The 126,108-nt window shown below is 44.3% G+C and overlaps 4 protein-coding genes and 1 long non-coding RNA gene across 12 annotated transcripts; 1 reads left to right on the top strand and 4 right to left on the bottom strand.

Annotated features, from left to right (window-relative positions):
- Nucleotides 1-5,369: 5,369 nt before the first annotated feature.
- Nucleotides 5,370-7,160, bottom strand: LOC124007803. Its single transcript, XR_006834013.1, has 3 exons — nt 6,889-7,160; nt 6,661-6,719; nt 5,370-6,101 (listed from the first exon to the last, which is right to left on the bottom strand). It is a non-coding gene; the product is annotated as an uncharacterized LOC124007803 (long non-coding RNA).
- A 2,864-nt stretch (nt 7,161-10,024) lies between these two features.
- Nucleotides 10,025-15,175, bottom strand: LOC124007793 (macrophage mannose receptor 1-like). 3 transcript variants are annotated; one of them, XM_046318557.1, is made up of 6 exons: nt 15,019-15,175; nt 14,765-14,822; nt 13,900-14,268; nt 11,458-11,799; nt 10,679-10,779; nt 10,025-10,383 (listed from the first exon to the last, which is right to left on the bottom strand). In XM_046318557.1, exons 1-6 carry the CDS (start codon nt 15,046-15,048, stop codon nt 10,267-10,269), a joined length of 1,017 nt encoding a protein of 338 aa, XP_046174513.1. In that variant the 5' UTR covers nt 15,049-15,175; the 3' UTR covers nt 10,025-10,266. The 3 variants fall into 3 exon arrangements, 2 of the variants coding, with proteins under 2 accessions (XP_046174513.1, XP_046174514.1); XM_046318558.1 differs by having other exon boundaries at nt 10,025-10,371; XR_006834009.1 differs by having other exon boundaries at nt 10,325-10,371; nt 10,679-10,850.
- Nucleotides 15,176-43,687: 28,512 nt separating this feature from the next.
- On the bottom strand, nt 43,688-67,207 carry LOC124007778 (protein KHNYN-like). Of its 4 annotated transcripts, XM_046318534.1 has the most exons (11): nt 66,980-67,207; nt 57,838-57,896; nt 55,546-55,837; nt 55,143-55,277; nt 52,886-54,577; nt 52,452-52,855; nt 51,596-51,726; nt 51,258-51,354; nt 50,677-50,784; nt 50,145-50,246; nt 43,688-47,318 (listed from the first exon to the last, which is right to left on the bottom strand). In XM_046318534.1, the coding sequence occupies exons 3-11, from the start codon at nt 55,810-55,812 to the stop codon at nt 46,949-46,951; spliced, it is 3,306 nt and encodes a 1,101-aa protein (XP_046174490.1). In that variant the 5' UTR covers nt 55,813-55,837; nt 57,838-57,896; nt 66,980-67,207; the 3' UTR covers nt 43,688-46,948. The 4 variants fall into 4 exon arrangements, 3 of the variants coding, with proteins under 3 accessions (XP_046174490.1, XP_046174488.1, XP_046174489.1); XM_046318532.1 differs by having other exon boundaries at nt 52,452-54,577; XM_046318533.1 differs by lacking the exon at nt 57,838-57,896 and having other exon boundaries at nt 52,452-54,577.
- A 1,035-nt stretch (nt 67,208-68,242) lies between these two features.
- On the top strand, nt 68,243-94,962 carry ripk3 (receptor-interacting serine-threonine kinase 3). 2 transcript variants are annotated; one of them, XR_006834008.1, is made up of 15 exons: nt 68,243-68,425; nt 74,052-74,242; nt 74,747-74,882; nt 74,997-75,185; nt 86,835-86,983; nt 89,206-89,255; nt 89,365-89,520; nt 89,662-89,744; nt 90,001-90,064; nt 90,156-90,217; nt 91,257-91,296; nt 91,497-91,666; nt 92,118-92,160; nt 94,130-94,223; nt 94,390-94,529. XR_006834008.1 is itself a non-coding variant. In XM_046318549.1 (14 exons), the coding sequence occupies exons 2-14, from the start codon at nt 74,085-74,087 to the stop codon at nt 94,560-94,562; spliced, it is 1,473 nt and encodes a 490-aa protein (XP_046174505.1). In that variant the 5' UTR covers nt 68,243-68,425; nt 74,052-74,084; the 3' UTR covers nt 94,563-94,962. The 2 variants fall into 2 exon arrangements, 1 of the variants encoding a protein (XP_046174505.1); XM_046318549.1 differs by lacking the exon at nt 94,130-94,223 and having other exon boundaries at nt 94,390-94,962.
- Nucleotides 94,963-98,616: 3,654 nt separating this feature from the next.
- LOC124007784 (cerebellin-1-like) lies at nt 98,617-110,959 on the bottom strand. 2 transcript variants are annotated; one of them, XM_046318543.1, is made up of 10 exons: nt 110,025-110,959; nt 109,552-109,938; nt 106,107-106,202; nt 104,902-105,135; nt 104,606-104,753; nt 104,452-104,478; nt 104,060-104,244; nt 102,811-103,884; nt 100,521-100,705; nt 99,971-100,099 (listed from the first exon to the last, which is right to left on the bottom strand). In XM_046318543.1, the coding sequence occupies exons 1-8, from the start codon at nt 110,259-110,261 to the stop codon at nt 103,417-103,419; spliced, it is 1,782 nt and encodes a 593-aa protein (XP_046174499.1). In that variant the 5' UTR covers nt 110,262-110,959; the 3' UTR covers nt 99,971-100,099; nt 100,521-100,705; nt 102,811-103,416. The 2 variants fall into 2 exon arrangements, with proteins under 2 accessions (XP_046174500.1, XP_046174499.1); XM_046318544.1 differs by lacking the exons at nt 104,060-104,244; nt 104,452-104,478; nt 104,606-104,753; ... (2 more) ...; nt 109,552-109,938; nt 110,025-110,959 and adding exons at nt 98,617-98,814; nt 99,028-99,147 and having other exon boundaries at nt 99,895-100,705; nt 102,811-103,401.
- Nucleotides 110,960-126,108: the final 15,149 nt, after the last annotated feature.

Below are 126,108 nucleotides of genomic sequence, written 5' to 3'. Positions count from 1 at the left end.
CAGAGCTGCCTCCAGGACAAGACTGACCTGACGTCTTTGTGTTGATGGATGTGCAGACACATTTCCTGATCTGACGTCTTTGTGTTGACGGATGTGCAGACACATTTCCTGAGCTGACGTCTTTGTGTTGATGGATGTACAGACTGTGGAAGTTCTGTCCTTTGTCTTTATTCTCTGACAGTCATTTGATGATCTCTGTCTTCAGCTCCATGGCCATGTACCATGGCAACACAGACAGGAGGAGATGCTCCTGTTGTCAGGGGGAGGGGCATGAGGAGGGTTTGTGTGTAACTATCAAACTAAAGGGGAATGATTAATAGGATTATGACTATGCATAGATGACAACAGAGAGTAGCAGTGGTGTAAAGAGGGGGTGGGGTGGGGGGGGGGCAATGCAATTAGTCTGGGTAGCCATTTGACTAGATGTACAGGAGTCTTATCGCTTGGGGGTAGAATCTGTTTAGAAGCCTCTTGGACCTAGACATGGCGCTCTGGAACTGCTTGCCGTGTGGTAGCAGAGAGAACAGTCTATGACTAGGGTGGCTGGAGTCTTTGACCATTTTTAGGGCCTTTCTCTGACACCGCCTGGTATAGAGGTCCTGGATGCAGGAAGCTTGGCCCCAGTGATGTATTTGCACCCTCTGTAGTGCCTTGCTGTCAGAGGCCGAGCAGTTGCTATACCAGGCAATGATGCAACCAGTCAGGATGCTTCACGACTGTCTTGGTGTACTTGGATCATATTAGTTTGTTGGTGATGTGGACATCAAGGATCTTGAAGCTCTCAACCTGCTTCACTGCAGCCCCGTTGATGAGAATGGGGTGTGCTCGGTCCTCTTTGTCCTGTAGTCCACAATCATCTCCTTTGTCTTGATCACGTTGAGGGAGAGTTTGTTGTCCAGGCACCACATGGCCAGGTCTCTGACCTCCTCCCTATAGGCTCTCATTGTTGTTGGTGATCAGGCCTACCACTGTTGTGTCATCGGCAAATTTAATGATGGTGTTGGAGTCGTGCCTGGCCGTGCAGTCATGAGTGAACAGGGAGTACAGGAGGGGGCTGAGCACACACTCCTGAAGAGCCTCTGTCTTGAGGATCAGCATGGCGGATGTGTTGTTACCTACCCTTACCACCTGGGGCGGCCTGTCAAGAAGTCCAGCATCCAGTTGCAGAGGGAGGTCCCAGGGTCCTTAGCTTAGTGATGAGCTTTGAGGGCCCTATGGTGTTGAAGGCTGAGCAGTAGTCAATGAATAGCATTCTCACATAGGTGTTCCTTTTGTCCAGGTGGGAAAGGGCAGTGTGGAGTGCAACAGAGACTGCATCATCTGTGGATCTGTTGGGGTGGTATGCGAATTTGAGTGGGTCTAGGGTTTCTGGGATGATGGTGTTGATGTGAGCCATGACCAGCCTTTCAAAGCACTTCATGGCTACAGACGTGAGTGCTACGGGTCGGTAGTCATTTAGACAGGTTACCTTAGTGTTCTTGAGCACAGGCGCTATAGTGGTCTACTTAAAACATGTTGGTATTACAGACTTGGACAGGGAGAGGTTGAAAATGTCAGTGAAGACACTTGCTAGTTGGTCAGCGCATGCCCACAGTACACATCCTGGTAATCTGTCTGGCCCTGCGGCCTTGTGAATGTTGACCTGTGTAAAGGTCTTGCTCACATCGGCTGCGGAGAGCGTGATCACACAGTCTTCCGGTACAGATGGTGCTCTCATGCATGTTTTAGTGTTATTTGACTCAAAGCGAGCATAGAAGTAGTTTAGCTCGTCTGGTAGGCTTGTGTCACTGGGCAGCTCTCGGCCGTGCTTCCCTTTGTAATCTGCAATGGTTTGCAGGCCCTGCCACATCTGACAAGCATCAGAGCCGGTGTAGACTCGATCTTAGTACTGTATTGACCATTTAACTGTTTGATGGCTCGTCGGAGGGCGTAGCGGGATTTCTTATAATCTTCCGGTTTAGAGTCCCGCTCCTTGGAAGCGGCAGTTCTAGCCTTTAGCTCAGTGCGGATGCTGCCTGTAATCCATGGCTTCTGGTTGGGGTATGTATGTACGGTCACTGTGGGGACAATGTCATCGATGTGGTGTACTCCTCAATGTCATTGGAGGAATCCCGGAACATATTCCAGTCTGTGATAGCAAAACAGTCCTGTAGCTTAGCATCTTCTTCATCTGACCACTTCCGTATTGAGCGAGTCACTGGTACTTCCTGCTTTAATTTTTGCTTGTAAATAGGAATCAGGAGGATGGAATTATGGTCAGATTTGCCAAATGGAGGGCGAGGGAGAGCTTTGTATGCGTCTCTGTGTGTGGAGTAAAGGTGGTCCAGAGTTCTTTCCCTCTGGTTGCACATTTAACATGCTGATAGAAATTTGGTAAAACTGATTTAAGTTTCCCTGCATTAAAGTCCCCGGCTACTAGGAGCGCCGCCTCTGGGTGAGCATTTTCTTGTTTGCTTATGGCGGGAATACATCTCAATCAATGCTATCTTTGTGCCAGCCACGGACTGTGGTGGTATGCAAACAGCTACAAAGAATATAGATAAGAACTCTTATCGGTACGTAGCGTGGCCTGCAGTTTATCACAAGAAACTCTACCTCAGGCGAATAATAGCTCGAGACTTCCTTAGATATCATGCACCAGCTGTTGTTTACAAAAATACATAGACCGCTGCCCCTTGTCTTACCAGACGCCGCTGTTCTATCTTGCCGGTACATTGTGTAACCAGCCAGTTGTATGTTGATATAGTTGTCGTTCAGCCACGACTCTGTGAAGCAGAAGATGTTACAGTTTCTAATGTCTCGTTGGTAGTTTATTCTTCCCAATAACTTGTCCATTTTATTGTCCAAAGATTTCATGTTTGCTAGCAGAATTGAGGGGAGTGGGGTTAATTCGATCTCTTTCGACTTGTTGGGAAGGCAACCCACTGATGGTGGTCATCTATGATGATAATGTGTGACACTCTGGTCTCTATGCCCACCATTAAGGCCCAGGCTAGGGACAGGGGCTGCACCATGTACACACACAGAGACAAACTGGAAGAATGCTACCTGTAGAGGGAGAGAGAAAGGGACAGAGGGGGAGGGAGGGAAAGAGAGAGAAAGATTTAGATAAAACCATATGAATTGAAATATAATTCATATAAAGATACATTTAATACACAACACTTCAAGCAAGAGAGCTCCTCCATGTTGTAGATCAATTTAAAATTGTCATAAATATGAAAAATAAACACACACTAGCGTAATCCAACGACACTATACACACTATACACATTTGAAATAGATATTTAGTGCAGAGTTTATTTTTCATATTTATTTACATTTACATTTAAGTCATTTAGCAGACGCTCTTATCCAGAGCGACTTACAAATTTGTGCATTCACCTTATGACATCCAGTGGAACAGTCAATACAATAGTTTTACAATAGTGTATCTAAATCTTAAAAGGGGGGGGGTGAGAAGGATTACTTATCCTATCCTAGGTATTCCTTAAAGAGGTGGGGTTTCAGGTGTCAATCACCACCTTCCGGAGACACCTGAAAGGTGGGGTTTCAGGTGTCTCCGGAAGGTGGTGATTGACTCCACCTTCCGGTGTCACTTTATGACAATTTCAAATTGCTGCAAGTAATTGTATCAACCCACATAAACACCTAATATCCTTTATTGAAATAAAGTAAGAAAGAAAATCAAGTGGGGAGACTGGCTAGTGGGAGAAACAGTGGGAAGGGTGGACACACTGATTGAACCCTAGTCTCCATTGGGAAGATTTAAATGGTAATTGTTGGACATTTGTTTGTTTATTCTTCCTATTTATAGAAATCGTCAATTGTATCAAATTAACTCAGCCTTCGCTGTTATTGACACCAAGGTAATGTTTCCATTATTTTCTCTCATAAGATGTCTGGAGGAGACACCAGCTTGGACTGATGCTGACCATAGACTTCTGTGTGGCTATAATCATCCTCCTTCCACCTACAGAGAGCTGTGGTCGAGGGGTAACAGGCTACTGCTTCCCCCCACCGGAGACCAGGGTTTCATCCCTGGATTTAAAATGTCCAAATCATACACACCTTATGAATGCCTTGTGTACATCTCTGTAGCAGCAGCACACCCCCTCTGCTACACTCTTCTGTGAAGACCGTCCACCCTCTCTGAGGTGCGGAGTGTTGTCTCATGTGATGTCAGGTGCAGGGTCTGATTGGTTCACAGGGATGGAATTAGCTGATCTGGAAGTGTCGTCAGGGGTTGTGTTGTTGTCGTGGTTATGGCTGCAGAGGGTTGTTGTGGAGTCCATCACGGCTAGATTAAAGTTGTGATTGTAGGGATTTGTTTTTCATTTCAAGGCGCCATTGTTGAAGTCTGTGATTAATTCATCATCGTCAGGACTGGCAGTGCATTTACAGTGCCTTGCAAAAGTATTCATCCCCTTTGCATTTATCCAATTTTATGGCATTACAACCTGTAATTTAGATGGATTTTTATTTGGTTTTCATGTAATGGACATACACAATAGGTGAATTGGAGTGAAAAAAAGAACATGTTTCAAAAAATGTCAAAAATTCAAAACAGAAAAGTGGTGCGTGCATATGTATTCACCCCCTTTGCTATGAAGCCCGTAAATAAGATCAGGTGCAACCAATTACCTTCAGAAGTCACAATTTGTTAAATAAAGTTCACCTGTGTACAATCTAAGTGTCACATGATCTGTCACATGATCTCAGTATATATATACACCTGTTCTGAAAGGCAACACCACTAAGCAAGGGGCACCACGAAGACCAAGGAGCTCACCAAAGTTGTGGAGAAGTACAGATCAGGGTTGGGTTACAAAAAAATATCCCAAACTTTGAACATCCCTTGGAGCACCATTAAATCCATTATTTTAAAAAATGAAAAGAATATGACTCCCCAACAAACCTGCCAAGAGAGGGCCGCCCTCCAAAACTCACGGACCAGGCAAGGAGGGCATGAATCAGAGAGGCAACAAAGAGACCAAAGATAGCCCTGATGGAGATGCAAAGCTCCATTGCAGAGATTGGAGTGTCTTTCCATAGGACCACTTTAAGCCATACACTCCACAGAGTTGGGATTTATGGAAGTGTGGCCAGAAAAATGCCATTGCTGAAATAAAAAAAGAAAACACCTGTGGGGATTTTTTTTTAATGGCAGGGAATGGGAAACTGGTCAGAATTGAAAGAGTGATGGATGGCCATAAATACAGGGAAATTCACGAGGGAAACCTGTTCCAGTCTTCCAGAGATATGAGACTGGGACGGAGGTTTTGCTAAAGCAACACTCAAGTGGTTTAAGGGGAAATATTTAAATGTCTTGGAATGGCCTAGTCAAAGCTCAGACCTCAATCCAATTGAGAATCTGTGGTATGAAAAGGTGGCTCTACAAAGTATTGACTTTGGGGGAGGGGGGTGAATAGTAATGCATGCTCAAGTTTGTTTCACAATCTTCAAAGTGGTAGGCATGTTGTGTAAATCAAATGATACAAACTCACAAAAAATGAATTGTAATTCCAGGCTGTAAGGCAACAAAATAGGAAAAATGCCAAGGGGGGTGAATACGTTCGCAAGCAACTGCATCCACATTGAATTTTCACAGTGTCTGGTTTGAATTCAGTGCCATAGTTATCACCAGGGGGTGGGGCTCCAGAGATTCTTTGAAAGGCAATTGGGCCTTGAGTGGTTCTGGAGCTAGCTCCACCCTAGCCACGCCCAACTCTATAGACACGAGGCTCACCGTGTACTGATTGGCTCTTGGAATCTCCGCTGACCTCATCTCTGATGTCATTACTGTGAGTCCTGATACCAAATGTTTTCACTGTGATGTCCTTCCTTTTCTTGCTGTCACCATCCTCTTCTTCCTCTGCAATCAGACATTCTCTAGAGTCAGCATTGTCTGTTGTGCTGCTGGACAAATCTGTCAGCTCCAGGCTTGTCTCTCTCGTCTCTTCCCTTGTCTCCATCTTCCCTGTCTCCACCACCAGTCCTGTTCATGTCTCCAGTCCTGTTTCCCCCAACCACCAAGTATCCTTAAGGGTTGTCTTGCATGGTGGTTCAATCCTGCATCCCCGTCCTTGTTGCCAGGGATACTGAAGGACAAAAGAGGGACAGAGTCGGGGCATAGTCCATTCAGGTTCTCTGAGTAACTTTGATATTTTACAATCATGATGTTGTCTTCCTGGGATGACTGACTGTAAATCCATGTGGAAAGGGAGGAACTTCTCTGCCAAATCGATAGAGATTAAAACTACAACCCCCCCCCCACACATAATCCTCAGTGCTAAATCATGCTAACCATAACTACTAATGCTAACCAGGCCCAAATGCTATAACCACGTCTAATATGCCAACCAGTGCTAACCAGACCATAATGCTATAACATTAACCCCTTCTGCTATGGTAACCATTTATGCTTACCAGGAGGATATTTTTCCAATTTGGTGTTTGTCCCATTTTGTGAATTTTGGGTTGGTGTGTGGACCCCAGAACTTACAACCATAAAAAGGCAATGTGTTCTATATGTAGTGACACTATAACTGATTTAAGTATTTTAGCCAGATCCTAAATCTAATTGTATGTTCCTTTTGATGGCATAGAAGGCCCTTCTTGCCTTGTCTCTCAGACTGTTCACAGCTTTGTGTAAGTTACCTGTGGTGCTGATGTTTAGGCCGAGGTCTCTCTCACCCTCTTATTCTCTCTTACTCTCTCTGTCAAAGACCAATATGTGGATGAGGAGAATTGTAAACAAATGAACAAAAACTACAGTTCAAATAATATGTAACACAAATGACAAAAAAACAAATGATACGAAAAGCCGTTTCCACATTTCAAATCATATTTTAGGCCTAAATAAACGTTTACATCTGGGTATCTTACCTTGTCTATGTTCCCGTAGTGACACCAGGCTACACTGGGAAGAGAGCATGAACAGATGACTTCCTTTGATACCAAGTGTAGCGGTTTTCTAGGTGTGGTGAAGGAGAGTCGGACCAAAACGCAGCGTGTAGATTGCGATCCATGTTTAATGAACAAAAAAACATAACACAAATCTAAAATACAAACACTACAAAACAAAGAATGTAACGAAAACCGAAACAGCCTATACTAGTGAAAACTAACACAGCCAGGAATAAGGACACTAAGCACAATCACCCACAAACCAACCAACCAACCAACCAAAGAATATGGCTGCCTAAATATGGTTCCCAATCAGAGACAACGATAAACACCTGCCTCTGATTGAGAACCACTCCAGACAGCCATAGACTTTGCTAGATCACCCCACTAGCTACAATCCCAATACATACCAAAACCCCAAGACAAAACACATCACAATACAAAAACCCCATGCCACACCCTGGCCTGACCCAAACATGAAGATAAACACAAAATACTTCGACCAGGGCGTGACACCAAGATCACGGCTATCAGTTCTAAAATATCAACAACTGTTAAAACTGTTAGAAGTTTTTTTTAAAAGTAGCTTACCTGTCTTTCAAGTTGTTTTATGTTAGTCTGGCTGACTGCGTCTCTCCCTCCCTCTCTTTCTCTCTCTTTTGCCCTTCTTCTTCCACTTTGCTGCTCTCGATGTCGCTCACACATCCATCCCTCATTTGCCTGTCCTCCTTTTTATGACATTTATCTATTTTCCTCCTCCATCTCCTCTACCCTATTGTTCTTTTCCTTTTAAACTTCTTTCTTTCTTTCTTTTTCTTTCTGTTCAATTGAAACCCAACAGACCTGAACGGAAACCATGAACCCTTAAATTCAATCATAATCTAAACATCAATTTATTCCATAGCTGTACGTTTGATATCGCATTCATGATTTAAATCCCCACTCTGTAATTCAAACAGCAACAAAATGGCAGCCCTGCCTCTTGGTTTCCTAAAAAGATGAGGGATGACACTAGGGAAATATAACCACCCTCAAATTTAATTGAACTGTAATTTATAATTTATTCAATTAGTATTTATCATTCATTTAAATGGCTTAAAAATCGCTGTGAAAATCTAGAGTGCGCCTTTAAGCAAATCATTGCGAGTGTGTATGGCTGCCTCTCAAAATGAATCTTAATCCCTGTTTTACTGCACTACCAGGGCCCATAGGGTTCCGTTTGAAGGTAGTGCACTATACAGGGAATATGGTGTTATTGGGACACAGACAGACTCACCTGGCTGGAACTGAAAGATGATCACACCGCTCGCTGAAGAATTCAAGGGCATATCCGACGACATATACATTTTCCCCATTTCAGTCATAAAGATAATATCAATGGGTTTATAGGTCCATTAGGGTTTTTTTTCTCTTTGTAATAGCTATAATGATGAACAATTTATGAACGATTTACAAACTATTCATAAATATTTCATTGGAATATGGCAGTTATAATGTGTTACTTCTATATCTTAATCTCACCATTCATCTGGTCCAGCAGACAATCTGACCTCTTCTTGAACACAGAAATAATAGTAACTATAACTCAAGTTTTAAAGTAAGTTTAACTCTTCAAATAATCCAGTGTTATAAATATTTTCTACAGTTTGTCAACCTCGGTATTAAAAGCAGAAACCATGATCTCCTCACCTCTTTCTTCCTCTCTCTCTCTCTCTCTCTCTTTCTCTGTCTCTCTATCGAGAGTCTCTCTGTGTGTGTTGCCTATTCTTCAGGAAGGTTCCTGAAATAGTTATCTTTTTCCTTACCCAAACTTGACTAACCGGTCCTAGATCATCGCAATGAATAGAATGCCTACCAGATCATGGGTGCCAAACTCAATCCATGGAGGGCCGAATGTCTGCTGGTTTTTTGTTTTTTCCTTTCAATTTGTGACCTAGACAACCAGGTGAGGGGAGATCCTAATTAATCAGTGACATTAATTGATGAATCAATTACAAGGGAAGAGTGAAAACTCTCCATGGAATGAATTTCACAACAGTGTCCTACATCATCAGGATCTAGGTAATGAAATGTCTTGAATAGAATAGAATATATTCTGTTTTCTTGCATGTCAGAAACAATTGTATTATCAGGTCATTTCTCCTTAAATGTTACATTTTCTAAATATAGCCAGTCATTGAATGTGTAACAAGGGCAACAGATGCACAAGGTAAACTGTAGATTATATGACTTCACATGTGTATCCTAGGAAGAAAAACATACACAGTAAAACCTTATCAATGAAATAATATTTAATGCTGTAAAACATATTAAAATCCCATAATTATTCAATACATAATCAATCACATAATAAAGCAATCAATCAATCAACTGATCAACAAATTAGATTTAAAATCAACCATTTACATATTCTCCCTGTGGGGACTGTTATGTTAAACCTACCTGAAAAAAACGACAGAATAAACACAGAGATACAGCTATTTCCCCTTTAACCGACAATGTAAATTCAAACTCACTCTTTCATGTTAAGGTACAGTAGTTGTTTACAGTTAGAAACAACAAGAAAAATAATAATTATTATTATTATTGAATCAATAACAAGAAAGCTGAAACTTTTAGATATTTCTTGGAATTATAGTTTGAACAATAAGTGTGAAAACAATCCAGATGCAATTTGACAGTATTAATATGTAACGGTTGTTGGCTACTGAGTATAAAGAACAGGATTCAAAGAATATACGTTTTTATTTTAATATATAAAAGTTGGGAGAAACGAAGGGTACTTGAACGACTATATTTAATTTCTACATGGTTAAACTGAGGTTAAGGTTAGGGTTAAGGGATTGGTTAAGGTTAGGGTTAAGGTCAGGGTTAGGGAGTTGGATAAGGTTAGGGTTAGGGGTTTGGTTAAGGTCAGGGTTAGAGGGTTGGTTAGGGTTAAGGTCAGGGTTAGGGGGTTAGTTAAGGTTAGGGTTAGGGGGTTGGTTAAGGTTAGGGTTAGGGGTTTGGTTAAGGTCAGGGTTAGAGGGTTGGTTAGGGTTAAGGTCAGGGTTAGGGGGTTACTTAAGGTCAGGGTTAGTTGGTTAGTTAAGGTTAGGGTTAGGGAGTTGGTTAAGGTTAGGGTTAGGGGTTTGGTAAAGGTCAGGGTTAGAGGGTTGGTTAGGGTTAAGGTCAGGGTTAGGGGGTTACTTAAGGTTAGGGTTAGGGGGTTGGTTAACGTTAGGGACACGGTAAGGGTTAGTTTTCAGGGTTTTGATTAGTCGGGCTGTCAATGAGATGTTGGTCAGAAAAGTCCCCATAGTCTCTACTGTAATGGTATTTACAGTTCCAGCTTAATATCGGTTGAGTTTCTCCTCTTTAATTCTTCTTTTCTTCCTTGTGGAAGATCTTTCCATCGGTCTGCTCCTTCCATCTCAGTTTGACGTCATCAGAAATCCCCTTCTCCCTCAGCTCTTTCCTTATCTGGAACACAAACTAGTCTGACTAGTCTACCAACTATGCAGCCAGTACTGGCTAACACTTTACTGTATTCCTCATTCATAAAGCCTTTATAACAGCTACATAAGAAATTATAGCATCAGTCATAGGCGGTAATAAACATTATGAACAATAGCATAATATGTTTTAAATGTACTGTAGTTGTAATGGTCATTATAGATGACAGGTACTACATCTATAGTCAATGGTATATATTATGGCCAGATACTGCAGTAAGCCTTTATCACTTGTACTAAACTGGTTTCAACGAGGAAGAGAAGGTGAAATTCACCTGCTGCAAGATGACCTCCTGAGTGGCAGGATCAGTCAGGTCCATGTTCTGGTCCTTTGGGGTCAGCTTCACTCTCACCACCTGCTGTGTCTTCACTGGAGCTAACAGAGATAGACGGAGACAAAGAGACAGCCGCATGTACCTATACAAGACGCCGGCCTCCTCATTGTCCCTAGAATTTCAAAGCAAAGAGCAGAAGGCAGGGCTTTCTCTTATAAAGCAACATTTTTATGGAATGGCCTGCCGATCCATGTGAGAGACGCAGACTCGGTCTAAACATTTAAGTCTATACTTGACTTGAGTGGGTTGAGTCACTGACATGACTGTCCTGTCTGGTTTTTCTCCCCCTCGGTCTTTTGATGTGGGGAGATCTTTGTGGGCTATACTCGGCCTTGTCTCAGGGTAGTAGGTTGGTGGTCTGTTGATATCCCTCTGTTGGTGGTGGTGGGGGGGGGGCTGTGCTTTGGTAAAGTAGGTGGGGTTATATCCTGCCTAGTTGGTCCTATCTCAGTAACCAGTATCTATCCTGAAATAATCTATGTGCTGGGGGGGCTAGGGTCAGTCTGTCCTATCTGGCGAAATTCTCCTGTCTTATCTGGTGTCCTGGATGAATTGAAGTATTCTCCCACTGATTTCCTCTCCCTTTCTCTCCATGTCCCTCTCATCTCCCAGAGGATCTGAGCCCTAGGACCACACATGGACAGAGACACAGACGCAGATCCTTCTCAGCAGTGTTTGTGACCTGAGGATGAATGTGATAAAAAAGGAGCATGACTCACCACCGTAGCAAATGAAGGGACTGTTTATGTAACACTGCATATCATCCCATCTTCCCAAGTTATTCAACCTTGTCGAGGCACAGTTCTGAGTTCCTTTGGAATTGTTGGGCTTTTCCTTTATCCAGTATGTGAATGAGGAGTTACTTCCGGCCGACCACTTCCAGGAGTCTCTGAACAGGCCGATCCAAAATTCATTAGCAGCAGCCACTGTCACTACCTCATGGGTCTGAGTCTGGTTCCTCACACTGGCCAGGTCTGTGTAGTACTTCCTGCAGTAACTCTGCGCCTCGTGCCACGTTTTAGTCTCATTAATGAAATGGAAAGACTCCTTAGAATTTTTCACTGTAATGTAAGAATGACATTAAGTCAGATTGGGTGTTATTCTGATGGAACTACTACAGTATTGTATTTCCTTGATCAACAGATATTTGATGAATATTTTGATATACATGTATTTCACACTGCTCCAAAAAATAAAGGGAACACTAAAATAACACATCCTAGATCTGAATGAATTAAATATTCTTATTAAATACTTTTTTCTTTACATAGTTGAATGTGCTCACAACAAAATCACACAAAAATGATCAATGGAAATCAAATTTATCAACCCATGGAGGTCTGGATTTGGAGTCACACTCAAAATTAAAGTGGAAAACCAGACTACTGATCCAACGTTGATGTAATGTCCTTAGAAACAAGTCAAAAAGAGGCTCAGTAGTGTGTGTGGCCTCCACGTGCCTGTATGACCTCCCTACAACGCCTGGGCATGCTCCTGATGAGGTGGCGGATGGTCTCCTGAGGGATCTCCTCCCAGACCTGGACTAGGCATCCGCCAACTCCTGGACAGTCTGTGGTGCAACGTGGCGTTGGTGGATGGAGCGAGACATGATGTCCTAGATGTGCTCAATTGGATTCAGGTCTGGGGAACAGGCGGGCCAGTCCATAGCATCAATGCCTTCCTCTTGCAGGAACTGCTGACACACTCCAGCCACATGAGGTCTAGCATTGTCTTGCATTAGGAGGAACCCAGGGCCAATCGCACCAGCATATGGTCTCACAAGGGGTCTGAGGATCTCATCTCGGTACCTAATGGCAGTCAGGCTACCTCTGGCGAGCACATGCAGGGCTGTGCGGCCCCCCAATGTAATGTCACCCCACACCATCACTGACCCACCGCCAAACTGGTCATGCTGGAGGATGTTGCAGGCAGCAGAATGTTCTCCACGGCGTCTCCAGACTGTCACGTCTGTCACATGTGCTCAGTGTGAACCTGCTTTCATCTGTGAAGAGCACAGGGTGCCAGTGGCGAATTTGCCAATCTTGGTGTTCTCTGGCAAATGCCAAACGTCCTGCACGGTGTTGGGCTGTAAGCACAACCCCCACCTTTGGATGTCGGACCCTCATACCACCCTCATGGAGTCTGTTTCTGACCGTTTGAGCAGACACATGCACATTTGTGGCCTGCTGGAGGTCATTTTGCAGGGCTCTGGCAGTGCTCCTCCTGCTCCTCCTTGCACAAAGGCAGAGGTAGCGGTCGTGCTGCTGGGTTGTTGCCCTCCTACGGCCTCCTCCACATCTCCTGATGTACTGGCCTGTCTCCTGGTAGCGCCTCCATGCTCTGGACACTACGCTGACAGACACAGCAAACCTTCTTGCCACAGCTCACATTGACGTGCCATCCTGGATGAGCTGCACTACCTACCTGAGCCACTTGTGTGGGTTGTAGACTCCGTCTCATGCTACCACTAGAGTGAAAGCACCGCCAGCATTCAAAAGTGACCAAAACATCAGCCAGGAAGCATAGGAACTGAGAAGTGGTCTGGTCACCACCTGCAGAACCACTCCTTTATTGGGAGTGTCTTGTTAATTGCCTATAGTTTCCACCTGTTGTCTATTCCATTCGCACAATAGCATGTGAAAGTTATTGTCAATCAGTGTTGCTTCCTAAGTGGACAGTTTGATTTCACAGAAGTGTGATTGACTTGGAGTTACATTGTGTTGTTTAAGTGTTCCCTTTATTTTTTTGAGCAGGTGTCGAAAGCATTCAACAGGGATTCCAATGCATCCCACAGTTGTGTCAAGTTGGCTGGATGTCCTTTGGGCGGTGGACCATTCTTGATACACATGGGAAACGGTTGAGCAATAATAATCCAGCAGCGTCACGGTTCTTGACACCTGGCACCTACTACCAGACCCTGTTCAAAGGCACTTACATTTTTTGTCTTTCCCGTTCACCCTGTGAATGGCACACATACACAATCCATGCCTCAACTGTCTCAAGGCTTTAAACATCCTTCTTTATCCTGTCTCCTCCCCTTCAGCTACAACGATTGACGTGGATTTTTACCATTGACATCAATAAGGGATCATAGCTTTCACCTGGATTCACCTGGTCAGTCTGTCATGGAAAGAGCCAGTGTTCCTAATAGGGTTACTTACCACCATTGCAGATGAAGAAATGTTGTGAGTTACACGAGGCATCATTCCATTGACCACTGCGTCTCATAAATACACAGTCCTCCTTCCCTCCGGCATTATTGGGTTCGGTCTCTTCCCAGTTGACATATCCCTGACTGTAATCTCTGTCTGCCAGAGACCACTGCCACTCTCCCCTCTGCAGCCCTATCCAGGCTGATCCATTATAACCACTGTCTACAGTGTTGATCAGTCTGTTCATATCCTCCATGTTTTCTATGGTAGCCAGGTCAGTGAACCTCTCTCTGCAGAATCTCTGTGCTTCAGTCCAGGTCTTATTCATGTTCACAAAGTGGTACTCATGAGCAAGGCATGAGGAGAGAGTGTAGAGCTCTGTGGAGAAGTCCATTATCTCATTCATATTTTCACTATAGTGTCTATGTGAGGAACATTATCTACATGTTGGAAGTACTGGTTCAATAACGACCTTTACGAGAGGAGTGGGCTGTTTTTTCTATCGGACCCAAATCCCCGATGCAAATTCGATACAGTTAATAAATACATTCTACGTCACATCTTGATATCAAACTTGACTGTCTTGCAATGTTAGAAGAATAAACAGGCTTGCAATTGAGCTTTGCGCCATGGTGTGCTCTCCATGCAGTGTGACGCTGACAAACAAACAGCTCACTTTTTGACCAGCATACCTATACATATAAATGTTTTTACCAAACAAATGATTATATTTTCTAACTACTATAGCCTGTAGATATCCATTCCAGCGCAATATGTGAATATACTTGTAAATGGAAAATTCTGCCAGATAAATGTTTTCCACTTAAAATCTCAAATCTGGATTTAAAAACAAAACCTTGATAAAGACACTGACCAGAGAGAAACAGGACCAGCACCTTCTTGTCCATGACATAATAACAGACCTCTTGTACCTACAGACCAAAGGTGAATACATTTAGACATGATTGTTTCATCCTCATCACCCTTAAAAGTGGCTGTTGCCAACATACTGATACATATGATACATTTTACATTTTGATACATATGATACATTTGATGAATTATGTGGTTATCACTTTTGTAAAGAAAACTTGCTAGCTTTCCTCTGTACTGGTGAAATGTCCTTACCTGATGTAGTTCTGTGGAGTCTCTGTTCATCCGAATCTCTCTCTGAATGGAGCACTGTCTATAATCCCTGTCAGAATAAAGTTGTTGCCAGTACACCTATTCATCTCTGTGTTTATCACATGTTTTAGTGTGTTAAAGAACACACCACCATTCTCTGTACCACCACAACAGAGATAACAGAGATAACAGAGATAGTGAAAGGAGTAGTGTTAGCCTTTTGCATGTTAGTCTTTTGCATGTTAGCCTTTTGCATTTTTTTGACTGTTCATGTCCCTTCTGAAAAACAGCTTCTATCTCAAGGCCAGACTGTTTAACAGCCATCACTAACATTTAGTGGCTGTTGCCAACATACTGAATCATCTGTAGCCACTTTAATAATGAAAAATGTATGTAATGACTGTATCACCAGCCACTTTAAACAATGCCACTTTATATAATGTTTACATACCCTACATTACTCATCTCATATGTAAATTCTGTACTCTGTACCATCTACTGCATCATGCCATCTTGATTTAATAAATGTATCACTAGCCACTTTAAACAATGCCACTTTTATATGTTTACATGCCCTACATTACCCATCTCATATGTATATACTGTACTCTGAACCATCTACTGCATCTTGCCATCTTAATGTAACAAATGTATCACTAGCCACTTTAAACAATGCCACTTTTATATGTTTACATACCCTACATTACCCATCTCATATGCATATACTGTACTCTATACCTTCTACTGCATCTTGCCTATGCCGTTCGGCCATTGCTCATTCATATATTTTTATGTACATATTTTTATTAATTCCTGGCTCTTGACCGTCGCCTCTCCCAAGTCCGTACAGAAGTTCCAACGATGGGACAAGACTGTAACTACCAATTGGGGAGGAAAGCGTAAAATAAAAAAGGCAGGATGTAAATTGTGGCTTACGATTAAAGGTTTCCAGTCTAATCCAACCCAAACTCTAAACTTAACCTAACCCCGACCTTAAACATATTGCCTAAACTTAACCCATAAAATGAGTTGAAGTTGGGGTTTGCCCTAGGCACTGATCGTGAGTAATGGTTAAGGTCACGATTGAGGGAGAGGAAGCTGATCCAAGATCTTTATTGCACCTGGGGGAAACTTCACCCCAGAGTGTCTTTTAGTCCTATGTAAAACATGGCAGCCACAGTCAAATGAGCGGACTGTCGTCAAACATTTCAACAGCCATTTGCATCAGAGGCTAATTTAACAGTTCCATGGTATTGTCTGTCAATATTTAGAGAAACTATTCTTGCTTTAAAAAAAACAATCTTTCTGACATTTTCTTCTTATCTGTTGTGTCACCAGGCTCTACAGTTCTCGATTAGGACGGCAAACTACACCTTTTATCTGTTACGCAGTTTAGTTGTGCAAAATAAGCTCATCCTTTTTCTGTGTAGGTCCGGGGTGACGTTTCCCCTAGGTACAGATCTAAAGGTTCTACAGCTGCAAAATCGAGAGCATCCGATCTGGTTGCATCACTGCCTGGTACGGCAATTTCTTGGCCTCTGACCTCAAGGCACTACAGAGGGTAGTGCGTACGGACCAGTACATCACTGGGGCTAAGCTGCCTGCCATCCAAGCCCTCTACACCAGGCGGTGTCAGAGGAAGGCCCTAAAAATGTTCAAAGACCCCATCCACCCCAGTCATTAAATCAAATGTATTTATATAGCCCTTCTTACATCAGCTGATATATCAAAGTGCTGTAAAGAAACCCAGCCTAAAAACCCCAAACAGCAAGCAATGCTGGTGCAAGCAATGCAGTCATAGACTGTTCTCTCTACAGTGGTACCAGAGTGCCAAGTCTAGGACAAAAAGGCTTCTCAACAGTTTTTACCCCCAAGCAATAAGACTCCTGAACAGGTAATCAAATGGCTACCTGGACTATTTGCATTGTGTGCCCCCCCAACCCCTATTTTTCACACTGCTGCTACTCTCTGTGTATCATATATGCATAGTCACTTTAAATATACATTCATGATTTTCATGGGCCTGTATGAAACACAGTCATATGCAAATGATACAGGTAAAGAGATGGGGTGTAGACAATGGCACTGTGAACTATTTGTGACAGACAGTTTTGCATGGATAGCATAAACATCATAAACAGAACTGGGTTCAAGAGGAGAAGAGAGAGATGAGGTGTTGAGAGAAGAGAGAGATGAGGTGTTGAGAGATGAGGTGTTGGGAGAAGAGAGAGATGAGGTGTTGAGAGAAGAGAGAGATGAGGTGTTGGGAAAAGAGAGAAGAGAGAGATGATGTGTTGGGAAAAGAGAGAAGAGAGAGATGAGGTGTTGGGAAAAGAGAGAATAGAGAGATGAGGTGTTGGGAAAAGAGAGAAGAGAGAGATGAGGTGTTGAGAGAATATAGAGATGAGAGAAGAGAGAGATGAGGTGTTTGGAGAAGAGAGAGATGAGGTGTTGAGAGAAGAGAGAAGAGAGAGATGAGGTGTTGGGAGAAGAGAGAAGAGAGAAGAGAGAGATGAGGTGTTGAGAGAAGAGAGAGATGAGGTGTTGAGAGAAGAGAGAGATGAAGTGTTGAGAGAAGAGAGAGATGAGGTGTTGAGAGAAGAGAGAGATGAGGTGTTGAGAGAAGAGAGAGATGAGGTGTTGGGAGAAAAGAGAAGAGAGAGATGAGGTGTTGGGAGAAGAGAGAGAGATGAGGTGTTGAGAAGAGAGAGAGATGAGGTGTTGAGAGAAGAGAGAGATGAGGTGTTGGAAGACGAGAGAGATGAGGTGTTGGAAGACGAGAGAAGAGAGAGATGAGGTGTTGAGAGAATATAGAGATGAGAGACGAGAGAGATGAGGTGTTGGGAGAAGAGAGAAGAGAGAGATGAGGTGTTGAGAGAATATAGAGATGAGGTGTTGGGAGAAGAGAGAGAGATGAGGTGTTGGGAGAAGAGAGAGATGAGGTGTTGGGAGAAGAGAGAGATGAGGTGTTGGGAGAAGAGAGAAGAGAGAGATGAGGTGTTGAGAGAATATAGAGATGAGGTGTTGGGAGAAGAGAGAGAGATGAGGTGTTGAGAGAAGAGAGAGATGAGGTGTTGGGAGAAGAGAGAAGAGAGATGAGGTGTTGAGAGATGAGGTGTTGGGAGAAGAGAGAGATGAGGTGTTGGAAGATGAGAGATGAGGTGTTGGGAGAAGAGAGAGATGAGGTGTTGGGAGAAGAGAGAAGAGAGAGATGAGGTGTTGGGAGAAGAGAGAGAGATGAGGTGTTGAGAGAAGAGAGAGATGAGGTGTTGGGAGAAGAGAGAAGAGAGAAGATAGAGATGAGGTGTTGAGAGATGATGTGTTGGGAGAAGAGAGGGAGAGACAACAACACAGTAATACAATAAGAACACAAGTCTGAACTACAAGAATTGTCTGTCCTCTTTGTACACTGGTAAGATTTGCTGGTTCAGGAAAATAAGATACACACTGACATAGTGCATAGAACTGTGCTGCCCTACCAAGCAAAAAGTCAGTAACTGCTCATTGCGTGGAACTGAGAGAAAATGCTTGTATTTACCCTGGTTTCACAGTAACTTTATGCAGTTACTGCTAACATGACCCCCATTTTCTCCAAAACACAATACAATAGAGGCAGGATACTTGTAGAGGCAGGATACTTTCCCCCCATTCCCTGTATAGTGCACTACTACTATGGGCCCCATGTTATTGTTCAATTTTGTTGATGATGATGATGATTCTACTACTGGTGGTGATGATGATGAATCTACTGCTGGTGGTGATGATGATGAATCTACTGCTGGTGGTGATGTTGATGATTCTACTGATGTTGGTGATGATTCTACTGCTGGTGGTGATGATTCTACTGCTGGTGGTGATGATGATGATTCTACTGATGTTGGTGATGATTCTACTGCTGGTGGTGATGATTCTACTGCTGGTGGTGATGATGATGATTCTACTGATGTTGGTGATGATTCTACTGCTGGTGGTGATGATTCTACTGCTGGTGGTGATGATGATGATTCTACTGATGTTGGTGATGATTCTACTGCTGGTGGTGATGATTCTACTGCTGGTGGCGATGTTGATGATTCTACTGCTGGTGGTGATGATTCTACTGCTGGTGGTGTTGATTCTACTGCTGGTGGTGATGATGATGATTCTACTGCTGGTGGCGATGTTGATGATTCTACTGCTGGTGGCGATGTTGATGATTCTACTGCTGGTGGTGATGGTGATGATTCTACTGCTGGTGGCGATGTTGATGATTCTACTGCTGGTGGCGATGTTGATGATTCTACTGCTGGTGGTGATGATGATGATTCTACTGCTGGTGGCGATGTTGATGATTCTACTGTTGGTGGCGATGTTGATGATTCTACTGCTGGTGGTGATGGTGATGATTCTACTGCTGGTGGCGATGTTGATGATTCTACTGCTGGTGGCGATGTTGATGATTCTACTGCTGGTGGTGATGGTGATGATTCTACTTCTGGTGGCGATGTTGATGATTCTACTGCTGGTGGCGATGTTGATGATTCTACTGCTGGTGGTGATGGTGATGGTTCTACTGCTGGTGGCGATGTTGATGATTCTACTGCTGGTGGCGATGTTGATGATTCTACTGCTGGTGGTGATGGTGATGATTCTACTGCTGGTGGTGATGGTGATGATTCTGTTGGTGGTGATGGTTCTACTGCTGGTGGGGATGGTTATGATTCCACTGCTTGTGGTGATTCTACTGCTGGTGGTGATGATTCTACTGCCGGTGGGGGTGGTGATGATTCTTCTGCTGGTGTTGATGGTGATGATTCTGTTGGTGGTGATTGTTCTACTGCTGGTGCTGCTGTTGATGATTCTACTGCTGGTGGTGATTGTTCTACTGCTGGTGGTGATGATTCTACTGCTGGTGGTGATGATTCTACTGCTGGTGGTGATGATTCTACTGCTGGTGGTGATGGTGATGATTCTACTGTTGGTGGTGATGATGATGATTCTACTGCTGGTGGTGATGGTGATGATTCTACTGCTGGTGGTGATGATGATGATTCTACTGCTGGTGGTGATGTTAGTGATTCTACTGCTGGTGGTGATGGTGATGATTCTACTGCTGGTGGTGATGATGATGATTCTACTGCTGGTGGTGATGGTGAAGATTCTACTGCTGGTGGTGATGGTGATGATTCTACTGCTGGTGGTGATGGTGATGATTCTACTGCTGGTGGTGATGATTCTACTGCTGGTGGTGATGATTCTACTGCTGGTGGTGATGATTATACTGTTAATGGTGATGATTCTACTGATAATAGCATTAGCTATAAATTATTGTTCAGTTTGCTCTCTAAGACAAGGTTCTACTTCTCGTTCTTGGTACTTCATATTACCAAACAATTATCTCATCCAATGGCATATATCAATTGTCAATTCTAGATATTCCCATCTCAAATACAACTCCTCCTGGACAAACTCAAGGAGAGTAGTGAGCCTCTAGGTCATATACTATATCAAGATACGTTTCGACATCAGAGGGGACATACAATGGCTCCAGACACTGCCATACTCCTCCCCCCAATGGGAAAAGTAGGGAGTGACTGGTGTACAGACATTGTGGAGCCAACTAACTGGTTCCCCATTAATCACGCCAAATCAAATCAAATCAAATCAAAATGTATTTGTCAAATCAAATTTTATTCGTCACATACACATGGTTAGCAGATGTTAATGCGAGTGTAGCGAAATGCTTGTGCTTCTAGTTCCGACAATGCAGTGATAACCAACAAGTAATCTAACTAACAATTCCAAAACTACTGTCTTATACACAGTGTAAGGGGATAAAGAATATGTACATAAGGATATATGAATGAGTGATGGTACAGAGCAGCATACAGTAGATGGTATCGAGTACAGTATATACATATGAGATGAGTATGTAGACAAAGTAAACAAAGTGGCATAGTTAAAGTGGCTAGTGATACATGTATTACATAAGGATGCAGTCGATGATGTAGAGTACAGTATATACGTATGCATATGAGATGAATAATGTAGGGTAAGTAACATTATATAAGGTAGCATTGTTTAAAGTGGCTAGTAATATATTTACATCATTTCCCATCAATTCCCATTATTAAAGTGGCTGGAGTTGGGTCAGTGTCAATGACAGTGTGCTGGCAGCAGCCACTCAATCTTAGTGGTGGCTGTTTAACAGTCTGATGGCCTTGAGATAGAAGCTGTTTTTCAGTCTCTCGGTCCCAGCTTTGATGCACCTGTACTGACCTCGCCTTCTGGATGATAGTGGGGTGAACAGGCAGTGGTTCGGGTGGTTGATGTCCTTGATGATCTTTATGGCCTTCCTGTAACATCGGGTGGTGTAGGTGTCCTGGAGGGCAGGTAGTTTGCCCCCGGTGATGCGTTGTGCAGACCTCACTACCCTCTGGAGAGCCTTACGGTTGAGGGCAGAGCAGTTGCCGTACCAGGCGGTGATACAGCCCGCCAGGATGCTCTCGATTGTGCATCTGTAGAAGTTTGTGAGTGCTTTTGGTGACAAGCCAAATTTCTTCAGCCTCCTGAGGTTGAAGAGGCGCTGCTGCGCCTTCTTCACGACGCTGTCAGTGTGAGTGGACCAATTCAGTTTGTCTGTGATGTGTATGCCGAGGAACTTAAAACTTGCTACCCTCTCCACTACTGTTCCATCGATGTGGATAGGGGTTGTTCCCTCTGCTGTTTCCTGAAGTCCACAATCATCTCCTTAGTTTTGTTGACGTTGAGTGTGAGGTTATTTTCCTGACACCACACTCCGAGGGCCCTCACCTCCTCCCTGTAGGCCGTCTCGTCGTTGTTGGTAATCAAGCCTACCACTGTTGTGTCGTCCGCAAACTTGATGATTGACACATGGTTTAACAGATACCCTCACATATGAAGACAATCCTGAAGTCTCCCCTCTCTGGGCCCCAAGTGACTCCTCCCACATAAGCATATTTATGAAAGTAGATAAAACATCTTATTTATCAATGGTACCTAACTAATTCTGATTCTGCTACGACAAAACATTGAATATCCCTTTGAGTATGGTTATTAATTACACTTTGAATGGTGTATCTATACACCCAATCACTACAAAGATGCAGGCATCCTTGCTAACTAACTCAGATGCCGGAGAGGAAGGAAACCACTCAGGGATTTTATCATGAGGCCAATGGCGACTTTAAAACAGATACAGAGTTTAATGGCTGTGATAGGAGAAATTTGAAGACGGCTCAACAACATTGTAGTTACTCCACAATATTAACCTAAATGCAGAGTGAAAAGAAGGAAGCCAGTACAGAACAGTAATATCCAGAACATACATCATATTTGCAGGAAGGCACTAAAGTAAAACAGCAAAAAATGTGGCAAAGAAATGCACTTTATGTCCTGAATACAAGAGTTATGTTTGGGGCAAATCGAACACAACACATTACTGAGTACCATATTATCAAGCACAGTGGTGGCTAAATCATATTATGGGTATGCTTGTCATTGGCAAAGGGGGGGGGGTAGTGCTAAGCACAGACAAAATCCCAGAGGAAAACCTGGTTCAGTCTTCTTTCCAACAGATACTAGGAGACAAATTCACCTTTCGGCAGGACGATACCCTAAAACACAAGGCCAAAAATTAACTGGAGTTGCTTACTAATTCAACATTGAATGTTCCTAAGTGGCCTAGTTACAGTTTTGACTTGAAATTTCAATCTGGGGGAATTGAAGAAGAGGATTCGAAACAAAGAGTTGGCTTTAGCTAACGTTAGATGCTCAGCTACAGCCGATGCCAGCACCAAGAGGGCAGATGACAAAAACGGTGCCTAGCTAAGTAAGTTATTTTCCCTGCAAGCCACCTAGCTAACTCTAGTTTATCTACTGAAACCCATACTGGGGATTGCTGGCTAACATGTTACAGTGGTGGGAAATCAAAATATTTTTCTGTTTGTTATCTTAGCTAGCTAGCTAAACAACTAACGTAAACTCGAATTTGAATCAGGTTTTTAGTGCGGTGCTAAAGTGATCTTCAAAAGTTAACAGCAGCATTGATAGTCATGATGCTTGCAGTGATAATGCAAAAAATTACTAGGTACCCCCTTACCCCATCACTGTCCATTTCTTGATTTTAAACGATGAGAGAAGTGCTACACCTGGTGGAGAGAGATTGTAAGACAGAAATAGTTGCTTTATGCGTGCTGTACGTTACAGCATGACACGTCACGATGTAACGGAGGGTCAGTTTTTTCAACTTTTCTCCAATACTATAGAGCCATTACCATGTCGATCAACGCTTGAATAGAAACGTAGTTCACACCCCAGATTTTGAAGTCAACACAGTCGCTACAGTCCCATTAGTTTTCTTTGCAGCCTTGTTTGAATGTCGCGGTTGCGCACATTTGTACGGAATGGGGTGAGTTTACGTTGCCAGTAGCCATATCTATGACTAAAAATAGAAGATATTGTGTTTTGATTGTAAAACCTCTTCTATTTTTAATTTTCAATATGGGTAGCTACTAAACAGCAAGCTACAACGTTACAACCAGCCACCTAAAGCTAGGTTTATCGCCTGCTAACTTATGTGCCACGCCTAGCATTTTACCTTGTTAGCAAAGCTTTTACTAGCTACCTATGTAACATAATTGACGAGGGTTGACATTGCATACGATTATGACTTTGGATGCATTTCAATCACAAAATGATAGGCATGACGCAAAACAGGATTCCAAACAGATCCAAACAGGATTCCAAACAGCTCCAAACAGGATTCCAAACAGATCCAAACAGGATTCCAAACAGATCCAAACAGGATTCCAAACAGATCCAAACAGGATTCCAAACAGATCCAAACAGGATTCCAAACAGATGTAAATTACAAGTATTGGATATCCAGCAAGCAGGCTAGCTAAGTTTACTAGCAAACAGTGAGGTGAATCAATAGTACAACAATTTACTGTTGTAAATCTATAAAACTACAGCTGATTGTACTATAAAACATATTTGCCTAGGCATGCTTGATGGACATGGCTGTACGTACAGTAGATACTGTCTGCCTACCTACCTAGTCTCATTTGTATTGTCTGGTCACTGCAAAGGGTGAGGGTTATGCCCCATTTCTTTCTATTAGGCTAGATATTGTTCTAAATGTAATCTCTGTGCCTGTGCCCATGTATGCATGTTCAACTAGTCTACCCTAATGTTGAAGTTATGCTGGCACGGTTCAACTGTTGTTCAAACTGTACAATAGAGTATCATTTTGTTTGTTTTTTGTCTTCCAGATGATATCGTGTGGTTCCTGGGCATCATCCTGAATTGTATTCTAGATACAGAAACAGAAGGCCTTTACATGCGTCATTGTAGCAGAACTGTATCCCGTGAACTGTATCCCTCTCAAGGGATTAGACATTATGTTCGATTTCAAGCAGATGACTCATCAGGACCTGAATGGCAGTTTGAGCATCACACTCCTCCCACAACATTACAAGTATTCCCTGAACTTACTGCATGTTCCTTTGGAATTACAATTTCATAATGACCACCTCTGCCATCATCTGCTGATCACCAGTTCTTTTAGCTACAGATTGTTACACCAGATTACTGGAATATACAGTCTAGGTACTGTTTGGTGTAGCACAGAATGTTCTACCAACCTCAGCGATGCTGTCTTCATCCTTGATTTGGAGAAACAGGAGTCTCATAAAAGGTCTGTGTCCAGTTTCAGGGGGTAAGTTTGATTTTAGAAAATGTTCCATTACTTTTTTTTCTCCATAACGTAATCCAACAATATGTGCGCCACCATCGTGATCGAGACAGGTCTCAGTCATCATGACATGCAGCACTTTGGGGTGGACACCCACCTGTCTCGATCAATGAGAGAAGACTTGAAAAAGACAAGATGTCAGCAAAAACCTTTGGGTAAATCACATTAGATACAGTTCTCTGCACTTGTCTGTCTCTACACCTGAGACACACTCGGACAGGAATGTACTACACTGTACATAAATGTTTTTTGTATGTTACTTTTACCATATAACATTGTTGTTCATTTCCCAGTTCTCTTGAGCATTAAATAATGTACATTCTCCTGTATTTTAGTTTGTTTATTTGTCAATCTGATTGTTTAGCATATGTTTGATTTTACAGAGCCCTGTACAGTTTACACATACATATATTCTGTCAATCCATAAGGGCTGACAAATTTCAAAGAGTGATAGAACATATCCAAACATATATCATATTGGTTCTACATCAAGGCTCTCCAACACTGTTCCTGGAGCTTTACCATCCTGAATGTTTTCACTTCAACCCTAATCTAGCACATCTGATTCTAATAATTATCTGGTTGATAAACTGAACCTGATTAGTTACAACTGGGGTTGGAGCGAATAACCTACAGGAGGGTAGCTCTCCAGGAACAGGGTTGGAGACCCCTGTCCTACATGTTCTTATGCCAGGATTTCCCAAACTCGGTCCTGGGGACCCCAAGGGGTGCAGGTTTTGGTTTTTGCCAAAAACAGCCCTTGGGGTCCCCAGGGTCAAGTTTGTGAAACACTGTCTTATGCTGTGCCACACTGGCTGCAATTACACAGGTAGACCAGACCAGTGCTGATATGTTTTCCACTAAGTGGTCTTAATCACATCAGCTCTTTATTGGAACTAATTGGTCAAAAGACCAGTTTGTGAAAACATGATCATAATTGAGCTACCTATGTAAACGTAGCCATAATCCTTTATCCGGCTTCGGTACACTGGCAATGGTGAGCTAGGGAAGCTGAGACTGTAACACACTGATCTGTTTCACCTGTCTTTGTGCTTGTCTCCAACCCCCTCCAGGTGTCGCCCATCTTCCCCATTATCCCCGGTGTATTTATACCTGTGTTCTCTGTTTGTCTGTTGCCAGTTCATTTTCTTTCGTGAAACCTACCAGAGTTTGTTCCCCTGCTCCTGTCTATTCTTGCTCCTATTTTCTATTCCTTCTCCAGTTTTGACCGTTCTGCCTGCCCTGACCTTGAGCCTGCCTGCCGTTCTATACCTTGTCCCACCTCAATGGATTATTGACCCCTGCCTGCCCTGACCATGAGACCGCCTGCCATTCTGGACCTTTTGCACCCTCTCTGGATTACTGACCTCTGCCTGCCTTTGACCTGCCGTTTGCCTGCTCCTGTATTAGAAATAAACGTTTGTTTCTTCGACACTGTCTGCATTTGGGCCATATCTGAAACCTGATAGTACGAACTGGCCATGACTGACCCAGCAGACTCAGACCAGCGCCACAATGCTGTCTCCCTGCAAGGAGCCACCCTTGGAAGACACAAGGAGTTACTTCAAGGTCTTATGGAGGGACTTCATACCCTGACAGAACGAGGCGTTCGATACCTTGTTGGAGCAATTCTGCGGATTCCCCACTGGGCAGCGAGTCACACCCATAATCTCCCAGCCTACCCCAGTGTCCCGAGAACCTTACTTACCACCTCCAGAGCGCTACGCTGCATATTCCGTAACCTGCCGGGCTTTTCTATCTCAGGTCTCCCCCATTTTCAAGTAAAGGATGAGATTGCAGCCCGGGAACCACCGACGGATCTCGACTCACTCATCGCGTTGACCATTTGGATCAATGGGTAACTACGGGAACGAAGGAAGGAGAGGAGATTCGATTTCACTCGCCAGTCCAAGGATTCCACCTCGCCTCCAAGGTATCCTGGAAGTCTCCGAAGGCTCCTTTGCCGAGAGAACACAAGGCTACCGGAGTTCCTCCGAGAGCCTCCGAAGACTGACGATTCACCTCTTCCCGAGCCCATGCAACTAAGCAGATCGAGGCTGTCTCCAGCTGAATGGTTTTACAGGCTGTCCACTAAAAGGCCAGGCTCACCGGTAGGAGCGACTACTCTAGTGGGCAATATGGATAACTTTTACTCTCCCCTTACTCACATCCCTTTTCATGCCATGTTGCTGTGGGGAACCAGTCGAAATCTCTCTGGGTACTCATCGACTCTGGGGCCGGTGAGAGATTTATGGATGCAAACCTTGCTTCGAGCTGGATATCCCCACTCAGCCGCTATTCATTCCCATGGACGTTAGAGTACTAGACCGGTGCTCTATAGGCCTGGTCACCCACAATACTATCCATATCAACCTACGTGTGTCAGGGAACCACAGCGAGACGATCCAGTTCCTGCTCATTAAGTCTCCTCAGGTTCCTGTGGTATTGAAGTTCTCCTGGCTCCCCCGACACAATCCCCTCATTGACTGGTCTGCCGGTGCCATCATGGGCTGGAGCCCGTTCTGCCACACCCATTGCCTGAAGTCAGTGCAGCCTGCCCTGAGACGTCTTCCTGGGGGCTCGGAAGTTGCCCGGGATCCTCGTCTTCTCCCGCTCCACCTAAGAACACGTGCTCCATGTCCGACAGGTTCTCCAATGCCTCGTGGAGAACTATCTTTTGTAAAAGCAAATAAATGCAAATCCCATCTATCCACCATCCACTTTCTGGGTTAAATCATCTCTGCAGGGGGTGTACAGATGGAGCCCGGGAAGGTGAGAGTGGTGGTGAATTGGCCCCATCCTATGTCCAGAGTACAGCTCCAATGTTTCCTGGGAATCGTCAAATTTTATCGCTGCTTTATCCTGGGCTACAGCACCCTGGCTTCCCCCCTGTCTGCACTCACCTCTCCAAAGGTTCCGTTCACGTGGTCCCCAGCTGCTAACCAGGTGTTCCGGGATCTCAAACACCGCTTCACCACAGCTCCCATCTTGATTCATCCTGACCCATCCCACCAGTTCATGGTGGAAGCCGATGCTTAGGATGTCGGAGTGGGGGCTGTCCTGATCCAGCGGTCTGCCCTGGACCTCAAGTTACATCCCTACGTATTCTTTTCCAACTGTCTCAATGCCACAGAGAGGAATTACGATGTGGAGAATCTTGAGCTTCTCGCGGTGAAGATGGCGTTGGAGGAGTAGAGGCACTGGCTGGAGGGGGAGGAACATCCTTTCATTGTGTGGACTGACCACAAGAACCTGGAATATCTCTGCACCACCAAGCACCTTGATTCCAGGCAAGCTTGGTGTGCCCTACTGTTCACCCGGTTCAACTTCTCCCTCTCATACCGGCCTGGATCCAAGAATGTCAAACTGGATGCGCTTTCACGTCGCTACAGCCCCACGGATACTACCCCAGAACCTGAGACCAACCTTCTCACTTCATGCCTGGCGACGGCAATCAGATGGGGAATAGGGACTCATGTTCGTGAGGTGCAGTATTCACAGCCGAACCCCAGGTGGGGCCTAGATATCCAAATGTTCATTCCTGGCACGGTCCACTCCTAGGTCCTGGAGTGGGTCCACGCCTCCAGGCTTGCCTGGCTCCCGTCAGACCCGGGTCAGACCCAGCAGACCCGTGACAAGCTCCGGCTGGTCTCCTCCAACCTCTGCCTGTCCCTCATCGTCCCTGTTCTCACATCTCCCTGGACTTTGTCACAGGTCTCCCCCTGTCTGATGGCAACACCGCCATCCTGACCGTGGCACATCAGATTTCCAAAGCCTCCCACTTCATTCCTCTCCGCAAGCTACCCTCTGCCAAAGAGACATGCTAAACCAGCTCATGGTCCAGCACGTGTTCCGGATCCATGGACTAACAGTAGACATGCACACACGCACACACGCGCGCACATACAAACACACACGGGATGGTGTGCTATGGACCACTGCTAACCAAATAAACCTCACCTTACCTTCCCATTGATTGACTAATACAGGGTTGTATTCATAAGGCAACAATGGAAAGAAAACAGATTGAAACTGTGAGTGAAGGACTAACTGATCTTATGCCTTTTCCAGCATGATGGAGCACCTTGCCATAAGGCAAAATTGGTAACTAAGTGGCTAGGGAAACATGAAAATCCATATTTTGGGTCCATTGCCAGGAAACTCCCCAGACCTTAATCCCATTGAGAACTTGTGGTCAATACTCAAGAGGCAGGCGGACAAACAAAAACCCACATATTCTGACAAACTCCAAGCATTGATTATACAAGAATGGCCTGCCATCAGTCAGGATGTGGCAGAGAAGTTAATTGACAGCATGCCAGGGCGGATTGCAGAGGTCTTGAAAAAGAATGGTCAACACAGCAAATATTGACTCTTTGCATCAACTTCATGTAATTGTCAATAAAAGCCTTTGACACTTATGAAATGCTTGTAATTATACTTCGGTATTCCATAGTAACATCTGACAAAAATATCTAAAAACACTGAAGCAGCAAACTTTGTGAATATTAATATTTGTGTCATTCTCAAAACTTTTGGCCACCACTGTAGACCTTCTTCGAAAACTAGTGTGTTTTAATCAACTGTTTGGTGACGTGATTATATTTAATATAGTTGTATCTAAAAATGATAACTTTGAAAATGTTTAACCATTTAAATTTGTATGAAATTCACAGAGGAGGATGGTCCTCCCCTTCCTCCTCTGAGGAGCATCCACGGTTTCCATCATATTCAAACTGTTTCCACCAGGGATGGAAAAGGCTGAAGCTGTGTAACTATTGACACCACAGGGAGAGGATGAGATTATATGGATGACTGCTAAACAAATCCCCCGGGCAACAACACCACACAGACACACACACACACACATGCAAATACACACGCACACAAGGTGGTGGGCTACAGCTCACTGCTAACTACTAATACACCTCACCTTAACCTCTCCATCTTTGGCTAAATGAGGGTTGTGTTCATAAGGCACCAAACGGAAGAAAACAGATTGAAACAGGAAGTGATCAACTATCTGTTCTTATCCAATCAAACACACATTTTTGTTTTCAGTTGCAAAAAGTTGCAATTTTTTTTCTGTTGTGTTCCCTGATGAACATGACCCAGGTTTGCATGTTTGCCAGACAGAGAGAGAGAGAGAAAAGAGAGTAAGAAGAATCCATCACGCACACTGAGACAGAGGAGAGGAGCGAGGGATTCAGCAAAGGACAAGATAGCCCTGTCAATACAGGTATGTTAATCTTATGTTTGGATACATTGTTTTATTGTTCAAAACCTTGGCGAATACTATAATAAAGAATTATGATAATATATCAGTAAAGAAATGGGTTATTATCACATTAATAAAATGTTATTGTTGTGGTGGTATGTGTGACATGGAAATGCTGAAAAGGACAATAATAGTACATCCACATCCTATACATGGCAGGTGTTGGATGTCCAGAAATAGATCATATTTACTGATAATTAAAAGGGGGAAATGTTTAATGTTATTAATTAACATTGACTGATGAATATGTTGCTACATCCCAGATCCATGGAGTGGAGTAGGAGAACTGTCCCTGTCTCTGGTGAGAACTAAATCCCTACAAGGGTTAGGGTCAATTCTATTTCAGTTCCTGTCAAATCAGAGCATAAACCACATTCCAATTAACCTCTGAGAGATTCTTATGACATTGTCAGCAGTAAGATTTTAGTTCCATTTCCAAAAAGACAATGCCTGTAGCATTCAAATGATTTTTCAATTTCTATTTTCATGTAACAGAGCCCAAAACAATCACTCAGAGTTTAACAATTCATTTGAATTTCAGTGTACTTCCTGAATTTACAGAAATTGAATCGACCCCAACCCTTCCATCTAAAAGTCAAAGATCTTTAATGATCAGCATTACCCTATAGCACATTAGAGAACTTGTCATATAGTGCATTCACATTAATATGATTAATTATGACTAATCATTCATATGCTTATTGTGGCTTTACAGGGATTTTCCTACTCTTTCTGAGGGTCACTGTGCAAATAGGTAAATGTATTTTTAATAAAGCAGACAGACAGACATCAATGAACGAAGTATCAGTATTGGCCACTGTGACAGAAGCAATACATTAAAAAATTATAAATAAAAACATGAATGAATAAGTAAATAAATCAACTAATCAATGCATGAAGTACAAGCATTGGCCGCTGTGACAGAAGCTAGGCCTAGTAATAACTTTCATTCAGTTAAAGTCACTAAATCCTAAACCTCAACTAAATAATAAAAATATGTATGTCAATTTCTCCTGGCTAAAAGTGGAGGAGAGATTGACTTCATCACTACTTTCATTTATGAGAGGTGTTGAATGCACCGAGCTGTCTGTTTGAAGTACTAGCACACACCCATGCATACCCCACAAGACATGACACAAGAGGTCTCTTCACAGTCCCCAAGTCCAGACAGACTATGGGAGGCACACAGTACTACATAGAGCCATGACGACATGAAACTCTATTCCACATCAAGTAACTGACGCAATCATTAAAATTAGGTTTAAAAAACAGATAAAAAAACACCTTATGGAACAGCGGGGACTGTGAAGAGACACAAACATTGGCACAGACACACGCACATACACACACACAAACACACACACACACACACACACACACACACACACACACACACACACACACACACACACACACACACACACACACACACACACACACACACACACACACACACACACACACACACACACACACACACACACACACACACACACACACACACACACACACACACACACATACAAATGATAACATACGCACAAAACATATACATGGATTTAGTACTGTAGATATGTGGTAGTGGTGGAGTAGGGACCTGAGGGCACACAGTGTGTTGTGAAATCTGTGAATGTATTGTAAGGTTTTAAAATGGTATAAACTGCCTTAATTTTGCTGGACCCCAGGAAGAGTAGCTGCTGTTTTGGCAGCAGCTAATGGGAATCCATAATAAATTACAAATACAAAGTGCCCAATTACATTTACATTTACATTTACATTTAAGTCATTTAGCAGACGCTCTTATCCAGAGCGACTTACAAACAATTAAAGGTAACTATCTACATTTAATACAAGTTGGTGCAGGTGTGTGTGTACAGGGGGATGGGGATGTGTATATCTGAGGTGTATTCACTAGGAACCAAACTGGACAAAATGGAGACTGACTAAACTGAACTAACCTGCAAAACGTTTTCAGTTGCAAAACGTATTGCTACGGTGTGCACTAATGAATGAACCTGTGTATTATATCTGTCTCTGTCACTCAGACAACGTTGCATTGAGAGGAGTGGCTGCTCAGTCATCACAGTTTTCGGATCGCAATGCTCACTATGCAATTGATGGGAACAGCAACACAAACTATGGATCCTGCACCCACACTGCACAGGACACCAACCCCTGGTGGAGAGTGGACCTGCTGGATGTGTACAAAGTGACAGCTGTCACAATCACCAACAGAGATGACGTTGCTGAGAGACTTGATGGTGCTGAGATCCGTATCGGTAACTCACTGGAGAACAATGGCATCAACAACCCCAGGTGAAATCGAATAAACAGCATTGTACTCAAATCAAATCGTATTTGTCACATACGACGAACACAACATGTGTAGACCTGACAGAGAAATGCTTACTTACAAGCCCTTAACCAACAGTGCAGATCAAGAAATAGTTATGAAAATATTTACTAAATATAATAAAGTCAAAAACAAAAAGCAACACAGTAGAAATACATAACAATAACGATGCTATATACATCTCCTTTGTCTTGCTTACATTGAGGGAGAGGTTGTTGGCCTGGCTACACTTACTACCTGAGGGCGGCCTGTCAGGAAGTCCAGGATCCAGTTGCAGAGGGAGGTGTTTGGTCCCAGGGTCCTTAGCTTAGTGATGAGCTTTGCGGGCACTACGGTGCTGTAGTCAATGACTAGCATTCTCACATAGGTGTTCCTTTTGTCCAGATGGGAAAGGGCAGTATAATGTTCGATTGAGATTGCGTCATCTGTGGATCTGTTGGAGCAGTATGCAAATTGCAGTGGGTCTAGGGTTTCTGGGATGATGGTGTTGATGTGAGACTTGACCAGTCTTTAATATCACTTCATGGCTACCAACGTATTACAGACTCGGTCAGGGAGAGGTTGAAAATGTTAGTGAAGACACTTGCCAGTTTGTCCTCGCATGCTCTGAGTACACACCCTGGTAATCTGTTTGGTCCAGAGGCCTTGTGAATGTTGACCTTTTTAAAGTCATTGCTTACATCGGCTATGGAGAGCGTGATCACACAGTCGTCCAGAACAGCTGCTGCTCTCATGAATGCTTCAGTGTTGCTTGCCTCGAAGCGAGCATGAAAGGCATTTAGCTCGAGCATGAAAGGCATTTAGCTCGAGCATGAAAGGCATTTAGCTTGTCTGGTAGGCTCCCGTCAATGGGCAGCTGCATTTCACTTTGTAGTCCGTAACAGTTTGCAAGCACCGCCACATCTGAAGAACATCAGAGCCGGTAGTTCTGATTGATTGTAAAGTTTATGGGATTCATTAAAAATAACAGTTATTCATTAAATGTGTATATATTTTCAGTAATACTTTTGTGAAGAAGCATTTGAACTACAGCACCGCACTGTACAATAATCATGCATCTCTCTCTCTCCCCCACCCTCTCTATCTCTTTCAGATGTGATGTCATCTCCCACATCAAAGCAGGAAAGACCTACACCTTCCAGTGTAATGCGATGGAGGGTCGCTATGTTGTTGTTGTCATCCCTGGCAGGACTGAGTGGCTCACACTTTGTGAGGTGGAAGTATTTGCCACAGTCAAACCTCCAGAGTCTTCCACAGAAGGTACTTCTTTCCTGGTCCATTTATTTATTCTGTCAGAGAAGGTACGTCGAATAATAACTTTAATGAACATACTTATTTTCGTATCGGACTTCGGTTTAGTGGAGATTATACTTTTTCACCCCACAATTCATGTCTTGTTATATTGAATGTTATTTTGTGACTATGTGGGAGACATTTTCACAATGCAAATTAGTACAAATCGGTGTAAAAAATACCATAAAACCCATTATAAGCACAATGTGCTTTAAAAAATAACACTATTTACGCATTGCTCAGCTTACTAAACTTTAGTAAAACAATCACCTTTTTGTACAGCGCATTGTTAAAGAAATATGTTAAATAAAATCATACTGTCAAGACATATTCAGTTTTGTGGTATTTACGGTATATTGCACAGATTTGAACTATTTTGCACCATAAAAAATATCAGCAAATGTATTTCAGCCCCCAAGTCAAAGAGAACGGTGGTGAGGATGAAGATCCAATCAGATGCTGATCTGACAGACCAGGCAGGCAGTGACCAGCTCCTACAGCAGGTAAGAGACTTGGGAGAGGGAAAGGGGGAAGAAGAGGGAAAGGGAAGGAAGAGGGAAAGGGGGAGGAAGAGGGAAAGGGGGAGGGAGGAAGACAGAGACAGAGAGAGCGAGAGACAGAGCGAGACAGAGAGCGAAAGACAGAGCGAGACAGAGAGCGAAAGACAGAGAGCAAGAGACAGAGAGCCAGACAGAGCGACAGACACAGAGACACAGACAGAGAGTGACAGAGAGAAAGAAAGAGAGAGTGAGCGAGAGAGAAAATAATCTAACAATTTAACCTAAAAGCTTGATCTTTCATCTAGCTGCATGTAGAGCTCGTGAAGCAGGGGGTGTCTGACTTTCAACTGCGCTGGAGGACTCAGCCAGATGGACAGATTTTCCACCGTGAGGAAGAAGAGAAGGAGGGTGGATCCACACAGACAGGTAACATCAAGGAGCACATTGTGCTTTTATCAGAGTTGGGGTCTATTCCATTTCAGGAAATAAGCTTTTATTTATTTATTGTAATTTCAGTTTTCCTTAATGAGTTTCAATTATGAAAATGCAGAAGTGAAATTTCAGTTTACTTCCTGAATTGAAATGTGATCAACCCTTACTCTGGGTTTAATTATCTTATTGGCAAGTTGTTATTGTAAGAAGAGAATGTGTTTGTGAGTCATACATGACACAGTGTGTGTGTCACTGGCATAGCGCTGTTTCTCTGAACCCCCCCAAAAAAAAACCTCTAATGCGTCAGCCACTCACAAAGTACAGCCTATTGATCGCTGTCCATGGTTCTGAAATTGTGACACCCACACGGCTGCCTATCGATAGGCTATTAAATTATGTGGTGCTAGTGCTAGTAGTTGGTGTGGATGGGTGGGCGTATAATACTAATGTCAAGCAAATAACATTGAGTGTTCGAATCTCATCAGACAACTTTAGCATTTAATTTAATTTAGCGACATACTACTTTTTAACTACTCTGCAGCAACTTAGCATGTTAGCTAACCCTTTAACCTTTTAACCTAACCCTAACTTCAACCCTTAGCCTAGCTAACGTTAGCAACCAAGCTAATGTTAGGCACAACAAATTGTAATTCGTAACATATCGTACATTTTTCTATCTTGTACGAGTTGCATTTCGTAACATTGTACAAATTGTAATTCGTAACATATCATATGGAATGGATGATCCACAGATTAATACATACCATACGAAATGTAACATATCACACTAATGTCCCAGATTTACATTTACTATGTTACGTTTACCCCTGAGTCCAGGTTGGTATTAATCTATAGCTTTGCTTTAATGGATACATGTTTATTTTTATTTAATTTTCTTATGTTAAGACTAATGTTTGTTTCACAAAGCTATAGCTCTACGGTTTCGTAATATTGCTATTTAGAATGTTGCTTGGCGGTAATTATGTATTGGAAAATTCAAGCATTGCAGATTGTAAAATACATTTTCAATTAAACAGTATACCAATAATTAACCAATATTTTTTTTAAATAAACATCTGTCCTGTAGGCCTACAGCCATCCTTAGCTCTCTTCTCGCTCTCTCGCAGCTTGGATAGAAAGTTTGTGCTGCATAAAACGAAATAATACAATCAGTCCACCATCAAAACAATAGTTTACTACGGATTGTTTCATCATGCAGATAGGTTAGACAGCATTGTCTATAGCTATTGTAATTTCCCCTTTGACTTTACAAAAAATGTATCAACCCCTACAAAATGTAAATGAATTAGAATCCAGATAATAATTCACATTTCCTGTTGCTGCAAGATTATTTTCCTGCTGTAGCAAACTAGCTCAAATTTAAGATCCTACATCTGTCTCTGTTAGTCTTAGTGAGGAAGACACAGCAGGTGGTGAGCGTGAAGCTGACCCCAAAGGACCAGAACATGTACCTGACTGATCCTGATGTACATGAAGCCATCTTGCAGCAGGTGAATTTCACCTTCTCTTCCTCTTTTGAGAGATTAGAGCCACTTTAGTACAAGTGATAAAGGGTTACTGCAGTATCTGGCCATATATATACAATTGACTACAGATGTAGTACCTGTCATCTATAACGACCATCACAACTACATCTTGGCACTCCGGAACCGTTTGCCGTGTAGTAGCAGAGAGTTCAAGTAACACACACATCTCAACATAAACTGTTCATAGGAGACTGCGTGAATCAGGCCTTCATGGTTGAATTGCAGCAAAGAAACCACTACTAAAGGACACCAATAATAAGAAGACTTGCTTGGGCCAAGAAACACGGCCAGTGGACATTAGACCAGTGGAAATCTGTCCTTTGGTCTGATGAGTCCAAATGAGAGATGTTGGGTTCCAACCGCCGTGGCTTTGTTTACACGCAGAGCAGGTAAACGGATGATCTCCGTATGTTTGGTTCTGACCGTGAAGCATGAGGGAAGGAGGTGTGATGGTCCTTTGCTGGTGACCCAGTCTGTGATTTATGTAGAAATCAAGGCCGACTTGACAAGCATGGCTACCGCATTATTCTGCAGCGATACACCATTGCATCTGGTTTGTGCATAGTGGGACCAGGGCTATTTTACCAAGAAGGTCAAGTGATGGTGCTATATCAGATGACCTGGCCTCCACAATCACCTGACCTCAACCCAATTGAGATGGTTTGGGATGAGATGGAGTGCGGAGTGAATGAAAAGCAGCCAACAAATGCTCAGCATATGTGGGAGCTACTTCAAGACTGTTGGAAAAAGATTCTTCATGAAACTGGTTGAGAGAATGCCAAGAGTGTGCAAAGCTGTCATTAAGGCATAGGGTGTCTAATAAATTATCAAATATATTTTGATTTGTTTAACACTTTTTTGGTTACTACATGATTCCATATGTGTTATTTCATAGTTTTCATGTCTTCACTATTATTCTGCAATGTAGAAAATAGTAAAAATAAAGAAATCCTTGAATGAGTAGGTGTGTCAACTTTTGACTGGAACTGTATATATCCTGTTCTTTATACGCAGTAGCCAACAACAGTTAAACATTACTGATACATTATAATGTCAAATTGCTTCTGGAATGTTTTCACACTTATTGTTCAAACAATAATTCCAAGATATGTCTAAATGTTTCAGCTTTATTGTTATTGGTTCAATGTTTTTCTTTCTTTTTTCTCAGTTTCTAAGTGTAAACTATCATAACATGGAAAGTGTGTGTTTCTATTTACATGCTGGGTTAAAGGGGAAATGGATGCATCTCTGTGTTTACTCAAGTAGATTTAATGGGCACAGTCGCCATAGGGAGAAAATGAGTAACTTCATGATTTATGTAATTTATCGATTAATTATGTAATTGATTGGTTTATTGTAATAATATTCATAATGTAGTAATAATGTAGAGCATTAGTGATGTCAGACACTGATGTTGGGCGTTAAACCTGGCTTGCAGTCGTCGTTCCAATTCATCCCAGAGTTGTTCGATAGGGTTGAGGTCAGGGCCCTGTGCAGGCCAGTCAAGTTCTTAAACACCGATCTTGACAAACCATTTCTATATGGACCTCGCTTTGTGCACGGGGGTCATTCTGAAACCGAAATGGGCCTTCCCCAAACTGTTGCCACAAAGTTGGAAGCACAGAATCGTCTAGACTGTCATTGTATGCTGTAGCGTTAAGATTTCCCTTCACTGGAACTAAGGGGCCTGGCCCAAAACATAAAATACAGTCCCAGACCATTATTCTTCCTCCACCAAATGTTACAGTTGGCACTATGCATTGGGGCAGGTAGCGTTCTCCTGGCATCCGCCAAACCCAGATTTGTCCGCTTGTGTGGCCTACCACTTCACAGCTGTTGCTCCTAGATGTTTCTACTTCACAATAACAGCACTTACAGTTGACTGGGGCAAAGGGTCAAAATTTGACAAACTGACTTGTTGGAAAGGTGGCATCTTATGTCGGTGCCACGTTGAAAGTCACTGAGCTCTTCAGTAAGGCCATTCTACTGCCAATGTTTGTCTGGAGATTATGGATGTGTGCTTGATTTTATACACCCGTCAGCAAACGGAGTGCTTGAAATAGTCAAATCCACTCATTTCAAGAGATGTCCACATACTTTTTCAGGACCGTCTTTCAAATATAATTCGTAAAAATCCACAACTTCACAGATCTTCATTGTAAACGGTTTGAACACTGTTTCTCATGCTTGTTCAATGAACCGTTAACAATTAATGAACATGCACCTGTGGAATGGTCGTTAAGACACCAACAGCTTACAGACGGTAGGCAATTAAGGTCACAGTTATGAAAACTTAGGACACTAAAGAAACCTTTCTACTGACTCTGAAAAATACAAAAAGAAAGATGCCCAGGGTCCCTGCTCATCTGCATGAATGTGCCTTAGGATGCAGCAAGGAGACATGAGGACTGCAGATGTGGCCAGGGCAATAAATTGCAATGTCCGTACTGTGAGACGCCGAAGGCAGTTCTACAGGGAGACAGGACTGACAGCTGATCGTCCTCGCAGTGGCAGACCACATCTACCAGCACCTGCACGGGATCGGTACATCCGAACATCACACCTGCGGGACAGGTACAGAATGGCAACAACAACTGCCCGAGTTGCACCAGGAACGCACAATCCCTCCATCAGTGCTCAGACTGTCCACAATAGGCTGAGAGAGGCTGGACTGAGGGCTTGTAGGCCTGTTGTAAGGCAGGTCCTCACCAGACATCACCGGCAACAGCGTCGCCTATGGGCACAAACCCACCGTCGCTGGTCCAGACAGGATTGGCAAAAAGTGCTCATCACTGACGAGTCACGGTTTTGTCTCACCAGGGGTGATGGTCGGATTTGAGTTTAATGTCGAAAGAATGAGCGTTACACCGTACTCTCTCAGAGTACCGCCTGTACTCTGGAGCGTGATCAATTTGGAGGTGGAGGGTCCGTCATGGTCTGGGGTGGTGTGTAACAGCATCATCGGACTGAGCTTGTCATTGCAGGCAATCTCAAAGCTGTGTGTTACAGGGAAGACATCCTCCCTCATGTGATACCCTTCCTGCAGGCTCATCCTGACATGGCCCTCCAGCATGACAATGCCACCAGCCATACTGCTCGTTCTGTGCGTGATTTCCTGCAAGACAGGAATGGCAGTGTTCTGCCATGGCCAGTGAAAAGCCCTGATCTCAATCCCACTGAGCACGTCTGGGACCTGTTGGATCAGAGGGTGAGGGCCATTCCCCCCAGAAATGTACGTGAACTTGCAGGTGCCTTGGTGGAAGAGTGTGGTAACATCTCACAGCAATAACTGGCAAATTTGGTGCAGTCCATGAGGAGGAGATGCACTGCAGTACTTAATGCAGCTGGTGGCCACACCAGATACTGATTGTTACTTTTGATTTTGACCCCCCCCCTTTGCTCACGGACACATTATTCCATTTCTGTTAGTCACATGGCTGTGGAACTTGTTCAGTTTATGTCTCAGTTGTTGAATCTTGTTATGTTCATACAAATATTTACACATGTTAAGTTTGCTGAAAATAAATGCAGTTGACAGTGGGAGTTTCTTTTTTTGCTGGGTTTATATAGTGTAATTGTGTTACTCTTTAAACTGTTCCTTCAATTATTTTTTTAAATCACTGGGCAAATTTCAGATCTGCTGAGCGCAGACTTGAGCATTGTGAAAATTCTGTGCAACTTTCAGCGCGCGTTTACTGTGAATGTTGTGGAGAATTGTCTCAGAAATATAATACTCTTTACAAGAACTTGTGAATTCAATATACACTTTAATACAAAGTAGCAAAACTGAGCCCTTCCATGGAAGGACCCTATCATAAACATAACACGGCCGAGCCCCTCCATGGAAGGAACCTATCACAAACATAACACGGCCGAGCCCCTCCATGGAAGGACCCTATCACAAACATAACACAGCCGATCCCCTCCATGGAAGGACCCAATCACAAACATAACACGGCCGAGCCCCTCCATGGAAGGACCCTATCACAAACATAACACAGCCGGAGCCCAAACATCCATGGAAGGACCCTATCACAAACATAACACAGCCGAGCCCCTCCATGGTAGGACCCTATCACAAACATAACACCGAGCCGACCCATAACACGGCCGAGCCCCTCCATGGAAGGACTCTATCACAAACATAACACGGCCGAGCCCCTCCATGGAAGGACCCTATCACAAACATAACACAGCCCCTCCATGGAAGGACCCCTCCATGGAAGGACTCTATCACAAACATAACACGGCCGAGCCCCTCCATGGAAGGACCCTATCACAAACATAACAGGGCCGAGCCCCTCCATGGAAGGACCCTATCACAAACATAACACGGCCGAGCCCCTCCATGGAAGGACCCTATCACAAACATAACACGGCCCCTCCATGGAGCCCACAAACATCCATGGAAGGACCCTATCACAAACATAACACAGCCGAGCCCCTCCATGGAAGGACTCTATCACAAACATAACACGGCCGAGCCCCTCCATGGAAGGACCCTATCACAAACATAACACAGCCGAGCCCCTCCATGGAAGGACCCTATCATAAACATAACACGGCCGAGCCCCTCCATGGAAGGAACCTATCACAAACATAACACGGCCGAGCCCCTCCATGGAAGGACCCTATCACAAACATAACACAGCCGATCCCCTCCATGGAAGGACCCAATCACAAACATAACACGGCCGAGCCCCTCCATGGAAGGACCCTATCACAAACATAACACAGCCGAGCCCCTCCATGGAAGGACCCTATCACAAACATAACACAGCCGAGCCCCTCCATGGTAGGACCCTATCACAAACATAACACAGCCGAGCCCCTCCATGGAAGGACTCTATCACAAACATAACACGGCCGAGCCCCTCCATGGAAGGACCCTCCATGGAAGGACCCTATCACAAACATAACACAGCCGAGCCCCTCCATGGAAGGACTCTATCACAAACATAACACGGCCGAGCCCCTCCATGGAAGGACCCTATTACAAACATAACACGGCCGAGCCCCTCCATGGAAGGACCCTATCACAAACATAACACAGCCGAGCCCCTCCATGGAAGGACCCTATCACAAACATAACACAGCCGAGCCCCTCCATGGAAGGACTCTATCACAAACATAACACGGCCGAGCCCCTCCATGGAAGGACCCTATCACAAACATAACACGGCCGAGCCCCTCCATGGAAGGACCCTATCACAAACATAACAGGGCCGAGCCCCTCCATGGAAGGACCCTATTACAAACATAACACGGCCGAGCCCCTCCATGGAAGGACCCTATCACAAACATAACACAGCCGATCCCCTCCATGGAAGGACTCTATCACAAACATAACACGGCCGAGCCCCTCCATGGAAGGACCCTATCACAAACATAACACAGCCGAGCCCCTCCATGGAAGGACTCTATCACAAACATAACACGGCCGAGCCCCTCCATGGAAGGACCCTATCACAAACATAACACAGCCGAGCCCCTCCATGGAAGGACTCTATCACAAACATAACACGGCCGAGCCCCTCCATGGAAGGACCCTATTACAAACATAACACGGCCGATCCCCTCCATGGAAGGACCCTATCACAAACATAACACGGCCGAGCCCCTCCATGGAAGGACCCTATCACAAACATAACACAGCCGAGCCCCTCCATGGAAGGACTCTATCACAAACATAACACACAGGCCGAGCCCCTCCATGGAAGGACCCTATCACAAACATAACACAGCCGAGCCCCTCCATGGAAGGACTCTATCACAAACATAACACGGCCGAGCCCCTCCATGGAAGGACCCTATCACAAACATAACAGGGCCGAGCCCCTCCATGGAAGGACCCTATCACAAACATAACACAGCCGAGCCCCTCCATGGAAGGACTCTATCACAAACATAACACGGCCGAGCCCCTCCATGGAAGGACCCTATCACAAACATAACACAGCCGAGCCCCTCCATGGAAGGACCCTATCATAAACATAACACGGCCGAGCCCCTCCATGGAAGGAACCTATCACAAACATAACACGGCCGAGCCCCTCCATGGAAGGACCCTATCACAAACATAACACAGCCGATCCCCTCCATGGAAGGACCCAATCACAAACATAACACGGCCGAGCCCCTCCATGGAAGGACCCTATCACAAACATAACACAGCCGAGCCCCTCCATGGAAGGACCCTATCACAAACATAACACAGCCGAGCCCCTCCATGGTAGGACCCTATCACAAACATAACACAGCCGAGCCCCTCCATGGAAGGACTCTATCACAAACATAACACGGCCGAGCCCCTCCATGGAAGGACCCTATCACAAACATAACACAGCCGAGCCCCTCCATGGAAGGACTCTATCACAAACATAACACGGCCGAGCCCCTCCATGGAAGGACCCTATCACAAACATAACAGGGCCGAGCCCCTCCATGGAAGGACCCTATTACAAACATAACACGGCCGAGCCCCTCCATGGAAGGACCCTATCACAAACATAACACGGCCGAGCCCCTCCATGGAAGGACCCTATCACAAACATAACACAGCCGAGCCCCTCCATGGAAGGACTCTATCACAAACATAACACGGCCGAGCCCCTCCATGGAAGGACCCTATCACAAACATAACACAGCCGAGCCCCTCCATGGAAGGACTCTATCACAAACATAACACGGCCGAGCCCCTCCATGGAAGGACCCTATCACAAACATAACAGGGCCGAGCCCCTCCATGGAAGGACCCTATCACAAACATAACACAGCCGAGCCCCTCCATGGAAGGACTCTATCACAAACATAACACGGCCGAGCCCCTCCATGGAAGGACCCTATCACAAACATAACACAGCCGAGCCCCTCCATGGAAAGAGACTAAATTCTCATATTACAGAGTCCTGCCTTTATAGGATTCGGTCTTTGCATAACAAATAAGGTCCCCTCCCTCTATATGAAAATAGCTTCCCTTGACCTTTCTCCATTATTTTTGTCTCATCTCAGAGCTAGTTCACGCCCACTAACGCTCATATCTGCTTTTGGTTAGGTTATAACGATGGTAGAGCCCTTTTCACGGCCTGAAAATAATGTATGCATTGCATGCTTGTTTCACGTGTTAGTCATCAGTTATCTTGCTTCCCTCTTTCTTCCTGTATCCTGCTGACCATAGTACGTCCAGCTGTCATAAATGTAAGTATGGTCTTGGTTAATGTACTCTTTCATAAATAGAGTATAACCTGGATGTCATCTTCTCTTAATGTGCATGTCCTTGCTACTTCAGCCTGGCAACTAGACCTATTTAATGCTCAGCTCTCCTTAATGGTTCGCTCCAACATGAACACTGAGGCTGTACCCTCTTTAAGTTAAGTGGTCAAGTAGGCTACTGTGGCGAATTGATCATAATGTAGGCCTACCAAAAACAATGGAGACAAAGCATCCAATAACATTTTAACAAGGAAATGGCTGTTCTATCGTCCAGCCTACAGAAGCAGCAAATTTTTGGTGTTTAACGTAGACCTATATTCCTTGAGATTTTTCGTGGGAAAAAAACATGCAGGGCTTGAAATTAACCAGTTTATCCACTTGTCCTTCAGACAAGGTGACTGATGCAAGACACCACTTTACAAAAGAAAATACATTATTATTTCCATACCATTATTACCAAAATCTCTTGCATAGTTTCTGTTTTGTTATTTTGTAGTGAAAGTGTCTAATATTGCATTGATTTGATCACAATTCCCACAGTAAAGGGAAACGTTGATAGTGTTAACTAATTGGGAAAACTCTAGAAAGTTGAGAGGTTAAATTTTCAGTCTGAAATGTTTCATTTGAAGTTGAGCATCAGCAACTTTATATTACCATACTGTAATATTATGTTTAATAAATAAAAGCAAAGTACATTTAATTTAGCAACACTAGTCATCACATCCACAAAATACAACAGTGGCCTAAAGCATTAAAATAATAGGGTACAAACTATTTTTGCAGTAATATCCTTAGGCAGGGGCATAACTTGGTGGTGGGGGGGGTCCTCTCATTTTTGGGGGCATCTAAAGCTAAGGCACTGCATCTCAGTGCAAGAGGTGTCACTGGTTCAAATCCAGGTTATATCACATCTGGCTGTGATTGGGAGTCCCATAGGGTGTAGTCCGGGTTTGGCTGGAGTTTGCCGTCATTGTAAATGTGAATTTGTTCTTAACAGACTTGCCTAGTAAAAAAAAGAATAGGTCTAATAGTGATGTAGAGCTCTTTTTACTTGCACACAATATAGCTGGGTCACCCGGTCCTGCCCCTAGGGGTCCACCATCCGGCTGCGCCCCAAACCAACACACCCCACTCAGCTTTAGGAAACATTCATTATAGGTTTCAGCTATGTTAGCCCAAGGCCAGAGTGACAACCAACATTACGGCAGACCCCCAGGGCCAGGACTGAGCAGCCTAGCAGCTAGGGTTGACTTAAGTAGGTATCTCCCCTGACGTGGGCATGCTTTCAATACAGACTCCTTTTGTCAGTATTCCATATAAGGCATCCAGACCTTATGAAAGTTGCACACTATACCCTTGATCTTTTAATAAATCCAATCTAGTGAAACATAACTTGACATGTCTTCCATCCATTTCGGGAGGATAAACAACCTTCCGATGAATGGCAAAGCATTTCTTAGCCACTATAAATGCTAGGTTACACAGTTTCTTCTGACAATAGTCTCCAGTATCAACATTTCCAAGCAAACAAAAACAAGGGGAGGTGAGAATCTGTAGACATCCTGAGATAAAAGAACATAGTCATTGCCAGAATTCAGTCAGCCTTCACGAGACTACAGCATAAGCAAATATGTCCCCTTTTGTGTTTTACACCTCCAGCAGAATAATTACATTTCTGAGTGCATGATATTCAGTTTCATTGGCATACGTTCCACGGATGGTCTTAAAGTGCAGTAATTTCTTTCTGAAATGAACATTCTAACATATCTGTATCCAGTCATCATCATCAATAGCGTCTCTAAGGCCTCCTCACATTTTTGTTTTGCATGTTTTGTGTCATTGGGAAAAGCCTCTATCAACACTTGATACAGTTTGGAAATCAACTTTAAAGGCTTGTCAGAATGTCTTAGAATAGTTCTAATCTTTGAAGTGTCTTGCTTGTCCAGTGTTTGCTGCACAGAGAAAATGAAGTCATGTATCTGCAATAAATCACCTCAGCTCCGTCACAGACGGGTCTTCCCTGGCTACCTGTCCCTGATGAGACCCTTGTCACCATCTGATTCCGCTCAGATGAGGCATGACAAATAATTACATTGGGGTACATTTATACATTATATATATACCAGGAATAGAATCAATGGTTAAACAATTGAAATTACCATTATTCCCAGATCCCAGACTAGCCTACTCATCAACTCAAGATGGAACTGTATTTATTCACTGATTGTTAAATATACTGCAAAATTCACCTGAGATTTCTAGACTAGTCTTCCATGGCTGTCTAACGCTGCAGGGACACCTGTCACCATCTGATCCTGCTAAGACATGATGAGCATAGTATTGTGTACTGACTGTGCACCACGACAGTGCAGCCTGTAGAGCTGTTTATACTGTGTCAGTGTGAAAAGTAGGGAATTAGCTAGGGAAACTGACAGATCAATAACGTTACATTGCTGTACTGACTAATAAAAACATACAATGTGCTGAAAAAACATCACAATATCTGTCGTCAATCATTTGGCCTCTGATTTCATCGGTTGGTTCAAGACTACTGTGATTTAGGCAAAAAAAAGCTAGCTAGCTAACATTAGCCAACTTTTGGCTAGCTCTGCTAACTAATGGTACAATAGTACATAGTTTAATGTACTTCTGTTGAAAAGGGACATAACAAAAGCTACAAAACATTTCCAAACAAACAACAGCTGTTAGATACTGCTACCTGACAGATAGCTAGAGGCTAGCTAGAGCTGAACTGGCTGTGGGAGATACTAGCGAGCTAACAAGCCGCTAGCAGTTCATTCACTTCAGTCAAGAGGTGATGAAACATTAGCTAACGTTACATGCCAGTTACACTACTAGCTGCAGTGAGAATATTATTATTTCTGTCAAACAGCAGTTACCTTCACAGCTAGATCAGTCAACTAAGGAGTAGCCAGTTTCTGTTCTGCTTGTTTTTACAACTCTTAGAACAAGTGCAACACAGACAGAAGCTGCCTCTGTTCATCTCTCCTGTGCTGGTCCTATATGCCAGCCTTTCAGAAGATTTGCCTTCATACATGCTGTCTGCATGCTCTGTGTTGACTGTGCAGACCGAAATCCAGCGAGCTGAAACCAGAAAACAGCCTAGCCGACAGCTGTGCGGCTTTTGCATGACCGTAAAGCATACTGGAACCATGTTTTGTATCACACTGCAATGATAAAACAGTGCAATTATAAAAAATACAGTGAAAGTTGCGCCCCTGTCCATAAGATTAATATGGTTCGATTTTTGGTCCTGTTTTCAAACTTAATTCGATAGAAATAGATTAAGAAACAATGTTTAGCCCCGTCGGTCTATGAACTGAGACTTATCAAACATTGAAATAAAATACATTAATACATCTCTTTCTCTGGAACACACACACACACACACACACACACACACACACACACACACACACACACACACACACACACACACACACACACACACACACACACACACACACACACACACACACACACACACACACACACACACACACACACACACACACAAAAACACACACAAAAACACTACTCTCAGTCTACACTCTCCTGCTCCAGTATAAAGTGTGACAATGAATTGATGTCAGTCACTGTAGGATTACACTGCAGCACCAGAGTAACCATGCTATCCTGTCCTGGGAACACCTGAGATAGGCTCTCCCTAAGCCTGGAGGTCTCTTCTGCACTCCTCTTCACTCCCAGCCCCAGACCAAGGCCCATCCCTGGGCCACCGCGTCCAGCCCTAGCCTGCCCATTCCCCCTGGCCTGGCTGGGCTCTGGCTCTACAACGACCCCTGGTGTCCAGTCACGGAAATGAAGGACCTCTGTCTGGGCCCTTGGAGCTTGGGGAGAGTGGAAGGAGGATGCCACACCTGCAAATGAGTGACTGCCTGGGACAGGAGGCCTGAGAGAAGAAAAGAGAGAGACAGAGAGGGATGTATGCCTGTTAAAGGGTGATCGTGTTTCCTGATTTGACATTGTTTTAGATGTGGTTTATAAAGAAATTCTAGCGGCCATGACTTAAACTTCTTCGGGATCGTAACGGGACAGTTGAGCAAACGTATTCTTTCCCAGGACATAGACCTATCTGATAATGCCAGAAAGCTTAAATTCTTGTTAATCTAATCTAATTTACAGTAGCTATTACAGTGAAGGAATACCATGCTATTGTTTGAGGAGAGTGCAGTCTTGAACATGAAAAGTTATTAATTTGGGCAGTTTTGATACAAAACATAAATGCAATGGTTCGTTGGATCAGTATAAAACTTTGCACATACCCTTCTGCCATCTAGTGGCGAAAATATAAATTGCAACTGGGCTGGAATAATGCACTAAAGCCTTCTCTTGCATTTAAAAGATGATGGTACAAAAAATACAAAAGAACGTTTTTTTTTATTCTTTGTATTATCTTTAACCTGATCTATTGTGTTATATTCTCCTACATTCCTTTCAAATTTCCACAACCTTCAAAGGTGTTTCCTTTCAAATGTTACCAAGAAAATGCATATCCTTGCTTCAGGGCCTGAGTTACAGGCAGTTAGATTTGGGTATGTCATTTTAAGTGAACATTTAAACAAAAGGGGCGGATTCTTATTAATTAAAATGTGAGTTAGTTTTGGGGTGTGGTTTGATGTGGGTGTCTCTTGTGTGTATTTGCAGGTGGGAAGAGTTTGCAAAATTGTTCAGCCAATTCAGCCAGCTGGTGTGTGACCGTGGAAAAGTTGGTTTGACCTTCAAATAACACAATGTGAATGGGACAATATTTTCATGATACACGTGTTAGTTGTGACCCGTTTCAAGAAGCTAGGCGTATGTTGCACATCACTGCTTCACAGGAGAGGTATTTGAACGTTTTATTTATATATTTATATTTTTTTATCAAAATACATTTTCTGGCAGAAATGCCCCTTGGAACAGGTGAACTTTAAAGTGCCTTAATAACAAACTTGTATGGCATCTGCAAATACAATTGTTAAATTACGAGCCTAGTTAGTTAAGCCACGGAAGAATACAGGAATTCTCCCGCTAGCCATGATTGGCTGAGATAATGGATTGGTCTACCATGTAGCATGCTTCTGTCTATAACATGCACTGCTCAGTATGTGTGAATAATCCTTTCTACCACAGATTTTTTTGAAAGATATCATGAAGAACTGAAAAAGTGTTGCATTGCTGCCCTGAAGTTAATAGTGCCATCGGAAAAGATCAGTGGGAAAAAGTAGTGGTGGACTATAATCTGGAGGATTATGCCATGTTGACTCTGAAAATTAATCAGACGATGATGGAATTCCTGATTTAGGTAAAAACATTTGAATTGAACCAGACATTGTAGACTTCTCCCATCACTGTCAACAGAAGAAACGGTGATCAATAGTGTTGTTGAAATGGAATAATTTGACCGAGTTTAGAAATGAGTGGAATGCCCGGTGGAAGCCAAGAGATGATTGCCAAATACGAAAAGAGTCAAAAAGAGAACACAGGAGGCTGTTGTATAAAACACCTGTCTCTGGATTACATCTTCTAACTAAAGGCAACCATGGCATCCATGACAGAGGGAGAAACGTTCATTCATGTATACAGGTAAGAGTCGAGCTACATTTTCAGATATTATATGTTTCTAATTTAGTCAGAAAGTCCTTTTCATTTAAAGCGTACTATTATCTAGCTAATGTTAGTTGGCTGTCTCGCTCGCTAACATTACGTGTATGATCTGTGTAGAAATATTTTTTTGTATCTCAGAAATCCATTTGCATTGCTAGTTATAGCCTAATGTCAGCAGGCTAACATTGAACATAATTGGTTAGCTTTAGCTAGCTGCCAGCAGATTCATGCATAGTTCATGTTAATACGAGTTGGGATTATGGTTCATTATTTAGCTAGCTACATGTCTAAACAAAAGACTCCACTATGCAAGTAACCATCTCACAGTACCATTTACATCTTCTGTATCCTGCGCATTTGACAAATAAACTCAGACAAATAAACTTTTATCCGATGTAGTGTATGTTTACCATAGAGGGTAATGTGAAGAACAACATGACCTGCACCAAAATCAGATTAGGATATAAGCCACTTTAAGTCTTGATCTTTGGTTGTTTACTACACAGTAAATTCTTAGAGATGGGTGGGGCTAAGGCTTAAGAGTATGTGAATGATGCTGAATGGGTGTAGACAAAGAAGAGCTCTCCAGTAGGTGTACCAAAAACATCTACAGGCCATTTTCTCAAAAGTGGTAGGGATATGGAATGTCAAATCAAATTGACCACGGGCATTACAATCAAGTCGCATGCAGCTTTGCTCCGAACTGATGATTACTTGGATGCTGCAAGCTGTGGGCAGGATTGAAATAAACACAACCCATGGACAACTGTTACGGTACCTTTCATTCGGTTAAGGTACCTTTCGTTCTGTTACGGTACCCTTCATTCTGTGACATACCATTTTTTTCCTCTCATCTCGCAAATCTACGTTTTGGTCAAGACTGACTTTATGACCAAAATGATTCTATTTACACATTGTAGTACATTTTAATACTAGAATGTTTCTGACTCATATAGATGTCAAATACACACATTTCAAAACGAGAAGTTGCTTTTTAGGAGCAGTTGCTCTTTAATATGGGAGAAATGAAGAGAGTAAGAAAGTATCATGAAGGATGTGTGTGTGTGTGTGTGTGTGCATGTATGGGTTTGTGTGTGTATGAGTGTATGGCTCTATGTGTGTTTGTTACCTGTGCTGGGAGTGTAGGAAGTCATCTAGGTGGGGTCCTCCTCGGCCCAGCGGATCATCCGGTACCATAAAGTGATCCCCCACAAACGTGTATTGGAGGAGTCTGGGTAATGAACATAAACTGAGGTTACGGACGGATATGAGACCAATTTGACTAGATACATTTCAAATCAAAGGGATGTTGGTTCATACACAAGGTTTACCTTAGTGGTCAAATCCACTAAGGTAGTGACAATGATATTGTTGCACGCTAACGTTAGGCAAAAATCTATCCAAAATCTAATTATGAAAATGTTTCTGATTTCTTTAGACAATTCCTAACATACTAATTTACAAATCATATTCCGTGCCCATTGTATCTTCTCCATCTCTTTCTTTCTTTCTTTCTTTCTTTCTTTCTTTCTTTCTTTCTTTCTTTCTTTCTTTCTTTCTTTCTTTCTTTCTTTCTTTCTTTCTTTCTTTCTTTCTTTCTTTCTTTCTTTCTTGCTTGCTTGCTTGCTTGCTTGCTTGCTTGCTTTCTTTCTTTCTTGCACCTTTTCTTGATGATTTCGCACCATACTTGAGACTCATCCAGCAGGTCTCTGAGGTTGTCGTTTGTCACGATCACTCCATCGGTCTTCTGGGCCAGCTGCAGCATGAACCTGCAGAGAAGAGAGGGATGAAGGAAAAGAGGGATGAAGGAAGAGTGTAAAGGGGTGGTCACTTCATCCGTTTAGAGAATATTAACAAGCCTTCTACTGTAAATGTATAATTGTAACAAACTGAAATAACGTTCATTAGTCACTTACTGCAGCTGTCTGTTGAATGTGAATGTTTTTATTTTTTTAAATAAGTTGTTTATAAACTGTTTTTGGCTGTTTATAAGTAGACCTTAAAGTTAATAAGCAGTTTATAAGCAGTTTATAAGCAGTTTATAAGCTGACAAGGTACAAATCTGTCGTTCTGCCCCTGAACAGGCAGTTAACCCACTGTGCCCAGGCCGTCATTGAAAATAAGAATGTGTTCTTAACTGACTTGCCTGGTTAAATAAAGGTAAAATTATTATTATTTTTTTAGTATAAGAGCAGTTTACAAGCAGATCTATTGTATGACAGAGGAGAGCGACTAGAACAACCTGTCGTCGTATGAGTTGATCCTCTTCCCTTGGACTTCTCTGGAGGGGGTGTAGGAGAGCAGACCCAGGTTCTGGAGCTCACTAAGGTAGTGCTGCTCTGAAAATAACACAGACACACCAACCTCTCCTTTATGAATGTAGTACACACAGTCACACACATTTACCACCATTAATCAATGACTTAGGGTGCTAAACAGGGTTGGGGGTCTATTCTAAAGAAAAATACAAATACATTCTTCCTGAAGTAACTTAATTGAAAACTGAATTGATAAAACTGATGACATGAAAGAGCTAGGTGGATGTGAAGCCTGGATTTCCAGACAGACGTATAGTGTTACCTTTGCCCCGGTGGTCTCTCTTCTGCCTCCACTGGGGCAGGAAGGTACTGATTCTGCGATGCCCGCGGTTCCAGAAGTGTTGCACCGCCAGGGCGATGCCTCGGCACGAAAAGAAATGGCCCAGCCCGTGACTATAGAGAAGGAGTGGGATAAAACCTCATTAAATACTGTATAATACTGATACTTTGTATAGTTAAGTATGTGCTTTGAATCATGTAAACTAGAGCTAGCTGTCAGTTAGAGCATAGCATTACCACTAAAACAGCGGTGGATTCAAGTACTGCAGGGGCCACACAGGTATGTATGCTGCTGTTCTTTCTACACTGCTTTCAATGAAAGCGTTAACATAAATAACTACATTAATGATCGAATGAATAACCGCAACATTTTGCCTGCTATTCCTGTCTGTGGTTACATTTTCTACATATTTATTTTATCCCTTCATCCGCTCACTTCTCTTGTTCTCACATTCCTTCGTACTCACCTCTCTTGTTCTCACATTCCCTCGTACTCACCTCTCTTGTTCTCACATTCCCTCGTACTCACCTCTCTTGTTCTCACATTCCCTTGTTCTCACCTCTCTTGTTCTCACATTCCCTCGTACTCACCTCTCTTGTTCTCACATTCCCTCGTACTCACCTCTCTTGTTCTCACATTCCCTCGTACTCACCTCTCTTGTTCTCACATTCCCTCGTACTCACCTCTCTTGTTCTCACATTCCTTCGTACTCAACTCTCTTGTTCTCACATTCCCTCGTACTCACCTCTCTTGTTCTTACATTCCTTCGTACTCACCTCTCTTGTTCTTACATTCCCTCGTACTCACTTCTCTTGTTCTCACATTCCCTCATACTCACCTCATCGCAACGTTGCTCCCGTCGATAATGACCATCCTGAGTCCCGGGTCTCCTGGTTGGTCGGTCAGCTTGAGGTCAAATGGAGTCTGGAGGCCTTCCATGAAGCGCTGTTGCCCTGTCACCACAGCCCCTGCTGCCAGGGTCGGGAGACCTCGTCTATCAACAGCCACCGCTGTTAGGGCTGGCAGATCCCTTCCCTCTACTGCTAGGGGAAAGAGACCACGTTTCTCCTTCGCTCTGGTTGTTGAGGAGTTATTAATGGTAAGGGTGGGGGGTAAGGTGGTCTGGGGTGGCTGGGTGGGAGGGTAAACGAGTTGATGGGGAAATAAGAGAGGGTAGGTGGGTTGTGCGAGTAATGTGTTGGGGTAGGTGGGTTGTGGGGATAGTGTGTTGGGGTAGGTGGGTTGTGGGGGTAGTGTGTTGGGGTAGGTGGGCTGAGGCGGCCCTGTGACTAAAGGGGGGCTGGCTCGATGGGGGGTGTGTGTCTGTGTGGGATTCTTCTGGTGACTGTGAATCGGGAACGGAATCTGGTTTGTCATGGCATTCCATTGAGCCAGATCTGGTTCAACCTTAACTGCACCATCGTCGCTTCGGTTCGGCGCGGTCACTCCTACCTCATTGGTCTTCCTTTCACTCTTTCCTTTCACACTCTTTCTTTCTTCTCCTCTCTTCTCAGTAGCAGTGGACTGCGGTGCTGGTGCCTCCATCTCTCTACCTCTCTCCTCCTTCCTGTCTCCTGCTCTGTCCTTTCTATGTAGCTCTGAGACAGCCTCATCCACCTCTCTTGGTTCGTCTCGTACCTGGTCCTGGGATGCAGCTTCTGTCTCTCTGGCTCCCTCCCTCTGTAGCTCCAGGAGTAGCTGGCGTGTTGACAGTTCAGGTAACATACTGTACACTTCTGCTACCTTCTCCTCTGTGTATCCACAACTGGCTGCGGCCCTCTTCACAACTCCCAGGACAAAATCCTCCTCGTTCCCCCCTTCGCCTCCCTCCATGCCGCCCTCGACCCTCTCCCTGCCTTCCTTCAGTGAATCCTCAGAAAGGTTAGCGGTAGACCATCCACTCTCCCTGCCTTTTCTCCCCTCCTCTCTACTCCCTGCCCCTTCTTCCACACCTCCCTCCAGCTCCACTCCCATCCCTCCATCTATACCGCTTCTCTTTCCTCTCACTCCTTTACCTTCCCTCTCCTCTACCTCTGTGTGCTCCATCTCCACTGGGCGGTTCATGGCCAGACCGGTCCGGTCATGTTCTTGCTGGACCAGGTCCAGAATCTGGGAGACTTCTCTAGGTCCGGTCCGGGCCAGGACCCTCATTACCACATCTTCTGCATAGCCCATAGCCGTGAAGAACTTCAGCAAGAGCCCAAACTCCTCCCTACTCCCTACTGACAACATCTCCCCCTCTCCTTCCTCCCCCTGTTCTTCATCCTCTACCTCCTGTTGGGAACATCCTTGCCCCTCCTCCTCAGTTTGAAGGAAAGAGTGGAAGATGGGAAGTCGAGGTGCTGCGTCTTTCTCTATCGCTCTCTGTGACCCATCTTTGCCCATCTCTCTTTCTTGTACATGTAAGCTAGTGAACGTCTTTTGTTGAGAAAGCTGCCCAATATTCCGTAGACCAGGGTCTTGGTTGTGGGTGGAATTTACAGGAGGTTTTCTCCTTGATGTGGAAATCCCCTGCATTCCCTCTATGTCCCCAGCCTCACCAGCTCTGGTCCCTACTCTGGTATCCATAAGTTTTAGTATGTCCAAGCCTGACTGGTTGTCCCATCGTCTATGGCTATCAGTGTCCATTAGACCCGCTCTGTCTCTAGACCCCCCAAGACTGAGGTTCCAGCCCCCAGGACCGGGGTTGGATCCCAGCCCAGACTCCCTCACCAGATCCAGTAGAGTCTCCTTCACCACCCCTGGTAGCACCAGCAGATCCAGAGTGTGCCTGTCCTCCCATCTCTCCACCAGGGATTTGAAGGCCCGACGGGAATCCAGGGTCTCGCCTGATCCTCTGTCGCCAGGCTCGGTTCTTCGTCCCTGGGTGACCTCGTAGTTCTTCACCAGGTCTGTGATGAGGGAATAGGCCCTGACCACTGGTTCTGCCAGTCCTGAGATGAGTAGGAAGCCTGGGGAACCCACCTGGAGGAAAGGAAATGGGAAGAAATTGAGATAATCTTAACTTTAGCCTTATTCTTGCCATCTCTCTAAAGAGACTTAGGGGCTCCCGAGTTGCGCAGAGGTCCAAGGCACTGCATCTCAGTGCTAGAGGCGCCAATACAGACCCTGGTTAGATTCCAGGCTGTTTCACAACCGGCCGTGATTGGGAGTCCCATAGGGAGGCGCACAATTGGCCCAGCATTGTCCTGGTTAAGGTTTGGTCGGGGTAGGCCGTCTTTGTAAATAAGAATTGGTTCTTAACTGACTTGCGTAGCTAAATAAAAAATAAAATAAATAAAGACTCAAACCCACAACCTCCATCTCCTCTAATGTGCATTTCCTTCCTTCTGATCATCCATCTGATCAACTTTGTGTGTGTGTTCCTGCGTGCCTATGTGTGTGTGTGTGTGTGTGTGTGTGTGTGTGTGTGTGTGTGTGTGTGTGTGTGTGTGTGTGTGTGTGTGTGTGTGTGTGTGTGTGTGTGTGTGTGTGTGTGTGTGTGTGTGCAGCCTGTATGTGTGTGTGTTGTCTATTTGTCTATTCTTACCAGTATGTAAGCAGAGGTGTTTCTGATCAGGCACTCCATGAACAGCCCTCGGGCTCCACAGAACACACAGTGAAGGACACCTGGATATGGAACCTCCTGCTGGGCCTCCTGGTTCACAACTCCCTTCACAAACAACTGGAGGAGAGAGAATGAGAGAGAGGAGGAAGTGTGGAGAGAGAGAAAGATTTAATACTATATTATGTTACAACATAGAGTAAGTTTTTGAGTTTTCCCTGGTCAGATGATGTGATCAGAAAAACCGCATGGCCCAAGTTGAGACACATAAGAAATGACCACCTTGCATTAATGCAAAACACATAAGGTTAACCTCAACCTCAAAACAAGTTAACATAACATTAAAAACATGGAGTTAAAAACAACAACAATAAGCACCATTTCTTACTTTGGCAGCCACCGCGTCCTTCCTCACTCCTTTTAGTTTGAGCCAGATCTGTCCATCATGGGGTAACACAGCATCCTCCTCTCTACCGATCGTAAAGGACACCCCAAATATCCTCTCCACTGAGGGATGTAAGGACCACAGGGCACCGCGTAGCACTCCTGAACACGCAAATTCATCCTCCACCTGCTCCTCTCCTCTTCCATTATCACTCCATCCTTCTCTCACTCTTACAGACATTGGAGAGAGATGGCTTAGGGCAGACGCCATGGGACTGGGTAGATGTCAAAACTCACTGAGATGGTGGGAGACAGAGAAAGAAAGAGAGGGGGAGGGAGAGAGAGAATGAGACAATACACATGGAATTTTTGACATGCAAATAAAGCATTTTGATACTGAATTTGAAAATTGAGAGAGAAGACACCGAGAGAGTGAACCTGTTTATGTAATATAAAATATGAATAACTTAATATATTTATTTATATTATTTTCTAGATTATGTGTGTAATTAGAAACACAAGCATTTCGCTGTGAAAACATCTACAAATCTGTGTACCCGAACAATAAACTTTGATTTGCCCATGTCAGCCAATGACAACCATATCAGCATAGATCTATAGGTCAACGAGATGAGATTTGGAAGGATGGCCTCGCAAGCCTCATCTAGGTAATTAAGCAGTATTCATAACCCAAGTGGGACTTTGGTATTTACCACATACGACTGGGAAAACCCCACTTGAACGCCCCTCCAACTGGTAATTACCAGTGATGTTCCGTTATTCAGGGCAGGTGGCCCCACCCGTTTAGCTAAAAAATATATATATATATATATTTACATATATGCACAATATATCGGGGAACATATCGGAATCGGCTGATATTAGCTAACAATGCCAACATCGGCACCGACCCGATGTCTAATTTAACGCCGATGTGCAAAACCGATGTCAAAGCTGACGTGCATACCTATATAACGTAGGTACATGACGTGCATACCTATATAACGTAGGTACATGACGTGCATACCTATATAACGTAGGTACATGACGTGCATACCTATATAACGTAGGTACATGACGTGCATACCTATATAACGTAGGTACATGACGTGCATACCTATATAACGTAGGTAAATGACGTGCATACCTATATAACGTAGGTACATGACGTGCATACCTATATAACATACGTAGGTACATGACGTGCATACCTATATAACGTAGGTGCATGACGTGCATACCTATATAACGTAGGTACATGACGTGCATACCTATATAACGTAGGTACATGACGTGCATACCTATATAACGTACGTAGGTACATGACGTGCATACCTATATAACGTAGGTACATGACGTGCATACCTATATAACGTAGGTACATGACGTGCATACCTATATAACGTACGTAGGTACATGACGTGCATACCTATATAACGTAGGTACATGACGTGCATACCTATATAACGTAGGTACATGACGTGCATACCTATATAATGTAGGTACATGACGTAATGACGCTACGTAAAATGTTTCTCTGCACGTAGAACACAGCATTCCTAACCTAGCCCACAATGTCTGCTGTGTGGCTCGAGCAGTCAACTTGTCGAGCAGTCATTTGAAAGAGTAAGAAAATTCAAAGGCGAAATCCATTAACGCCAAGATAATGAAATTCATTGCCCTTGACAATCAACCGTTCTCTGTCGTGGGTGATGTTGGCTTTTGCAGACTGGTTGAGCAGCATGTGCGCTATTTTTCAGATGTTGCCCTACTGGAGTTACACAGTAATAGTGTCACTGCTATTAGGTTCACGACTGACATTTGGACCAGCGATATCAGCCCCATGAGCATGCTGAGTCCGACAGCACAGTGGGTCGTCGAGGATTTCGTACTGAGGAAAGTCATATTGTATGCTCATGAATGTGCTGGTTGTCATACCACTGCTGCCATTTCAATCGCATTTGAGAATTTAACCAGAATGCTTAAAGGGCCGCTAAAATTGTTTATATATCGGTTATCGCTATCGGTATCGTTTTTTTGGCAAGGAAAATATCACATGTTAGTATCGGCCAAAAACATCATATCGGTGCATCACTAATATATATATACAGTAACAGTCAAAAGTTTAGACACACCTACTCATTCCAGAGTTTCTTTATTTTTTGTATTTTCTACATTGTAGAATTATGGTGAAGACACCAAAACGACGAAATAACGCATGTAGTAAGCAAAAAAAGGGTTAAACAAATCAAAATATATTTTATATTTGAGAATCTTCAAAGTAGCCACACTTTACCTTGATGACAGCTTTGCACACTCTTGGCATTTTCTCAACCAGCTTCATGAGGTAGTCACCTGAAATGCATTTCAATTAACAGGTCTGCCTTGTAAAAGTTAATTTGTGGAATTTCTTCTCTTAATGAGTTTGAGCATCAGTTGTGTTGTAACAAGGTAGGGGTGGTATACAGAAGATAGCCCTATTTGGTAAAATACCAAGTCCATATTATGGCAAGAACAGCTCAAATAAGCAGAGAAACTACAGTCCATGATTACTTTATGACAGTCAATTTCGAAAACTTCAAGAACTTTGAAAGTTTCTTCAAGTGCAGTCGCAAAAACCATCAAGCACTATGATGAAACTGGCTCTCATGAGGACCGCCACAGGAAAGGAAGACCCAGAGTTACCTCTTCCGCAGAGGATATGTTCATTAGAGTTAAATGCAACTCAGATTGCAGCCCAAATAAATGCTTTATAGAGTTTAAGTAAGAGGCATATCTCAACATCAACTGTTCAGAGAAGACTGCGTGAATCAGGCCTTCATGGTCGAACTGCTGCAAAGTAATCACTATTAAAGAACACCAATAAGAATAAGAGACTTTCTTGGGCCAAGAAACACGAGCAATGGACATTAGACCGGTGGAAATCTGTCCTTTGGTCTGAGTAGTCCAAATTTGATATTTTTTGGTTCCAACCACCGTGTCTTTGTGAGACGCAGAGTAGGTGAACGGCTGATTGCCGCATGTGTGGTTCCCACCATGAAGCATGGAGGAGGAGGTGTGATGGTGCTTTGCTGGTGACACTGTCAGTGATTTATTTTTAATTCAAGGCGCACTTAGCCAGCATGGCTACTACAGCATTCTGTAGCGATACGCCATCCCATCTGGTTTGTGCTTAGTGGGGCTATCAATTGTTTTTCAACAGGACAATGACCCAACACACCTCCAGGCTGTGTAAGGGCTAATTTACCAAGAAGGAGAGTGCTGCATCAGAGAGTGGAGTGCGGCATCAGATGACCTGGCCTCCACAATCACCCAACCTCAACCAAATTCAGATGGTTTGAAATTAGTTGGACGGCAGAGTGAAGGAAAAGCAGGCAACAGGTGCTCAGCATATGTAGGAACTCCTTCAAGACGGTTGGAAAAGAATTCCAGGTGAAACTAGTTGAGAGAATGCCAAGAGTGTGCAAAGCTGTCATCAAGGCAAAGGGTTGAAGAATCTAACATTTGAAGAATCTAAAATCTGAAATATATTTGATTTATTTAACACTTTTTTTGTGTGCCTATTTTGCATGTTATTTTCACATTAATACATGTCACATATCAGTTTGCAAACACGTTAATAAAGCTGCATACAAACGTGGTCTCTTTTTCGCTTTCTTGTGTAAGGCAGCTCCAAAATGTAGGTGTTTCAGCCTAGCTCAGCGATTTATGTGGTGGTGGGGCAGCCAGCGGAATATTCAAAGCGTAGAGGTTGGTAATGTTCTCTAGTTGCGCCATGATTGGCTCAGTGTTCTGTCACTCATGGGGACATTACATCACCATAAAATATACGAGAAGAGCTTGAAAATTCAAGCCCCTTGGGTGCTGCCATAGAGTTACATTAGATGTGCCCATCCAAGAAGGCTCCAGGTCATTGGCCACAGGTAAACTAACGTCAAATCATGTTATATCTACCAAAGCTTTGATTGAACTGATCATGTCAACATCATACTTTCAAAATCTTAGTTAGCAAGCTAGCAGTCATCATCATGAATCAAGTCGACAATCTACCAGCAAATCCTTTTCAGATGAAGATAAATTATGATGAGATATTATAGATAAAACGTATCGTTGCTCATCGTGCCATTGGAAATAAACATTACACAAGTTGGAAATCGCAATTTCAACAATGAGCGGTTTGGAAGGAATCAGTGGCTAACTGCCTAAGCAATCACTAGCCTGCTATTCAGTGGATTTGGTGTATTGTCCGTGTCTGGGTTTAACGGTATATTTTCTAAACATTATACATTTTGAATGGTCATCCAACTCGGAATTCCAGGTCGGGAACTGTAGCCTCCAAGCTCCGAGCTGAAGCTCACTGGCGGCATGAATTGACCTTGTCCACCCCCCCCCCTGAGTTCCCAGTTGTCTGGAAAGAACCATACATCCAGAGAATGCCAGACCTTGGTGACAAAACTTGCCACCTTCCTGTTCAAGTGAGCACAGCACCACAAGGTGTTAGATTCTGGGTTAAACGTGGAACATTGTTATACTAAGTATAGTATCTAAGGAGTGAAAGAGACTGGTTTTTACATCAGAAGTTAATGGTTATCTATAGGAGCCAAAAAGGCTTTGGAATGTGTTGGATGGACAGGAGGAAGTCACAGGATTGCTGTAAGGGATATGGGTGGAGATCTTTGGATTAGGCATCAAGGGGGTTGAGGTCAGGTCAGATCCCCTTAAGGGAGAAACAATGGTTATTACCCTATCACTTCGTCTTCCTGTCGGACCTTAACAGATACCAGGATTGGAGAGAAGTAGGTCTACCTAAATTGGAGTATATATACTTGTGGTGGAGTATATATACTTCTAATCCAAGATGGCAGCACAGTAGGTCGTGTATATCTGCCTTTGTCTTATCCCATGTTTTATCCCTTGTAAATAGCCAGTCTTTTTCGTATATATCTTAATCTCACTTTCTATCTACGAACTAAATATACTTTCCTGCAACCCGCCTCACACAATGTGGTATGGATATGCTATTTTTATTCCTCATAACTGGAACTTCCATCAGGAGCTAGCCAGCTAACTAGCTACCAATCTTTGTTAGCCACAGCTAGCGGTCATCGCCTTTTCCCCCGGCATCAGCCAGCCTTAGCTCGGACAACGCCTGCCAGTCTTGCACAGCGCGATATCAACCCAGAGCATATCGAACAGCTTCTCTCTACCATATCATTGGATTCCTGCCGCTCTGGATCATTACACCAAATCATTATTCTGGATCAGCGCAGCTAAGTAGCTGCAAACGAGTGGCTACTGTTAGCTAACGCCTTTGTCCCAAAGCAGGCACCAGTTAGCCTCGAGCTATGCCCATATACAAGCTAATTCCAGGGCTACTATACCTCTTTTGCCAATTGGCCTGGATCCTTTATTGTCGACACGGAGCCCTGCCGATCCACCATGACTGGACTGTCGACGTGATCGCCCGATGTGCTCTCAAGAGGCTATTCTGATACGATATTGCCGCAGAACAATCTACTAGCCCCGGCCCGCTAGCTTTTCTGAATGCTGTGTCCCCTGCTCGCCCGTAGTAGTGACTACCGAACAACACCCGGACTTACCTATTGCTGCTCTTTTGACACTATGATCAATCGGCTACACAGCTTGAGTGTTTCAATAACACAGTAGCCCAATTAGTTTACCTGTCGGCCCCAGCCTCAAACTTAGGTCCTGTATGTACCTAACTGACCCGCTCTGCCCATTCATCACCATTTACCCGTTGTTGTCTTAGCTCTCCTGATCAACACCTGTGATTGCTTTATGCCGCTCTCTAATGTCAATATGCCTTGACTACTGCTGTCCTGGATAGTTTTTATTGTTTTATTTCACTGTAGAGCACTCAGTCCTGCTCAAAATGAATTAGATAGATCTTTTGTCCCACCCCACACACATGCGGAGACCTCACCTACGTCAATTGATGCCTCCAGAAACAAAACCTCTCTCATCATCACGCAACGCATAGGTTTACCTCCACTGTACTCACATCCTACCATACCCTTGTCTGTAAATTATGCCACGCCCATAAATCTGCTCCTTTTATTCTCTGTCCCCAACACGCTACACGACCAGTTCTTATATCCTTTAGCCCTACCCTTATCCCACTCCTTCTCTGTTCATCTGGTGATGTAGAGGTTAACCCAGGCCCTGTAGCCCCCAGTTCCACTCCTATTCCCCAGGCGCTATGATTTGTTTACTTCTGTAACCGTAAAAGCCTTGGTTTCATGCATGTAAACATCAGAAGCCTCCTCCCTAAGTTTGTTTTATTCACTGCTTTAGCACACTCCACCAACCCTGATGTCCTAGCTGTGTCTGAATCCTGGCTTAGGAAGGTCACCAAAAATTCGGAAATTTCCATCCCCAATAACATTTTCCACCAAGATAGAACTGCCAAAGGGGGTGGAGTTGCAATCTACTGCAGAGACAGCCTGCAGAGTTCTGTCATGCTATCCAGGTCTGTGCACAAACAGTTTGAGCTTCTACTTTTAAAAATCAACCTTTCCAGAAATAGGTCTCTCACTGTTGCCGCTTGTTACAGACCACCCTCAGCCCCCAGCTGTTCCCTGGACACCATATGTGAATTAATTGCCCCCATTTAACTTCAGAGTTTGTACTGTTAGGTGACCTAAACTGGTATATGCTTAACACCCCGGCCATCCCACAATCTAAGCTAGATGCCCTCAATCTCACACAAATTATCATGGAACCTACCAGGTACAATCCCAAATCCGTAAACACGAGTACTTTCATAGATATCATCCTGACCAACCTGCCCTCTAAATACACCTCTGCTGTCTTCAACCAGGATCTCAGCAATCACTGCCTCATTGCCTGTGTCTGTAATGGGTACACGGTCAAACGACCACCCCTCATCTCTGTCAAACGCTCCCTAAAACATTTCAGCGAGCAGGCCTTTCTAATCGACCTGGTCCGGGTATCCTGGAAGGATATTGACCTCATTCCGTCAGTAGAGGATGCCTGGTTATTCTTTAAAAATGCTTTCCTCACCATCTTAAATAAGCATGCCCCGTTCAAAAAATGTAGAACCAGGAACCAGGAGGACCGAGCACACCCCCATTCTCATTGACAGGGCTGTAGTGGAGCAGGTTGAGAGCTTCAAGATCCTCGGTGTCCACATCAACAACAAACGAGAATGGTCCAAACACACCAAGACAGTTGGCATGGGTCCTGAGATCCTCAAAAGGTTCTACAGCTGCAACATCGAGAGCATCCTGACTGGTTGCATCACTGCCTGGTATGGCAATTGCTAGGTAGTGTAAAAGAGGGTTGGCGGGTGGTGGGACAGAATGCAGATAGCCCGGTTAGCCAATGTGCGGGAGCACTGGTTGGTCGGCCCAATTGAGGTAGTATGGATAAGAGCGTCTGCTAAATGACTTAAATGTAATGTAAATGTATGTACATGAATGTATAGTTAAAGTGACTATACATATATGATAAACAGAGAGTAGCAGCAGCGTAAAAAGAGGGGTTGGGGTGGCACACAATGCAAATAGTCCGGGTAGCCATTTGATTACCTGTTCAGGAGTCTTATGGCTTAAGGGTAGAAGCTGTTGAGGAGCCTTTTAGTCCTAGACTTGGCGCTCCGGTACCGCTTGCCATGCGGTTGAGGAGAAAACAGTCTCTAACTTGGGTGATTTATGGGCTTTCCTCTGACACCGGCTATTAAATAGGTCCTGGATGGCAAGAACCTTGGCCCCAGTGATGTACTGGGCCATTCACCAAGCAGGTGCCATACCAGGCGGTGATGCAACCGGTCAGGATGCTCTCGATGGTGCAGCTGTAGAACCTTTTGAGGATCTGGGGACCCATGCCAAATCTTTTTAGTCTGCTGAGGGGGAAAAGGTTTTGTCGAGCCCTCTTCACTACGGTCTTGGTATGTTTGGACCATTACAGTTCATTGGTGATGTGCACACCAAGGATCTTGAAACTCTCGACCCGCTCCACTACAGCCCCGTCAATGTTAACGGGGACCTGTTCGGCCCGCCTTTTCCCTTAGTACACGATCAGCTCCTTTATCTTGCTCACATTGAGGGAGATGTTGTTGTCCTGGCACCACACTGCCAGTTCTCTGACCTCCTCCCTATAGGCTGTATCATCGTTGTCGGTGATCAGCCCTACCACTGTTGTGTTGTCAGCAAACTTAATGATGGTGTTGGAGTTGTGTTTGGCCACACAGTTGTGGGTGAACAGGGAGCACAGGAGGGGACTAAGTACACAACCCTGAGGAGCCCCAGTGTTAAAGATTAGCATGACAGACATGTTACTGCCTACTCTTACTACCTGTGTGCAGCCCGTCAGGAAGTCCATGATCCATTTGCAGAGGGAGGTGTTTAGTCCCTGAGTCCTTAGCTTAGTGATGAGCTTTGTGGGCACTATGATGTTGAACGCTGAGCTGTAGTCAATGAACAGTATTAGGTTCATTACCTTCATTACCTCACATAGGTGTTCCTTTTGTCCAGGTGGGAAAGGGCAGTGTGGAGTGTGATTGAGATTGCATCATCTGCGGATCTTTTGGGGCGTTATGCGAATTTGAGTGTGTCTATGGTGTCCTGGAGGATGCTGTTGTGAGCCATGACCAGCCTTTCAAAGCACTTCATGGCTGCAGAAGTGAGTGCTACGGGGCAGTAATCATATAGGCAGTTTACCTTCGCATTCTTGGGCACAGGGACCATGGTGGTCTGCTTGAAACATGTATTACAGACTCGGTCAGGGAGAGGTTGACAATGTCAGTGAAGACACTTGACAATTGTTCCGCGCATGCTTTGAGTGCACACCCTGGTAATCCGTCTGGCCCAGCGGCTTTGTGAATGTTGACCTGTTTAAATGTTTTGTTCACATCGGCTACCGAGAGCGTTATCACACGGTCTTCCAGAACAGTGCATGCTTCAGTATTGCTTGCCTTGAAGCGGGCATAATAGGCATTTAGCTCGTCTGGTAGGCTTGGGTCACAGGGCAGCTCGCGTCTGGGTTTCCCTTCATAGTCTGTAATAGTTTTCAAGCCCTGCCACATCTGACAAGCGTCAGAGCCGGTGTAGTAGGATTCAGTCATCATCCTGCATTGACACGTTGCTTGTTTTATGGTTCGTCTGAGGGCTTAGCGGTATTTCTTATAAGCGTCCGGATTTGTCTCCCTCTCCTTGAAAGCGGCAGCTGTAGCTTTTAGCTCGATGCGGATGTTGCCTGTAATCGATGGCTTCTGGTTGGGATATGTACATAGAGTCACAGTGGGGACGTCGTCGTCAATGCACTTAGTGATGTAGCCGATGACTGAGGTGGTGTACTCCTAAATGCCATTGGATGAATCCCGGAACATATTCCATATACCGGAACATATTCCATATTCCAGTCTGTGCTAGCAAAACAGTCCTGTAGTGTAGCATCCGCGTCATCTGACCACTTCCGTATTGAGTGAGTCACTGCTTTACTTCCTGCTTTAGTTTTTGCTTATAAGCAGGAATCAGGAGGATAGAATTATGTTCAGATTTGCCAAATGGAGGGCCGGGCAAAGCATTGTATGCATCTCTGTGTGTGGAGTAAAGGTGGTCTAGGATTTCTTTCCCTCTGGTTGCACATTTGACATGCCGTTAAAATTGGGTAAAACTGATTTAAGATTGCCTGCATTAAAGTCCCCAGACAATAGGAGTGATGCTTCTAGGTGAGCATTTTCTTCTTCTCTACCAGATGTTACGTCTCTGTTCTGCCAGTGCATGAAAAATCCCACAAGCTCTATATTATCCGTATCTTCATTCAGCCACGTCTCGGCGAAACATAAGATATTACAGTTTTTAATGTCCCGTTGGTAAGATCATCTTAATCGTAGGTCGTCAATTTTATTTTCCAATGTTTGCACATTAACAAGAAGAACGGATGGTAGTGGGAGTTTACCCGCTCGCCTACGGATTCTCAGAAGGCTGCCTGATCTGCGGCTCCTTTTCCTGCGTCTTTTCTTCAAGCAAATGACGGATATCAGTGTCTTTTCCAGTGAAAGCAGTATATCCTTTTCGTCTGACTCATTAAAGGAAAAAGTTTAATTTAGTCTGCAGTGAATAATCGCTGTTCTGATGTCCAGAAGTTATTTTCGGTCATAAGAGACGGTAGCAGCAACATTATGTACAAAATAAGTTTAAAAAGAAGTTACACAAAACGCAAAAAAATACTAACAGAATAGCACAATTGGTTGGGAGAATGTAAAACGTCAACCATGTTCTTCGGTGCCATCTATAACTCTAAGTGTAATTCAAAGTGTATGTTGTGTAGTAAACTGTTAGTAGCCCATGTGCCTCACCCTAATAATTTGGTCAATTTTTGTTTGCCCCACAAAGATTTACATGCTAACATCGCCACTGGTAATTACAAGTGGGAAAGTCGTCTATCATTTCTGAGCTTGTGGAATCAGGAGGATAGAATTATGGTCATATTTGCCAAATGGAGGGAGGGGAGAGCTTTGTATGCATCTCTGTGTGTGGAGTAAAGGTGGTCTAGGATTTTTTTTCCCTCTGGTTGCACATGTGACATGCTGGTAAATTTTTTGTTAATACTGATTTAAGTTTGCCTGCATTAAAGTACCCTGCATTAATCACAAGTGGGAAAGTCGTTTATCATACCTGAGCTCCTGTTGGTTTCACCTTCATGAGAAAAATGGGCATGATTGTGTGCGACATGATTGTCCAACATGATTGTGTTCAAGTGCTTTTGAAGTCGGAACAATTCATCAACCAATAAGATTTAATTTTATGTATTTACGTTGCTAATAATACACTTTGCTAGCTTGCTTAACATTAACAATATGGTCTAGCTAAATTATCCAAATTGATTATCCATATTGTAGTTGTCAAAAACTAATTTGTTGTCATCTTTTGGTTGTAAAGGTCAAAGGTCTGTGGTGATACGTCACAACTCGGGCAAAATAATTTTGTTTCCCACATGTAACTCTGACTTGGAGGATCTTTGACTTTAAACTTTTTTGAAGTCACTTACTAAGGAAATTACCTCGATAACAGCATTTCGACAGTTAAATACAACAACAAAACATTATTTATAAAAAGCTATCTATTAACAGTTTATGAAAACTATAATTAGTTTACATCCATGAAAATGTAATTTTAGTTTATCTTTGACCCAGCTTGTTGTTGGCCATTAGCCAATCGCCGTTTCTCAACGAGTTTAAACCACGTGAATTCATCCAATTGTTATTTACACCTTAAATAATAAGGCCTACCACCACTTGGTTACGAACACAGAATTATAGCAGGTACTAACACACTCTCTAAACACAGCATCGTCCACAACAACAGCTATAATAGTTTAATTAATTTACAAAGTTAATTGTAGGCTATATTTAAATAATATTATGAACAAACTCAACAAAATAATTCTCTAACCTCATTCTTCCTTTTCCCGAAGTTGCTTCTCTCAGTTTCGATTTCTAGTATTTGAATAACTTGGTTTTGCCTTCTGCAATCATAGAACAATGCAGTCCAAAGTTCACAAGTACCGTGACACAAAAACGACGTGAACGAGCGACAGCAAAGGTTGATAATATTATACAAGAAAGTTTGTGAATTGAGCGACAGAGTTAGGCTACTGTAGAAAGTACTGTCTGTAAGTTATGTGGGCTTTAAAACAGACACTATACAGACACAACAACATAAAGGCTGGAGTATCTGCGACATGCGTAATCATGTAGGCAGATTAACACGCACGATTTAAATAGGTTATTATCGGTAATATCACCGACAGTTGCCTTTTATTACTTTATTAAATATATTTGGTGCTTTCGAATAATGTGTTATACACCTACATAAATATCAGATTCGAAGTGACTGAACACACTTGTACATAACAACAACATGCTATCGTAAAATCCCTAGCTGTGAAAGAACATAAATGCGCAGATACACCAGGCTGTACGATAAAAAGAAACAAGAATTAACGGTCGTCACTAGTTACCACATCCACAAAGTCACAGACCTTGCCTATTTCTACAATTTATCTCCTTACATTTTTTACTTAAAAAACATTACCTTTACTCTAACTGTTACCACACTGCTAACCGAATGCCCAACCATAACGTCAAATTAAGACCAAAAAGCAGATTTGAGTTTTCAGTGATTTTTACGATAGAGTCCATTTTCACTTTGTAGCTGTGCTATCTAGCGGAAACCAAAATAAACCGAGCGATCAGGGAAATTCCATTTACGTCACGTGCAAAATAAAACTTCCCTTTCTATTGATAGGTGGTATAGCTGTAAACTAAAATTAATCTAGTCTTGAAATGAATTATTTGCAACAATCTAGTATTCAGTCAATAATAATGGTTGTCAACTGAAGTAGCCTAAGTCCATATCAATACACAATTGGGACATAATCATAATATGCCTAAAATAGGTTATGTAGTGGAATTTTAAACTATTATTCAAAAAATAAACGTTATTTTCAAAACACACCTCATTAGGACATTTTTCTAAAATTGCTCGTTATAATAAAAACATGTCATTGTCAATGACTCGAAGAAACGGCTATTTAGCTTATAAAAACATTTTACAACTGTCACCAATCAGGTTATCTTCACCTTCACTCTATTTCGCAGCCAGGTGAGGCGCCCCTGCTCTGTCACTCAATCAGTGCGTCATCCCTCTGATTCTGCCAACTCTTGATGGGAAGTGAAAGACGTTTATGAGAAGTACACCGCCATTAGAAAAGATATCTCGCAGAAAATGAACTGACATATTTTTAACACAACGGGTTTGATCATTTTCGCTGCTATTTCATTGCAAAATAGTGTTTTAATAACACCTGTTGTTATAAAGAGCATGAAAACCACAAAGGTAAGCATGGTTCTGTTTGGTTCTGTGATTTTTTTCTTATTTTATTGAATTGTAAATTACAATTGAGGAAGTTAAAAGAGTACGAAGGAAAATACCAATATAGTTGAGAGATTGAGTCTTTACTCTCTCTCTCTCTCTTTCAATTAAATTAATTTCAAAGGGCTTCATTGGCATGGGAAACAATGTTTACATTGGCACAGCAAGTTAAATAGATAATACACAAAGTGAAATAAACAATCCAAAAAGTGAAATAAACAATCCAAAATTAACAGTAAACATTACACTCACAAAAGTTTCAAAGTAATAAAGACATTCCCAATGTCATATTAGTGTTATAACGATGTGCAAATAGTTAAAGTACGAAAGGGAAAATAAATAAACATAAATATGGGTTGTATTTACAATGGTGTTTGTTCTTCACTGGTTGCCCATTTCTTGTGGCAACAGGTCACAAATCTCGCTGCTGTGATGGCACACTGTGGTTTTTCACCCAGTAGATATGGGAGTTGATCGGAATTGGATTGGTTTTGTCGTGTTTGTCATTTGTTGTCATGTCTTGTCCCTGTGCTCCCCATTCTGTTCGTTTCCCTCTGCTGGTCTTATTTGGTTCTTTCCCTCCTTCTGTCCCTCTCTCTCCCCCTCCCTCTCTCACTCTCTCGCTCTCTCTTCTCTCTGTCGTTCCGTTCCTGCTCCCAGCTGTTCCTATTCCCCTAGTCATCATTTGGTCTTCCCGCACCTGTTCCCGATCCTTTCCCCTGATTAGAGTCCCTGTTTATTCCTTTGTGTTCCGTTCCTGTCCCGTCGGTTCCTTGTTTAGTATTCACCATGCTGTGATTGCGTTTCGCCCTGTCCTGTCGTGTTTTTGCTGTGATTGTGTATCGCCCTGTCCTGTCGTGTTTTTTGCCTTCATCAGATGCTGCGTGTGAGCAGGTGTCTCTGTCAACTACGGCCTGCGCCTACCCGAAGCGACCTGCAGTCTGTGGCCGCTTCTCCAGTTATTCCCCTCTACAGACTAGAGGATTTCTGTTATTCCCTGTTTGGACTTAAATAAACTCTGTTTCTGTTAAGTCGCTTTTGGGTCCTCTTTCACCTGCATGACAGAAGGAACCGACCAAGGAATGGACCCAGCGACTTCAGACGCTCGTTACACTGCCGTCAAGATCCAAGGAGCCATGCTCGGCAGACACGAGCAGGAATTGTCTGCTGCTCGCCATGCCGTGGAGAACCTGGCCGCTCAGGTTTCCGACCTCTCTGGACAGTTCCAGAGTCTACGTCTCGTGCCACCTGTTACTTCCTGGCCTGCCGAGCCTCCAGAACCTAGGGTTAATAACCCACCTTGCTACTCCGGGCAGCCCACTGAGTGCCGCTCCTTTCTCACGCAGTGTGAGATTGTGTTCTCTCTCCAACCCAACACATACTCTAGAGAGAGAGCTCGGGTTGCTTACGTCATTTCACTCCTTACTGGCCGGGCTCGAGAATGGGGCACAGCTATCTGGGAGGCAAGGGCTGATTGCTCTAACAAGTTCCAGAACTTTAAAGAGGAGATGATTCGGGTTTTTGACCGTTCAGTTTTTGGTAGGGAGGCTTCTAGGGCCCTGGCTTCCTTATGCCAAGGTGAACGGTCCATAACGGATTATTCTATTGAGTTTCGCACTCTTGCTGCCTCTAGTGAGTGGAACGAGCCGGCGCTGCTCGCTCGTTTTCTGGAGGGACTCCACGCAGTGGTTAAGGATGAGATTCTCTCCCGGGAGGTTCCTTCAGATGTGGACTCTTTGATTGCTCTCGCCATCCGCATAGAACGACGGGTAGATCTTCGTCACCGGGCTCGTGGAAGAGAGCTCGCATCAACGGTGTTTCCCTGCTCCGCATCGCAACCATCTCCCTCCTCTGGCTTTGAGACTGAGCCCATGCAGCTGGGAGGGATTCGCATCTCGACTAAGGAGAGGGAACGGAGGATCACCAACCGCCTGTGCCTCTATTGCGGAGTTGCTGGACATTTTGTTAATTCATGTCCAGTAAGAGGCCAGAGCCCATCAGTAAGCGGAGGGCTACTGGTGAGCGCTACTACTCAGGTCTCTTCATCTAGATCTTGTACTACTATGTCGGTCCATCTACGCTGGACCGGTTCGGGTGCTACATGCAGTGCCTTGATTGACTCTGGGGCTGAGGGTTGTTTCATGGACGAAGCATGGGTTCGGAAACATAACATTCCTTTCAGACCGTTAGACAAGCCTACGCCCATGTTTGCCTTAGATGGTAGTCATCTTCCCAGTATCAAATTTGAGACACTACCTTTAACTCTCACAGTATCTGGTAACCACAGTGAGACTATTTCTTTTTTGATTTTCCGTTCACCGTTTACACCTGTTGTTTTGGGTCATCCCTGGCTAGTATGTCATAATCCTTCTATTAATTGGTCTAGTAATTCTATCCTATCCTGGAACGTTTCTTGTCATGTGAAGTGTTTAATGTCTGACATCCCTCCCGTTTCTTCTGTCCCTACTTCTCAGGAGGAACCTGGCGATTTGACAGGAGTGCCGGAGGAATATCATGATCTGCGCACGGTCTTCAGTCGGTCCCGAGCCAACTCCCTTCCTCCTCACCGGTCGTATGATTGTAGTATTGATCTCCTTCCGGGGACCACTCCCCCTCGAGGTAGACTATACTCTCTGTCGGCTCCCGAACGTAAGGCTCTCGAGGATTATTTGTCTGTGTCTCTTGACGCCGGTACCATAGTGCCTTCTTCTTCTCCGGCCGGGGCGGGGTTCTTTTTGTTAAGAAGAAGGACGGTACTCTGCGCCCCTGCGTGGATTATCGAGGGCTGAATGACATAACGGTTAAGAATCGTTATCCGCTTCCCCTTATGTCATCAGCCTTCGAGATTCTGCAGGGAGCCAGGTGCTTTACTAAGTTGGACCTTCGTAACGCTTACCATCTCGTGCGCATCAGAGAGGGGGACGAGTGGAAAACGGCGTTTAACACTCCGTTAGGGCATTTTGAGTACCGGGTTCTGCCGTTCGGTCTCGCCAATGCGCCAGCTGTTTTTCAGGCATTAGTTAATGATGTTCTGAGAGACATGCTGAACATTTTTGTTTTTGTCTATCTTGACGATATCCTGATTTTTTCTCCGTCACTCGAGATTCATGTTCAGCACGTTCGACGTGTTCTACAGCGCCTTTTAGAGAATTGTCTCTACGTAAAGGCTGAGAAGTGCTCTTTTCATGTCTCCTCCGTTACTTTTCTCGGTTCCGTTATTTCCGCTGAAGGCATTCAGATGGATTCCGCTAAGGTCCAAGCTGTCAGTGATTGGCCCGTTCCAAGGTCACGTGTCGAGTTGCAGCGCTTTTTAGGTTTCGCTAATTTCTATCGGCGTTTCATTCGTAATTTCGGTCAAGTTGCTGCCCCTCTCACAGCTCTTACTTCTGTCAAGACGTGTTTTAAGTGGTCCGGTTCCGCCCAGGGAGCTTTTGATCTTCTAAAAGAACGTTTTACGTCCGCTCCTATCCTCGTTACTCCTGACGTCACTAGACAATTCATTGTCGAGGTTGACGCTTCAGAGGTAGGCGTGGGAGCCATTCTATCCCAGCGCTTCCAGTCTGACGATAAGGTTCATCCTTGCGCTTATTTTTCTCATCGCCTGTCGCCATCTGAGCGCAACTATGATGTGGGTAACCGTGAACTGCTCGCCATCCGCTTAGCCCTAGGCGAATGGCGACAGTGGTTGGAGGGGGCGACCGTTCCTTTTGTCGTTTGGACAGACCATAAGAACCTTGAGTACATCCGTTCTGCCAAACGACTTAATGCCCCTCAAGCTCGTTGGGCGTTGTTTTTCGCTCGTTTCGAGTTTGTGATTTCTTACCGTCCGGGTAGCAAGAACACCAAGCCTGATGCCTTATCCCGTCTGTTTAGTTCTTCTGTGGCTTCTACTGATCCCGAGGGGATTCTTCCTTATGGGCGTGTTGTCGGGTTAACAGTCTGGGGAATTGAAGGACAGGTTAAGCAAGCACTCACGCACACTGCGTCGCCGCGCGCTTGTCCTAGTAACCTCCTTTTCGTTCCTGTTTCCACTCGTCTGGCTGTTCTTCAGTGGGCTCACTCTGCCAAGTTAGCTGGTCATCCCGGTGTTGGAGGCACTCTTGCGTCTATTCGCCAGCGCTTTTGGTGGCCGACTCAGGAGCGTGACACGCGCCGTTTCGTGGCTGCTTGTTCGGACTGCGCGCAGACTAAGTCGGGTAACTCTCCTCCTGCCGGTCGTCTCAGACCGCTCCCCATTCCTTCTCGACCATGGTCTCACATCGCCTTAGACTTCATTACCGGTCTGCCTTTGTCTGCGGGGAGGACTGTGAGAGCCGCCAATAAACGCAGGATTAAGAGTCCAAGGTATTGTTGCGGCCAGAGAGTGTGGCTTTCCACTCGCAACCTTCCTCTTACGACAGCTTCTCGTAAGTTGACTCCGCGGTTCATTGGTCCGTTCCGTGTCTCCCAGGTCGTCAGTCCTGTCGCTGTGCGACTGCTTCTTCCGCGACATCTTCGTCGCGTCCATCCTGTCTTCCATGTCTCCTGTGTTAAGCCCTTTCTTCGCACCCCCGTTCGTCTTCCCTCCCCCCCCCTCCCGTCCTTGTCGAGAGCGCACCTATTTACAAGGTACATAAGATCATGGACATGCGTTCTCGGGGACGGGGTCACCAATACTTAGTGGATTGGGAGGGTTACGGTCCTGAGGAGAGGAGTTGGGTTCCGTCTCGGGACGTGCTGGACCGTTCACTCATCGATGATTTCCTCCGTTGCCGCCAGGATTCCTCCTCGAGTGCGCCAGGAGGCGCTCGGTGAGTGGGGGGGGTACTGTCGTGTTTGTCATTTGTTGTCATGTCTTGTCCCTGTGCTCCCCATTCTGTTCGTTTCCCTCTGCTGGTCTTATTTGGTTCTTTCCCTCCTTCTGTCCCTCTCTCTCCCCCTCCCTCTCTCACTCTCTCGCTCTCTCTTCTCTCTGTCGTTCCGTTCCTGCTCCCAGCTGTTCCTATTCCCCTAGTCATCATTTGGTCTTCCCGCACCTGTTCCCGATCCTTTCCCCTGATTAGAGTCCCTGTTTATTCCTTTGTGTTCCGTTCCTGTCCCGTCGGTTCCTTGTTTAGTATTCACCATGCTGTGATTGCGTTTCGCCCTGTCCTGTCGTGTTTTTGCTGTGATTGTGTATCGCCCTGTCCTGTCGTGTTTTTTGCCTTCATCAGATGCTGCGTGTGAGCAGGTGTCTCTGTCAACTACGGCCTGCGCCTACCCGAAGCGACCTGCAGTCTGTGGCCGCTTCTCCAGTTATTCCCCTCTACAGACTAGAGGATTTCTGTTATTCCCTGTTTGGACTTAAATAAACTCTGTTTCTGTTAAGTCGCTTTTGGGTCCTCTTTCACCTGCATGACAGGTTTTTTTTCTCTCTCGCTCTCCCTCCTTTATCTTTTTTTCTATTTCTGTCTTGAGGGTAGTATTCTTTATGGTGGTCTGTTCTTCTCACTTTGGCACAGTAGCTACAGTAAATCAGTTACTTTGTGCTGTATTGTAGCCTACATTCTGTACATTCTTTTGTAAATCATCACACATGCTGTAACAATCCATTGTTTCATTTGTGGTTTAGTTGCAGTATTTCTCCTTGGCCTCCTGGTGAAAGATGGAACTGTCCAGTTGTCCGGCTCCGTTGCTGATTGGTGATGACAGCCTGCAGAAATGGTGTGTGATTGGCTCAGGAGGGTTTGGACAGATCCACAAGGCCAGACATGTAGAGTGGGGGTTGGACGTGGCCATCAAGTTGTTGCATTATGATGACGGGTAAGTATGGTCTATTTCCCAACTTTGCATAAAAGTACTTTCTTGAGTTGAGTGCATATTCATCTTGTAGCGACCATTGTTAATCCAACACCTATTGATCTCATCAAGGGGTTCGGATCTCTTGGGGTAACGACAGTCATTTGAACCCGGTTCGAAGTACTGACCCAGGCAAACTCCACATTTTCCTCAATAACATGTTGCCTATATCTCTGTCAATTATTTTGTCTCTCCACTCACACACCTCTACCTACCTACCTACCTACCTACCTACCTACCCACACACACACACACACACACACACACACACACACACACACACACACACACACACACACACACACACACACACACACACACACACACACACACACACACACACACACACACACACACACACACACACACACACACACACACACACACACACACACACACACCTACCTCTACCTACCCATCACACACACACATATCTTCCTCTACCTACCCATCACACATACACACCAGCTCCAGCTCATCTCTGCTCAGAGAGGCAGACCTCATGCGCCAGGGGGGGAGCTCATATGTCCTCAGGATCCTAGGGGTGTACCAGGGACGGCCCCCAAGCTCCGGCCCCTCCACCCACCTGGGGCTGGTCATGGAGGTAAATAATACCTACTGTGAATAAGTCTGACTTAGTGACTCATGCACGGGTGGTAATTAGTAGCATATACAATGTGTGGGTATTTATTCTCCTTTATTTGTAATATTTCTACAGTTTATGGAGAGGGGGTCCCTGGCGACCCTCCAGGAACGTCTCTCCGGCCCCCCACCCTGGCCTCTGTCCTTCCGCCTGGCCCACCAGGTGGCTCTGGGCATGAACTTTCTCCACCACCTCGATCCGCCCCTGCTGCACCTGGATCTCAAGCCCAGTAACGTGCTGCTGGATGACAGCCTCCATGCCAAGGCAAGTCCCAGGCTTCTTGGTTTGATACAGTACCAGACAAAAGTTTGGACACACCTATACATTCAAGGGTTTATCTTTATTATTGACTATTTTCTACATTGTAGAAAAGTAGTGAAGACATCAAAACTATGAAATAACACATATGGAATCATGTAATAACCCAAAAAGTGTTAAACAAATCTAAATATATTTTATATTTGAGGTTCTTCAAAGTAGCCACCCTTTGCCTTGATGACAGCTTTGCACACTTTTGTCATTCCCTCAACCAGATTCATTAGGTAGTCACCTGGAATGCCTTTACAACAGTATTGAAGGTGTTTCCACTGAGCATTTGTTGGCTGCTTTTGCTTTACTCTGCGGTCCAAGTTATCCCAAACCATCTTGTAACGGCTCTCGTCGAAAGGAGTGGACCAAAGCGCAGCATGGAAAGTGTTCATGATTTGTATTATTTTATTTATTATTTTTATTACTCAAACAAAATAACAAAGCGAAAACGAAAGTGCACAATTCTGTCAGATATAGACACTAAACAGAAAACAAGACCGCACAAAACCCAAAAGGAAAATGGCAACTTATATATGATCCCCAATCAGAGACGATGATAAACAGCTGCCTCTGATTGGGAACCACACTCGGGAAAAAACAAAGAAATAGAAAACATAGACTTTCCCACCCGAGTCACACCCTGACCTAACCAAACATAGAGAATAATAAGGATCTCTAAGGTCAGGGCGTGACAGTACCCCCCCCCCCCCCCCCGCCCGTCGTTGGTGGCTCTGTACTGGGGACCGTCGCTGGAGGCTCCGGAATGGGGACCGTCGCCGGAGGCTCTGGACTGCGAATCATCACTGCAGGCTTCGTGCCATTGATCATCACTGCAGACTCCGGGAGCTGGCGCAGGATAGCCTGGGCCGAAGAGACGCATCGGAGACCAGGAACGCTGAGCCGGCACAATCCGTCCTGGCTGAATGCCCACTCTAGCACGGCAACTGCGGGGAGCTGGTACAGAGCGCACCGGGCTGTGAATGCGCACTGGAGACACAGTGCTCATGACTCCATAACACGGTGCCTGACCGGTCACACGCTCCCCACTGTAAGCACGGGGAGTTGGCTCAGGTCTAAACCCTGACTCCGCCAATCTCCCCGTGTGCCACCCCCCAAAATGTTTTTGGAGCTGCCTCTCTGGCTTCCGTTGTTGTCTCAATTTTTCGTAGCGTCGCCGTTCCTCTCTCTCTACCTCTGCCTGCTTCCATGGCAGGGTCTTGTCCCCTGCCATTACCTCCTCCCAGGTCCAGGATGTCCTCCATTTCCTTTTCTCCCAGGCCCAGGATCCCTGCTCCTCCTGGCCATGCTGCTTGGTCTTTTGGTGGTGGGGTCTTCTGTAACGGCTCTCGTCGAAAGGAGTGGACCAAAGCGCAGCGTGGAAAGTGTTCATGATTTTTATTATCAAAAAAACACTCGAACAAAATAACAATGCGAAAACGAAAGCGCACAGTTCTGTCAGGTACAGACACTAAACAGATAACAAGACTCCACAAAACCCTAAAGGAAAATGACAACTTATATATGATCCCCAATCGGAGACAACGATAAACAGCTGCCTCTGATTGGGAACCACACTCAGCAAAAAACTAAGAAATAGAAAACATAGACTTTCCCACCCGAGTCACACCCTAACTTAACCAAACATAGAGAATAATAAGGATCTCTACGGTCACGGTGTGACACGTCTCAATTTGGTTGAGGTCGGGTGATTGTGGGGGCCAGGTCATCTGATACAGCACTCCATCACTCTCTTTCTTGGTCAAATAACCCTTCCAAATCAAATCCAATTTTAAATAGTCACATGCGCTGAATACAACCGGTCTGTAGACCTTACAGTGAAATGCTTACTTACAAGTCCTTAACTAACAATGCAGTTTTAAGAAAAATAAGTGTTTGGAAAGTATTTCCTTAAATAAACTGAAGTAAAAAATTAAGAGATAGAAAAACAACAAACATTATGTACCAAATAAGTTTCAAATAACACAAAAAAAACACACGCAATAGCACAATTGGTGCCATTATTTGTATTCTTGTTTAACCTTTATTTAACTAGGCAAGTCAGTTAAGAATACATTCTGCCTACCAAAAGGCCTCCTGCAGGGATGGGGGCTGGGATTAAAAATACAAATAAATACAAATATAGGACAAGACACCCATCACAATAAGCGAGACAACACAACACTATATAAAGAGAGACCTAAGACAACAACATAGCATGGCAGCATCACATGACAACTCAGCATAGTAGCAACACAACATAACAACAACATGGTAGCAACACAACATGGCAGCAGCACAAAACAGGGTACGAACATTACTGGGCACAGACAACAGCACAAAGGGCAAGAAGGTAGAGACAACAATACGTCATGCAAAGCAGTCACAACTGTCAGTAAGAGTGTCCATGATTGAGTCTTTGAATGAAGAGATTGAGATAGGTGTCCAGTTTGAATGTTTGTTGCAGCTCATTCCAGTTGCTAGCTGCAGCGAACTGAAAAGACGAGCGACCCAGGGATGTGTGTGTTTTAGGGACCTTTAGCAGAATGTGACTGGCAGAATGGGTGTTGTATGTGGAGGACGAGGGTTGCAGTAGATATTTAAGATAGGGGGGAGTGAGACCTAAGAGGGTTTTATAAATCAAATCAAATCAAATTGTATTTGTCACATACACATGGTTAGCAGATGTTAATGCAAGTGTAGCTAAATAAGCATCAACCAGTGGGGTCTTGCAACGGGTATACAGCGATGACCAGTTTACAGAGGAGTATAGAGTGCAGTGATGTGTCCTATATGGAGCATTGGAGGCAAAACTGATGGCCGAATGGTAAAGAACATCTAGCCGCTCAAGACCTTACCTGCCGATCTATAAATTACGTCCCAGTAATCTAGCATGGGTAGGATGGTCATCTGAATCAGGGTTAGTTTGGGAGATGGGTTGAAAGAGGAGCAATTACGATAGAGGAAACCAAGTCTAGATTTAACTTTAGTCTGCAGCTTTGTTATGTGCTGAGAGAAGGACAGTGCACCGTCTAGCCATACTCCTAAGTACTTGTATACCTTAAGCTCTAAACCCTCAGAGGTAGTAATCACACCTGTAGGAAGTGGTGCATTCTTCTTACCAAACCACATGAACTTTGTTTTGGAGGTGTTCAGAACAAGGTTAAGGGTAAAGAAAGGTTGTTGGACACTAAGAAAGCCTTGTTGTAGAGCATTTAACACAAAATCAGGGAGGGGCCAGCTGAGTATAAGACTGTATCATCTGCATATAAATGGATGAGAGACCTTCCTACTGCCTGAACTATGTTGTTGATGTAAATTGAGAAGAGCGTGGGGCCTAGGATTGAGCCTAGGCAGTGGCTGAGACAGTATATTTTCTGACTTTATACACTGCACTCTTTGAGAGAGGTAGTTAGCAAACCAGGCCAAAGACCCCTCAGAGACACCAATACTCCTTAGCCAGCCTACAAGAATGGAAGGGTCTACCGTATCAAAAGCTTTGGCCAAGTCAATAAAAATAGCAGCACAATATTGCTTAGAATCAAGGGCAATGGTGACGTCATTGAGGACCTTTAAGGTTGCAGTGACACATCCATAATCTAAGCGGAAACCAGATTGCATACCCGAGAGAATACTATAGACATCAAGAAAGCTAGCAAGTTAATTTTTGACAAGTTTTTCCAACACTTTTGATAAACAGGGCAAAATAGAAATAGGCCTGTAACAGTTAGGATCAGCTTGATCTCCCCCTTTAAATAAAGGACGAACTGTGGCTGCCTTCCAAGCAATGGGAACCTCCCCAGAGAGGAGAGACAGGTTAAAAAGGTCAGAGAGAGGCTTGGTGTCACGGACGTTGTCGTGGAAATGACCGGACCAAGGTGCAGCGTGGTAAGCGTACATTTTCCTTTATTTATATAAATGTTGCCAACAAAACAAGAAACAAAGAAACGACCGTGAAGCTTACTAGGGCTATAGTGCCACTAACAAAGTAAATTACCCACAAAGTACAAAGGAAAAAAGGCTGCCTAAGTATGATTCCCAATCAGAGACAACGATAGACCGCTGTCCCTGATTGAGAACCATACCCGGCCAAAACATAGAAACAGAAAACATAGAAATAAAAGAATAAGTATAAAAGAATAAAAGCCTCTCTATGGCCAGGGCGTGACACTTGGCGGTTATAGGGGCAGCAACCTTAAAGAAGAAAGGGTCTAAACCATCTGAGCCAGATGTTTTTTGGGGGGTCAAGTTTAAGTGGGAATTCAGTGAGTATGCGTGTGCCGAGCCTTCCGCCAAATGCAATTCTTTACTTTTTATTTATGTATTTTACATTTTTGTATAATTTTTCAATTTAATTTAAATGTTTTACTTTTTACCCCTTTTTCTCCACAATTTTGTGATATGCAATTGGTAGTTACAGTCTTGTCTCATCACTGCAACTCCCGTACGGACACGGGAGAGGCGAAGGTCGAGAGCCATGCTTCCTCTGAAACACGACCCAGCCAAGCCGCTGTGCTTCTTGACGCAATACCAACTTAACCCAGAGGCCAGCCATACCAATGTGTTGGAGGAAACACCATACACCTGGCGACCATGTCAGCGCCCGGTCCGCCACAGGAGTCCAAATGCAATTCTTGAGGTGGAGTAACTCAGCAAGATCACGATTGAACCAGGGGCTGAACCTGTTTTTAATTCAAATTTTCATTATGGGGACGTGTTTGTTAATAATATCACTGAAAATATCAAAAAAGAAGGTCCAAGCCTCTTCAACAGAGGGGATCAAGCTGATTCCAATTTACAGAGGCCAGGTCATAAAGGAAGTGTTTTAGCAAGGGTCTATGACAAATCAGGACAAGCTGTTTCACTGAGCAGCCATTACGAACACATGCTGTAAAACAGTAATCACTAAGGTCATTACGGAAAACATCAGACTGATACATTTACATTTAAGTCATTTAGCAGACGCTCTTATCCAGAGCGACTTACAAATTGGTGCATTCACCTTATGACATCGAGTGGAACAGTCACTTTACAATAGTGCATCTAAATCTTAAAGGGGGGGGGTGAGAGGGATTACTTATCCTATCCTAGGTATTCCTTAAAGAGGTGGGGTTTCAGGTGTCTCCGGAAGGTGGTGATTGACTCCGCTGTCCTGGCGTCGTGAGGGAGTTTGTTCCACCATTGGGGGGCCAGAGCAGCGAACAGTTTTGACTGGGCTGAGCGGGAGCTGTACTTCCTCAGTGGTAGGCAGGCGATACCTATCAGGATTATTTGTGAGGATAACATCGAGGAGAGTAGCCTTTTCTTGGTGTTTGGAGTTATACCTTGTGGGATTGGTAATAATCTGAGAAAGAGTTAGGGAGTCCCATTGCTTTAGGACTTGGTCAGGTGGTTTAAGCATGTCCCAGTTTAGGTCACCTATCAGGAAAAATTCAGACTTAGTGTAAGGAGCCAGGAGAGCGTTTTGGGCAGATAGGGAACAGGCCGGTGCTGATGGAGGATGATAGCACCCAGTCAACAAAAAGCTATTTGAAAGTTGAATGCTTAAAACCAGCAAATAAAATTGTTTGGGGACAGACTTGGTGGAAACAACAGAGCACTGAAGGTGATCCTTGGCAAAGATTGCCACTCCCCCACCTTTGGAAGATCTGTCTTGCCGAAAAGGTTATAACCAGAAAGGTTAACATCAGTATTCAAAACACTCTTCCTTAAATAACCACGTCTTAGTAATGACCAACACATCTGGATTGGAGCTGTGAACCCACACTTTCAATTAATACATTTTAGGAAATGAGCTTCTAGTGTTAATGTGCAGAAAACTCAGGCTTTTACGAGAGCAGAAATTCTTGAAATACTAATCAGAGCACAAGTCAGAATTGGTGCTATAAACAGTAGATGGGCCAAGGTGTACATGCACATTTCCAGATTTCATGAACAGTAATACAATCAAGGTACGACGGAGGACAGGGAGAGCTCTGCAGTGCTGATTTATGACATCTGAATGTGCATTAGATGGTAACAAAATCATATTATACAGCCAGTGACAGCCATGCTGGTTAAGTGTGCCTTGAATTCTAAATAAATCACTGACAGTGTCACCAGCAAGCACCCCCACACCATCACACCTCCTCCATGATTCACGGTGGGAACCACACATGTGGAGATGACCAAAAGACAGATTTCCACCGGTCTCATGTCCATTGCTCATGTTTCTTGGTCCAAGCAAGTCTCTTCTTCTTATCGGTGTCCTTTAGTAGTGGTTTCTTCACAGCAACCATGAAGGCCTGATTCACGCAGTCTCCTCTGAACATTTAAGGTTGAGGTGTGTCTGTTACTTGAACTCTGTGAAGCATTTATTTGGGATGCAATCTGAGGTGCAGTTAATTGCCGATTTGCAGCAGAGGTAACTCTGGGTCTTCCTTTCCTGTGGCGATCCTCATTAGACCCAGTTTCATCATAGTGCTTGACAGTTTTTACGACTGCACTTGAAGAAACTTTCAATGTTCTTGAGATTTTCAGAATTCACTGACCTTCATGTTTTAAATTAATGACGGACTGTCATTTCTCTTTACTTATTTGGGCTCCCAAGTAGCGCAGCTGTCTAAGGCACTGCATCTCTGCGTCTCAGTGCTAGAGGCGTCACTACAGACCCTGGTTCGATTCCAGGCTGTATCACAACCGGCCTTGATTGGGAGTCCCATAGGGCGGCGCACAATTCGCCCGGGTTAGGGTTTGGCCGGGGTAGACCGTCATTGTAAATAAGAATTTGTTCTTCACTGACTTGCCTAGTTAAATGAATAGGGCTATCTTCTATATACTAACCCTACCTTGTCGCAACACAACTGATTGGCTCAAAGGAAATTCCACAAATGAACTTTTAACAAGGCACACCTGTTAATTGCAATGCATTCCAGATGACAACCTCATGAAGCTGGTTGAGAGAATGCAAAACTGGTTTCAAGGCAAAGGGTGGCTACTTTTATAATCTCAAATATAAAATATATTTTCATTTTTCATTTCTACATGATTCCATATGTTTTATTTCATAGTTTTCATGTATAATGAAAACTATTTCAGATTCCAAGAACACAGGATGGGATGTTACTATCCTTTGTGCAAGCACTTCCAAGAGTTAATGAACAGTGAGCGTGGTGAAATTTGGGGAGCGCATCGTCAGTAGTGTACCTTTGGTTCCTAGGGTGTTTCGGCCTTTCACACTATACATCCTCCCCAAAGGCGGCCAGCGACAGGGTGATCAATCCTACGCTTGCGTCCCATTCCCAATTAGTCATAGGAGTTGCCTTGTTGTTGATAGCCTACATCCCATGGGACTATGCATGGCAGGGGCGTCCTCCTCCCTGAGTCAAGCATTGTTGACCGCATACCTCCTGGCCCTCTCACTTCGGGGCCCAGCTGGGGTCTTTCCTCTTCATCCAGAGCCACTGACTGCTGCCTTCTGCCGCCTCTGATACAGCTTTGATTGCCGAACGCTGGCTCTGGTCCTTAATTCCCAGGTCTCTAAGCAGTCTGGTTGTAGATGTTGCCACAAAACCTCTGCAGCCCACCTCCACTGGTCGGACTTCTGTGTTCCAGCCATGATGCCGTGCTTCGGCAGCTAGATCAGCATAGCGCAGATGTTTTCGCTCATAAGCCTCATCTACTGAGTTTTCCCAGGGTACTTTGAGCTCAATGATGAAGACCTTATTGAGTGAACGGGACCAGAGCACCATGTCAGGTCTTAGGGTGGTGGTTGCGATCTCCGGAGGAAACACAAGTTGCCGGCCAATGTCAGCTAGCATTTTCCAGTCGCGGGCCAAGCGCAGCTGGTCTCGCTCTAATGGTGTAGAGCCGCTCTTCGGTGGTTTAGCCCCTTCGCGGACAAAGTTTGTCCGTAAGGAGTGTGATGCTGCTGTGGGTGGTAGGGAGTTGGTGGCAGCTCGCTTGTCCTCCAGGGCGGACGCAAGGTTTTTAAGGACTTGGTTGTGACGCCAAGTGTAGCGTCCTTGGGTGAGGCTTGTTTTACACCCTGTGAGAATGTGCCTGAGGTTGGCTGGCATGGAACAGAGGGCACAGTCCGGATCTTCACCATACCATTGCTGAAGATTAACTGGTGTTGGAAGGACGTCATATGTTGCTCTGATGGAAAAGCTCAACCGCCTCGCTTCCATGGCCCACAGATCCTTCCAGCTGATCTTCCTCTTCTCCACACTGTCCCATCGAGTCCACTGTCCCTGTTTGGCAAGAGAGACTGCCTTGGCCCACCTTGCAGCCTCCTCCTGATTGCGTACTTCCTGCACTACCATCTTCCGCCGCTCTGGTGCAGTGGCCTTACACCAAGCAGCACGGCTAGTTAGCCCAAGGCCTCCTCTCCCTTGCTGAACATGACCCACAATGTCAGCATGTCTGAGGGCTGCTGTTGCATCCTGGACTGCTTTTCCTGTCCTCCATTTGCGCCCAGTTGCCAAGGTCGGCGCGTTGTTGCTCACCACTGGGTCTCGAGATTCATTCAGTGTCATCTGGAGCCTGGTTTTTGCACACTTGAATTCCTCTGTTAGACTGGTGAGGGGCAGCTTGAGGACACCATCTCCATAGAGGCCTATGGTGGTAAGGCATCGTGGAACTCTGAGCCACTTCTTTAAGTAGCCTGTGACTCCTCTTTCCATCTTCTCCACTGTTGAGATTGGAACCTCATACAGTGCTAAGGGCCACAACACCAAACTGCAGACAGGCCTTTAACTTTCCAGGTAGCTGGGTGTTGTCGATGGACTGTAGGCTACTACTGATGTCTTTGCGCAGCTGTTGCACCTGGTCTTTGTCCTTCAGGCTTGCATCATACCACCTTCCAAGGCTTTTTACCGGCTGTTCAGACACTGTTGGGATTTGGTCCTCTCCGATGAAGAATTTCAGGTCAGAGAGTACTCCCTTCACAATCGAGATGCTGCGTGACTTGGATGGTTTAATCTTCATACGGGCCCAGCTGATGTTTTCCTCAAGTTTTCTGAGAAGTCTCCTGGTGCATGGGACAGTGGTGGTCAATGTTGTAATGTCGTGCATGTAGGCTCTGAGTGGAGGGAGGCGGAAACCAGAGTCGACTCGCTGTCCACCAGCAACCCATTTTGAGGATCTGATGATAACCTCCATTGCCATTGTGAATGCCAACGGAGAAATGGTACATCCCACCATTATACCTACATTCAGGCACTGCCATGAGGTGGTGAACTCTGAGGTGGTAAAGCAGAACTGCAGATCCTGGAAGTACGACTTCACCGGGTTTGTGATGGTGTCCGGTGTGTGGAAAAATCTGAAGGCAGACCACAGGAGTTCATGGGGCACAGAGCCAAATGCATTGGCGAGGTCGAGGAAGACTACATGGAGGTCCCTTTTCTCCACCTTGGCCATTTGGATCCGGTGCCAGATCATGCTGGAATGTTCCAAGCAGCCAGAGAACCCTGATATTCCTGCCTTCTGTACAGATGTATCGACGTACGCATTCCTTTGCAGGTACTCGGCCATCCTCTGGGCAATGACCCTAAAGAAGATTTTACCCTCGACATTCAGTAAGGAGATTGGGCGGAATTGGCTGATGTTCACTGCATCCTTCTCCTGCCCTACGCCACACTTTGGGTATTATCTTCTTCTGCCAAGCTGTTCTCATAAGCCTCCAGAGGAACCTCAGGACGTCTGGTGCGTTCTTATACACTTTGTACGGGACTCCATTTGGCCCCGGGGCTGATGATGTTCTTGCCCGTCGAACTGTGTTTTCCACCTCTTTCCATGTCGGAGGGCTGGTCTCAATATGATGTTCCGGGGGTTCAATGGGTGGGATATCTGATGGGATGGCCAGATGTTCATGTCGCTTTGAGTCAAAGTTTGTTGTTCTCAGGTTCTCCTCTAGGTCTTTCTTTGTTGTTTTTAGAGCTCTACTTTTTTTCCTTTGTGAAGAGACTTTTAAGGAACTTGAAGGGATCTTTATAGAATCGAGTTCTAGTTTGTTCTTTCTTCCTTCTGCGTTTCCGTAGGTTCTCTGCTCTACGGAGGGATGCCAACCGGGTTTTGATGTCAGCCTGAAGTGCCTCTATGCCCTCCTTTTCCACTTCCGAGGCCTTCTTCCACTGTTTCTTAAGCTGCCGCTTTTCTTGAACGAGGCGCTTGATTTCTTGTTGCCTCCTGGAAACTGGTGGGGTTGGAACCTTTCTCCCGCCTTTTGCCTCTTCCATTCCAAATCTTTCTGTCCCGTACTCATAGATGATGTCCCCCATCCTCTCCAACTTCTTCTCCACTGTGCCTCGAAGTTTCTCGAGGGTCAAGTATTCACTGTTTCCCACAACTTCTTGTGACTGGCGCCAGGCCACTTCACATACGGTCTGTGCCCTGGTAGTCTCCTCTCGACTGCAGGTCTGGGAGGCTGGGTGAGTTCCACTCCTGTTGTTGGTTCCACTTCAGTTGCTACTTCGGTGTTTGAGTTTACGTCCTCCATGACAGTGGTACTGATGCACTGCAAACTATGGTTTGCGTCCAGTTGCTGTGCTTCATTCGACTATTTTGATCGCTTTCGCAGAAAGTAATCAATGCGAGTTCTCTGTCTCTCTTTACCCAAACACCCCTTCTTCCCCAGGTGGATCCTCAACCCATGGTGTGATGTAACTTTCCTCCAACCACAGACACATACCTGCATCTGTTTGTGGCCCACTGTTGCAGCAGAACTTGTGAAAGTTGCTGTGGTGTTCTCTTGTGCTGTGCTCTCATTACTCGTAGTCGTTTCCAGTCCAGTCGTTACCATGTTGTCAGCCGATGAGTCATCTTCCGCCCCCGCTCTCGCAGACTCTAGGGGTATTCTCGTATGTTGACTTTCTGTAGCTAAAGCGGGTGTTTCTAACATACTGCGAAGCATGGGAAACTACAGAAATGGGAAGCTACCCCATGACTGTCCCAGTGGGGTCTATTCCCTCCTGTCAGCCGTCTCTCCGTGCCGCCACAAGGACTTTCCCCTGTTGTCAGCTGATCTTTCTCAGCAGTCACTGGACTAGTCCAGATATTCAGATTCCAAGAACACAGGATGGGATGTTACTATCCTTTGTGCAAGCACTTCCAAGAGTTAATGAACAGTGAGCGTGGTGAAATTTGGGGAGCGCATCGTCAGTAGTGTACCTTTGGTTCCTAGGGTGTTTCGGCCTTTCACACTATACACCCTCCCCAAAGGCGGCATGTATAATACATACTTGTACATCTGTGAAATAGGACAAATATAAGCACACACCAAATAATAATTATTACACTTGTGTTGTTGAATGTTGATCCCAACTCCCGAGTCCTGATTCTATTCTGTCAGCATTCACTTGGTCATTCTGAAAGTTTTTCTCGTAATGCCTGTAATGCAGACGACGATGTGGTCATCGATGGAGCTGCCCAAAAAATGTTTCTCAGCCAACGGGAAAACCAGAACCTCTTCAATTTGAGCCAGATTGACAGTGCTCTGACCCAATGAGAATGGGGGGCACCAAGAGAGGCCAATCATATTCAGGCACGGCTGGTGCAGAGATATGTCCCCCCCCATGCACCTCCCTTGGCAATTTCACCAATGATTGTGACATTATTCTCTCTCTCCAGCTGACAGATTTCGGCCTAGCCAGGGTTTACCACAGCATTTCCAAAGCGAACAGGAAGGACACGGGAGAGGATGGCGGTACATTAAGTTACATGCCACCAGAGGCTTTTGACATGACATACAAGCCCACCCACGCCTCGGATATCTACAGGTAAGTATACACCATTGATACAATTGACATTTCACTGTTTCTCAAGGCATCATTCAGAATAATAAAACAGTTTACAGCAGGTATAAAATGTGCAGCGAAATGCTTGTGAACTGAATGGATACATATAGTGCCTACAGAATGTTTTCACACTCCGATTTTTTCCCACATTATGTTGTGTTACAGTCTTAAAATGGACTACATTGAGATTTTGTGTCACTGGCCTAAACACAATGTGGAATTCGAAATGTTTATAAAAAATTCATGAAAAATGAAAAGCTGAAGTGTCTTGAGTCAAGAAGTATTCAACCCCTTTGTTATGGCAAGCCTAAATAAGTTCAGGAGTAAAAATGTTCTTACATAGTCATATAAGTCATACACTGTGAGTGAGTGTTTTAAAATCATTTTTGAATGACTACCTCATCTGTTAATTCCACTTTGGATGGTGTATGAACACACCCAGTCACTACAAAGTTACAGGCATCCTTACTAACTCGGACAGGAAGGAAACCGCTCAGGGATTTCACCATGAGGCCAATGGTGATTTATAAAACAGGTACAGAGTTTAATGGGAAAGGGGGATACCTAGTCAGTTGCACAATTGAAAGCATTCAACCAAAATGTGTCTTTCGCATTTAACCCAACCCCTCTGAATCAGAGAGGTGCGGGGGGCTGCCTTAATCAACATCCATGTTATATGTGCACAGGGAGCAGTTGTTGTGGTTAACTGCATTGCTCAAGGGCAGAACGACAGTATTTTCCACCTTGCCAGCTCTGAATTCAAACAAGCAACCACTATGCTACCTGCTGCTCTTCAATGGCTGTGATAAGAGAACTGAGAAGGGGCCAAAACCTTGTAGTTACTCCACAATACTAACCTAACTGACCATGTGAAAAGAAGGAAGCCTAGTTATACTGCAATAAATGTGGAAAAGCAATTCACTTTTTGCCCTGAATACAAGTGTTATGTTTGTGGTGTTAGGTTCTAAATAAACAGATTAAAACTCACAGATTCTTAATAAAGCTCAAACCAAGTTTATCCATGCACTGGGTCAGTCTTATACAGCTGCATAAGACAAAGACATATTTCCACCAGTGGTATTATGTATACCCCAATTTGGGTGGAGTCTCCTCCTTCTGTCTAAACATTACATATTTATTGCAAGGCAGGAAGTTAAGTAATGCGGGCAATAAACTGTTCCTTCTCCCTTAATATGACCTCTCCATGCTCTCCATGCTTATCAGTGCCTGTAAACATGTGATTGCCTTTTTTTTACTCAGTACATTCCAAGCTGAATTGCATCCACTATATACATTCCGCCTACATATAACCATTAACTTCTGGTGTAGAAACCAGACTATGGCACTCAATATTCCAATAAGATACCTGATAATTAACAATATTTCAAGTTTAGAGTCAGAACTCATCAGGGGCAAATACAATACAACACATTACTGAATACCACTCTCCATATTTTCAAGCATAGTGGTGGCTGCATCATGTTATGAGTATGCTTGTAATCGTTAAGTACTGGCGAGATTCAGGATTTTAAAAAACTGAAATTGAGCTAAGCACAGGCAAAATCCTATAGGAAAACCTGTTTCAGCCTGCTTCCACCAGACGCTGGGAGAAGAATTCATCTTTCAGTAGGACAATAACCTAAAACACAAGGCCAAATATACACTGGAGTTGCTTACCAATAAGACATTGAAAGTTCCTGAGTGGCCGAGTTACAGTTTTGACTTAAATCTGCTTGAAAATCTATGGCAAGACCTGAAAATAGCTGTCTCGCAATGATCAACAACCAATTTGACACAGCTTGAAGAATTTGGAAATTAATAATGGGCAAATGTTACACAGTCCAAATGTGTGGAAAGCTCTTAGAGACTTACCCAGAAATACTCACAGTTATAATCGCTGCCAAAGGTGATTCTAAAATGTATTAACTCAGGGTCTTGAATACTTATCTAATCAAGATATTTTGTTTTGAAAATTAATATTATTGTTGTTATTCCATTTTTTTTTTTACAAAGGTTAAGAATGTTTCTTCCAAGTTGACATTACAGAGTATTTTGTGTAGATCATTGACAAGAAATTACAATTGAATCATTTTAATCCCACTTTGTAACTCAACAAGATGCGGAAAAGACTTTCTGATGGCACTGTAGTAAGAGAAAGATACGCTACATGGCTATCATGATGATTATTGTTCTCTTTCTAACAGCTATGGCATACTACTGTGGTCCATTATCACGGGAAAAGAGCCATATCCTAGTGAGTGACTAGTCCTAACACACAAACCTAAATACATTTGCCCATCAAAGATATACCCACTTCCCTCTAATTCACAACCCTCCCTCTCCTCCCCCTCCCGTCCCCCTAGACGCCCGGTCCAGTTTGGTGCGGTTCCGGATCCCCCAGGGGGATAGACCCTCTCTGGATGCGTTGAACAGGGACCAGGTCAAAGGGCTGGGGGAACTGGTGGACCTCATGGAGAGATGCTGGGATACAAAGCCCACCCTGAGACCCACATTCCTGGGTAAGACAAGAGTCTGGAGGGGAGTGGATATGTTACAAATCAAATTTGTGCAATATGTTATGATATTTTTTGTGCTCATGATCCCGAAGTACATCTTTAACCCATATTTTCTTGTGATGGCTCTATTGTTTTGGTGTTCAGACTGCCTTGCTGTGACAGAGAAGATGTACGAGAAACACAAACAAGGGATAAATGATGCCGTCCATCAAGTGCAGAAAAAACTGGTACTGAAGATGACCCTGTCATTCAAAGCTTTCAGTACAGTAGCAGTACTAGTCAACTTTATTAAACAACAATGTCTACCTCGCATTCTAACTCCGACCTCTGTTTGTTTGTCTCTCTCTCTCTCTCTCTCTCTCTCTCTCTCTCTCTCTCTCTCTCTCTCTCTCTCTCTCTCTCTCTCTCTCTCTCTCTCTCTCTCTCTCTCTCTCTCTCTCTCTCTCTCTCTCTCTCTCTCTCTCTCTCTCTCTCTCTCTCCAGGACTCAGAGAGTGAGCAGAGTATTACATCCTCTGTTGCTGCCCTTCATATCTCACGGCCATCAGGTACAACCCTTTATAACTCCATACATTTTCCAAACATCTTAAATTACCACTGCAGTTATCATTCATTCATTTATTAATTCACCTTTCACAGGAATTCAAAAACACAAAGTGAAAATCTCTGATCGTGTGAAGAGTGAACCTCCCCCAACACAGGTATGCGATGTATGGTAAAGTTGGCGTTTAACACTGGTCGGTTTTGAATTTTCCTCAGTAATGGTTACGGTTAGGATTGGGGGAGGGGACGCTGATCCTAAATCAGTACCTAGGGGAAACTTCCCCCGTGGAACCAGGTATGGGTCTAAAGTTAATCATTTGATATATTTTGTACCAGATGCTCAAATAGGAAAATGAAAAATTGGAAAATATCTGACAAATATAAATAAAAAAATATTATACAACATTATTCAGGACCTATTTTCTTTTACCTATTATATTCAAGGAAAAGCATCTTGTGTATGAGAAAACAGAGTGGCCTACACAGAGTAACATGAGTCTGCATTCTTGTGGTCCTTCTGTAGCTCAGTTGGTAGAGCATGGCGCTTGTAATGCCAGGGTAGTGGGTTCGATTCCCGGGACCACCCATACGTAGAATGTATGCACACATGACTGTAAGTCGCTTTGGATAAAAGCGTCCGCTAAATGGCATATATTATATTATTATTATTATATTATTATTGTGTAACATGTAAAATAACAGTTGTGACATGGTGGTGTTATGGGTATTGTTAGATTCTAAATAGAGTAGAAAAGACATGGACACTTAGTAAAGCTCAAACCAAGTTTATTCACCCACTGGGTCACACAGCTGCATTAGACCAAGACCTATTCACACAAGCACTGGTATTTAAACCTCCTAACATCACTGAACAGCCAATACATCTCTGTTGCTAGACAGAACTTTAGTGATATCTGTTCTTCCTCACTTTATCTGACCTGACCTCAGCCCAAATTCCTCACTCCTCCCCAACTCATGGCTGTCCTGTTGACTTGTACCAGACCGTGGCCATTTTCCTTTCCATAGGATCCCTGATGTCAAACAATAACATATTCTGACAGAATATAAACTTCCTACATTCTCCTCTCTCCCTCAGTGACATGAATACAGATACTTCATATTTTCAAGTTTCGAAGTCAGAACACATCAGTATAATCGACCAAGGTAAAAAACTTCCTGTTCTTGTGTTTGCTACAGGAAACGGCTGGGAGAATGACCTCGAAACAGAAATATAAAGGTATACGAAGGAAGTTGTCGCGGGTAACCAACAAGAGGTTGTCATGGGAGGGTTTCTGGTAACAAATGAGGGATTGTCATGGGTGGTTGCTTAGTAACCAATGAGGTTGAAATGAGAAACATTACTGGCCCCTAAATGTTTGAATCCAAAATGTATTATCCTTTCACACGATTCTTTATTTTTTTTTTTCTCCCTCATAGAGTATCCATCCCTTCAGCACACAACCCAGCTAATGAGATGGCCAGATGCAGATCAGGTTACTTCTTCAACCAATCACAAACCAAAGATGTTCCCCCCTGTATTCAATCATGACTGCAAAACAACAGCTTCCCGCTCTGCATCTAATCAAAGTTCAGCGGTCAATTTTCAGGTACAGAGTCATGTTTCTGTATGGAAATGTGTTCCCAAAATAACTGTTAGTACTCTGCTGAATCATTGAAACCAAAGAAACCAATGTCATGTCTAAAGCTCAGGTCATGTGCTACAATGTGACCAAGTTCTAAACTTTAGACATAGGAGTTAGTTACCACACCCATTCTCAGAGATACCTAACTCTACTGAGCTAGGCAAATCAGCTTTTATATTTCTTGCACCTCCTTTGTGGAACAATCTTCGAAATGTTCTTACATTTGAGGGAATGTGTTTGTTTTTTATGACCCTGTTTTTCTTTCTGCTTACATTTTGTATTTACATTTTGATGTGTGTATTTTCCATACTTGATGTAATTCAGGGCTCATCTGTAAAGAGACCTTGGTCTCAGTATAACTCCGTGATAAAATAAATAAAAATGATAATATTTACTCTCTAATTTCTCCTTTCAGCGCCTGTGTTCCACTCCAGTTACCACATCCAGTTATCCCACAGGTATTACTTTCAGTCTATTTACTTTCTATGTGTCTATTGGTTAAAGTTATAGTCCACCCAAGTTACATATCAGTCTCCTTACCTTGGAGGCAGTGACTTCAGTACCTCCAGAAAGTATTCAGACCCCTTGACTTTTCCACATTTTGTTACGTTATAGCCTTATTCTAAAATGGATTAAATAATTAAACAATCCTCAACAATCTACAAACAATACCCCATAATAACAAAGCAAACACTGTTTTTTAGAAATTTTAGCAAATGTATTAAAAATAATAAACAGAAATACCTTATTTACATAAGTATTCAGACCTTTTGCTATGAGCCTCGAAATTGAACTCCGGTGCATCCTGTTTCCATTGATTATCCTTGAGATTTTCTAAAACTTGATTGGAGTCCACCTGTGGTAATTTAAATTGATTGGTCATTATTTGGAAAGGCACACACCTGGCCTCCATCATTCTTAAATGGAAGAAGTTTGGAACCACCAAGGCTCTTCCTAGAGCTGGCCACCCGGCCAAACTGAGCAATCGGTGGAGAAGGGCCTTGGTCAGGAAGGTGACCAAGAACCCTTTTGGACATTCTGACAGAGCTCTAGAGTTCCTCTGTGTAAACTTCCAGAAGGACAACCATCTCTGCAGCACTCCACCAATAAAGCCTTTATGGTAGAGTGGCCAGACGGAAGCCACTCTTCAGTAAAAGGCACATGGCAGCCCACTTTGAGTTTGCCAAAAGACTCTCAGACTAAAGACTCTCAGACTATGAGAAACAAGATTCTCTGGTTTGATGAAACCAAGATTGAACTCTGGTCTGAATGCCACGTGTCATACCTGGAGGAAACCTGGCTCCATCCCTACGATGAAGCATGGTGGTGGTAGCATCATGCTGTGGGGAAGTTTTTCAGCGGCAGGGACTGGGATGCTGGTCAGAATTAAGGGAAAGATTAATGAAGCAAAGTACAGAGAGATCCTTGATGACAACCTACTCCAGAGCGCTCAGGATCTCAGACTGGGGTGAAGGTTCACCTTCCAACAGGACAACGATCCTAAGCACACAGTCAAGAAAACTCAGAAGTGGTTTTGAGACAAGTCTCTGAATGTCCTTGAGTGGCCCAACCAGAGCCCGGACTTCAACCCGGTCGAACATTTCTGGAGAGACCTTAAAATTAATGTGCAGCAATGCTCCCCATACAACCTGACAGAGCTTGGGAGGATCTCCAGATAGGAATGGGAGAAACCCCCCAAATACAGGTGTGCAAAGCTTGTAGCAGCATACCCAAGAAAACTTGATGCTATAATCGCTGCCAAAGGTGCTTCAACAAAGTACTGAGTAAAGGGTCTGAATATTTATGTAAATGTGATATTTCAGTTTTTTATTTGTAATAAAAATGCTAACATTTCTAAAAACCCTCTTTTTGCTTTGTCATTATGGGGTATTGTGTGTAGATTGAGGAGGGGAAAAAACTATTGAATACATTTTTGAATAAGGCTGTAACACAACGAAATGCAAAAAAAGTCAAGGGTTCTGAATTCTTTCTGAAGACACTGCATGGACAACGTATGACAGGAATCCATGCTTTGGTTTAGTTTCCACGTGGTAACATTTTAGCATTTGTGGCACAAATACCATTCAAGTCACGAGACCGATATTAGCATTTTCCGCGCATCATGTTCAAATCATCAATAAGTTACTTTTTTGAGCTTCACTATCAATTTAGAATCTGTCGAATGATTTGGACATGATGCCAGAAAAATGCTAATATCGGTACCATGACTTGAATTGGATTTGTGACACAAATGCTAAAACGTTAGCATGTGGAAACAGTGCCAGGGAAACCAAACCAAAGCATGGATTGATGTCATATCTTGTCCATAGCCTGCTTGCAAGGTAAGGAAATCAATACGCCATTTTGTAATTTGGGTGAACCATCCCTTTAAGAGGTGTTTAAAAATATCTGTGGCTTTTTCCCAAGTCTTTCCTTGCTGCTAAGTGTCAGAAGGAAGAATTTCCTCTTCTTGAAGACATTTTGAAAAGGAAGAAATGAGTGACAATTGAGATAGAGCTGGGTGAATATCAAAAGTATTTCCTTTATTACTTGCCTCCTAAGCACGCATTGGAGGAGAAGGTCTGAGGGGAGGGACATGGGACCTTCTTCTCCAATGCTTGTTGTGGATGACGTGAGGAACCAAGGACAGACTGTTAATATACACCCATAACCCCTTTCTCATCCAGGGGGATTCTCCATCAACATGAGCAATGTGGAAGGACTGCAGTTTGGTGACAATAACAACATGTTCATCAGGTCGCCACATCCCAGTAAACGCCACAGAAACCCCACAGCCCCATCTAGAGTTAACTTCACACCAGTGAAGCCAAGGAACCCTAAAGCTCCAGAACCATGGTGAAGTCGCCAACACTCCCAGCCCTATGCCCGTGTACGAATCCCTGCCAGAGACCAAGGTTCACTCTTTGTCTCTCATCTTAACCTGTCAGCCCCTCTGTTTATAGTCTGTCTGTAATAAAAACACAAAATATTGAGATTCACTCTCCTTAAAAAAAAAGAAACCATAAATGATAATTCTCTTTTTTTTATTACTTTTTTGTAACATTTTGAATGATGAAATCCTGTGCAGCTAGAAAGCATGGATTGATCCATCTTTGTCCTTTTTATTCTGTTAAATTTCCCCACGAGGGACTGGTCTGCACTGACATCCTAAAGAGACTATCTTTAATATCTTTGCATTAAAAAAAGTTCTCAATTTGTTGAGCTTCAGGAAAGTCAATAAAAAGCTCAGATTTACAGAATGACCAGCAGTTTCTTATTTCTTATCATTAGAACAAGTCTATTTTTCCCTTTTATAATCTTTATTGTGTTTTTGTAACCCTTATCCAGAGACAATAGAATGTATGAATAGATTGGCATTCCAATTACATTGATATGAAGTATGTATGGTTCATACAGTTGAAGTCAGAAGTTTACATACATTTTGGTTGTAGTCATTAAAACTTGTTTTTCAACCACTCCAGAAATTTCTTGTTAACAAACTATAGTTTTGGCAAGTTGGTTAGGGCATCTACTTTGTGCATGTCCCAAGTAATTTTCCAACAATTGTTTACAGACAGATTATTTCACTTATAATTCACTGTATCACAATTCCAGTGGGTCAGAAGTTTACATACACTAAATTGAATGTGCATTTAAACAGCTGGGAAAATTCCCCAAATGATGTCATGGTTTTAGAAGCTTCTGATAGGCTCCCTACCACTGAGGAAGTACAGTTCCCGCTCAGCCCAGTCAAAACTGTTCGCTGCTCTGGCCCCCCAATGGTGGAACAAACTCCCTCACGACGCCAGGACAGCGGAGTCAATCACCACCTTCCGGAGACACCTGAAACCCCACCTCTTTAAGGAATACCTAGGAAAGTAATCCTTCTCACCCCCCCCCCTTAAAAGATTTAGATGCACTATTGTAAAGTGGCTGTTCCACTGGATGTCATAAGGTGAATGCACCAATTTGTAAGTCGCTCTGGATAAGAGCGTCTGCTAAATGACTTAAATGTAAATGTAATAGGCTAATTGACATCATTTGAGTGAATTAGAGTTGTACCTGTGGATGTATTTCAAGGCCTACCTTCAAACTCAGTGTCTCTTTGCTTGACAGAAAAGTATCTATATCCACAGTAAAACGAGTCCTATATCGACATAACCTAAAAGGCAGCTCAGCAAGGAAGAAGCCACTGCTCCAAAACCGCCATAAAAAAGCCAGACTATGGTTTGCATCTGCACATGGGGACAAAGATCATACTTTTTGGAGATATATCCTCTGGTCTGATGAAACAAAAATAGAACTGTTTGGCCATAATGACCATTGTGATGTTTGGAGGAAAAAGGGGGAGGCTTGCAAGCCAAAGAATACCATCCCAACTGTGAAGAACGGGGGTGGCAGCATCATTCTGTGGGGGTGCTTTGCTGGAGGAGGGCCTGGTGCACTTCACAAAATGGATGGTCTCATGAGGATGGAAAATTATGATGATATATTGAAGCAACATCTCAAGACATCAGTCAGGAAGTTAAAGCTTGGTTAAAAATGGGTCTTCCAAATGGACAATGACCCCAAGCAAACATCTAAAGTTGTGACAAAATGGCTTAAGGACAACAAGTCAAGGTATTGGAGTGGCCATCACAAAGCCCTGACCTCTATGCTATAGAAAATTTGTGGTCAGAACTGAAAAAGCGTGTGCGAGCAAGGAGGTCTACAAACCTGACTCAGTTTCAGCAGCTCTGTCAGGAGGAATGGGCCAAAATTCACACAACTTATTGTGGGAAGCTTGTGAAAGGCTACCCAGAACGTTTAATGTGTCAGGACCCGGTTACGAACCCAGGTCTCCGGAGTGAGAAACAGTCACTTAACCAACTGAGCCACGAATAGTCGGCTGAACCCAGAAGATGAGGCAGACACAGCAGTACTTGAGACGGTGTATTTAATGAAGTAAAAAGTGAAGTTCTTCAGGAAAACATGTAACTCCACAACCTCAAAAGGAATCCTACAAGAACAAAGGTAATCCTCCAAGACAAAAAAGGTAAATCCACAAGGTGGAAGGTAAAGCACAAAAAGCCTCAAAAGATACTCAAAAAACAAACAAACAAGAACAAAAAACAGAATTCCACAAGAGAGTCCACCAGGATCACCAAGAGTTCTCAGAGTACTAGGGCTGGGTGCTAACATACAAACACAGAGCAAAGAACAGAGGAAAACAAAGGGTTTAAATACAATCAGGGGAAACGAGGCACAGGTGCAAATAATAATGGGGATCAAGGGAAAACAAAAGATCAAAAGGCACAATGGGGGCATCTAGTGACCAAAAACCAGAACAACCCTGGCCAAATCCTGACATAATGGCAATGCTACCAAATACTAATTGAGTGTATGTACACTGCTGACCCACTGGGAATGTGATGAAAGAAATAAAAGCTGAAATTAATCATTCTCTCTGCTATTATTCTGACATTTCACATTCTTAAAATAAAGTGGTGATCCTAACTGACCAAAGACAGGGAATTTTTACTAGGATTAAATTTCAGGAATTGTGAAAAACTGAGTTTAAATGTATTTGGCTAAGGTGTATGTAAACTTCCGACTTCAACTGTATATCAGTACATATTAAGCTTATAATCTTATATTAACACTTCTATAAACACACACATCTTTAAAGAATAAACCAACACCCCCCCTATATATTCTTACATGCCTCTCATTCGGTATTCAAGCAGCGAGAGGAATTGGTTGTGACAGTGTACGGTATGAAACCCATAGGTTCCTGGCAACACACACACACACACACCTCGCCAAAAATACCATTTGCCGCCGGATCCACCAGGGTGAACTGCAGGAGTCCTTACTCAGACTCCTCCACTCGAAGCGTTGAAGGTGTCCGCACTATTTACAGCACAAACACAAGCACAGCTTTGGAGAAGGTGGAAGTAATCCCTTTCAATTCTGATTCAGAGTTAGATTTGATGTAATCTCCTTAACGGTTGAGGTTATCATAGGGAGCATAGAATCATAGAATCTGATCCTAGATCTGTGGTAAGGTCAACTTCTATTATTCAGTTACAGTGTCACCCTTATGATTACATTTGTGATCTGGGCCTGCATTCATAAAGTATTTCAGAGTAGGGGGGTGGGATGGTTCGATGCCAGCTGCCCATCATTGGGCTACCTGTCATCATCATCTGGCTCCAAGTAGCATTCCTCGGCGACAAGGCCATACCCCAAAACTATACAATAAAATGCCAGATTACATTCTGTCTCTGTTGTTCATTCAGTTAAGCTTGATTGATCTTTACCTACAAAGATTCCTTTGTATTTTATTACCTTTAGAACAATTATTATTTCTATGTAATTATTATTATTATGTCATTATTAGCATTTCATGCATCAAAGGAAGTTGAATACGATCCACAATACATAACTACATAAGCATGACACCTACTGTACGATCTACAGTATCATTCATATGCTGGAGCAGTGTATAGAAAAAAGTCTAACGCAAAATGGTACCATTCAGGATTTTGTGATACAAACTCCTCCTCCTTTGTGATACAAACTCCTCCTTTGTAATACAAAACTCCTCCCCCTTTGTGATACAAACTCCTCCTTTGTAATACAAACTCCTCCTCCTTTGTTATACCAACTCCTTTGTAATACAAAACTCCTCCCCCTTTGTGATACAAACTCCTCCTTTGTAATACAAACTCCTCCTCCTTTGTTATACCAACTCCTCCTCAGTCTGTCTTGTCCTCTATCTCTTTCACATCCTATCCTCTCTCTCTCTCTCTCTATCTCTCACGTCCTCTCTATCTATCCCATCACTCACTTGCTTACCCATCTCTTATTCTCTCACTCCTATCTCCCCACATCCCCCCCCTCTTCTCTCCCTCCCCTTCCCCCATCCCTTCTTACAAAGGAAACACCAGAAACCCAGAGAAGGTGGAGTATTTCCACCCGCCCATCAGGTTCCCTCTCTCCAGTTTGAGATAAGCCTTATCTCCTCTCTCCATGGTGACCAAGCCAGCGTTGGTGGCTGCTTCCCTGGTCACGTCTTGGTCCCCGGCAAAGGCTGAGATGATTGGATGTCCATTTAAAACCAGACTCACCTGAAAGAAAGGGATAGAGGGAGGGGGAGGGGAAAGGGAGGTGGAGGGGTAGAGGGAGAGAGAGCGATATAGAATAGAGAGAGATAGAGGGGGCAGGAGACAAGGAACAAGATTAATCATGGTCTTTCCAATTACCTTAACTTCCTATGCACACCCTGACATTGTTTTGTGTAGGGTGTCAACTTTGTATTTGTGTCCTCGTGTTTGTCTCACCTGAATGGTCTGTCGGTTATAGACCTTGACCACGTTGAAACAGAAACTATAGACTCCTGTTCTAGGCGCCACGAAGATGCTCCGTGCTGGATCAAAATGGCTGCCCACATTCACAAAGATCTGAGAGAGAGAAAGGGAAGGAGAGAGACGGAGAGGGGTGGGGGGAGAAGAAGTAAAGGGGAGAAAGAGAGAGACGGAGAGGGGTGGGGGAGAAGAAGTAAAGGAGAGAAAGAGAGAGACAGAGAGGGGTGGGGGAGGGGGAGAAAAGAAGACGGAGAGGGGTAAAGGAGAGAAAGAGAGAGACGGAGAGGGGTGGGGGAGAAGAAGTAAAGGAGAGAAAGAGAGAGACGGAGAGGGGTGGGGGAGAAGAAGTAAAGGAGAGAAAGAGAGAGACGGAGAGGGGTGGGGGAGAAGAAGTAAAGAGAGAAAGAAGAGATGGAGAGAGGGAGAGGGGAGAAAGAGAGAGTGGGGGGGTGGGGGAGAAGAAGTAAAGGAGAGAAAGAGAGAGACGGAGAGGGGTGGGGGGAGAAGAAGTAAAGGAGAGAAAGAGAGAGACGGAGAGGGGTGGGGGAGAAGAAGTAAAGGAGAGAAAGAGAGAGATGGAGAGGGGTGGGGGAGAAGAAGTAAAGGAGAGAAAGAGAGATGATGGAGAGGGGTGGGGGAGAAGAAGTAAAGGAGAGAGAGACAGAGAGAAAGAGAGAGCGGGCGGAGGCAGAGAGAAAGAGAGAGATGGTGAATTAGTTGGTGTAGCAGTTTACCTTAAGCTCTCATTGACGTACAGTTGGTGGTGAAATGTGTCACTCACTTTTGGCCTGTATAGGTATTCAGTATCCTGGATGTTAATGTTTTATTGTCACACTCACTAACCTGGTCAAAATATATGGTCATAGTACGGTTGCTCATCTCTGAGGGTTCGTGGTTGGTGTTCCTGACAGCGGAGAATGCCACTCGACCAGTCCCCGACCGCACCGACATCCCCAGAGCGTTACCCGAAGGTTCCGATGAGGGTGTGGAGTCACAAACCACCAGGCACTTCCCCTCCAACACGATTGGCTCAGTGTCATTCTGAGCCCTGGCCCTCGGGGGACCAAATTGGAGGAACAGAATTAGTCCAAGGAACAAGGTGGGGCTTACGGACATTATGGGGCGGGGCAAAGATGAACAAGGAAGAGGAAGGCAGTGCATATTGTCTGAAATGGTTGTGAACTCTTGGGTGTTCTGGGGATGTTAGTTTATCTGTTTTGACAATTGAAGATGTCAGTTTCCACACACAGTTTCAGTTTTAAAAAACTATCCTTTGTGAAGATATGACAAATTCCAGTAAACCAATGTCTGTCTTTGCAGTCTTCTTGTCTCAACCACACAGTAATCTGTTAAATCATAGTTTAAATCCTTCCAGAATTTGTGAGAAGGTTGAAACTCAGAGGGTCAATTGATCCAAACCCACTGAATCTGAATAGTGGATGGTAGATGCCCGATCCCTTGGAACCCACCTTTGGGCTGTGGCTTTGATCCAACCCCTCTTGCACCCAAACTTGTCCAGGTCCCCAACCTGTGTTACCAGATTAGTAACACATGTCTGAGTGTTCCAAATGAACAGGTGTCCATCTCTCTCTGTCCCTCTGTCAGTTGGGAGCTGTGGAGTCAGGTGGTCAGGTGGTCCTCCCCAACCTTGACCCTGTAGGAGATAAATACAGTGGGGAGAACAAGTATTTGATACACTGCCGATTTTGCAGGTTTTCCTACTTACAAAGCATGTAGAGGTCTGTAATTTTTATCATAGGTAAGTACACTTCAACTGTGAGAGACGGAATCTAAAACAAAAATCCAGAAAATCACATTGTAATTCATTTGCATTTTATTGCATGACATAAGTATTTGATCACCTACCAACCAGTAATAATTCCAGCTCTCACAGACCTGTTAGTTTTTCTTTAAGAATCCCTCCTGTTCTCCACTCATTACCTGTATTAACTGCACTTGTTTGAACTCGTTACCTGTATAAAAGAACAATACCCCATAATGACGAAGCAAAAACGTTTTTTCTGTTATTAGGTATTTCTGTTTTTTTTTTTTATTATACATTTCCAAAATTACAAAAAAAACTGTTTTTGCTTCGTCACTATGGGGTATTGTGTGTAGATTGATGAGGATTTTTTTTATTGAATCCGTTTTAGAATAAGGCTGTGACTTATCAAAACGTGGAAAAAGTGAAGCCGGTGTTTGGACGATGCAGAGTATTGGCATGGTTTGCCGACCCTCAACTCTTCTCGGGCCTAACCCATGCCAACATATCCTCCAAACACCGGCTTCTCTGGCGTTATCACTTAAATAACCCTTCAGAAGAGAGATTGACAATGAACTCTGATTTACAGAGGAAGATAGTCTATAGTCTTAGAATCATAGTATTCTAAACTGACCCTGGAAGCAGGCCGAAATTAAATGCATTGATGGAATTTATAGTTTGATGTCAGTGTTAAGTAATGATATTAAAGCAGCTTCTAATGAGTAGCATCTACTGTACAGGTTGTATAGATTGAGATATAAGTGAGGGATGTGGAGGAGAGAAGGAGGAGGTTGAAGAAGAAATGAGCTAATGGATTGGCTAGAAGAGATAGAGTGGGAGGGGGGAGGTGGCTGAGGCTATCGAAGCCATCTGGACACAGGAAGAGGGGAGGCAAGGAGGAGGAGAGGGAAGAAGAGGAGGAGAGAGGGAGGAGAGGAGGGGGATGAGAGGAATGCATCATCACTACTGAGCAACCATCTGTGGGATACACACTCCCATCAATATAAATATTGAAATATATATATATATATATATATATATATATATATATATATATATATATATATATATAAATATATCACTAGCCACTTTAAACAATGCTACCTTATATAATGTTACTTACCCTACATTATTCATCTCATATGCATACGTATGTACTGTACTCTACATCATCGACTGCATCCTTATGTAATACATGTATCACTAGCCACTTTAACTATGCCACTTTGTTTACTTTGTCTACATACTCATCTCATATGTATATACTGTACTCGATACCATCTACTGTATGCTGCTCTGTACCATCACTCATTCATATATCCTTATGTACATATTCTTTATCCCCTTACACTGTGTATAAGACAGTAGTTTTGGAATTGTTAGTTAGATTACTTGTTGGTTATCACTGCATTGTCGGAACTAGAAGCACAAGCATTTCGCTACACTCGCATTAACATCTGCTAACCACGTGTATGTGACAAATAAAATTAGATTTGATTTGATTTGATCACATACACACATGCGCACATGCGCACACACACACACACACACACACAGTATAGTGCCGCACACATAATTTTGTGTGTATTCAAGCATGTAGGAAATTCCATATATTCATGTATATATGAAATTGCACCAAACTGCATCCACTGGTCTATATTAGTAATGTCCTTGGAACTTAATGGATTGTAAAGATAATATCTGGGTGACTTTATCTGACTCCACCATAGAAGTACATTGTTTAAAAACATACAAATGTACAATCCTAGAGAAGGCTACTTGCACCTTGGGGAAAAGTCTCTTTATTCACAAAGTGAGTTTATTACATAAAGATGTTAATCAAACAGAGCAGTAAAGTGACAGAAATATGCTATTATGATCATAACAATAATGTCTTCAAAAACATTTTCCCCACATTACCAATTTTGATCAAATTAAGGATACAACATTGGGAATTAAAATGTTACAACAGTTGAAATCTAAATCTTAAATCTTACCTTTGCAATAAATTGTATTTCTATGTTTTCATGTAGCAATGAGGAAGTTACTCCTTTTTCTGTTTCTTTTCTCTCACTTTTCCCTCCCTGTCTAGCATTCTCTTCAATCTCACATGCTTTCTACACCCCACCCTCCCGCTCTCTCACACCTCTCTGTCTCTCTCCCTCCTTTCCTCACTCTCCTTTCCCTCTTTCTAACCCTGCTCTCTTTCTCTCTCAGGGAACCCCTGTGTTCGAACAGACATGAAATCATATCACATACACGAGCATCACATACACGAGCATCACATACACGAGCATCACATACACGAGCATCACATACAACGTCTGTTTTGTTTTGCCCGTAACCACCTACCTGTTCTACACTCCTCCCTTTTCTCTCTCTATCCTCTCATTTCTTTCTTTCTCCTCAAAATGTAGAAAGCTAGTAAGAAAACAATCTCAAGGTGAGATTGCGCAATAAGCTATGAAATATAAGAATCAATTCTACCAAATCTGGATACAAAATCATAATTTAACTCTTATGCTTATGTCATTGGTTCTGTCCATCAACACAGGTAGTATTTTTCAGAAGTATCTCTCAAAGTCCCTTGTCAGATAACAGCCTCAGAAGTGTTGCGAAACAGAGCCAACAGATGATTGACGGCTCCTCCCAGCCAACGCCAGAGCCGCGGGCGGGATATTAGACCTCGCAACTTCCTGTATAGGCCCCGCCTCCCCTTCCACAGAACAGATAACCAATGGGGCAGTGTTCTTCCCGTCGTCATGGAGACAGGGGTTAAAATACGGATACAGTGTCTCAGTGAAGCCACATCCCCTGTAACTATAAATATGAGCCTTCGCCTCCATATTGTAAAAGGAGACCAATCCCTCCTCGAAATCCACAAACACCCCAACCTTCCGCGGCTTCTTTCTCAGGTGAAGGGGGACAGATGGCCCGGCACATGCGCTAAGATGGCTGCCTTTCCTCCGGCACACAGCCCAGTAGCCTTGGTCCGGCCTCACCGTGACACTCCCCTTCCTGTTGACAGACTCTTTAGCCACGCCCACATCCCAGTCTGTCTTGTCGCCCACCTGAAGAGCAGGGGTAGACAGACAGCAGTTCAATTTAAAATGTTTCTTCTCCCTGCACTGTAATGTTGAGAGGGAGAGTCATGCCTATTCTCATACAACATTCATAGTATTTTTGGTTGCGCCAAAGCTCATGTTGGTTAGTTTAGATTAGTTTGCTTTTTAAATCATCACCTACCTGGACTACCCAGTAGTGCCTCCCGGTGGCAAAGCCTTGCTTTCCCAGCACACAGACGCAGGAGTCAAACCTCCGAGGGTCAGCAGGAAGGGAGTGGTTCTGCTGGTATCCCAGACTCACCTGCTTCCCATCGGAGGACAGGACGAGCCACGAGGCGGCTGTGACTGGATCCAGAGTGACGTCCACTGTGGAAGGTCAAAGTTATTGTACTTAAGTTATGTAAGTTAAATGTAAGATATGTATGTTTTGAAATATGATATTTCAATGGTATGTACTTGAGTCATAATCTTATTTACACAATAATGTATCAATTGATTAATTGATTGATTGGCTAATTTATTGACTGATTAAATGATTAATTCATTCATTTACACACACACGCATTGACTCACCTGCATATTGCTGGGTTCTCCTCAGCTCTGGAATAAGAATGAATAAGTGTTAACAATAAAAATGCAATAAAAACCTTGTTGCCCTAGTTACAACATGAGTGAATATAGCATATAATATATGCTTAATATATATTACAGCAGTAAATATACTAACCCGCTTCACATAATCTATTTTCGAAGTCTCTGCAGGTGTCCACAAGCTGAGACATAGCAGCCCTCACAGTATCCACACATAGATCGGAGTATACACTGATCTCAGACCAGTCCTTGGTGGGTGGAGGAGTGGAGAGAGAGGGAAAACTCTACAAAAGAGTATAACATTCAATTAAAATGAATTAAATTAGATTCAAATGTATTTATCCCCTCAGAGTGGAAATTAAGAAAGGCAGGGTCATTGTACAACATCACATGTTATATCAATGTGTCAGTATTAAGATAAATGACATTGACCTGTAGGAAGTGGAGCTGGTCCTCTGTGTGTGAGAGCTGCTCCAGCTCAGTGCTTCTTCTCTGTAGTTCAATGATTTCCCGCTCCAGCTCATTGATGAGCCCTTCAGCGCGCCTCTCTGCTGCTTTCTGCTTCTTCTCAATCACCTCGATGAGCTCAGCCTGGCTTCTCTTGATGGAGCATACCAGTTTGCTAAAGACTAGTACACTGCCCTCAATCTCCTTTTCAGCACTTATCTACAAGACCAAACAAAGGAAAAAATAATTTAATATTAAAGGCAATGGTTTTGAATGAATTGTCTTGCTAATGTATATTCATAAAAAACAAACATATTGATTAAATAAAACTGCAGAGGACCCAGAGTTGACCCCTGGAGTACACCACATAGATGAAAACAATAACAGTCAGGATGCTTATCATAAGAACTCACTCTACTGACAAAGTGTCCCGATCCTTAAGAGGTTTTAAAGGTGCTACATGTAGAATGTTTCACCCATGTGGAAGCTAGGTGACTTGCAACAACTCTTCAGCTGGATATAAACAAATCTTCCACCTCCCCTGCATTCAATTTCCCCGCAACAAAGTGGAGAGGTTAGTGCTATCCGATATCGCAAGGATCCCAAATAGCATGAACCATGGTGGAGACTACTTTAATTTCAAACAAGCATAAAAACAATATTTTTGGTTATGGAAAATATATTTCACGGTGATTTAGATACTATAATGATTGCCTACATTATTTAGTCCTTGTGTTCTCACCTAAACTGAAATTGAGTGAAGAGTGCCAAATTCTAGCAACCAGGAAATGACAGAGTGATTTCTACATTGGCCGCTTGCCCCAGTCTTCCATTGTTCGTTGTACTTGTGGCGTAGATGACTACACCTTTTAGTGACACCGATGTAAGAGGGGAGGGTGAAATTTTCCCATCTTGAGAACAGAAGCAAGTCTGGCATTTGTTGTCAAATAGAGAGTGTATATTTTAGAATTTTGTGTTGGCCCAAAATCATTTTTGGTTAAAAAAATATTGTGAAACACTATCATTCCACTATTACTACAGATGTATTATTGACATTTTCTTAAATTACAATGCAAATACTCTACATGTAGCTCCTTTAAAAACAGTTTGAAATATTACAAATTCAGAGGACCCAGAGTTGAGCCTTGGGGTACCCCTCAACAGTCAGGATGCTTATCCTAAGAACTCACTTTGCTGAGCTCCACTGAGTGTTTGATCTCATCCATCTTCCTCAGTCTGTCCTGAACCATCTTCAACAGATCTCCTTCAGTCTTCTTCATCTGAGTCTGTGAAGAAAAAACTGTAGGACTGGTCTGCAAAACTTTGATACAAGACACAATTTGGTAACACTATATTTAAAGCCTGCAGGCATTATTTTTTATTATGAACTAGGTGGTTCAAACCCTGAATGCTGATTGGCTGACCAAGGGTATGACAAAATAGGTATTTTTACTGCTCTAATTACATCGTTAAGCAATTTATAATAGCAAAAATGCACCTCAGGGGGTTGTGGTATATGGCCAATACACCACGACTAAGGGCTGTATCCAGGCACTCTGAGTTGCGTCTTGCCAAAGAATGGCCTTAGCCGTGGTATTTTGGCCATACACCATACCCCCACAGGCGTTTTTGATTAAATATAATATGTAAGGCTTATTTTACAGTAGTAGTCAAAAGTTTGGACACACCTATTCATTCAAGGGTTTTTCTTTATTTATACTATGTTCTACATTCTACTCTCAACCAGCATCATGAGGTAGTCACCTGGAATGCATTTCAATTAACAGGTGTGCCTTATTAAAAGTACATTTGTGGAATTTCTTTCCTTCTTAATGAGTTTGTGCCAATCATTTGTGTCGTGACAAGGTAGGGGTGGTATACAGAATATAGCCCTATTTGGTAAAAAACTAAGTCTATATTACAGCAATAAAAGCTCAAACAAGCAACGAGAAATGACAGTCCATCATGACTTTAAGACATGAAGGTCAATCAATCCGGAACATTTCAGGAACTTTGAAAGTTTCTTCAAGTAGAGTCGCAAAAACCATCAAGTGCTATGATGAAACTGGCTCTCACGAGGACCACCACAGGAAAGGAAGACCCAGAGTTACCTCTGCCTCAGAGGATAATCAACAAGCTATGGACCCTGGGACTTAAAATCTCCCTCTGCAACTGGATCGTGGACTTCCTGACGGGCCTTCCCCAGGTGGTAAGGGTAGGTAACAATACATTCGCCCTGCTGATCCTCAACACAGGGGCCCTTCAGGGGTGCGTGTTCAGTCCCCTCTTATACTCCCTGTTCACTCATGACTGCATGGCTAGGAACGCCTCCAACACCATCATTAGGTTTGCAGATGACACAACAGTGATCACTGACAATGATGGGAGCCTATAGGGAGGAGGTCACAGACCTGACCGTGTAGTGCCAGGACAACAACCACTCCCTCAACGTAATCAAGACAAAGGAGATGATTGAGGACTACAGGAAAAGGAGGCCCGAGCACGCGCCCATTCTCATCGATGGGGCTTTAGGGGAGCAGGTTGAGAACTTCAAGTTCCTTGGTGTCCACATCAAAAACAAACTAACATTGTCCAAGCACACCAAGACAGTCGTGAAGAGGGCATGACAAAACCTATTCCCCTTCAGGAGACTGAAAAGATTTGGCATGGGTCCTCAGATCCTCAAAAGGTTCTACAGCTGCACCATCGAGAGCATCCTGACAAGTTGCATCACTGCCTGGTATGGCAACTGCTCAGCCTCCGACCGCCAGGCACTACAGAGGGTAGTGCGCATGGCCCAATACATCACTGGGGCAAAGATTCCTGCCATCCAGGACCTCTATACCAGGCGGTGTCAGAGGAAGGCCTTGAAAAGACTCCAGCTACCCTAGTCATAGACTGTTCTCTCTGCTACCGCTCGGCAAGCAGTACCGGAGCGCCAAGTCTAGGTCCAAGAGGACTCTAAACAACTTCTACACATTTACTCTGTACCGATACCCCCTGTATATAGTCTATTGTTATTTTACTGCTGCTCTTTATTTACTTATTCCTTTTATTTTTATTCTTATCAATATTTTTTAAACTGCATTGTTTGTTAGGGACTTGTAAGTAATCATTTCACTTGCTGTATTCGGCACATGTGACTAATACAATTTGATTTCATTCGATAAGTTCAGTAGAGTTACTAGCCTCATAAATTGCAGCCTAAATAAATGCTTCACAGAGTTCACACATCTCAGCATCAACTGTTCAGAGGACACTGTGAATTAGGCCTTCATGGTCGAATTGCTGCAAAGTGTTAGATTCTGGGTTAAACTTGGAACATTGTTATACTCGGAAGTATAGTGTCTAAGGAAGTGAAGGAGACTGGTTTTACATCAGAAGTTAATGGTTATCTGTAGGAACCAGATGGCTTTGGAATGTGTTGGGTCACAGGAAGTCACAGGATTGCTATAGGGGATACGGGTGGAGATCTTTGGATTTGGCCTCAAGAGGGTTGAGGTCAGGTCAGATACTCTTAAGGGAGAAACAATGGTTTATTATCCTATCACTTCATCTTCCTGTGGGACCATAACAGATGCAAGGATTGGAGAGAAGGATGAGTGACTAAATTGGAATATATATATATATATATATATACTTTTGGTGGTGGAAACATGTGTTGTCTGAATGCAGCTGTATTGACTCTCTGGGCAGAATAAACTTGGTTACGCTTTCATAAATATCCGTTCAGGTTTTACTCTGAGAATTGAACCTAACAAAAGAAACCAGTACTAAAGTACACCAATAAGAAGAAGAGATTTGCTTGGGCCAAGAAACACGAGCAACGGACATTAGACCTGTGTAAATCTGTCCTTCGGTCTGATGAGTCTAAATTTGAGATTTTTGGTTCCAACCACTGTGTGACTGTGAGACACAGAGTAGGTGAATGGATGATCTCTGTGTGTGTGACTTCCACCGTGAGGCATAGAGGAGGAGGTGTGATGGAGTGGTGGTGCTTTCGCGGTGACACTGTCAGTGATTTATTTAGAATTCAAGGCACACTTAAACAGTATGGCTACCACAGCATTCTTCAGTGATAGGCCATCCCATCTGGTTTGCGTTTAGTGGGACTATCATTTGTTTTTCAACAGGACAATGAACCAACACACCTCCAGGCTGTATAAAGACTATTTGACCAAGAAGGAAAGTGATGGAGTGCTGCATCAGATGACCTGGCCTCCACAAACAGCCGACCTCAACCCAATTGAGATGGTTTGGGATGAGTTGGACCGCAAAGTGAAGAACAACCTGCCAACAGTGCTCAGCATATGTGGGAACTCCTTCAAGACTGTTGGAAAAGCATTCCAGGTGAAGCTGGTTGAGAGAATGCCAAGACTGTACAAAGCTGTCATCAAGGTAAAAGGGTGGCCACTTTGAAGAATCTCAAATGTAAAATATATTTGGATTTGTTTAACACTTTTTTGGTTACCATAATTCCATATGTGTTATTTCATAGTGTTGATGTCTTCACTATTATTCTACAATGTAGAAAATAGTAAAAAATAAAGAAAAACCCTTGAATGAGTAGGCATGTCCAAACTTATGACTGGTACTTTGTGTTATGCTTCCCTATGTAGGACATGTTCAACTTACCCTCATCTTCTTGCTCTCTCTCTCCATTGGGATAGTGTTGTGGCCCTTGTGGTCAGTATCATTGCATCTCACACACACCGGTGTCTGGTCCATCCTACAGAACAGCTCCAGGGGCCTCTCGTGCTTCCGGCACAGGCCTCGCGTGGCGAAGGTTGCTGGGTCCGTCAGCCTGTGCCTCTGGAGGGCCGGCTCTCTCTGGTGAGGCCCCAGGTGGTTCTCGCAGTACGACCCCTGACACACCAGACAGGACTTAACAGCTCTCTGCTTCGTCCCGGTACAGACATCGCAGGAAACTGCATCTGGCTCAGGACCGAGCCCTGGTGAACACTGTGACGCTAATACTCCTATGTCTTGATAATCGCCTTCATCTGCCTGCTGGGCTTTGACCTTTATAATATATATCATATAAATAATAATATAAATATTATATTGTAATAGTATAATATATACACCTAATATATGCCATACATCACCTTTAGGGACCTCTGGAAGTGCTCAGTGATGTCCTTAAAAACGTGATTGATGCGTAGCTCTGGCCGACGGCGGAAGCTCTCCTTGCAGAGGGGGCACTCGAAGCGCTCGCGGGTGTCCCAGTAGCTTTTGATGCAGGTCAGGCAGAAGTTGTGACCACACGGGATGGACACGGGGTTGGTGAAGATGTCCAGGCAGATACAGCACAGAAACTGCTCCTCAGACATGAGGGAAGCCATGCCTTCAACAAGACAGAATCGACTGTTTTTAACAGAGCACTTCACCACTTTTCATCATACATATTTTCACAAATGTAGACACCAGAGGAGGCTGGTGAGGGGAGAAGGGCTCATAATAATGAATGGAATGGAGCTAATTGAAGGGTATCAAATACATGGAAACCAGGTGATGTGTTTGAGACCATTCCATTGATTCCTTTGCAGCCATTACTATGAGACTATCCTCCCCATTTAAAGTGCCACCACTGGTAGACACTGGTATGGTGCTGGAGAATGAATGTTTAAAAGTAGTGCCGTGTCCCTTTATGTACAGGAATCCTAAAAGCTTGGAATTTAATTTAGTGTGTTTGATTATCCCAAGGACGGAGACAAAGAAGTCAAAGGAGAGTAATGTGAAACAAAGCAGATACTTTTATACAAACGGAAGCCATGCCCTTGGAGAAAGTTACAGGAACCAGGAACCAAGTAAACAAGATTTTTCTCTGTTACATCATCTTTTATGTATCTTTTTGCATATAAACAATTATGTTAAATGAACCTGGACCTGAACCAGTTTCTTTATTTGCATAAGATGTGTTCTTCTGTGACTACTAAACAACAACCAAATGAACCTGACAGGAACATTTACTGAAAATGTCATGCAGGTGAAAGAGGACCCAAAAGCGACTTGGCGAAAACAGAGTCTTTAATCCAGTAAAGTAAATACAATCAAAAAACACAACTTTCACTCGAAATGACGAGGACAAACTGGTGACTCGATCTTGAACAGCAGGTGAACAGCAGGTTGCCTCGGGAAGGCACTTGAACCAAACAGACTCAGACACCTGCTCACCACGCAGCATCTGAGGAAAACACGACACGACAGGGCGATACACAAACACAACACGGTGAATTCTAGACAAGGAACCGACAGGGCAGAAACGAATAACAAGGAGAGAAATAGGGACTCTAATCAGGGAAAAGGATCGGGAACAGGTGTGGGAAGACTAAATGATGATTAGGGGAATAGGAACAGCTGGGAGCAGGAACGGAACGATAGAGAGAAGAGAGAGCGAGAGAGTGAGAGAGGGAGGGGGAGAGAGAGGGATAGAAAGAGGGAAAGAACCTAATAAGACCAGCAGAGGGAAACGAATAGAATGGGAAGCACAGGGACAAGACAAGATAATAAATGACAAAACATGACAGTACCCCCCCACTCACCGAGCGCCTCCTGGCGCACTCGAGGAGGAATCCTGGCGGCAACGGAGGAAATCATCAATGAGTGAACGGTCCAGCACGTCCCGAGACGGAACCCAACTCCTCTCCTCAGGACCGTAACCCTCCCAATCCACTAAGTATTGGTGACCCCGTCCCCGAACGCATGTCCATGATCTTATGTACCTTGTAAATAGGTGCGCTCTCGACAAGGACGGGAGGGGGAGGGAAGACGAACGGGGGTGCGAAGAAAGGGCTTGACACAGGAGACATGGAAGACAGGATGGACGCGACGAAGATGTCGCGGAAGAAGCAGTCGCACAGCGACAGGATTGACGACCTGGGAGACACGGAACGGACCAATGAACCGCGGAGTCAACTTACGAGAAGCTGTCGTAAGAGGAAGGTTGCGAGTGGAAAGCCACACTCTCTGGCCGCAACAATACCTTGGACTCTTAATCCTGCGTTTATTGGCGGCTCTCACAGTCTGTGCCCTGTAACGGCAAAGTGCAGACCTCACCCTCCTCCAGGTGCGCTCACAACGTTGGACAAACGCTTGAGCGGAGGGAACGCTGGACTCGGCAAGCTGGGATGAGAACAGAGGAGGCTGGTAACCCAGACTACTCTGAAACGGAGATAACCCGGTAGCAGACGAAGGAAGCGAATTGTGAGCGTATTCTGCCCAGGGGAGCTGTTCTGCCCAAGACGCAGGGTTTCTGAAAGAAAGGCTGCGTAGTATGCGACCAATCGTCTGATTGGCCCTCTCTGCTTGACCGTTAGACTGGGGATGAAACCCGGAAGAGAGACTGACGGACGCACCAATCAAACGACAGAACTCCCTCCAAAACTGTGACGTGAATTGCGGACCTCTGTCTGAAACGGCGTCTAACGGGAGGCCATGAATTCTGAATACATTCTCGATAATGATTTGTGCCGTCTCCTTAGCGGAAGGAAGTTTAGCGAGGGGAATGAAATGTGCCGCCTTAGAGAACCTATCGACAACCGTAAGAATCACAGTCTTCCCCGCAGACAAAGGCAGACCGGTAATGAAGTCTAGGGCGATGTGAGACCATGGTCGAGAAGGAATGGGGAGCGGTCTGAGACGACCGGCAGGAGGAGAGTTACCCGACTTAGTCTGCGCGCAGTCCGAACAAGCAGCCACGAAACGGCGCGTGTCACGCTCCTGAGTCGGCCACCAAAAGCGCTGGCGAATAGACGCAAGAGTGCCTCGAACACCGGGATGACCAGCTAACTTGGCAGAGTGAGCCCACTGAAGAACAGCCAGACGAGTGGAAACAGGAACGAAAAGGAGGTTACTAGGACAAGCGCGCGGCGACGCAGTGTGCGTGAGTGCTTGCTTAACCTGTCTTTCAATTCCCCAGACTGTTAACCCGACAACACGCCCATAAGGAAGAATCCCTCGGGATCAGTAGAAGCCACAGAAGAACTAAACAGACGGGATAAGGCATCAGGCTTGGTGTTCTTGCTACCCGGACGGTAAGAAATCACAAACTCGAAACGAGCGAAAAACAACGCCCAACGAGCTTGACGGGCATTAAGTCGTTTGGCAGAACGGATGTACTCAAGGTTCTTATGGTCTGTCCAAACGACAAAAGGAACGGTCGCCCCCTCCAACCACTGTCGCCATTCGCCTAGGGCTAAGCGGATGGCGAGCAGTTCACGGTTACCCACATCATAGTTGCGCTCAGATGGCGACAGGCGATGAGAAAAATAAGCGCAAGGATGAACCTTATCGTCAGACTGGAAGCGCTGGGATAGAATGGCTCCCACGCCTACCTCTGAAGCGTCAACCTCGACAATGAATTGTCTAGTGACGTCAGGAGTAACGAGGATAGGAGCGGACGTAAAACGTTCTTTTAGAAGATCAAAAGCTCCCTGGGCGGAACCGGACCACTTAAAACACGTCTTGACAGAAGTAAGAGCTGTGAGAGGGGCAGCAACTTGACCGAAATTACGAATGAAACGCCGATAGAAATTAGCGAAACCTAAAAAGCGCTGCAACTCGACACGTGACCTTGGAACGGGCCAATCACTGACAGCTTGGACCTTAGCGGAATCCATCTGAATGCCTTCAGCGGAAATAACGGAACCGAGAAAAGTAACGGAGGAGACATGAAAAGAGCACTTCTCAGCCTTTACGTAGAGACAATTCTCTAAAAGGCGCTGTAGAACACGTCGAACGTGCTGAACATGAATCTCGAGTGACGGAGAAAAAATCAGGATATCGTCAAGATAGACAAAAACAAAGATGTTCAGCATGTCTCTCAGAACATCATTAACTAATGCCTGAAAAACAGCTGGCGCATTGGCGAGACCAAACGGCAGAACCCGGTACTCAAAATGCCCTAACGGAGTGTTAAACGCCGTTTTCCACTCGTCCCCCTCTCTGATGCGCACGAGATGGTAAGCGTTACGAAGGTCCAACTTAGTAAAGCACCTGGCTCCCTGCAGAATCTCGAAGGCTGATGACATAAGGGGAAGCGGATAACGATTCTTAACCGTTATGTCATTCAGCCCTCGATAATCCACGCAGGGGCGCAGAGTACCGTCCTTCTTCTTAACAAAAAGAACCCCGCCCCGGCCGGAGAGGAAGAAGGCACTATGGTACCGGCGTCAAGAGACACAGACAAATAATCCTCGAGAGCCTTACGTTCGGGAGCCGACAGAGAGTATAGTCTACCCCGAGGAGGAGTGGTCCCCGGAAGGAGATCAATACTACAATCATACGACCGGTGAGGGGAAGGGAGTTGGCTCGGGACCGACTGAAGACCGTGCGCAGATCATGATATTCCTCCGGCACTCCTGTCAAATCGCCAGGTTCCTCCTGAGAAGTAGGGACAGAAGAAACGGGAGGGATGGCAGACATTAAACACTTCACATGACAAGAAACGTTCCAGGATAGGATAGAATTACTAGACCAATTAATAGAAGGATTATGACATACTAGCCAGGGATGACCCAAAACAACAGGTGTAAACGGTGAACGAAAAATCAAAAAAGAAATAGTCTCACTGTGGTTACCAGATACTGTGAGGGTTAAAGGTAGTGTCTCAAATCTGATACTGGGAAGATGACTACCATCTAAGGCGAACATGGGCGTAGGCTTCTCTAACTCTCTAAAAGGAATGTCATGTTTCCGAACCCATGCTTCGTCCATGAAACAACCCTCAGCCCCAGAGTCTATCAAGGCACTACATGTAGCACCCGAACCGGTCCAGCGTAGATGGACCGACAAAGTAGTACAGGATTTTGATGGAGAGACTTGAGTAGTTGCGCTCACCTGTAGCCCTCCGCTTACAGATGAGCTCTGGCTTTACTGGACATGAATTAACAAAATGTCCAGCAACTCCGCAATAGAGGCACAGGCGGTTGGTGATCCTCCGTTCCCTCTCCTTAGTCGAGATGCGAATCCCTCCCAGCTGCATGGGCTCAGTCTCTGAGCCAGAGGAGGGAGATGGTAGCGATGCGGAGCAGGGAAACACCGTTGATGCGAGCTCTCTTCCACGAGCCCGGTGACGAAGATCTACCCGTCGTTCTATGCGGATGGCGAGAGCAATCAAAGAGTCCACATCTAAAGGAACCTCCCGGGAGAGAATCTCATCCTTAACCACTGCGTGGAGTCCCTCCAGAAAACGAGCGAGCAGCGCCGGCTCGTTCCACTCACTAGAGGCAGCAAGAGTGCGAAACTCAATAGAATAATCCGTTATGGACCGTTCACCTTGGCATAGGGAAGCCAGGGCCCTAGAAGCCTCCCTACCAAAAACTGAACGGTCAAAAACCCGAATCATCTCCTCTTTAAAGTTCTGGTACTTGTTAGAGCAATCAGCCCTTGCCTCCCAGATAGCTGTGCCCCATTCTCGAGCCCGGCCAGTAAGGAGTGAAATGACGTAAGCAACCCGAGCTCTCTCTCTAGAGAATGTGTTGGGTTGGAGAGAGAACACAATCTCACACTGCGTGAGAAAGGAGCGGCACTCAGTGGGCTGCCCGGAGTAGCAAGGTGGGTTATTAACCCTAGGTTCTGGAGGCTCGGCAGGCCAGGAAGTAACAGGTGGCACGAGACGAAGACTCTGGAACTGTCCAGAGAGGTCGGAAACCTGAGCGGCCAGGTTCTCCACGGCATGGCGAGCAGCAGACAATTCCTGCTCGTGTCTGCCGAGCATGGCTCCTTGGATCTTGACGGCAGTGTAACGAGCGTCTGAAGTCGCTGGGTCCATTCCTTGGTCGGTTCCTTCTGTCATGCAGGTGAAAGAGGACCCAAAAGCGACTTGGCGAAAACAGAGTCTTTAATCCAGTAAAGTAAATACAATCAAAAAACACAACTTTCACTCGAAATGACGAGGACAAACTGGTGACTCGATCTTGAACAGCAGGTGAACAGCAGGTTGCCTCGGGAAGGCACTTGAACCAAACAGACTCAGACACCTGCTCACCACGCAGCATCTGAGGAAAACACGACACGACAGGGCGATACACAAACACAACACGGTGAATTCTAGACAAGGAACCGACAGGGCAGAAACGAATAACAAGGAGAGAAATAGGGAATCTAATCAGGGTAAAGGATCGGGAACAGGTGTGGGAAGACTAAATGATGATTAGGGGAATAGGAACAGCTGGGAGCAGGAACGGAACGATAGAGAGAAGAGAGAGCGAGAGAGTGAGAGAGGGAGGGGGAGAGAGAGGGATAGAAAGAGGGAAAGAACCTAATAAGACCAGCAGAGGGAAACGAATAGAATGGGAAGCACAGGGACAAGACAAGATAATAAATGACAAAACATGACAGAAAAGCTGCAGCTGACATTTGTGTCATCATAGTCTCATGTTGCCTCCAAAATCACGTTGTTGTCACGCCTGTTTAGGGAAGCCTGCTTCTCAACGAGGTTAGTGTCAAACCATAAACGGGTTTGGTAGCACACAATCTCTAACCTCAGAAAAACAAAACAAACCAGTTGCTCATTGTCACATGACGGGAATGTACTTGTCCCTAGTTTTCTCCTACAGTGACTCAGGTGTTTGGATCACGCCCTATGAAATTGCTCAATAATTATTCTATTCTTGTGTTAATTATTATTATTATATATATTTTTTTTTACATGTTACCGACAATGAAATGCTGCTGAGCAGGTGCAGGAAATACAAACAGTCTAATGTATCTTTCAAGAATGAGTATATACATATTTCTATACCACATCTGTTTCAGAGGATTGGATTGCACAAAGAATATATGATTTATTATATCATGTTCAAGGAGGTGATATAATTGTGCAATGAATAAAATTGCTTAAAAGTTATCAGCTCCAAGCTTCAAGACTTGGTCAAATCAAGGCTACATAATAAAAGTTATTTACATAATGGTCATTATCTTATAATATATAGAATAATAATATCTTCATTGATGTGACTCACCTGTGAGTAATCAGAACCAGGTAGGCAGAAAAAAAGTGTTTTGTCTGGTCCTATTCAACTCAGGTGTGTTCAGTGTGTTGAGATACAAGTGAGCTCTTCCTGTCATAGGTGGAGACATGGTGATATTCAACCACACCTATCCAATCAGAGAATAGACAGTCACCTTAACCCCACCCACATCTGCACATTTTTTAACTGTATTTTGTATGATTCCTGCATATGTACGAAGATGTTCAAACATACCTAAACCCTCACTGCTCTGGTAGGAGCTGTCCTTAATGTATATATTGCTATAGAAGCAACAAAAGAAACGGTCACAATTGAAATAGTCATCCTTTATTAGAATTAAAAACTGTGACCTTCTAAACCCCACCCACCTTTGTCCTCGCTGTTCTGGGTGAGAGTTAACGTTAAAGTATGTGTTGATATAGAAACAAAAACAATCACAAGTGAAGTTGTCATCCTTTATTAGAATTAGCTTCTAAATTACAATGATCAACACCAATTCCAGCATTTTTTTAAAAATGTGTAATTACATTTTCTTAATGAATGTACTTAAATCATTATAATTATTTAAAAACCAAGAGGGACAAAATGTAAATACAAGTGATACTTTTTGGACCACAATAAAAATAACAATAATACATTTAAAAAAAACGTTTGTGTGTTATCCTTAATGATTTTAATCGCATTGTGACCACATGTGTTGTTGTATTGTGTTTTTAAATTGTCAAATAAATCTTAGCAGATCAATAATTTACCTTAACACACATTAATAACAGACTAAAATGACACACTTCACACAATATGTCAGAATATATCTAAAGTTAGTATATAAAAGCCAAAGGTTTATAAGTCACATGCAGTGCATTCGGGACAAACATATGTATTCAGAACCTTTACTCAGGACTTTGTTGAAGCAGCGATTACAGCCTCCAGTCTTCTTGGGTATGACGCTACAAGCTTGGCACATCTGCTTTTGGGGTGTTTCTCCCATTCTTCTCTGCAGATCCTCTCAGGCTCTGTCAGGTTCTTTGGGGAGCGTCGCTGCACAGTTATTTTTAGTTCTCTCCAGAGATGCTAGATCGGGTTCAAGTCGGGGCTCTGGCTGGGAAACTCAAGGACATTCAGAGACTTGTCCTGAAGCCACTCCTGCGTTGTCTTGGCTGTGTGCTTAGGGTCGTTGTCCTGTTGGAAGGTGAATATTCGCCCCAGTCTGAGTTCCTGAGTGCTCTGGAGCAGGCTTTCATGAAGGAACTCTCTGTACTTTGCTCCGTTCATCTTTCCCTCGATCCTGACTAATCTCCCAGTACCTGCAGCTGAACAACATCCCCACAGCATGATGCTGCCACCACCATGCTTCACCATAGGAATGTTGCCAGGTTTTCTCCAGAGATGATGCTCGGCATTCAGGCTAAAGACTTCAATTTTGTTTACATCAGACCAGAGATTCTTGTTTCCCATGTTCAGAGTCCTTTAGGTGCCTTTTGGCAAACTCCAAGTGGGATGTAATTTGCCTTTTACTGAGGAGTGGTTTCCATCTGCCCACTCTACCATAAAGGCCTGATTGGTGGAGTGCTGCAGAAAGGGTTGTCCTTCTGGAAGGTGCTCCCATCTCCACAGAGGAACTCTGGAGCTATCTCAGAGTGACCATTGGGTTCTTGGTCACCTCCCTGAACAAGGCCCTTCTCCACCGATTGCTCAGTTTTGCTGGAAGGCCAGCTCTAGGAAGAGTATTGTTTGTTCCAGTCTTCTTCCATTTAAGAATGATGGAGGCCACTGCGTTCTTTGGGGCCTTCTATGCTGCAGATATTTTTTGGTACCCTTCCCCAAATCTGTGCCTCGACACAATCCTGTCTCGGAGTTCTACGGACAATTCCTTCGACCTCATGGCCTTGTTTTTACGCTGACATGCACTTATATACAAAGGTGTGTGCCTTTCCAAATCATGTCCAATGAATTGAATTTACCAGAGGTGGACTCCAATCACGTTGTAGAAACATCTCAAGGATGATCAATGGAACCTGGACCTGAGATTAATTTCAAGTCTGATAGCAAAGGGACTGAATACTTTTGTAAATAAGGTATTTCTGTATTTAAAAAATATATAAATTAGCAAACAATTCAAAAAACCTGTTTTGGCTTTGTCATTATGGGGTATCGTGTGTAGATTAATGAGGATATTTTTCCAATCCATGCTAGAATAAGGCTGTAATGTAACAAAATGTGGAAAAAGTCAAGGGGTCTGAATACGTTCGGAATGCACTGTATGTGATCAGCTGTAACGGTGTTCGTCTGTAGAAGGAGAGTCGGACCAAAATGCAGCGCGGTCATTTCCATACATGTTTATTGAAGAAAAAACACGAACAATACAAAAACAACAAACTGAATGTGAAAACCTATACAGCCTATCTGGTGACAACTAACACAGAGACAGGAACAATCACCCACAAACACACAGTGAAACCCAGGCTACCTAAATATGGTTCCCGATCAGAGACAACGAGAATCACCTGACTCTGATTGAGAACCGCCTCAGGCAGCCATAGACTATGCTAGACAACCCTACTCAACCACAATCCCAATACCTACTAAACCCCAATACAAAAACACACCACAAAATAAACCCATGTCACACCCTGGCCTGACCAAATAAATAAAGAAAACACAAAATACTAAGACCAAGGCGTGACATCAGCCATCATTTTACAGTGTTAGAGCTGTCATTTCTCCACCTTCTTTCCTATCCACCTGTTAATTCTTAATGAGTACAAGGGCGTATTATATATCATGCATGAAATGTAATACATAGATGTTCACATTTATGTTCACACTCCCGGCCGCACACCTAAACCCATAGGGGAGGGTCCGGGTGGGCGTCTGTCCACGGTGGCGGCTCCGGCTCGGGACGTGGACCCCACTCCAACCAAGTCTTAGTCCCCCTGTAACGCGTCCTTTGATTGGCGACCCTCGCCGCCGACCTTGGCCTAATAACCCTCACCAAGGACCCCACTGGACTGAGGGGCAGCTCGGGACTGAGGTGGAAGCTCGAGACTGAGGGGAAGCTCGGGACTGAGGGGAATCTCGGGACTGAGGAGAAGCTCGGGACTGAGGGGAAGCTCGGCACTGAGGGGAAGCTCGGCACTGAGGGGAAGCTCGGTACTGAGGGGAAGCCCGGTACTGAGAGGAAGCCCAGGCAGGTAGTTGGATCCGGCAGATCCTGGCTGACTGGCGGATCTAGAAGAGTCTGGCTGACTAGCAGATCTGGAAGAGTCTGGTTGACTGGCAGGTCTGGAAGAGTCTGGCTGACTGGCAGATCTGGAAGAGTCTGACTGACTGGCAGGTCTGGAAGAGTCTGGCTGACTGGCAGGTCTGGAAGAGTCTGGCTGACTGGCAGGTCTGGAAGAGTCTGGCTGACTGGCAGATCTGGAAGAGTCTGGCTGACTGGCAGATCTGGCTGTTCCATGCAGACTGACAGCTCTGGCTGCTCCATGCAGACTGACCTGACAGCTCTGGCTGCTCCATGCAGACTGGCAGCCCTGGCTGCACAATGCAGACTGACAGCCCTGGCTGCTCCATGCAGGCTGGCAGCTCTGGCTGCTCCACGCAGGCTGGCAGCTCTGGCTGCTCCATGCAGACTGGCAGCCCTGGCTGCACAATGCAGACTGACAGCCCTGGCTGCTCCACGCAGGCTGGCAGCTCTGGCTGCTCCACGCAGGCTGGCAGCTCTGGCTGCTCCATGCAGGCTGGCAGCTCTGGCTGCGCTGAACAGGCAGGAGACTCCAGCAGCGTTGTAGAGGAGGAAGGCTCTGGCAGCGCTGAACATGCGGGAGACTCCGGCAGCGCAGGAGAGGAAGAAAGCTCTGGCTGCGCTAAACAGGCAGGAGACTCCGGCAGCACAGGAGAGGAGGAAAGCGCTGGCTGCGCTGAACAGGCGGGAGGCTCCGGCAGCGCTAAACAGGTGGGAGAATCCGACAGCACTGGAGAGGAGAAAGGCTCTGGCTGCGCTGAACAGGCGAGGCGCACTGAAGGCCTGGTGCGTGGTGCTGGAACTGGTGGCACTGGACCGAGGACACGCACAGGAAGCCTGGTGCGGGGAGCTGCCACCGGAGGACTGGTGTGTGAAGGTGGCACAGGATGGACCGGACCGTGAAGATGTACTGGAGAGCCTGAGAGCAGGGCTGGCACAGGACGTGCAAGGCTAGGTAGGCACACAGGAGGCCTAGTGCGTGAGGCTGGCACAATTTTCACCAGCCGACTAACACGCACCTCAGGACGAGTGACCCAGGTGCCATCAAATCCCGACACGCCCCGTCGGACGAATATCGTACCTAAAGCACCAAACTAGCAACTCCCTCATTACTCTCTCCTCTAATTTCCCCATTAACTCCTTCACAGTCTCTGCTTCGCTCACCTCTAACACCGGCTCTGGTTCTGGTCTCCTCCTTGGCTCCTCATGATAAACAGGGAGAGTTGGCTCAGGTCTGACTCCTCCAGTTCTTCTTTGGGGCGGCGATATTCTCCAGGCTGATCCCAGGGTCCTTCTCCGAACAATTCATCCTCCCATGTCCGTTCCTCCTTTCGCTGCTTCTGCTTTCGCTGCCTGTTGACACGCCGCTTGGTCCAGTTGTGGTGGGTGATTCTATAACGGCGTTCGTCTGTAGAAGGAGAGTCGGACCAAAATGCAGCGCGGTCATTTCCATACATGTTTATTGAAGAAAAAAACACGAACAATACAAAAACAACAAACGGAAAACCTATACAGCCTATCTGGTGACAACTAACACAGAGACAGGAACAATCACCCACAAACACACAGTGAAACCCAGGCTACCTAAATATGGTTCCCGATCAGAGACAACGAGAATCACCTGACTCTGATTGAGAACCGCCTCAGGCAGCCATAGACTATGCTAGACAACCCTACTCAACCACAATCCAAATACCTACTAAACCCCAATACAAAAACACACCACAAAATAAACCCATGTCACACCCTGGCCTGACCAAATAAATAAAGAAAACACAAAATACTAAGACCAAGGCGTGACATCAGCCATCATTTTACAGTGTTAGAGCTGTCTTTTCTCCACCTTCTTTCCTATCCACCTGTTAATTCTTAATGAGTACAAGGGCGTATAATATATCATGCATGAAATGTAATACATAGATGTTCACATTTTTTTTTAAATCATTGGATTCATTTGTATTTATTTAACTTGGCAAGTCAGTTAAGAACAAATTTGTATTTACAATGACGTCCTACCCTGGCCAAACCGTCCCCTAACCTGGACAACACTGGGCCAATTTTGCGCCAGCCGTTTGAAACAACGGGCCACAGTCCGGAACCTCCAACGACGGGCCACAGTCCGGAACATCCAACAATGGGCCACAGTCCGGAACCTCCAGCGATGATTATCAGTCCGGAGCCTCCAGCGACGATCCCCAGTCCGTAGCCACCAGCGACGATCCCCAGTCCGTAGCCACCAGCGACGATCCCCAGTCCGGGGCCTCCAGCGACGATCCCCAGTCCAGGGCCTCCAGCGACGGTCCCAAGCCTGGGGTCTCCATTGACGGTCCCCAGCCCGGGGTCTCCAGCGACGGTCCCCAGCCTGGGGTCTTCAGCAACGGTCCCCAGCCCGGGGTCTCCAGTGAAGGTCCCCAGTCCGGGGTCTCCAGTGACGGTCCCCAGCCCGGGGTCTCCAGTGAAGGTCCCCAGCCCGGGGTCTCCAGCGACGGTCCACGGTCTACAAAGGCGGCGGGATCAGTGTAAAGAGGGGAGGAGGTGTCCAGAACCAGAGCCGCCACCGAGGGTAGATGCTCACCCGGACCCTCCCCTATAAGTTCAGGTTTGCGATCGGGAGTCCGCACCTTTTGGGGGGTACTGTCACGCCCTTACCTTAGTTATCTCTGTTTTCGTTATTATTTTGGTTAGGTCAGGGTGTGACGAGGGTGGGTATGCTTGTTTTGTCTTGTCTAGGGTTTTTGTATATCTAGGGGGTTTTGTAAGTCTAGGTATATGTATGTATATGGTGGCCTGAATTGGTTCCCAATCAGAGGCAGCTGTTTATCGTTGTCTCTGATTGGGGACCATATTTAGGTAGCCATTTCTCCTTGGGTATTTGTGGGTTCTTTCTCTATGTTTAGTTGCCTGTCTGCACTATTCCTATTAGCTTCACGGTTCGTTTTGTTGTTTTGTTAGTTTGTTCAGTGTTGCATTTCTTTAATAAATTAAGAATGTACACTTGCCACGCTGTGCCTTGGTCTCCTTACAACGAACGTGACAGGTATTTTGTCAGAGTGTGCACAACTGGTCGGAGGAAGTCAGGTGCAGGAGAGCAGAGATGAGTGAACAGGCACACTTTAATCAGGCAGAGGAAAACAGCCGGACGCAACTGTGTCACAACACTCCGGCCCAAGGAAAAAGAGAGCGCACAAAATCACACAAAATGGTACAAAATAACAAAACCACTGGTTACAACAATACCCGGCGCAAAACCAGCCTGTAGCGTCACACACGTAATGAACAAACAATACTACACACAGACATGGGGGGAACAGAGGATAATATTCACATAGAGTAATGAGGGGATGTAAACCATGTGTGCGGGAAAACAAGACAAAATAAATGGAAAATGAAAGGTGGAGCGTCGATGGCTAGAAGACCGGTGACGTCAATCGCCGAACACCGCCTTCAGCGGGAGTCGTGACAATACCTCTCGCATGATGCGAGTGCCGCACAGGGAGAGAAGTATGCATGCCCAGTCATTCTTAATGCAGTCGCAAAAAGATAAAAATACTGAAAGCAGTTTTGATGGCCACTGTTAAAAGACGAGGATCACAGAGCTTTCTAGTGTCACTAAACTACACTTTGATAGGTTATGATTATTTTATGGATTAGCGTTACATAGTCAAAAAGCTAATTGTTAATATTTTTCTTTTTTTCCAAGATATCAATGCCAAACTTAACATGGTTCATCATGGTAATGTCGTTGATAACCCTATAAGTTGAAAGGCTGTTGTAAAGTGGTTTTTACAAAGGATTTAAATGGCCATGTAAAATCTGATTTCCTGGTTATGGGCTTCAAAAAAAGAAGACATCTGTACAGATGTAGAGTTTGCATCCCAATATTACACTTTATATACATCACAGAAGACTGAAATATAACAACATCTTTTGACCTAGAAACACCAGATTTTTTTTTACGCTGGGTGCATTCAGCAACATGCAACGTATTGGAACATTCAGATAGAAATAGTCTATGTAGAACAAACACCTCTCTGACATGTAGAAAAGGGCGACGTTCGAAAATGTTGGGCAACTAAACGTGGCCCGGTGTTTTATATTGTATGACATCACATTTTGTTTTGTATTTTCGTTTCTGCATATGTATACTAATATATTAAAATCAATCTAAACACTCACAGTTCTGGTCATCTTGGCAAACAAGACGAACTGGCAACAGACAAACAGAGAACACAAGTATAAGTACATAATGGGGAAGATAGGCGACACCTGGAGGGGGTGGAGACGAGCACAAAGACAGGTGAAACATCTGGGCGTGACAAGTGTATATTTTTTACCCCATTTTATCCCTGAATTAGGTCCCTTGGCTTATCTCTGCAACTCCCCAATGATCTCCGGAGAGGCGATGGTCAAGTCATGCGTCCTCCGAAACACGACCTGCCCGGCCGCCTACTTCTTAACACACTGCTCGCTTAGTCTGGATGTCAGTCAAACTAATGTGTCGGAGGAAACACCATTAGACTGAAGATGGGTGTCAGCTTGCAGGTGCCCGGCCCTGTCACAAGGAATAGCTAGAACATGATGAGCCAAGGAAAGCTCCACCGGCCAAAGACCTCCCCTACCCTGGACAGAGCTGGGCCAATTTTGCACCCCTGTCCTATAGGGCTCCCGGTCAGTGCTTTTGACCTCTACCCAGGACCATTGTTCCCTCCAAAAAATTCAGGCACTGAGCAAATTTCAGGTCTGCTGAGCGCATACTTCAATGTTGTGAAAATTCTGTACAACTTCCAGTGCGCTTTACAGTGCCTTGCGAAAGTATTCGGCCCCCTTGAACTTTGCGACCTTTTGCCACATTTCAGGCTTCAAACAAAAAGATATAAAACTGTTTTTTTGTGAAGAATCAACAACAAGTGGGACACAATCATGAAGTGGAACGACATTTATTGGATATTTCAAACTTTTTTAACAAATCAAAAACTGAAAAATTGGGCGTGCAAAATTATTCAGCCCCTTTTACTTTCAGTGCAGCAAAATCTCTCCAGAAGTTCAGTGAGGATCTCTGAATGATCCAATGTTGACCTAAATGACTAATGATGATAAATACAATCCACCTGTGTGTAATCAAGTCTCCGTATAAATGCACCTGCACTGTGATGGTCTCAGAGGTCAGTTAAAAGCGCAGAGAGCATCATGAAGAACAAGGAACACACCAGGCAGGTCCGAGATACTGTTGTGAAGACGTTTAAAGCCGAATTTGGATACAAAAAGATTTCCCAAGCTTTAAACATCCCAAGGAGCACTGTGCAAGTGATAATATTGAAATGGAAGGAGTATCAGACCACTGCAAATCTACCAAGACCTGGCCGTCCCTCTAAACTTTCAGCTCATACAAGGAGAAGACTGATCAGAGATGCAGCCAAGAGGCCCATGATCACTCTGGATGAACTGCAGAGATCTACAGCTGAGGTGGGAGACTCTGTCCATAGGACAACAATCAGTCATATATTGCACAAATCTGGCCTTTATGGAAGAGTGGCAAGAAGAAAGCCATTTCTTAAAGATATCCATAAAAAGTGTCATTTAAAGTTTGCCACAAGCCACCTGGGAGACACACCAAACATGTGGAAGAAGGTGCTCTGGTCAGATGAAACCAAAATTGAACTTTTTGGCAACAATGCAAAAAAGAGCTCATCACCCTGAACACATCATCCCCACTGTCAAACATGGTGGTGGCAGCATCATGGTTTGGGCCTGCTTTTCTTCAGCAGGGACAGGGAAGATGGTTAAAATTGATGGGAAGATGGATGGAGCAAAATGCAGGACCATTCTGGAAGAAAACCTGATGGAGTCTGCAAAAGACCTGAGACTGGGACGGAGATTTGTCTTCCAACAAGACAATGATCCAAAACATAAAGCAAAATCTACAATGGAATGGTTCAAAAATAAACATATCCAGGTGTTAGAATGGCCAAGTCAAAG

This window comes from Oncorhynchus gorbuscha, linkage group LG21 (genome assembly GCF_021184085.1).
Source record: "Oncorhynchus gorbuscha isolate QuinsamMale2020 ecotype Even-year linkage group LG21, OgorEven_v1.0, whole genome shotgun sequence".
Classification (NCBI taxonomy): Eukaryota; Metazoa; Chordata; class Actinopteri; order Salmoniformes; family Salmonidae; genus Oncorhynchus; species Oncorhynchus gorbuscha.
This window is presented reverse-complemented; position numbering and strand designations above follow the sequence as displayed.

Excerpts from the sequence above, each read along its gene's own strand:
- LOC124007778 (XM_046318532.1), bottom strand. The coding sequence starts at position 55,812 with ATGGCGTCTGCCCTAAGCCATCTCTCTCCAATGTCTGTAAGAGTGAGA. Across the intron at positions 55,278-55,545 it reads AGGACGCGGTGGCTGCCAAA|TTGTTTGTGAAGGGAGTTGT; the intron begins GTAAGAAATGGT and ends TCTCTCCTCCAG. Across the intron at positions 54,578-55,142 it reads ACACCTCTGCTTACATACTG|GTGGGTTCCCCAGGCTTCCT; the intron begins GTAAGAATAGAC and ends CCTTTCCTCCAG.
- ripk3 (XM_046318549.1), top strand. The coding sequence starts at position 74,085 with ATGGAACTGTCCAGTTGTCCGGCTCCGTTGCTGATTGGTGATGACAGC. Across the intron at positions 89,521-89,661 it reads CCTGAGACCCACATTCCTGG|ACTGCCTTGCTGTGACAGAG; the intron begins GTAAGACAAGAG and ends TTTGGTGTTCAG. Across the intron at positions 90,218-91,256 it reads GTGAACCTCCCCCAACACAG|GAAACGGCTGGGAGAATGAC; the intron begins GTATGCGATGTA and ends TGTTTGCTACAG.
- LOC124007793 (XM_046318557.1), bottom strand. The coding sequence starts at position 15,048 with ATGAACAGAGACTCCACAGAACTACATCAG. Across the intron at positions 11,800-13,899 it reads TTTCTTCATCTGCAATGGTG|TGAAAAATTCTAAGGAGTCT; the intron begins GTAAGTAACCCT and ends CTTACATTACAG. Across the intron at positions 10,780-11,457 it reads TCCCTTCATTTGCTACGGTG|CTCCAGTGAAGACACAGCAG; the intron begins GTGAGTCATGCT and ends TATCTCTGTTAG.
- LOC124007784 (XM_046318543.1), bottom strand. The coding sequence starts at position 110,261 with ATGGCTTCCCTCATGTCTGAGGAGCAGTTTCTGTGCTGTATCTGCCTG. Across the intron at positions 109,939-110,024 it reads ACTTCCAGAGGTCCCTAAAG|GTCAAAGCCCAGCAGGCAGA; the intron begins GTGATGTATGGC and ends TATATTATAAAG. Across the intron at positions 104,754-104,901 it reads ACCAGCTCCACTTCCTACAG|AGTTTTCCCTCTCTCTCCAC; the intron begins GTCAATGTCATT and ends ACTCTTTTGTAG.